A 144,179-nucleotide genomic window follows, 5' to 3' on the forward strand; every position below is an offset into this window, starting at 1 on the left:
AATAATTGAGTGCCGTTGTGGATTTACGCATGCAACATAACAGTAAAGATTCAGTGCTGGTCTTAGCACTCACGTAGTTTGAAATCTGGATTGTTTGTTTGTTTTTTATTTCGTATTTCTCAAATAAAGTGCATCTGCACACTCCTCCCAGAACTGATACCAAGTAACACAGTGGTCAATGAATGATATTAAAGGACAAGAAGAAACAAGAAATACGTCCAGCTATACAAACGAAAAAAAAAAACTATATTAGCTTCAAATTTGCCGATAATGAAATTCAAACCTTTTCTTTCATCATAATTGGGCATTATCTTTGGCCTCCATGATTTTGTTTTGTTTTTGTTTTTGTTTTTGTTTTTGTTTTTTGATAGAAGGCGCTGTTAGCCGCCCATAGCTTCTCAGACAGTGGGCAGTATTACCACGCCGTTGTTTACCATCAAACCAGCGAACCATTGTACCACAATGTATGATAATGGATCGCGTACTCACAACTCACAGGCGGGCGAGCGTCAGACCCTCTGAGCAAACGAACATAATTCTACAGCCCATTTAATCTATGCTTATATAGTAAAATCTTCTCATGAGAGAATTAGTTACTTGATCTTTTCCTTTGCAGGCTGCGTTGAACACCGCAGTAATTTGAAGTAGAGAGAATTATGCTAAGAAAATTCGTGGTTGTTGTTGGTGGTGTCTTTTTATGTTATGTTTAGTTTGTGTGCTTTGTTTTGCTTTGTGTAGTTTTTTGTTTTTGTTTGTTTTTGTTTTTGTTTTTGCATATGTTTGCTTAATGAAATCCATGACCGCCGAATGTTGCATCCTGGCAAGGTTACCTGACATGTCTATCCACAATTTTATCTTTGAAACAAATATTACGTCATCCTAGGTGTCAGCTGCTTGTTTCATCCAAGTTTTCCCGATGTCGCGCAAAGACAATATAAGGACTCTTAGTACAATTTGTATTCCTCTGTAAAAGTGCAAGAGCTTAATAATGGCATATTTACAGTTTTTATAAAGTTTAATGATATGTAGAGTTCATTTAAATTCGTTACACATTTTTAGCGATAGTCATCCAAATGCATGAAGTGATGAACTTGTTGCAAATATTAAGAAAAAATAACATCACCAATAGTTTTTATTATATCGCCACTTGTGAAAATATCATACTAAATATAAATATATATTACAGCCCCCCAAAAATGAAAAAGATATAGGCCTATAATTGTAATGATAAAGAGAAGAACGATCTGTATGATAGACGGCAAAAGTACATCTCATGAACAAGCGTTGTCGACTTCACAAGGGTTTATGTTTCGTGAAAGTATAAACTTGGTTATCACTAGTAAAAGGAGAACATGTGTTTAGCTGTGCGTCTTATACTCTCACGGCAAAAGGGTTTATGTTATGAGGGAATACGGGAAAGTCTCCTTTTCTTTCTTTCTACATATTTTTGGTTTTTTATTGTTTTAGATGTATTCATATGCATTCATCTGTGGTTATCTACACTGTAATCGTCACAATGGAATGTTGACTGTATCAAGGCATATTATCAGTTAACTAGACAGTATTTTCGTGTCAGATTTCTAACAAGTAATGGCATATGGACAATGTAATGAAATAGTCTCATGACTTGTTTCCATTTTTTTTTTGTTCCTCTTTGACAACATATGGCAGAATTAGTTTCATGTCACCAAAGTTCACGATCACATGTACACTAAACAAAACCCTCTGGATTATTGGAACAATTCTAAATCAAGAACTATTTCGTACGAAAAGATAATGTTCTTGTACAAATTGTCCTTTTTAAATTCTCCTTTTAAAAGTTCTGATCAAAGGGCCATGTTAAGACATTTGTACATAATTATGTTATAAATGGAAATAGAGACTTTAGTACGCTATAAACTTTGGCATCATGGGCCTCTTATCACTGGATGTAGACATTTTTAGTTTTCTTGCTGTGGGTTTGACGAGCTACACGTGAAAGCATTTCGCCTTTGCGAGATGACAACGCTAAGGTCAAAAGCGCATGTAAAATTGAGTCCGCAAAGTTTTCTATTCTTTTCAGAGGTTCCCCTTCATGTCTATAGTGCACTCGAGATGGTCTTAGCAAGTCCGCATTTCTTGTGTTGATCCCTTGATCCTGACGTTGAGAAGGCGAACGTCCGTCACAGATCGTCGTTTGTTGTTGTTGTTGCAGTTGTTGCTGTTCGGAACATGTCCTTCCTTGAGGAAATGAATTGAAGTACCATCAGACGTCTTCCTGGTGACACTCTCCGTAGAGTTCCTCTTCGAGCTCGACGTCGATCTCGTATCACCGGTAATGAGTCGTTCCGCGTCCCTGCGCTCTTTGCTCGCGTTCGTGACCGTGTTCTTCTGTCCCGCCGCCTGGGAGGAGCTGCGCCGCTGCTTCTCAATGTTGGTGGTGTGGTTCTTGCAGCAGATGGTCCACGACCGTAGCGCCTCTGGGTAGAGGGCGCAGCGAAACAGAAAGATGAAGAAACCCTGCATCGGGTTGATGATGCAGACGAGATAGGTGAAGACCAACGTGGTGCCCTCAACGGCGAAGAAGCCCAGGACCCACGTGATTCCTAGCAGGAATGTGACGCTGAGCGCGCAGCCGATGTGCGTTCTGCGCACGCCCTTCGATGTACCGTGCAGGTCCTTCTTGGTACTGCACACAGTGCGGAGGACCATCGAAAAGACGACGAAGTTGGCGAGGAGAAGCAGACAGCACGGACCCAAGTAGCCCGCGTAGTAAACATAGGGGTTGGTTCTCGATAACATACATCTGTAAAATTAATAAAGATATACAAGTAATGATACAATGATGAAAAACCTATTGCGGTGCCACAAATGCTTTTGTTAGTACGTGTATTTACTATTTCTACTACTTCTGAGTCCACCATTACATTTCTTCCTATTACTACTCCTAATATCACTTGCTACTACGATTTCTACTGCAGTAACTACTACTACTATTTACAAACAATACTACCACTGCTCCTACTTCTACCTTTGCTACAGATGTCATATTTCTACTTGCACTACCACCTTTTGTTGTAATACCTTGTGTTGTAAAATGTAATACTGCTAATTAAAATACCTATATTATACTATTAAGAGCCTACTCCTACTTCTGATATTGGTACTACATCGACTAATAGAATTGCTACTTCCACTGTTGCTATCAGTGACTAACACTATTAAGACTAACACACTTACTTCTATTTCTACTGCTACTACAACAACTCGTGATATTATATACGGTCACTTCTAATACCCCTCCTGTGACTGTTATCATACTACATGTACTCATTTTTCTATTTCAAGTATGATTTTCTTCTTACATGTCGTGGGTCGGGAGATTCCTGTACATGTTGATATCCAAACCGCCAATAATGATCACTGGTAAAGCTGGCAGGCCTGCCGAAAAAAAGGGTTGAAATAGAAAAAAAACAAAACACAAAAATTTATTTACGTTTTGTCATACAGGCTGTATGTCATCGTCACTGATATCTTTCAAAGTGTTATAAGCAATTTTTGATATGATAGAGAAAATGTATACCTTTAAAGACACAATTTGCTTTATCATACAAATTATGTATAATGTATAAAGGCCAATGATATTTCATATGTAATTGTCATCGGTTGGGGCACATCTTTGAACCCTCGTCATTGCTTTGAAACAAAAACTCATCAGTATTTTCACTGGAATTTCTTCCAGGCTTACATGCATATAGGTTCTTGTCAAGCTTATCAAGCAAGATTTATAGAGAATCACGCTGTAGTTTGACATAGAAAGAGATCAGTATACTTAATTGTTTACAGGTGGCTTGAATAGGTCGTTTGTTTGTTGGGGAGGAGATATTGATACATTTTTATGCATTACCAAACCTGTCTTGTAAAAGACAAAATGTATTTGGCCCATGCCAACTATAGAGTTACAATAAAAAGAAGAAACATAGCAAACGTCGAAAGCGCTTGTTCTGAAATGATACACATAAGTAGCAAGAGCAAAGCAGCCAAAATATCATTGTTCTCTTACCCCAGGCAATGATGGCGCCCTTTAGCACAAAGTGGGTAGCGGTGTTTTTGTGAAACACCTGCACCAATGTTCGATACATGTTCACCGCCTCCATGCCCATCCAAAGGAACGTGCTGAGCACCAGGTAATGGAGCAACATAGCGACCGCCTTACACGCCGTGTGATTCTGGTTCACGGGGGGTAAGGTGTCCACGACGAAGGCGACGTTGAGCCCGAGGAGCGAGAAGCTGAGATTGAGAAGGATCTTGCCCGAGGCAGTGCGGCGTAGGATTCTGGACAGAGTACGTGTGAGTGGAAAGGATAATCAACCCAGATGTCGGCCTACTTCCCGGTATAAGTTTCCTATACTGCAAGCGCTCATGTGCTGACGACCAAACACACACGAACATACATCCTTTCATACGTACATATACATACTCGGATAGACATAGGAGCCTATACATAGGGCCTCCGCACATACACACGAACAAGACATATACATGCATACATACACTCAGTACCCCCCCCCCCCCCATATTATCATTTATTACAATATCATACATACATGTATATAGTATCATATACATACACATACATATCTTACCAGTAATTTACATCATTCCAAATATCTTTTCGAACGATACATCTGCCCTTGCTGTCTTTTCTCCTCCTTCTACTCCTCCTCCACCAACTTTAATATCTCTCCCGTTTTGTTTTCTCTCCCTTTAACATCAAACAAACCGTTACCAAATGCTTGCTGCAAAAACTGGCGGGATGCCATTGATTTCATCTGCTAGAGCGTCCTCAGTTAAGTCCATTGGCAATTGGCCTTTCAATAACGTCTTCAATGTACATGTTTCACAGGTCTCCACTGAATTACTTTCGCTGAAGGATGAGCTAATAATGTAAACTTGTTGACTCTACTGTTTCATGCTGTTTCATTACCTTGCATATTGTTCCCTATGGAAAAAAAAAGAATCAGCATCCTGATGTTTTGCGGTGAATTTTTTTGTGATGTTTTGATACGGACGATGTCTTGCATTAAAGTATTATCATCATTATTTTAATGATGATATACAAATCAAAGCAACATGAAGGAAAAATGTGCGACAAGATCTTGCTACCAGATGACTTTGAAAAGACAGACACTCCACTACTTCGTTTCGTTTATTTAATTTCCAACACATATGATCATATTGTGTGTGTGTATATATATATATGTATATATATATACATATATATATATATATATATATATATATATATATATATATACACATTGTACATATATAGTGCGCTTAGAAACATCCGTATTAAGCGCCTTATAAATGTATTGTATTACTATAATAATCACAACATTTGAATGCACATATATTAATGATACAACAATGCAATGAAAAACAAACAATGAACCATAGCACAAAATACAATTTTATCAAGACAAATACAGGGGGGAAGTGGTTGGCAATGAAGGGGACTGCTAAAAAAAACAGAGCTTGTAGTCTGCAGTCCCCTCATAAAAAAAAATGTAGTTACAAAACTGACAAAACAAGGAAAAGAAAGTAAAGTAAGACACAGACGAAGTACACACATACAGACACATTAACAAACACGTACCATAATACACGTGCCTGCAGTGTTTGAGGACAATTTGCGAAAGTAAACAATAACCCTCAAAAATTATTTGCTTAAAACAAGTGAATTTGAGATAACAGAAGGCGACGTTTCATCAAAGGCTATGAAACCGAAAGTGACAAATTTTCCCGGTATCCCCTACCACCCCCCCCCCATTCCTCCGCAAGGGCTATTCAAGGAAGAAAGATGCGGATTCCACTTACTTGAACACGGAGTAGGTGAGAATGGTAGCCGAGAGCCCGATGATGGAGCAGGCTGTCCCGAGGTGAGAGATGATCTTGAGTGGCAGATGGTGCTTTTCGGGAATAGGATTGGAGTATCCGGTATCCTGGTAATGACACGTTAACAGAAATCAAGAGTGTTTGCAAACAGGCAATCTATTATGCTCCTGGCGTTCTATTCACCTGCGTTTGTTTCTGTTCTACGGTTTTCTTGTGGTCATCTCTTTTAATAGCATACTGGTATCTTCTAGCTAGGAGGTACCTTCTTGTTATGACTAATGGATACTGTGAAGTTTTATAATAGTACATAAACATGTAAATGTTAATGGTCCCTAGCACGGTGCAGAACAGAGTAAAGGCGATGTGTAGATGTGTTTCCTCTTCCTGTTTTTTTCCCCAGTGAATTCATTTACAGAGACAACTTGCAGGGAAATCAATTAAAGGAACAAGTCATAAAATAGAAGTTCACGTTCATATGCATGTGAATTGAGAGATTGCAGCAATGTTAATAGAACACATCGGTGAGAGTTTGAGGAGAATAGGACAATCCATTCAAAAGTTATGAATTTTTGAAACTTTAGTGTCGCCATCGCTAGATGAGAAGATTACTACAGCTTGTGATGTCACATGCGTAGAACAATATAAAGAAAATACAAAGAAAATTTTACATATTTTCATTTTTCTCGCATAACAAAGGAACACTGGACTTGCCTCTTTCAGAAAGCAGGTGGAATAATACCACCCTTAACATACTTACGTCAGTGACAAGTCAAGGGAATGTATACTTTATAAAAAAAGAAATTATGTGAAATTCTCTTTATATTTTCGTTATATCGTTTTACGCGTGTGACATCATGCACTGTAGTAGTCTTCTCATCCAGTGACTGCGCAGAAACTTCAACAATTCATGACTTTTGAACAGATTGTCCGATTTTTCTCAAACGTCACTGACGTTTTCTACTAATATTACTGCATTCACTCTAATACACATGTACATGAAGGTGAACTTGCCCCTTTAAGATAGCTCTTAAAAGTTGTAAGTGGCGGCGGCACTGTACGGATGTTTGAGTAACATGGGATGAACAGGTGCACTGTATGTTCGGAGCAAACAAGTGCAGACTCGAACATGTGAAATATAACGACGACATTAATTTTATTTCTTTCACAGCTGCCACCCCACCCCCCCCCCCCACTTCCTCACCTCAGAGTCGCCAGAAATTCAAAGCAAGATGCATGTCTTGGTCTAAGAAATCCCACAGCATAAACGAATGTAGAAAGAACAATCCTCTTCAAAAACCAGTATGATTACTTTTTCAGGTAAAATAGTCGGTGTACTTACAGGCACAATGTGAGCAGTACATGAAATGAGAATTCGTGCGTTGTCAACAGCCTGACTGTGTTAATGCGTAATCACAATGGAAAACTTGCCAATCAAGTGGTTCTCGCTTTGAGTTTTAATGTATTCATCTATTAAATGAAAATCTCACGTGTAAGACGGGACGTGTCTTTGTAAAAAAAATGTGAAGACATGAATTATTCAGCCAGAGAGCCCTCTGGCTTCTCGAATCTTCTTCTTCTTCTTCTTCTTCTTCTTCTTCTTCTTCTTCTTCTTCTTCTTCTTCTTCTTATTATTATTATTATTATTATTATTATTATTATTATTATTATTATTATTGTTGTTGTTGTTGTTGTTGTTGTTGTTGTTGTTTGTGTAATACCTCTCCTCTTCATATTAGCGAGCTTTAGATCTGCGACGCGAACGCTAAGACGACGTAGCGTCCCGGGTTGAACAATGAAAACAGCTGTCTCGCGGTTGTGCAGACCACCATCTTTTGCCTAATCAACGTCGTGATCTTAGCGATAGGGTCGCAGATCTGAAGCGCGCTATCATTCATTCATGTAGCTATTTTCAGCAGCAGCAGCGTTAAGATATTTAGTTCAGGAATCTCGATGGTTTCACGCGGAGCGATAAACAAGAGAAACCGAAATCGTGACGCACCTCTAACTATCAAAACGTCTTTGAAAACTTCTTATCCCAATGGCAGGTGCATTGGCAGAACGTCGGGGAGAAAATATGCAGCGAGAATACGGCGGTCATCATGAGATCTACGAAAACGGATATGGCAAGCGACGGATGGGCATTTTCCATTATTTTTTTTTTTATTGCTCTTATTTACTGGCACCATCTCGGTGCTTGTCATGACCCCGCATTTCAAAATTGTTTTCACTGCAATCGCTCCTTTCTCTATAAACACACATGAATAATCATGAAGCATATATCGTTAAGATGCGTCGGGAAACGCAGGTTCCCCTTGTTTGACACGTCATTCTGTATGTGCGGAAAAAGAGGCGTGTAATTGCATCGCAAGTGGAGAACCTATACGGGCCGAGCCTTTTCATCATTTCACTTTGGATTTTCTTTTTCTCTCTGTCTTTCTGTCTTGGGCCTCTTTCAAGGCCGTATGAAGGGGGTCTTGTCGACTCGGGCAACTTATCTGTGTCGAAGCAATATCCGAGGGAATACTTATTATCACCCTCGCTCCGAGAGGAGTGGATGTACAAATAACTGTAATGCGTTTCCTGAAATTACGTGATACACCCTGAACCCGTGGGAAGTTGGATGTCATGATAAATGAGACCAAACATCTTACTGGCTCGATATTTACTGCGGACTCTAGTCACTACGGGCGTGATATTTACAGCGGACCCGAGCTCTCACATTTCTCCGTGGAGCTTAACCTTTACAGGTATCCGTTGTCATGAAACCTAAAAGCCCGGGTCAAAATGTTCCTGTCTGTAATAAAGGAAGAGAAGATTATGGGGAGGAGAAAAAGAAGAGGGAATTATAAGACGAAGGGTGGCTTGGCAAAGACAGATAGATAACAAAAGGTAGAATGACAAGCTGAAGACATTAAAAAAAGGAAGGAAGACAGGAGAGTGTAAAGACGACACGAAAAAGACAAACGGAGAAGGGCGACAGACAAAAACGCAATAGATATGATCTCAAAGAGTGACATGATAAGACTTGTAGGAACAGCAGAAAAGAAAATGTTATTGTGTCACGACTAATGCAACTCACGAGTTTGCAAATCCGCCCATGACAAGCTAGTTCCCCCCAATGAGCCGGGCTTATCTCGAGTGGCAGAGATGGACGAGCCGCCGTTTCCTCCGGCGATATGTTCACCCTGACGAATCGACGGTCTCGGTATAAGAATTGATTAGGCGAGTGAGTCGTGGATGGGAATGAGGCGTACAGTAGAAGCAGCAGAACGAATTGATTTTGCGCTTCATTTTCAGACCGGGGCTCGCGTAATCGCTTCTATATAATCGAGTTGATCATGGCACGTAATTCACCGTCGTTGTAGAGTCAAAAAGAAGGGAGACAGACAGACAGACAGACAGACAAACAGACAAACAGACAGACAGATAGACAGACAGAAAGACAGATAGACACACACAGAGAGGAAGAGAAAGAGAGGGAGGTTGAGGTTTGCTGAAGATAGTCTGCTTGATACGTTGATTTACCCGTAATGTATATCTGCTTCGTCTGTATATAGGGAAGTGTACAGCAGGCTCAACTACATACAATACCATTTTCCGGTCCAACTTTTCGCTCTCTTCATCTCATATACGGACATGAAACATTGATTACCATTTCAGAACTGTCGAGAACGAATCCCTTGAAATGTGTTTTTTTTTTCCAAAAGGGAGATAGGACTTTTGACTCCACAAAAACTGGTAGAATCATACCGAACATAATCTATTCATTCATGCCATCTTATTCTCCAAATGAAATATATGACGACTGCGACATTTTTTATATAGTATAGTGACGGTATTTTTACACTTTTAATTGACATCTGATAACCATTGAATCATTCAAGACAGTTCTCTTTCCTGAACCCTTTCGCACGTCAGTTTATAATTCAATGTTCTATTTTCATTACGCTGTCATTTACGTAACCCGAATGCTATTTTATACGCACGCACACTTTTCGCTGCAATAGAAACGAGGTATTATGCATTTTGCATACTTAAAAATTGCGCTAAACAATGTTGCGTGCAAGCAACACCGGACCATTATCTTAAGGCATGACCAAAGATAAATAAAAACCTCTAATACCTGGGTTAATCGTCAATGAAAAGTGAAAAAATGCGATGAATCAAGATGCTATCTTACCAAGATGACAGCAAAATAGGTTAGGTGATCTGAGGAGCACTTGGTCTTATTGGAGTCAGACGAAATCACCGAAAGACCATCACGATCCCACCGCTTTTCTGGAGAAATTAAAAAAGAAGGAATTCTCATCCGCATAATTTCATATTGACATTCTGAAGATTTGATGTTTTTTGTTTATGTGTATTTTTTTTCTTCAAGGTTTAATGGACATACAGAAGGGAGAGACCACATCTCATTTACTTTGATTGTTGTGACATTCAAACGAAATGTATAAGACAACAAAGAGAGAGAGAGAGAGTGCCGCAACAAAGCGAACTTCTCAAAACGGGTACAGTGCAATCATCGAGAAAGCAACAGAAATTAACAACCATTTAAATCAATCTTAATCGATCTCTGCTGAAGCATTCCTTGACTTTACAAAATGAAGTTTATTCAAGGTTATTCATTCTGTATTCCTGCTGTCAATGAAACTAAATAAAGAACGCAGAACAACAACTCAAATTGTCCGTTTCTTGCTTGTCACAGGATTTTAATATACACGACAAAGGAGCCCCCTACCCTACACACACACACATACACACACACACACACACACACACACACACACACACACACATTACACATCCACGTTAGCCGTAGCGTCCATTCCATTCATGCCGTATCGTGGAAGTAGAATGATATAATATATCAATAGTGTTGGATGTCAGGTTGTAAAGGGGTGCAAGATGGGGCAATGTTTCTTTTAGACTGTGTGGGGGGGGGGCGCAAATACGGAGATTAAAACAACCTTTCTCTTCTCTTACGCTCAAGAAGAACGAAAAAAAAATATTGTGTTTACTCAAGTCATGGCGTCAACTCGAAAAACTGAAGATAAAACTGAAAGCACTATATACCCTTGATATACTTTTTAAAAACCCTATACAAACAAGGAAGCGTGCAATGTTTGCTCTTTAAATTTTTATCTTAACAGTAAGTCAGAAGAAAAACATGTAGGAAAAGGATTAGACAACAGGCCTCAACACATTACATGTTGTCTGTATGCCATCATTATCTTCCTCGCCAGAAATTTGAGATGCTTGCACTCAATTTTCATTCATGCAGAGTCCGAGATCCTCCCGGCGTTTTCTTTATTCGGCGTGGCTATATCGTCAATCTTTACGACTCCAGCAGTCATGGGCGCCTCATGAGTCAACTGTGCTGTTATGTTCTGTTATGTTCTTTTATGGTTTGCTCTTGTCTGAGAGTCAGAGTTTGCTGTCTAAACACCGAACGTTCTACTTTTATTTGGATGATACCATTAAAAAAAAATAAGTAAAAAAGCAAACAAGCATATTTTGAGTAAATCTAGATATTATCACCAATTTCGTCTTCCACATCATAGCTAAATTGGCGTAAATGTAATACTTTTTTTGTCATTTGTACAAGTGGACAAATAAAACAAACCGGAACTGAAACAGAAAACAAAAACGACTGATTTATGAGAATCGAAAGTGCAATAATGAAAGATCTATCAATATCGGACATAAAATGAAAGAGAACTGGACTTTCTGAGCTTAACTTGATTTTACGCAAAATTATATTGGTGATCGCAGTGATAACCATCAAATCAATGCAGGTTAGAAGAGGCGACGTCTTTTGTACTTGTTTGGTTACAAAAAAAGGTTATAAAATCACTCAGCATCTATATAAAACCATCCCCTTTGAGTTCAAAACTTCGAATTTTATGCGTGAGCTGTCCTTGTGTATTGGCGGTTATTTTCTAGATAAGCCAAATTCGAAATCTGCGAACGTACGAAATGTACTCACCGGTTTCATTCCAGTACACGCAGGTATAATTCTTGTCATCCTGTAAGCAAGAAATGAAACACAAGTCAGACTAGTTGCAAAGTGTAGCTGCAGATCAAATGCATCGATTAGATACAGCGCGTTATCGACCACGGTTTGGTTACCTGGAATAATGACTGCTTGAAAATGATTATCCACAAGCACTACAATACCATTTCTCAATACTCGCTGCCATAGTTACAACATAATGATATTATCTCTCATAAAGGCTTTATACGCCATAAAGTAGTTTTTCGAGATTTTTGCTGCTATCATAGGCCTCTGTAAAGAAAAGAAAGAGACATAAAGAGAGGCATTTTTCCCTTTCTTTTGCCTTTGCTCTAGTTCCCTGGTTTTTTAGTCCACACATTTTTTTCTTTTTTACGTCATGGCTCGTTAAACGAGATGACCGTTATTCATGAGTTTGGACTAAGAGTGTCATTTTCCAGGGTATTATCCAGGCTCGTTAGATGACCATAATTCATGAAGTTTAGACTTGGAAGTGTTGCTATCCAGGGCACCCTCTTAGCCTTCAGCACTGCTGATCCGGAAGATTCTGCCGCCATCATCACCACAGGCGTGCAGTGCTATAGGTACCTATTTCTATCCTACACCAAGTCCTGAGTGAAAGGGGTCATCGTAAGTGCAATATCTTATCTATGGATGTACGCATTGTGATGGATTTGAATCCAGGATATTCTGTTCGAAAGCCTAATGCCTTACATCCACTATACCACACGCAGCGCTAGCTGGTACCTTTGCGTTACACCTCATTCACAGCAAAGCACATAATCGCTGCTCTTTTGAATAAGTTTCATGGACACATAGTAAACACACGACGTAAGTCATCCATGCATCAAAGCACATGCACGCACACACACACACACACACACAAACAAACAAGTGAGTAATCTTATAAAATAAATCATTCATTTTAATTCTCGAACATGTTGAAAGTGCAAGCTATAAAAACGATATTACTTTTTCCGACAAATAGGTTTGTCACTTCCGAACATTTAACGGAAAAAAAAAAAACTTAACACATCAAGCCATTACATACATCACATAAATAAGAAAAACACATCCATATTCTAATTCATCATAAAACAGTCGAATGGATTGGTAAAATATGCAAGCATCAACCACGATGCTGCCTTAAATTCACTTTCCTTGACCGTACAAAGTACCCTGTTTCTGTATATTATTATTTTTCCGGACCTCCTGATTGCGTTCCCGCTATTCCGTGAGTTAATAGAATAATATTTCTGCAATAAATGCGATAGGATACGCCTCGCTTGATTCCATCGGGTAATCGCGTAAATCCAGGGGCTTTTGGAGGATGCTTAATGGAAGCTATGACGTCATTGTGGATCATGGATACAATAAATTCTCTTTCCTTCGGTTTACACTCAGAGAAGTCGTAAAAAAATTCAAGTACTCTGGAATGCCACGAGGCATGGTTGTACATCATTAAACTTAAAAGTGGTTTTTAATTGCAAAACCTTTAGGACGAATATCGGATATTGTCGTGTAATGAATAGAATATACAGACACTCGGGAGACTTTCAATGAACTTGTAGTTAAGTGAAACTGACAGAGCTCGGCTGGCATTTATGATGAATCCGATGTCATCGAAAGAATGTGAGAGTTATGAATCGAGAGTCATAACATGACTGCTGTTAATACCATCAGACAAATTAGATATCATGGATCTGACTGTATACAAGAGTGCAATGAAGCGTCTTCGCACAGTCCATCATACATGCTTGTTGTTGTTGATATGACATGGGAATTGCCGATTGTGTGAGTTGATGAGCTAGTGCTGTGAACGCACTGCATTGTGGATGTATATTAACACGCTCCTCATCTACCCAGTGTACTGCAATCAACATCCTGCCAATAGTTATTTGATGACAACTGTCGGACAATCTCAGACAATGTTCATCGCTGATCCTTATTTTCCCGTTTCTTTAATCAGTAGGGATGAAATACATAAGTATATTCATTTTGTATTATAATTATTGTATATATATATATATATATATATATATATATATATAATATATGCATACATGTATGTATTTGTACATACTGTATATATATATATATATATATTCATATATATACATGTATACCTGTATATATACACATACACATGTGTGTGTATGTGTGTGTGTGTGTGTTCATCTGTCTGTCTGTCTGTCTTTCTGCCTCTCGGTTTCTCTGCTGTGAAAATAATCGTATTAAATGTCTTAACCATTAGTGTGTATACGTGATGAAGTGTTGCAATCTTCTATGTATCCCGACAGAAATGTTGGCATCTTTATCAATGTACTTGATCATCTCCTGAAATCGATGCCGTTTTCAATGGCAAATTAATGTAACGCGAACGGTATGACTGCTTCCAACACATATTTGTGCTGCCTTTTCAATCAAGTATAAAACTTGTACGTTTCCCCAAATTTGTCAGAAGCGTTCACTATACCAATTTAACCATTCCTTTTTGTTCCTTCTCCTACATTGTTATTTCTTTTTTCCACCGGAACAGTACGCAATCACAATTAATGCGGGTAATCCATACAAAGTAGAACAGATCAAACACAATTTGCTCCCGCCAACAAAGTTGGTTACTTGATTTAGGTGGTACGAGTCGTATAGTATTTGCTGTATATTCTGGGAAATCTCCTGCGAGAATTGTAGAAGATGTTGAGAAGATCGTGATCAAAAACAACAGACGTGAAAATGAAATTGACTCTTGAGTCTCTGGAGAGAGAGCGTACGGCGACATTTTACTTGTATCTTTGCCCGCAACCCCTATATGCAGGCGACCTGGATATTATCTGGTAGGGAGATTCTGGACATGTGTTTGTATTTCAAAACAAAGTTATGCGAAGAAATGGAATTCCAACTGCGACCATCGACCATTTTGCAAATAAGAACAACAACGTCACTTTCTTGCTGTATTGTTAAAAAAAGGGTTTAACTCTCCTCTTTACATATTCAATTCAGATTGGCACCGAAAAAAGCGGGTAAATTCAATGACGTCCTGTTGGCTTTAGACTCATGGTGCTGTTTCAGGTTTGCCGCCTCACGTACTCTTTTGAAGATTGCAGGTAATCATCACTGAAAGCATGCCAAGCAGGGTGAAGTTAAGAAGGTATTTCTCGTCTTGATGAGTGCATAATTTCCATATTGTATCTTTATTCATTAAAAAAAAATGACCTGGTATTTTATTTTCTGAACATCTTGTGTTTTCTTTTCTGAGTATCTTAAATGCTGAATAATATTTTAATCACAAATAGAAGTAATTCAAAGGTGGGTCTTGATAACCCGGCATGCAAGTAGGGTATAGTGACGCAACCTATGCATGCAGTTTGTTCTTATTAATTCATTTTATACTATGACACCAAATACACATGCGTCATCCCTCCACGACAACAACAACAACAACAACAACAAGAACAACAACAACAACAACAAACTATTTGCTAACAAGGGAGAAATAAAATGAAACGAAAAAAGTAAAAAAAAAAACATGACTTGATCTTTGATGAACAGAGTGAAGCAAATAAAAAATTATTAGAACTTCAGCAAAACTATACCTAATTTGAGAAAGTTATGGAGTAACTACGCGCTTGAAATATTTCAGCACAATGATAGTGATCAAAATCATATAGTATGCAAATTGGCTGATGTGTGATCGTAACATCGCCCAGTAAGTCTCCCATTGACCCATACGTTCATATCTTCATTAGATAGCTATAGAGAAAATAAACTCTTAAAAGAAAAATCCAAATATTCTTCACATCAAATGATTTGATGAATACTTAAGCAATGATGTCTATTAAAGGGAGAGGCATATACTTCCTAGATTATCGACGAAAAAGCTTGATCGAGATGATTTTGTGGGCAGCAGATGACTTCGCTGCCCTATCTGACAACATTAAAGATTGGAACCTTTAATGAATTTTCGTAGATCAACTTTCAATTGTTTTGTTGTTCATGCCCCACGATTATGAAACTGCAACCATTGTGTTTGCTTAATTTTTCTTGATCACAATAAGAACACGGTGTGAAATTTTTATTCGAGCTGGAGAGCACCGCTCTTTTTTTTTTAAATTGATAAGAGGATTAGATGCAGAAAAATAAAGTGCACGACTAAGCATCATAGTCCCTCATTTACGTCATCATTTACAAAAGGTATCTCAACACAAAGGAATTCCTGTTCGGACGTAAACGAAAAAAAAAAGAAAACCCGAGAAGGTTTAGACATAATGATAAAGAGAGAGAGCGAGGGGGAAATGTGCAAAGAGAAAAAGCGATATGATACAAGGAGAAATCGATTTAAAAAAAAAAAGCTACGAAGATGTGAAACATGCAATTGCATGAATACACTTACACTAACCCATTTTCGCAAATTCAAATACATTGAATGTTTTCCCCCTCTGTAAATTCATTTGCACACTGTCATGAGACAACTTGCTCGTAGTTCCATTTCAGATCAATGCACACACATTAAAGCGGGTTGACACACCAAACATAAACATACATTTTCATACCCAGGCCCCCTAAAGAAGGCGAACGTTTTACATCGCCCATCATGTGATATCGTGCAAAACATGACTGTATTGGAAGCAAACAGTTCACACGAATATGTTTTTTTTTTCGAATGGTCCATAGGAGGTTACAAGCTTTTAAATCCTAAAATATCGCCATTCCGAGGTTTGAATAGTTTTCATGTATGCATACAAACATGAAATATTGATGCACCGTCATGTCACGTGACAGTAGGTCCTACTGACATGGCTAGACACGCATTAGTTTTGATGATTTCAGCAGGGTTATTACATTTTTTTAAATCAAACACACTTCTTGCGGTGGTGCTAACGTACACAATGATACTAACCCCTCTCGTTTTAGATGAAATATGACAAAAGTACCCAGTACCAAATGCAATTTTTATAATACAATGACACATTTCTTCCATCTTCCTTCAAATAACACGGAGTTTTGCATATTCTACGACATTTCTTCAGCTTGAGTAAATTCTGAAGTTACGTTGAAGATGAAAGGTGTGGTAATAATCGTGTGTACATTGCTCGCATTTGTGTTCTGTGGCATTGACAGTGTATGGTTATTAAATCAACAACAGCAACGAAACAAGAATATTGGAAATCTACTTTAGATGTTAACACACTTTGTGACTAGCGAACTGCTGCCTTTGAAAGCAGTACTTTAACGAATCTTTGCATTATACATGGGGGAGGAAGGCATATGGCACTGTTATTAGTCATGAAGGCTCACACAAGGGAGCAGCCGTAATGCGCACGCGTTTAACCACGTCAGAATACAAACGCGCACGATCTATAAAAGCCACCAAAATGTGACCACATTTTCCACTCCAGATACACTACAAAACAACATGAGAAAAATAAAACGTATTAATGGTTCCAATACGGTTAAATGCGGGCCTCTACTAGATCTATCGAATGGACAATAATATGGTTTTGTCTGAATGCAAATTAGTGCCATACAACTCCAACACAACATTTTTGAGATGTTCATCCTCAACCCGATCCTCAATTCCTTGTAACACAAATACACACGCGCACACATGCAGGAAATGAAGACACACTCGTAGTCAAACTGACACACCACACCCAGTCATTACCTTTATGAGGGTAATGATTTGTTGCTCGTTTCAAAAGGGACTGTCTGCCAGTCAAATTTTTCTTGGATCAAATTTTGACAGATATGAGGCATATTTTGGCAAGGGTCCTCGCAGTGAATAACTTGGAACATAAACCAGTTCTGCTTCGTGGTGAGGACTATAGAATGCACATTGATTTCCATTTTCCGCTCATTGCAAAAATGAGGCAAACATTTCGGACACTGAAAACGGAAGGTATCTTTCTTGAAATGACGTTCTCTAACTGAACATAATAATCAATTGTAGGAATTTCATACTCAGTTTTGTTCAGAGAATTACGTTATAAGATGTGTTTGCATCTATAACGTCAATTTTACATTCTTTTCCATCGAAAATTGTCTCCCTTAGTATCTCTATTAAGTAAATGTATAGGTCATCTCATAGTGAATATACTTTTTATGTCATCTGTTGTTCACCGTTGAATTTATTGTAGTTCAGTAAATATGACCAGGCCTCAAGTCACCTGCCGGCTGCCGGCTGCCGGCTGCCGGCTGCCTCTCATAGGCACAGCAGTTTGTATCCATATCCTTCGGAGGAAACAAACAGCCTTTGATCTCGTGGTTACCTTCCTATAAAGCATTCATGTTTGCTTGGCGAATGCGTAAAACAACAGTCATAGTTCAGTTCCATTCATTACCTTAGCAGACATCAAGATGATAGATATCAATACTTAGAAACGTCATTCGTACATTCCAACAAAGGGTCCATTCAAAAGTTACACCGAATGATTGAGATTCATGCTTACCAGTGGACTTGGCACCTCGTATTCTATCGGTACAGACAGTCCTTTGACCTCGTGTCCTATCACATCTGCCGATACGATATACTGCTCGTCTGGATCGATAGCGGTTTCTTTCTCACTCTTTCGAGGAACGAATAGTTTGCTGTTCTTCAGTGCTGTGAATCGCATTCGTACGTCCTTGCGAGCAGCAACATTCCTTGTTAACAGCTCCGGAGGGAGTGAGATAGTCACGCCCTGGAAGGGGGGGGGGGGGGGCAGAAAACAAGTATGTAATTGATTGTGGTATGGGTTTAATCAATGTCATCACCCCTTTCATCATTTTCATCCTCTCTAGTGTTATGTTTGGTGATTGGTGAGGAGAAATAGTGTCATAAAACTTTTGGAGGACATAATGAAATAGAGACGTACCAACCGCGGAGGCAGACTATAACATGATAATAATAATAATATGCAGTTCGGGAAATCACGATAAAAATTTTGAACAGGTGAATGTATAAAAGTGCTGTGACACCCCTAGACACAGGCGCACCAATCCTTGCACGCCTGACTTGAATTGGTCTTGACATAATGCTCCTACTTTTAGCTATGACGTGCAGCCGAGAATGTTCCGCTGCTTCCGAGAACAAAGGGTATCGTGGCGCCCATCCGAAAAGTTCGCCGGAAGGCGTGCTCTGTGTCACAGGACCCTCCTGTGCTAACAAAAGATACTGTACCCTACTCGTTATGTATCAGGCAGGAGTGGTATGTAGACTGAAGCGGACGACAGAGACAAGAACGAAAACGAAAACCCGCTATAAGGTTAGTAAAGTGGGGAAGCCAATATCATAAGAACTGAGGAATGGATAATGATATGTCAGAAGTGTTTTCCTGTAACATGAACTTTTCCTTTTTTTTACTAAAAAAGAAGGAGAAGATGCACGTCATTGATAAAATCTATACTACGATGCACTCAGATGATTACTTAAGACAGGAAGTTTTCCCTAGCAATTTTGTAGATAAAACGAATGCATAAAATTCTTACGGTTAAAACCTTTACCTTTTAGATTTTAGTTTATGACAAATTGCATATTCCTTGACCATTTACTAGATGATTCTGTTGCAAAATTTAACAATTCTTCACGCCTTGGAGTACGATGTCTACAATAAAAAAAAAACACACCTTTTTTTTTTGGGGGGGGGATTACAGTTCTGAGTGGACGGAACATGAAATTTCATCAGAATTTAACACATTCATGTATACTTTCATCGATTTGTCTGATTTCTTGCAACCCTCCAAGAATGTTTTACTAATCTTTCTACACACATACACACACACACAATGTCATATATATGAGATAAAAACCTTGCCATTTTAGGTTTTTATCACATATCTATATAAATGTGTGTGTGTGTGTGTGTGCGTGTATTTGTGTATTGATGTATGAGACAGATACAATACTCGGGTTGAGGGCAGCATTCTGTGCAATGCATTTCTGTGCACCTTAAACGTAATGTTAGAGAACCTGCTTGCTTTCTCTGTTGTTTTTTTTTACATGTATTTGCTGTGTCTTAAGGCATGAAGCACACATTTACAGTGATCTGTGTTACAGGCAAAAATCTTTCAGTAATTCTCACCTCAATCCATTGACCTATTTTTATTATGAAAAACAAAACAAATGCAATACCCTCTTGTCCAAGACAAATGATGCGAGTGACGTCATGTTCTGTAATCGGAAATGCAGCCTCATTAAAGCGCTCAGTAATGAGGTTATTGCTCGGGGCTATATGGCGCAATCAAGAGTTAACTAACACAGAGTGCCATTAATCCAAATTGCAGTTGGGTCCTTTAAGGTTGGGATGCGTCGTTGAAACGCAAGATATTAAAAGGCAGTCAGCTGCCTTAAGGGATCGCTATACTTGAGTGGAAGGAATGAGAATGGAGATCGTATATAGTATCGTCAAATTGTCTATAGGAGCAATTACAAGTAGCATTCTTTAACCACGTTGTTGCTGCTATTGCAAATCCGATTAAAGGAAATATGCGATAAAAATGCATACATGTTGACTTGTATATTGATTGATAATATTTCGATCCCCACTTTTTTGATCAAAAGACTATCTAAACAGATGGCATATAATGTTCATCATGACTGTTCTACTATTTTTCTTCAGATTACTTGGATACGAGCACCAAAAACCTTCGAAGACAACAATTCTGTCAGGGGCATCATCCGTCAATCACTGGTGACATACTAATTTGATTAACAGAAGACATTGGAATCAATACACCTTCTCCTTTGATAGACTGAGCGTCCTTGCGTTTTTCTCTGTAGGGCCTACAGTGTCTTTTGTCAGTTTGTTAGTCATATCAGTAACATGGAAACATGCTATACACTTATGCTCAGTCTAAGGGACGGTGCACTCCAATGTCTCAAGTGTTTATCGCATTAGTACCTGAGCAATGATTGACAGATGATAACATTGGCAGAATCTTGGTGTGAAAAATTTTGCGGGTGTATGCAAGAAATCTGAAGAAATAATCTCATCAAAATCATTATAATAACAACACCAATGTAATCATATAAAATATCATATATTATATGATATTTTATATGATTACATTGGTGTTGTTGTGGGTATCATGAATAAACACAAGTCAACATGCATTTGCATTGCAAAGGTCCTTTAAATGTTTGTGGCGTCTCTGTGTTTAGCTTTATTACTAAACATTTCATTTAGCTTTGTAGATGTATATGCTACATTCTCTGCATGATGCTGTTGCTGATGGTCTTTTTTATCAACAGGCAGCAGACCTATCAATCACTACTTAGCCTCCAAACAAAGGATCTGCAAGTAAACAATGTCTGAACGTATGATGACGTCCCTTATGTTTACGTTTTCATAATCTACATAAAACCTTTTATCGTGTTACTTATCCTGACCAACAAAACAAAGCTCTCAAAGTTGATAGCTGCCTAAAACTGAAGTGTCACAAAAGTAGGTCAATGACATTAACAAAACGATTTCCCCTGACATCTGTTAGCTGTACCTAAATACAACTAAAGGAATATAATATGTTTATACTGTTTTCGCTTCTCTTTGAAACAAATCCGCAACATCAATAAGAAACACACACACACAAAGATAGATGGACCGAACTAAAATCCTGTATCGAGCGTCTAAGCTTTTAAACGAGTTTGCCGATGACATATCCAAGAATCAAACGTGAGGCGACAGCCGCTCGTTAAAGAACTGTTGTAAAAAAAGCGGTTGGTCAACTACTAGCTGTTATCATTTCAATTTGTAAGAGATGATCATTCAAGGACTGTCTGGGAGAGAAAATAGAAATTTAAAGGCATTCAATAAATTCCAATTCTTACGTCGTACTCGACGAGTTCACGCGGCCCGAAGACCGAGTTTTCCCCCATAACAGGTTTCGCTTCGATAGGCTCAAGCAGAATGATAGATAGTACCGTACATCAACGACCGACAACTATCCAACGATCAATAATTGGCGTCGTATATCTAGAGCTGTGTCAGTCTCATTCACACAGCAACATAGCCGTGTCGTGCACCGGGAACATGACCTGCAGCGGACCTCGTTTTCAACACTTTTGATAAGAAGTACCTTGGAGGCCCACTATTCCTTATATGGGATGACAGATTACGCAGTCATTTTGTACGGGAATAGTTTGTGTTTGGTCTGTCACGTGACATTCATCCGAGAACTTTGATGTGATATTTATTCCAGAAATCTGCGCTAAGTTGATGATAGGGTGCTACCGGAAGGTGTTCTAAAGGTGAAAGCTGGAAAATGAAAGATCAAAGAGATTTCAAACTTTTACTGACATTTTTTCTTACTAGTCTTTGGGATTCCCTGTTTAGGGAATCTATGGAGGTTGGAAGGCTTAATTAGGAACGCATGTTGCTGCAACAATAAACCATAAAACGAAGTTGTTTGATATGATTACGCGTGGCGAATGCAGATAAAAACGTGAGATGGAATAGGAATTTTATGACTGTTCAAATCGTCAGTGAATTACCGCTTCCTGTCTACTGCCTGTGAAGCTGATAGTTGAACAGATAACTTTCCGTTTGAGTTTGAGTTCCAAGAAATGTCATTGTTGTTTTATGCAGGTTGCACGTATGCATTGACTTCAACTTGAAAAGTATATGGAATGTTTTATAAAATGGGCTATAGAATATCTGCAATCTTATGATAAGTCAATTATCATGCATTTACTTTTACTGATCTACACTGAGCCATGAGTAAAGATAAAATCCGAATGCATGGCTAAACCTATAATATTGTATATACAGGTGTACCTGACGCAATAAAGATGGGGAAAAGACTGAATTTCATGAATTCACGGCCCATTTTATAAAACGAATGATACACAAGCCTATTTTGTGGATCACTGAGAATTGGATGCTCTCGTTTCACTTTGGAAACAGTATAAAACGCACTCGCTATACGCTCCCGGGTTCAAACAGTTTCCAAAACTGGCGCATCCAATTTTCACCGATCCATGCACTCTGTGCATCATTATTGTATATGATAATCGAATCTCTCGAAAGATTGATCGAAAGTAACACAGCGGACTCAAAACCTTGAGGTCCCTTATTCAAGTCCTCTGCCTCTATTCTATAGTCGTGACTTTTACCATCTATTCTATCCTCAGTGCGAGTCCTTCGAAATGGACTTAAAAGAAAATTTACCCCAAACATGAATAAAGATTCAGTGCATAACACATCAGGGGAAGTATGAGGGGGAATCGAACAACGCCTTCAATAGTTACGATCTTTCAAGGTTTTATTTATATCTATGCAATAATGATAATGATATTGTAATAATGAAATTGTTTTGTTAAAATGGTGATTGGTAGATCCGGACAAGCGTGAAGCGAAAAAGGACACAAGGTACCATGACCTTTACGACCAATAAAGCGTTAGAATGTCAGAGAATCGCAAAACCCGCCATCCGTAAATGGGTAGCTGAAAATAGATTAGAAAGCTTTTGCTTCGGATACACCTAACGCATCACTTTTAACTGTTTCTGGCTGTATCTGTCTGGTGGTCCATTAAGTATTTTATAAACACTTTAGGATTAAATTGTACCTTACCTTCGAGAAGTCGTCGCCGAATTGCACACTGAAGTCGGTGCCGTGGTCGCTTGAAGACGAACTCTGGTCCACCATCTGGACTTTGTACCGGATGTTGGCAGTGGCAAAAGTCACGTCATCCTCCTTGTCGTCGATCACGACATTCGAGCCGTATTTCTTCAGTAAGCTGAGCAATCTACGGCATAAAGAATAAATAAAAAATGAATGAATGATTAAAGGGACTGTACAGTACTGGTTGAGGTGAGGATTCAGGTATATAACATTCCTAAGTGAGGTAATGAGAAACCTCTTATAAAATATGAAAGAACGTGTAATTTTAAGAAGGATTCAACGTTTATTTGATGAAAATTGGTTTTCAAATGGCTGAGATATCCAAAAAAGTGATAAAAATAAAAGGTGACAGGCCACGTCTTTTTTTAGGATCTCTTTGTTTCACCTTGCTTTTGGATATCTCAGCCATTTCAAAACCGATTTTCATGAAATAAACTTTTGATTCCCCTTAGAATTGCATGCTCTTTGACATCTCACAGAGTGGTTTCTGAATATCTCGCAAAACGTTAAAAGCCAAATCCTCACCTCAACCAGAACTGTACAGTCCCTTTAAAATGGGTAATGGTAAAATTGTCTGATAATTTATATAATACATTAAGAGGATTCAACTTCATGATGAAAAAATGGAAGCACAATGCAAGAGGATGTATATTCATTATATTAATGAAAAATGAGCATAAAACTAGACATCCATCGGTATTCAAATCGGAAACCTCCCGATTACGAAGCCACTGCTCTTATGGACTGAGCTGTGGAAAGCCCTGGTACGGTGTCCTCCCCAGAAACTGCTGCATTCTCAACGCTCGTGTGGTCAGAAGCTTACATTAACCTGACATAAGCCCGAAGGATAGATTCAACGTTGGGTGAATTTTAGGGATCACCGAAACTGATGCAGCATTTTCAATCTATATCAAATGCAAGCAAAGGGAAACTGACAAGAAATATGCATATATATATATATATATATATATATATATATATAGATAGATATAATATATATTTGAAAATCTAGCAAAGAAAAAGGCAATAATAACACGCAATGGTGGGAGCTATCTTACGTCATTTATTTCTTCAACCATTTTATGTAGCTCTGATGCTGAAGTGAAAATATTGCAAAATGTAAACTACAGCAAGAGCACAATAGCTATTACATAATCGCCTGAAATCGAAAGATTCTGTGCCTGATGTGAAAATTGATAATGTCAAGTCTTTCCTGCTCTCTCAATAAGCTTTATAATCCCCAATTTTATCGGTAACCTACCTAGCCAGCTGCCAGATCTTATTCAGAGTTGCAGTTGACAAACTTGACAAGGATTACTCTGCCAACCTGAATAAAATTTCCAACACACAACAGGCAAAAAACTGGTAAAAAAAGCGACAAACCACGAAAGGCCTCGAAAATAAAATCGAATAGCGGAGAAGAAGAATAGGAACTATATAGACCACTGAAATTCAGCTTTCGTCCTCTCGTTGGCCTCTCTGCATCTCCAGTTTGAATTTGGCTACAGTTCCGACGGCTTACTCTTCGTGGTCGTGGTTTCGAGATCATGACGTATAATCAATTCCCGCCCTGAATTTTCTAACTCACATTCTTCTTCTCATGTACTGGCTTCTAATTGTTATAAATTGATTTCTATCTGCAATATTTTACCTGAATCTTTGAAGCTCATGTTTACTATAGCAGGGCTTTCAAAAGATTTGATACAGTTTAATGAAGCTTTCATACATTAGAATAGGACTTAAACACAAAATACAATGGCCATGTAACGCTTTCACAATACTCTTCAGGAATGCTGTACTTTGTACCGGTAGAACGGTAATCGATGTAGAACGTAAAGAGAATACTCCCCTTGGGGATTCAAGTTTGCATCTTCAAAAACTTTTTTCTAAGACCAGGCATCGAGCGGTTTCAAGACCTTAAATAACAACAGCAGCAGCAACAAAGGAAACAAAATGCCACTACTCCGTAAACTGCAATTTCTTGGTTGAGCAGCAGACGTGACAGTGAGGTAATTTGCTTCGTCAACACTCCAAACATTGAAGAGTGCAAGGTTTTTTTGCAACTCTCGATTGTGCTACCTTGAGCTTGAGTGTCGTTCCCTCCGAGTACTCGTGTTAATGGAGTCTCCAGGGGCTCCATCCGGATTGCTTTACGTCACACCAATGAAGAATTAAACTAAACTCTTCCAGCACAACAATAACCATTGTGCTGCGTGATGTCGCATACAGAATCGTAAGTTCGCTTCTCGTGTCGTCCCTGGCAAGATGAGCCAACGAAATAACCAACTTTAAAGGAATTTGTTATCTTCGTCCTTTCTGTCTTTCCCATGGTACGAATGAAGCAATTTTCTGTTTGCACTGCTTTATATCGCGGTGAGAATTCAAAGAGCTGTAAGAAATCATGTTTGCGTAACCTTGACACTCGCTTTGTTCCTATTGCCGATTGTTGATCTAGCCAATTAGCGAGACTTTTGCCCGTTCCTTTCCACATGATATCCATTTCACAACCCAGAACCTCTAACAGCGACCGAACGAAGTCACGAGGTCTGCAAGCCAATATTTATGTAACAACGACCCTGATTAAACTGATCAATCTATTTCAAGTCGCAATACAACAAACCATCTACTGCTCCAAGCCGCGTGGAGGTATATGACGAACAGCAAACTGGCCGTTTGCCTATGAAATTTAAAGAAGAAGTAAGGCTCAAATGTCACGGATATTGGTGGGAAAGGTTGCACTTTTAATATTCAACTGCTTTGTCAGAAGGCATGAAAATTACTACAATACTACTATGATTTTTTTTTCCTTTTAGGGCAGACGTGTTTGAAAAAGATGAAATGACCCACTGATATCGATACGCAGTGCTCCAGCGTAACGTTGCTCTCAGTAAAACTTTCATATAATTTCTCATTAAATATGATGATGATTATGCTAATTACAAAAAAAAAAATGATAATGACCTTATCAATTCTAGGTATAGCCACTTCAGCATGCAAAATTTCTTCCCGGAGGGATTGCCATAATCATCCTCGTTACACTGACAGCTACATACTGAAGTGACAATGTCACATAGAATCTTTTGTTAAAGAACCTTGTTCCGGTTCCAAGCAAGACATCTTTGCACAAGGCTTCATAGGACAGTGGGTTGGACACAGGTATACGAGCATGGTTAGCATCCGTTGTGCTTACAGGTATTCGAGCTACGCGTAAAGTTGCAAAGAACCAATTTCCATAGCAATGAATAGCTATAACGTCACACTTCGATACTCAATTCTTTCTTCTAATTCTACATTGGTCGAGAGGGGAAAAGTGGATATATTACTGTATTCAACGACGTACGCGCTTCGAACCCAGAATCTCTTAAGCCCTACTTACTACTGAATTTTCGTGTTTTTTTTTAAATAGATAAAACTATCATTATGCTTTGCTCATACACTCATTGAAATCGTAAAAGCAATACAAATCTGGTACTATAACTTTCTCTTTGGTCTGGTTGTTTCGTAATTGACCTACACAATATCAATGTCAGAACCATTTTATGGTGACAATGTTCAAACTAGCAATTACCAAGTATTTGTTCCAACCGTAGAAATTCTGGGGAAATTAACCTGCGTAAAACCACCACCAACCAAACAAGACAATAAACATGCTGCCTTACAGTGTACTTGTCTTTGAAATATATCCTAGTCTTGGAATAGAAAGGGGGAAAATGAGCTCTAGACATCGACATTGTGAAGGTAAGAGTGTTTAAACCGCTCATTTTAATTAACAAAGTTTCGAGGCCTTTAATTGACCTCTAAACCAAAGGACAGCATATCCAATTGAAAAAAAAAACCCAGCAACAACAACAACAATAAATAACGTAACTCCCTAAATGCAGGCATAAATATATTGTTTTAGTGCACAGGCAGTGTTTTGTGGCGCCAGCACTCGCCACTTAATGAGCGAGGCGCCACCGAGCATCTATTAATGATGTGAAGAGATGTAGAGCGATGACAGATGTCGAACTTTTGTCACGAATTTCCACACGACCCTAATGAGAATGGTCCCAAATGCAAAAGATTTGGTATGGTATGACAATAAAAAAGTTATTTGCTATCAGCTTTTACAGAGATCACTAAAGCCTGTGATTTTCATTATATGTGACTGTTTGTCCTAAACAAAATCAACACACACACACACACACACATAATATATATGAAGATGATGATGATCCACAGCATTTGTATGGCGCCATATATCTGTCACAGAAACATTCAAAGGCGCAGACTCCTCCAAGACAGTTAGCAATTAAATGTCTTATGAAAAATGTGAGTCTTGAGTGAGGCTTTGAAGCCTATATATATATATATATATATATATATATATATATACATACATATATATATATATATATATATATATATATATATACATATATATATATATACATACATATATACATATATATGTGTGTGTGCGTGTGTGTGTGTGTGTGTGTGTGTGTGTGCATATTTGTAGGTATATGGATAGTGTGAAAAGACTATTTATATTCAAAAGCCTGATTTTTTTTTTTAACTCATGAGTTAGGAGGTGTTTGAATTTATGCCAATTGAGATAGGAGGTCTTTCCACCAGAGGGATGATGTGAATGTTCACCAACAAGTGAAACTTGCATGAATACTGTATATCGAGTGATATAATGCGCCAACGAAACCAATAGAGCAGAAAATTGCGATTATTTACGGAGAACATTTTTATCAAGAGAGAGAGAGAGAGGGGTGGGGGGGGGGGGGGGAAGATACCTTGCTTGTCGATTCATGCGTAATAGAATGTATCCGGCCTCGATTAGAGAACCCACGAGTCATTTGTGACTGTCAAACTCGACAACTTGCGTGTTGATGGATTGCATATATATAGTCACCTATGAGTAGATTAATATACCGCTTAATGACACGTGAACTCCACATTATGAGGGATAGAGGAGAGAGAGAGAGAGAGAGAGAGTAGTGTGTGTGTGTGTGTGTGTGTGTGTGTGTGTGTGTGTGTGTGTGTGTGCGAGCATGCAATTGTGTACGAAAAAAAACCCCTCACACATGACATAGAGTGATTACCGGTTTTGAGCTGTACAGGTACAAGGATATTGGTATAAATGGGCAACAAACTATTCATTAGCGTTTTTATTACAGACGAGACAAGGTAAATGTTTACATGTTGCCGCATTTGACTCATCGGACGTGATGTGGAATCTGTTACGAAACTGGTACATTAGGCTCTTTTTTTCTAAATGTGATTCTTCCAGCATTTTCTCTGCTAAAAGCCGTCAGTGTGGGATCTGTTACGAAACTGGTATATTGGTTTTTTTTTTTTCTGATGATATTCTTCCAACATTTAAAAGCCACCAGTGTGTAAATGCTGTAAGACCACACTATTCAACTTTATTTTTTCACTACGCCCTTTCATTATAAAAAATAAATGAATAAATTAAAAAATGGAAAAAAATGAAACACCTGCAGTTATGCAGAGGTGTGTCTCGATGTGGAGATACCTACAGCTTAATGACTGGTTTTTCTTTTGCTTTATTTTTCACTGAAAAATGACGATATGTTTAACACTACTAATTCTTCAACTTGTACCAGGCAAATCAAAGAAATAGGACGATAGATTATAAGACCTCCTTGATGTTTCCTGGACAGTAAAAAGCAATGGTATTATGTTGAAAGGATAGAATTTACTGGAAATCGCAAGTTACCATCACCATTCAGTTTGACCATATGCCTTGCTGTATTGAAATGACAAATATAACGTTCATTTTACGTTTAAATAAGTGTAGTGACACTGGAATGAAACGTGGATTATCTGCACAGACAGGCAGACATTTGTCTTGGGACGTAACCTGTCATCGAAACAGACTACCGGAAAGCACCATTGGCTGGATCAAAACCAGAAAGCGAAATCAGGACGAACAATGGACGGATGGCACCATGGGAGGAGAGCGATAGGAAGATGGATGTCCGTGCGTTTGTGTCCTTTTCACCTCTGAATAGTCGTAGATCAGTTGCATTTCTCAGGGGTCAGTTCTTGTTCTGAAATGGATCTGATCTGGCGTTATACAGTGGCACCTCTTCTTTTTTTTTTCTTTTTGGTATGGGGGGGGGGGAGGGTTGTTGGAATAGAACTCGAACCAAAGAATTCTTCAAGTTGTTAGTTTGACAGATTACATGGATCCTAATACTGCTACAGGTCAAAATACTTCCATCAGTCGTAAACAGGGAATTCACTAAGACGGCTGACAAAAATACCATAGGGACATCATCGATTTTGACCAAAAGTCAAAGAAAAGGTCTCGAAATTATCATTTTTTTTTCTTAAAGTCTAGTATGAAACCGTAGTTGTGCAGTAACTGTTTTATGCCTGCTTGTGCAAATTATTGTAATACCAAACTGCGTTTGTATTAGATTTACTTAATGGGAATGCCTTATCACTTTATCGCATTTGCAGACTTTTCCAAACTTCTCATCTCGGTAAACCTTCACTAATGTGTAGTGTTGATGATGTAGATCTTACGGATAGGAAGGCTGCAATGTCTCTATCTGTATTAGATATTCACCATCAATGTTACAAGCCTTATTCAAAGCCTTGTCACTCTATCGCTTTTGTAGACTTTACCAAACTTCTCGGTAACCCTCACTGCTGTTTAGTATTGATGATGTAGATCATTGTCATGAATGGAAAGGCCTCAATGCTTCTTTCTGTATCAAATATTCAACATCAACGTTCCAAGCTTGTATTAAAGACGCATTACAGAGAAACGATTTCCTGTGAAAGTATCATTAAATGCCGTGTATACTGGTTTAGTGTCACTTTTAGAGTTCATACAATAATAATCACGCACACCTTCACACAATAACACCTGCCTCTAATGTTTACACGCATGTGAAACGACATACCCTCACGAGTAGTCTACATCAACCACACACAACGGTGGCCCTTGCCACTTGGTTACCCTGAAATCCCAATGTCCATATACAGTCTTGTCCAAGAGTCTTTACACCCATTACTAGCACCTGATTTCGTGAATTGTTGCGTGCAATATTTAGCGTCTGCTGCGGTCCACTTCCACATGAGCAGGCAGCTGTCAACACAAGCCCCTCTAGTGGTCATTATTTTGTCTTTAACATGTTTGACCAACACAAGTGGTGTTTATAAAAGCAAGACCATTGGAGGAGTTCCAATCCGTCACTGGCCTCTCATCTCGATGTCAAATCGACTTCTCAGTCGTCTGTTTTTCCGGGTTGACGACGGGGATTCCGAGAGGAATTAGTTTCGCGTTTGCTGGAGGAGGAATCGCGAGGGGAGCTGATTAGACCGTCATAGGATCTTAATTCGTCGAAATGTGTGGAGACGGGGTAGCTACTAGCTAAGGGTTTCTGGGAGAGTCGAGCGCAAATCTTTGCTTGTACGTTGTATAAGTACTGTATGCCAGCGGTGAGTCGTATACGAGGAGGAGGAGGAAAATTAGACAAAAGCAACAGAAGAGAAAGAAGAGGAAGAAGAAGAAGTACAGTGACAGTAGTAATTGGAGAAGTGTTTTCTGCCTGTATATAGTTGTTCGTACTGTGTAGTTGAAGGGAGGCTAAAACGACAACATAAATATTAGATGAAAATATCTGGTGACATAAATACACTTGTCGCGTGCTTGAAATAATTTTTAGATGTAGCTGTCCATTCAAATCTTCTTTGGATTTTCGTCCTTTTCTCCTCTTGCTTATCTAATGACTTCTCGACTACTAATACAACATTGATAATAATAACAACAACAATGCTACTATTTCTATGCTACTACTACTACTACTACTACTACTACTACTGTGTGGTTTTTTTTTCGCTTTGTCCACCAGCTGTAGCTAAAATTTAGTAGACGACATTTCATTTCAGCAATATCATACTTCTCTCCTTAGTTATTGCTTCAAATCAAAATGATGATCATTTCACACCCTCTATAGTATATCATTACATTTTACGAAGTACATGTGTATTCTCAAAACGGGAAGAAATATAGACAAAAGTGATAAGGATAAAAATATTGAAATGTTTTTCATTGGCCCTTTTGCTTGTGGAGAACCGGACATGAAGCACATTCATTCTGTTCTAGAATGCATTATGTCAGAGGTATATAGTGGGAAAATAAGGAATGAATAAGATAAAGTTGTGTGTCGGTATTTAATGACCCAATATGGTTTCTACCGGGCGAGGCATACATACAATATAGCGTGTGTCCTGTAACTCTGATGACGTAGGGGTTCTTTACAGAAAGACCCTAACAGGCCTGGTTCACATGTTTGTTTTTTTTTTGCTACTTAGATTGTATCTTTACGAAAGACAGAAGAAGAAAAACAAGATTATTCTTTCAGCGCGATTAGTCTGACTGTAAAATGTTTGATACCTTGCAACATAACCAAATGCTCGGACCTCTTTTTCACTAACTTCTTAAAGAAAATGAATAAAATCTAAGGATTTAATTCGTATACTATGATTGTGACCTAAAACTCCTATACTTTTCCCAGGGTATCGCATATTATCGAATGAATATTCAATGTTTTACAAGTTCCAGGTAGATTCTTAGAGCATAAAAAGTCATTTAAGAAAACATAAATCCTCAAAGTAGGCAGCAATCCTGCTTGGAGCCATTAACGAACGACAATGACTCTTTTGTTACTTTCTTCCTTTGGTTCTGTTTGTTATAAATGTTTTTCCTTACTCTATTTTCTATGGAAAATTATGTGCATGCCTGAGACCCCCAGAGAGCTGGATTATGTAAACAAACTCTTGTTGCATTTCTTGATACGCTCTATCTTCAGGATAGATTTATCTGACTTGACTTAGTTTGACCAAAGAGAAAGGAGAATAAAATGCGGCTCAACAAATTTCGCTTTGCGTCAAGGCCTCCTTCTCCTTCTCTGTCTTCCCACCCCCCCCCCTCCTGCCACAACACCTTTATATACTGTCAAATAAAATTCTGTTGCTTAGATGAGCCTTTCAAACAAGAGATTTTATTCAAGAATTATCGGGGATATAAAAGGCGTAAACCTTTCTGACGAAACACGTGCAGATCCACTCCCCAGCAAATTCGAACGGAGTGAGAAAAATTATGAATTTAGAATAATCACTGATAAGCACTAGCGCCTGACGTTGTAGTGACGTTGTAGACACGTTTAAACAAAAGTGCGGTGAATACAGGGAAGGGTTACACAACAAGCACAATCTGAGCGAAGGGTAGGGCTTGTAGACATTTTATTTCGTTATGAACCACGCTGCTCTTTTTTTTCTGGTCTAGTAATGTCTATGCCCTTCAGAAATAACAATAATAGGAATAATAATTATAATCATCATCATAATTGTAATCATTATCATAAGATTAGTAGCTGCTTTTGGTTCAGGTCCACCTAATGACACTCATTATGGCACTTTGATTTGTGATATCGGAGAAAGAAAACAGGAAAATTACTCAAACCACTCTGAAACGAAAATATAGAACAATAGAAAAAATTGTATTTTATGGCATATCAAAATCAATACGCATGTCTCAAGGGAGGATTTAAATGATAGGTGATGATGTTTGACGTTGATGGGCGGGGGGTATTGTTTCGATGGCAATGACAAAGAAAGTGCGACCCCCTCCTCCACACACACACACACACACACACACACACATACACACGCCCACACGAGTTCTCCATTGTTTTTTTTCCTGGTGAGCGGAGCTGTCGTGTCGACCTGTAAATGGTTATATTTACCAGCGTCTTGCAAAATGAACTAGGGCAGGTGAGCAGAGGACGTGACGTCACCAGAAGTAGGGTTGTAAAAGACACTGAAAGAACTGCGTTTATGTACAGGAAGACAATGGAGTGCTCTAATTACAAGGGCTTTAAGATCTCATTGAGTTATGGTGATTGTGTTGATCTTTCTGGGAAAGATAACCGAACAAAGCATTTGAGAAATCTAAAGAGGAAAATTATTATGGCATGAATCAATAACTCAGCGGCAGATTTTGGCGCATTATTTTCGTCATTAAGCTTGAATTTCGCATACGTAATCTCACTGATTGCGCAAAACGCGAAACATGATTCTTGAAAGTGTGTTGCTTATCAAATCAAAATATGAAATATCAGTTACAATCAAACAAAAGGCTTTGCTTTTGGAAAGTTTTATTATAGGCCTAACATCATTTGAGATCCCATAGCGAGCAAATCTTTGGTAGATATTGTGTCCTCAGTCACTTGAAGGGCTATTGACTTGTTTAGGGTGTTCTTTTCATTTTGTCTTCTTTCGTAAAAAAGAAACTGTACTAACCTTGAATAAAACTAAGGGTTTATTCTACATTAAATTTTTTTCAAATATATTGTTTATTGAAAGCGGAGTGGATTGGGCCAGCGCAAAGTTCGTGTTTTGTTTTGCTTTTAGCCGAAAAAAAGATATGACCTTTTCACTTCTTCCTCTCCCTCTTTTTCTTTATTTTCTTGTTTTCTAGATGCCTTGTTTTCATCCATCATTATGTTGCAAACATTTTGTTCCACAATGCCATCCTCTATCTTTTCAACCTCAAGGACATTGTCCCTGAAATAGTTTGTCCTTCTGCACATGACTCCTGCGATTATGAATGGGACTAAGGGAAGACCAATCACTTTGAAAAGAATTCACTATTCATACGTGTAAATTGAAGCAATGAATTCGTTTCATTGACCACAAAGATAATGCAATTTCGTTGATTGGTGTTTCAGCTGTTTCCAGCATGTGACGCCGATTAAAATTCCGACACAGGACCGTCACCCTATAGTCCGAAACCTGTCTGTATAATGATTCTATTTCAATCCATTAACAATTCACAATCGCCGAGCTCGTGCGAGCTGCGGTGAGCGGCAGAGTGATTTTACACATCACGAGAGACCTGCCGTATGTGTGCTTTTCTGGCAATGAGGCGCGCGGGCGGTCCCGTCGGGAATTGTCGAGAAGGGTACCGGAGTGCTCTCGAAAGCGTGTCGAGATGCCAAAATCAACGACTTGCCACGAGCGTACGCAGGTCCCCGTTAAATGTGCGTGGGAGGACCTCACGATTGTAATAAGAAAATAACGAAAAACCATCAAAAAAAGGAGAAAAGGTCTTTCCATACCGGCACTCGTTCACTATAGGTGATTAGCTGCAACTATAATTATACTATGACGACAATGGACCCTTTATAATCACATGAAGGCTTGCTGAACCCATTTGACGTAAAAACGTGACACAGTAGGCAGAGGGAAATTCCAAGATATTATGTTGGTTGTTATATCGTTTTGAAAGACACCCCCCCCCCCAAAAAAAAAAAATAAAGATTTATACATGTTCATATATACATATATATATATATATATATATATATATATATATATATATGTACATATACATACATACATTTTAATGAGTATACAAATGTATTTCCCTTTCTCTGCTACAATTTTCCTGCCAATGACTCCTGTTTCCAAGTAGCTATAGCAGAGTGGCAGACTTCAACAGTTATCATGATTCGTATGGCAGCTATTCTCGTGGATATTCTTTCCCCGATACACCGTGAAATTCTCTCTTTTCTCTTGGATTCTGTCTGACAGGAGTTTATGAGACATGTCATAATTTTATTGTCCCCTATCTTCCTTCATAGATGTTTTTCAGTGCTCACAAAGGAGCCCTTCCGGAAGTTCGAGAAGGTATGACAAAATAGATGGCAAAACAGGTCTCCTTCGAGCAAGTAGTCGAATGTAGAAAAAGTGAAATATTATTTACTTCTGTTTATAGAACTCGGAACACCGAGTGTGATTACTTTGTTGGCATTGATTACAGTGCAGCTGTTTTGGCTGCTATTCCGATGTTCCCATGACACCTATAAATTGGGCCTCTATAACTTAAAATTCAGGCAAGAGAACCACACCACACAGTGTTGTTTTTTTTTCTTTCTTTAAAAATTGCTGGTAGCACGGCAGACGCATGTGCATTCATTATTTTGTGGCGAGATAAATTTAGAAGTCTTGCTTTGTTTGTTCTGAGCTGTTTTGTAAAACAGCATTCATCTAACTTAAGTTGTTGACATTTACGAGTTAAAACGGCGGTAAAGGGGAAAAAATGGGTGACCTACCATCAGTTGTGAATACCGTTACAAAGCACAAAAGTAAAGGACGTTTTGTGTTATTGGAATTAGGTGAGGGCATGCGAGTACGGTTCTTTGAGCGGAATTGGCAAATCACAATTGCGCTGTAATTAAACAGAGGATGTGGCTATTTTGTGTCATTCATTATCAGAGAAAGGAAATGAAAACATCTTCGTTTTGCCTATATGGAGCGCTGTCCTTTAACGCAGTCCATTTAATCACATCCATCTTAAATGATTCAGCTGACCAGTGGGCCTTTTCTTTCACTGATACTCTTTAACGTATATAGTCTCAAGGTAAAGGCCTTGTTCGTCAAAGCCTGGTCAAAGTATTCACAGTTTATGCAATACAATGGCACAGTTTGCTTTAAAACATCAATACAATGCCTTGACCAACAAACTAGATTCAGTAAAGCTCGAGTAGAAGAATTGAATAGTAACTCGAGTACATTACCCATCATTTCCTGTAACCTTTTGGGGAAAATGTCACGAAGATGTTTACACTGGCACTGTGTTTACAACAAAACAGTTATACGAGAAGTCCCGAAAGATATAGCAGGGATTGCAGAGGAAAGTAGATACGGCGACTAGAAAAGACACAGGATCAATGAAATGCTATCCATTCGTAGAATCGAACGAAGGTAACCAGCTGTTATATGAGGTAAGGCACTTCATTTGCACTTTTACTTCATTTATACATTTTTTTGTGTGCAAAAGACTACAAGATATTTTGAGTATTTAGAGAACATGCCTCTGAATGGCATGCCCATTTTACATTTGGGTTGCTGGTCAATTCTCCCTTTATATTTGTCGATGTAAATACTTTGTATTCTCACCAAATTATTTTTTCTTAAAGTTTAATAATCGCATTGCTTCTTTATCGTTTTCCTCGCATTAAGTGCGAACACAAACAAATTAGGCATCTTAATGAATCTAAATGGGGGGCTGATACATTTCATTTCATTTCATTTTCATTTCATTTTTATATCATTTCCGACAAAAGTAAACAATATAAGATTTGTATATAAACAAAGTAAAGTACAATGCGACTTTTGCATATTCAGGTGAGATACCGGTTAATATATCAGATACATAAGTTCGTGTGTACTAGTATTACGCAATCGACTTTATCAACGCGATCCGCCATTCAGTTGCATAACATTATCATCATTTCCCTTATTTGGTCAAGACACTTATCTTTACACATAGGATCTATATAGGGCACAGGGCACCACGCTCGTAGGCCTATTACAATGTGTACGCTTGAAAAAAAGTTTTTAGATTTTTTTTTCTATTCAATTTAGTGTTGGATGTTCGTGTCAAGAGTAATGCATGTAAATATTGCTGAGTTTAATCAGTATCCTATTAAACTTTAACATATTCGGCGAATTATATCCGAAATTATTAAACTATCGCTTCAGATTTAATTCTACTGCAATCTTTTCAATTCCAGAATGGCCTGTTCGCTTCCGAGCAATGAAGGCAGAATCACGCTCCAGTCTAATGTCCGACACGGACCGGTCATCGGTCAGTACAGGATTGGATGTGGACTGACGTACGGGGGAAAAAACACGACACCGTCAGGAAATTCCCACTTAAAATTGCTAAGCACGTTCCCTGGGCCGGCTTTCGCAGTAGACACACAGCCGAATCGATTGGTTACCAACACTCGGAAAATTGAATCAGGTACGACAGGGCAGGCTCGCCGTTTAGAGGAATGTTGCGCTTCTTGCGCGCCCTGGGAATGGACGAAAACTAGTCAAGCAGCTATTTGCCGCTGGAAAATCGAAGAAACTCGCTATACTGGCAGCGTTCCTCACACTATAAAATAAAAATGTCGGGTATCTTTCCTCAGTGCATATTTCCTCCAGACATGTGATCGAGTGCATTGTTAGCACGAGCCTAGTCGCTTCGTCTTGAATCTGCGGGGATCTAACTCTCGAGTAGGTAAACAGAGTGAAGCAAGTGTGAAATACAGCGGGAAAGCTTTCACGGAAAGCTAATGACATGGTGCGTGACGAAAAAAACAGGAGAGACTCGTATCCTATCAGAGTTAACATCGTCACCTACCCCACACCTGACCTGTTTCCGTTGTGCGAATTCAGCCTCAGTTTTCACTTACAAACAAACAAAAGAGTACTTTTTATCGGTCGCTTAAGTGCAGTAATATGATATGAATAATAATGATAGTAATGACAAAGATAGAAATAATCACGATAATAATTGCGTTTATGTGGCGCTTTAAACGGGTGTTTCTAAGCGCAATGGTGTTATTTATGCAAGAAAACTAGTGAACACAATAACATCAGCACAATGCAAAACCAAAATGACAGTAACTAAAAAAAATACATAGATATAATGATATTTTAACCTGTGAACTTAAGTGTGGTCTAATATTGAGACCTTTATGGCTTTGGTTTCAGGGTAAGATAGAAACATGCAGAATAAAACATGCAATAAACACGAAATGATAATGGGCATGATGTCTCTGTAACAACTGTGGATGCGCTTTTGTATGATAACGTGGTGCCATGTGTAAGCGACATTGGATCTAGACTTGCCACTGCAAGTGACTAGTAATAATTATCACAATTAAAAAAAAAGTGTCGTTTCTTACTTTTCTGCAAGTTTGTCTTCAAATGCAGCTTGTGTTCCTGCACAAAACGCACGAACATCATTTTGGTTTGTTTATGCAGTCATAAGTGTTTGATGCTAGACAACAATGTCGTATAAAACAAACAAACAAAACAAACGAACGAACAAACAGGGGAATGTGGTTGGGTGGAGGTCAAAGTTTCCTTGATAGAATGTGTATGTCTGAAAAGAGAGACCGAAGTTTAAAAAAAAAGAAGAAGAGGAGGAATAGAAGGCATCTAGACGAGCGTTAATATCCTCATCTCCTATATAGTTAAACTGTATATTGACAGTGGAAAGCAACCCTGTATGATGTTACGCCTGACTTTCTTAACATCTACCTAAGATCGTCTTCCTTTCCTGACACAATGCCTCCCCCTTGTCTCCCCATTTATCTGATTTTGATTTTGATCTGATTTTGTGCCATGAAATTGACCAATGTATTAAATCAGTGGATTACTTTTAAGATTCATAAAAACAAGGGGGGAAGGAGGGTCCAGTTTTGGTTATATAACAGAAAACATTAACATAGACTACAAATGCGAAGGAAAAAAGTCATTCCGGATGTTGCGCTCTATATACGATTCTCGGGGGTAAGGATTCATAGGGCGATGATGGCAATGGATGCCACCACCCCCGTCACACACACACACACACACACACACACACACACACACACACACACAAACTCTCACACACACTCACACCCACACCCACACACACAAATATATATATATATATATATATGAATATATATATATATATACATATATATATATACATACATTATAACAAGAAATCACTGCCCTTAATATCAATGTGCAAGTAATTACGTATTATGTAAAATTGCCCCCACCCCGTCACACACACGCACACACACACACACACACACAGACACACACACACACATATACATATACATTACAAAAAGAAATCACTGCCCTTGATAACTATATGCATGTAACTGCTTATTATGTACAACTGTGTTTGAAGAGAGGTAGAACATACTCTTTCTCTCCTATATATAGCTCTCTCCTCATTGCACCGGGACAAAATGATTTCCAAACTGCACACAAGCTACCTATTCGATTAGAAACAGATCTTCTTTTTCAACACCCGTTTCTTTTTCTCTTCCTGTTTTTTTTTTTGTCTCCTTATCGGTAGTAACAGGTTGGCTAGTCGCTCTAGCATTCTGCATTCTGTAACATGAGAACGACCTTCAGAGCCTACGGGCTCATTGAAGCGAAAGCAATTAGGCCTACACCCCTAAATGGTTCACGCTGACATCCAGGGTTGAGAGACGACCAACAGCGGTCGGTCTTTGACTGTCCGAGCAGCGGTTATCCCTCGCTGCTGGAGACTCACTGAAAAGGAGCCGGATCAATCTCACGGATGCGATTAGCAAAGGGCAACTCATTAACCCTTCTTCTACACCATTACTCTTAAGTATCGTTGAATTCAAGAGCTCTATTTGCAAATGGTAATGTCGGGGTTAAACCCAACCCGATAAGGTGCCATTTCGTTCATTTTTGAAAACTAACGAGTGTAACATACAATAGGGAATTCGGTTAACATGCTTCATGATTGAGTTCGGCTTGGTTGAATGTTAGCACATGTACATAAAATCCTCCTTCTCCTCGAGAAAAAAAAAGCCGTCGAAAATGTAAGCATGAGGACTGAGCCTGCGAAAATGTGGTCCTATGTGTAATGGGTGCCATTGGAGCCAGATTTTACGAGTGGCTATATTACGTAAAAGTGGTGATGAGAAGCACCGACTTTCAATGAAGTGTTCGGACGCCATAAAGATTTATTCCATTCTTGTTTAAAACGCTTTATCATCGCAGCTACAACCTATTTCTGAGACAATAAGTATCAGCAAACACTAACCCTATATCGTCAATTTCATCACATGCTATAAAACTTAAAAGGCAGCCAACAGAAGAACCGTAACCTGAACTTGAACTTTCACAACAAACGAAGTTACTACATTAATGAAAAAACAATTGGGCTCGTAATACAAATGTAATCTTTCGAGCTTGAAATAACGAAGAGAGTTTGCTAAATCTATGAGGAAAAATGTTTCTGACAGTTCTACCAAACTACTTTTACATAACACAGGTGTGAAAATACGACGTAAACCGAAGCGGCAGTTACGAAATGGAGCCCCGTAACAGACAGGAGATCCATAACGTCGCATATATACATAATATTACAAAACAATTCTTTCTTTTGGAATGTTGTTACGTGTTTATGTTCATGTTTTGCTGAGAATAAGCCGCCTCTGACGAGCAAGAGCTTATTTTCGCTTCATAAGTGATAGTTTCTGACAAAGCGGAAACTTGCTCGCCGCGTTCCTTCCTCAGCATTAGCAGCCTCACTCTCTCCATCAGTAAACAAATAAAAAATTAAAACGGGCAAAACCTAGAGATTCCAGACTGTCATAACGATCTTTTGATTCATTGACACGATTTCACGAACACGAAGCCTCTATGACGCGTAATGATTGTTGTTTGATCATGCATTAGGTACAAAAGAGGAATTATGTCGCGTCGGAAATATGTCCTTATATCTCTCCTCCTCCAAAGCATACAATAGCAGCTGCTGGGATTGCAGAAGATGGTGATGTTACCTTGCTCCTTCAATTCTATCGGAATGTCGTATTAAGTGCAGCGAACCCCGCTATATAGACTAAATAATGCATAAAAGCCTACCTGCATATCCCTCAAGATCATTTGTATGAATTATTACATCCGTAGGTCTGGATGACATGATCTCATATCCAACTCTCTTTACATACATTTTTCCTGGTTTTTTTTTGTGTGTGTGTTTTGTTTACCGACAAAATACAACATGACTGAATTCAATTACGTCTTTACAGAAAAAATATCATGTCCACTCTCGTTCACACAGTCATGTACTAGTCATTTGTTAAGAAAAAAATTGTAATGTTTTCTTAGATTTTTTTTAGATCAGTAGAAGACAGTCATCATTTCATCTTATTTCGCCTTTTCTTTCTTTCTTCACTAGACGTTTGCAAGCAAAACCAGACATCAGTGCACACAAGGAATCTATATTTGCCAATATTCGATTAGAAAACTTCACATGATTCTTTAAAATCTTTCTGTAAAATAAAATCTTTCTGTCTTCATCTGTTTTTTTTTCAAAGGATTTTTTAACCCTATACACTGCTATCATTAAAGGCTAACATTATTAAATGTCACAGATTGCATCGGTCCTCCTGCTGGAGAATGGGGCCAGAGAACGGCCAGACGTATACCAACGACGATCGGACCACACCCTTCCATACGACGTTCCGCCACGTGACATTCCGCCTATAGCAATGATTTGAACATCACTGAATGACGCAGGAGTTATCTGGGATGAGTACAGCCTTTTCCTCATTTAGAACTAACTAACGACTCACGTTCAAAGGTTATGGGTTGTGTGTCCATGTGTATATATTTATTGTGTATCGTCATCACAAAACATGGACAAAACAGTTTTTTCCAAAGTAACTTTGAAATACACCTAAATGAAACCCCGACTGAGCTTTTTTTTTCCTGAAAGGTTACTTTTTTGATTACCCCTTTCAAGGCAGCTTTAAGGTAGGAGGGAACGTGTGCATGTCACCACCGAAAGACGACGAATCATTTTCCTCAAGTATCTTTGAAACACACCCAACTGAAACTCCAACTGTGTCTTTTTTTTACCATTCCTAAGGCACTTCTTTGTTTACCCTTTCCAAGGCACAGGTAACTCCCCTGTGTTATTCCTAACCCTCCTACCCTTTTTGCGTTGGTAATTTCTTTTAATCATGTTTTTGCTTCCTCTCAGTATTATTTGTAAGGTAAGATTCCAACAAAATTGATCTACAAAGCTCGCCAAGCTTTAGCAACGACAACAACAACAAAATATTTAATGATTAATGATTTGCGTCATCGCATACCGCTTTGGCGAAAACATCTTAAATAATACATTTTGTTTATAACGTCTTTTCCCTGTCTTTCCCTTTGTTTCCTTTCTTTTTTGCCGATGCCAGTCTCTGGCCCACATCATGATTACAATGCCGTAGGGGCCTTAATGTTATGTTGCCATGGAAACATATTTGTTTCCTTTAGCCTGAACGGGAATGATCACAGCACTCTCTCGTAAGTCGTGTATACTGTAAAACAATATCAACGCTTTGCTTTCGACCTGCTTTGAGGCATGAGTCGGCTGGACCGAATATTGACAATTAGGAATGATTTTTGACCCCTTGTTTCCTGAAATGCTGCCTCTTGATCATGAATGATGAAATGAGTCACGCTTTGAAACAAACATGTAAAATCGCCATTCGTTTGCCTGGATAAGTACCTAAAAATGGTGAAAACAACAGATATAATTTCTCTGATACAGCAGGAGCATTGTTGCATTTTCATCAATCTAATTAATCATCGTCCACCAACTCTGTGGTGTACAGATTAATTTTACTCAATATTGCTACGATACTCCATTAAAACAGTGTCGTTCACTTGACAGATTGTTCATCGCCAAATTTAAGTGATATCATCATTAAGTTCTCTTATCAAAATGTTTCATAATTTCAACAAGTTTCTCATTTATGGCAAAGCCGGTAAGGTCATCGTTCTTTTGTACATCATATTGATGTATGTATGTGTGTGTTGGTGAAGTGTATCTTGTTTATCTTATTTATCCATTCGGCTAAATTTTCGGCAATTCTGTAATCATCACAATACTCACTTTAAACATGAAAGTGCGTCTCTCTTTTTTTTTGTCCATTGGTTTAATGTTTAGGTGAACCAACAGCAGACCTATTCTGCGGCAAGCGAGGGGAATGTACTGTTCTATTCTTTCTGTTCTGAGACGACGACCTGTCATAACATTTTGATCGTATCCCCGTGACGCAATCCTGTTGCAGGTTATTTGGATGGCGCGCATTCACGACATGTTTTGAAACAGTGGTGGTCGGGGTTAGCTCGCGCGGGAGAAGAAGGAAGTGTAAACAGGGCGCGGACGCAGCACCGTCGTCCACCCGCTGTGCTTTACGATGACTCCATCAACACTGACAAATTACCTGCAGTCTCAGGTGTACCTGTTTTCTGGAATTTGATGGGGGAGGGGGCTCTGACTCATGTGGAAGTGTGAAGACGAACAGGATAAGACGTCAAAGGAAATTCTGATGGGAATGACAGCTTACGCCAATGACGAAGTCATTAGGGACAATTCTAACCTTCATCGATAAACAGCGAGTCAGTAACTTCCGATGGTGAGGTATATTTTCCAAAGTAATTGGCATGTTTGGCAGCCTTTCATTCTCTTATCGTTAACGTGATCAATCAGTACAATGTATACACTTTAACATTATTGGTAACATAATGTCTGTCTACACTTTAGACATCATTATCTTCCATAGCGGTGCAACAAGCTGTCTGCAACATTAAACCATTTGGGTTTTCAGCAGATTGGAACTTGGAAACATTTCTTTGAAAAGATGAGAAAATTAGTGACGTCTGAGGGCCGCGTGCGTTTGTGTGCGTTTGGGATTATAGGTTAAGCACTTAAATGCTTATGAGCAAGCTATCGCGGGACCGACGCGTCGCGACGGCCATAAGACCCACCAGCAAGACGACGAGGCAGATAAGATTAAGAACCTTCAGGGGCTTAACCATTGCTGCCAAAAGATTCGAACCAATGACCTTATGATTGAGAGTCTATGGTCTTAACCACTGCCCCACAGTGGCTCCCCTGACACCAAAAAGATGATTGCAAGAGATAATGGTCTCTTTTCCCTCACCTATGAGTGCGGGTCGCGCACGGGTCAACGTCCAAGTGCCTTGTCGTCATGTACTGTTGCCTCAGGATCTGAATATCACGTTCAAATTTTGGTAAATGTGTTTTATATCCCCTGTCTTTATTTAAGGAGTTTACCTGGGGTCTTTGTATGCCTGTTTTTCCGAGGGTATCAATATTGATCGTCTTGATCTGTTCACCGCGAAGGCATTTAATCTTAATCGATGATCTTCTGCTTGGTGAATGCGCGACTTTACAGGTGAAATTCCGGAAAGACCAAGATCTTTAATAACAGTCTGATCGTATAGCTTAAGCCATCACAAAGTAAAAACAAACAAACAAACAAACAAAACAAAACAAAACAAAACAAAACAAAACAAAACAAAACAAAACAAAACAAAATAAAACAAAACAAAAGGATTCAGTCTCTCTGACATTCCGAAACGTGTTTTTCTTGAGGTGTTGACATAAAAACCATATTGTCAATATTAATGATCACCAGAGTCGCGGTTTTCTAGCAAGGCGATTCTGTTGACATTAGCGATGGGGAACGTGATATTTCCGATTCATAAAATATTCAAAAGACATCTATAAGGTACATTCCTACCCATACAAAATTCAAAACTCATCTGAGAAGTGTTTGTGAGTCTGAGCGGACTGAGGACAAAAAAAAAGAAGGAATAATGCATGTTGATAACAATACACATTCAAATTCATCGACTCTTTTCACGACATACTACGTTAATCCTGAGGCTCTTTCCACATCGTCTATCAAACATCACTCGCTATCTACATTCTAACGGTGTCAATCACCCATCCTTATTGTAATTTCTTTCCTTACCCCATGCGGTAACGGAACATATAAAAATCTTAATGCACATCTTCCAATATCAGCAAGTAAGCGGGGAAATAGGATCCATTTTATGTCATACTCGATTCAAGTTTTACAGATAGCCTCCGTGAACCAAATGGATTATGTTCTTACTTTAAGGGGGCAAAACAAGAAATAATGGCAACGGATTAGTCAAGGTAAGGTCTTCTATTAAGACATATTCTAGGATACATCTATGTATTGAGTCATTTACGTCGACTTATCGACATCATTATCACCAGTTTCTTTAAGACTATAATTAATAGAGAGTTTAACATCGGGATATTAAGCGTATCGTTCCTGTACAATCGCTTTTTCCTTCAGAAACGTTGTTTCAAATCGTGAGCTTGGATACTTTACGGTGCATGATTGTACTTCAGCGTTGCTACAAAATGCCGCACTCCTTCGAAACCTGGCAGATCAATGAAACCTTTTAGTGCGCGCACATTGAAAAATGCAGGGCTGACCTGCAGCGGCCCAGAGGCGTACATTCAAGGACCGCAGAGCGACTGCCCTTCCCTCGGGTACATACAGGCACTTCAACGCACGCAGGTCAACAGCGTAGGGTAATGTGAAAAAAAAAATCTGTGACAGGCATCATGGCGTTCAACATTTTTGACGGTAAAGCAGATGCTACTATCACTATGTGGATGAAAACATAGGAGGAGAAAACTGGTCGAAAGTCTTGCAAAGTCTCAGAGTGGGTTCACGGCTTTCCTGTATGTCTGGTTTAAATCGAGCAACGCTAAAAGGCTTCTTCTCTGAATTAAATAAGGAAGACTTTACGCTCCCATCATCACACAATAACCGACGTATAGTCAATTTAAGTATCAAAGTCTACTTGCAGCTAAAAAGAGAGTGACGGATTATACTTTGACAAATACACACACACACATAAAGACACACACATACTTGTATGTAATATACATGTATATATATATATATATATATATATATATATATATAATACATATATAATAATGCATATATATATATATGCAATTTCGTACTTAAGTATATCCCAATGACCAACTTGAGGCAGGTCTCACCTTTCATCTGTTCCCGCCTGCTTGGAGCTTGCTTCTAGTACTTCGTCCTTGACGTCCAGAAGGTTACTGACACATTCCATCATATTTCCAGCCATCTATGTTACATATATGAAGAGAATAGGATAGAATTACATTGTGAGAGATTCAATACATTATGTGAATCAAATACAACTAGAGATTGTAATTTGTCATCACTGACAAATTAAGGTGATCCGATTTTTTTTTTAATCAATGATTCGAGGTCTGATCGCAATAGGCAACACCATACAGGTTTCATCTGTATTTAGAGACATTGGTTGTGTGATGTTTGGAGTCTCATTTAGAAAAGGCAGTCAAATCTGTCATCTTTGGTTCCAAATTCTGTATACACTAGATAACGAAGATACAGCAACAAATATATAATTTAGGCATGACCATACAGGTTTCATCTGTGTTTAGGGACATTCGCCGTGTGATATTCGGAATCTCATTTAGAAAAGCGAGTCAGATCTGCCATCTTTGGTACCATATTCCGTATAACACGTCATAATAAAGAGACAGAATGAAGTATATTTGACCACTGACCTCACTTTGCACAGCCAGGATGGCATCTAAGCAAAATGTGGTTATTTTGTAAAATGATTCTTGTAACATGGTCTTTGCGTGTGCAAAATATGGAAGAGACAGGACATGTATTCACTAAGATACAGAATGAAACATTTATGACCTTTGACCCTAATTTACATACCCAAGATGGTGTCTGATCAAGAAGTTGTTATTTTATGAAATAATGTACGTGACATGAACTAAACATGTGCACAATTTGAGGGTGATAGACGCTGTTTTTCTTGAGTTATTGCAAAGAAAGTTGCAGAAGAAAAGAAACATCTCAATACATTGAAGATAAGCTTTAAATTCAACCACGTTTTTTAACGTGATCCCGACATCGTATGAAAAAAACGAAGGGTAAAATACAATAGCCCAAAGTCTCAGCTACAACATATTAAGATCTGGGAGAAATTCACCGAAGCATAAGTGAGCTATTGCTCGAAAAAGATTGTCATAGCTTCATTCGCAGAAAAACTGCACTCCCATAGAGATAACACGTCATAATGAAGATACAGAAAGAAGAATATATGACCTTTGACCCCACTTTGCACAGACATGATGGCATCTGAGCAAAAAGTGTTTATTTTGTGAAATGATTCTTGTAACATGGTCTTTGCGTGTGCAAAATATGGGAGAGATAGGACATGTATTCACCAAGATACAGGATAAAACATTTATGACCTTTGACCCTAATTTACATACCCAAGATGGTGTCCGATCAAGTAATTGTTATTTTATGAAATAATGTACGTGACATGAACAAAACATGTGCAAAATATGGGATTAATAGCCATTGTTGTTGTTCATCTATTGCACAGAAAGTAGTAGAAAGAAAGAAAAATAAAGAAAAAATTATGTTATTTTTATAGAAATTTGAAGGAGAAGCATGAAAAAACCAGAAAAAGATAAAGTTAGGAAAGGAGATTAAGACTAACTACAGAAAAAAAAGGAAAAAAAGTGTTCAAAAAAAAAAAACTGGCAGGGGTGAGCATCGAACCAGGGACCTTAGGATTACGAGTCGGATGCGCTATGCAATGACCTATTTCATGCTCCATAGGCCCTGTGTATTAAGCAAAATGACGCTGCATCGAAGCCACATGCAATTTTTCAACCAAGTTTTTCGATGTGATACCAACGTTGTATGAAAAAATGGAGGTCACACTTACGATAGCCCAAAGTCTCAGCTACAACATACTAAAATCTGGGAGAAATTCACCGAAGCATAGGTGAGCTAGTGCTCGAAAAAGAGAGTCATGTCAATTTTCACTGCCAGAAAAACTGCTCTCCCATAGAGATAACACGTAAACTGGTCAAATTTTACAAGGATACTTTCAATCCATTTTTACGAGGTGATGACGTTATTCAATCAAAATGTTGTTATTACATTGATGAAAGAACATTTCATAAGCTACAACATACTGAAATCTGGGTGAAAATTGGCGAAATTTAAGTGAGATACGCTCGAGTGAATTTGAAATTTGATGACGTCATTTGGAAAATTTACTTTGTTTACTTTATTAAGAAATTTGATATCTTTTAATCATTTTTTCAGTATCGCCAACCCATGAAATGACATGTACAACTCATCAGCTTTCAGAATATGTCAAGAAAATGGGGGATCACCGTCCATCCTGACGAGTAAAATCCGATTTAAAATTGGCGGTTTTTTGGCATAGTTGCACAGTGTATCCCCATTGACGCACGCGCGGAATTTTGAATTTGACGGGCCCGTATGACGTCATATTGAGTCGGATCGACTTGAAACTTGATAGAAATATTCCTTGACATTGTGGACATCCGATCCGTGTGAAAAAACTGAAAATTTCTATTGCATATGAGCTGTGCGTGCGTATATGCGCGCGCGCGTACGCGTCCGTCCGATTTTATCAATTTTTCAAAAAATGCTCCAAATGGTCTGAAACGTGTGCAAAAAAAATTTGAGCTCGATTTGAGCATACAAATATTTCAACGCGCGCGTACGCGCACGTACCAAGAGAAAATGTGAATTTTGAGAATATGAGTAGAATGCGCATAACTTGAAATATATGCGACGTGAATTTCATTGAAAAACTTCATTCCATTAATGAGATATGATTGAGAATGTGTTTTCATATAATGACGTCATAGTGACGTCACGGTCGACTGATCACTTTGATTTTAGTTCGATTGCCGTCTTTGGGACACGATACATACATGGTATAAGTTTGAACTTGATAGGCAGAGTACTTTCTGAGCTAACCTCTGCACAACTTTTGGGGAGAAATAAAGAAAGAAGAAGAAGAAGAAGAAGAAGAAAGAATCCGTACAGATACAATAGGTGATCCGAGAGGATACTCGGATCACCTAATAATAACAAGCTTTATTATCAACTAGAGATTGTAATTTGTCATCACTGACAAATTAAGGTGATCCGATTTTTTTTTAATCAATGATTCGAGGTCTGATCGCAATAGGCAACACCATACAGGTTTCATCTGTGTTTAGAGACATTGGTTGTGTGATGTTTGGATTCTCATTTAGAAAAGGGAGTCAAATCTGTCATCTTTGGTTCCAAATTCTGTATACACTAGATAACGAAGATACAGCAACAAATATATAATTTAGGCATGACCATACAGGTTTCATCTGTGTTTAGGAACATTCGCCGTGTGATATTCGGAATCTCATTTAGAAAAGCGAGTCAGATCTGCCATCTTTGGTACCATATTCCGTATAACACGTCATAATAAAGAGACAGAATGAAGTATATTTGACCACTGACCTCACTTTGCACAGCCAGGATGGCATCTAAGCAAAATGTGGTTATTTTGTAAAATGATTCTTGTAACATGGTCTTTGCGTGTGCAAAATATGGAAGAGACAGGACATGTATTCACTAAGATACAGAATGAAACATTTATGACCTTTGACCCTAATTTACATACCCAAGATGGTGTCTGATCAAGAAGTTGTTATTTTATGAAATAATGTACGTGACATGAACTAAACATGTGCAAAATTTGAGGGTGATAGATGCTGTTTTTCTTGAGTTATTGCAAAGAAAGTTGCAGAAAGAAAAGAAACATCTCAATACATTGAAGATAAGCTTTAAATTCAACCACGTTTTTTAACGTGATCCCGACATCGTATGAAAAAAACGAAGGGTAAAATAAAATAGCCCAAAGTCTCAGCTACAACATATTAAGATCTGGGAGAAATTCACCGAAGCATAAGTGAGCTATTGCTCGAAAAAGATTGTCATAGCTTCATTCGCAGAAAAACTGCACTCCCATAGAGATAACACGTCATAATGAAGATACAGAAAGAATATATGACCTTTGACCCCACTTTGCACAGACATGATGGCATCTGAGCAAAAAGTGGTTATTTTGTGAAATGATTCTTGTAACATGGTCTTTGTGTGTGCAAAATATGGGAGAGATAGGACATGTATTCACCAAGATACAGGATAAAACATTTATGACCTTTGACCCTAATTTACATACCCAAGATGGTGTCCGATCAAGTAATTGTTATTTTATGAAATAATGTACGTGACATGAACAAAACATGTGCAAAATATGGGATTAATAGCCATTGTTGTTGTTCATCTATTGCACAGAAAGTAGTAGAAAGAAAGAAAAATAAAGAAAAAATTATGTTATTTTTATAGAAATTTGAAGGAGAAGCATGAAAAAATCAGAAAAAGATAAAGTTAGGAAAGGAGATTAAGACTAACTAAAGAAAAAAAAGGAAAAAAAAGTGTTCAAAAAAAAAAAAAAACTGGCAGGGGTGAGCATCGAACCAGGGACCTTAGGATTACGAGTCGGATGCGCTATGCAATGACCTATTTCATGCTCCATAGGCCCTGTGTATTAAGCAAAATGATGCTGCATCGAAGCCACATGCAATTTTTCAACCAAGTTTTTCGATGTGATACCAACGTTGTATGAAAAAATGGAGGGCACACTTACGATAGCCCAAAGTCTCAGCTACAACATACTAAAATCTGGGAGAAATTCACCGAAGCATAAGTGAGCTAGTGCTCGAAAAAGAGAGTCATGTCAATTTTCACTGCCAGAAAAACTACTCTCCCATAGAGATAACACGTAAACTGGTGAAATTTTACAAGGATACTTTCAATCCATTTTTACGAGGTGATGACGTTATCCAATCAAAATGTTGTTATCACATTGATGAAAGAACATTTCATAAGCTACAACATACTGAAATCTGGGTGAAAATTGGCGAAATTTAAGTGAGATACGCTCGAGTGAATTTGAAATTTGATGACGTCATTTGGAAAATTTACTTTGTTTACTTTATTAAGAAATTTGATATCTTTTAATCATTTTTTCAGTATCGCCAACCCATGAAATGACATGTACAACTCATCAGCTTTTAGAATATTTCAAGAAAATGGGGGGTCATCGTCCATCCTGACGAGTAAAATCCGATTTAAAATTGGCGGTTTTTTGGCATAGTTGCACAGTGTATCCCCATTGACGCACGCGCGGAATTTTGAATTTGACGGGCCCGTATGACGTCATATTGAGTCGGATCGACTTGAAACTTGATAGAAATATTCCTTGACATTGTGGACATCCGATCCGTGTGAAAAAACTGAAAATTTCTATTGCATATGAGCTGTGCGTGCGTATATGCGCGCGCGCGTACGCGTCCGTCCGATTTTTTCAATTTTTCAAAAAATGCTCTAAATGGCCTGAAACGTGTGCAAAAAAAATTTGGGCTCGATTTGAGCATACAAATATTTCAACGCGCGCGTACGCGCACGTACCAAGAGAAAATGTGAATTTTGAGAATATGAGTAGAATGCGCATAACTTGAAATAAATGTGACGTGAATTTCATTAAAAAACTTCATTCCATTAATGAGATATGATTGAGAATGTGTTTTCATATAATGACGTCATAGTGACGTCACGGTCGACTGATCACTTTGATTTTAGTTCGATTGCCGTCTTTGGGACACGATACATACATGGTATAAGTTTGAACTTGATAGGCATAGTACTTTCTGAGCTAACCTCTGCACAACTTTTGGGGAGAAATAAAGAAAGAAGAAGAAGAAGAAGACTAGAGATTGTAATTTGTCATCACTGACAAATTAAGGTGATCCGATTTTTTTTATCAATGATTCGAGTCCTGATACTGCAAAGTCTCAGCTACAACATATCAAAATCTGAGAGAAATTCACCGAAGCATAAGTAAGATAGTGCTCGATAAAGAGAGTCATGTCAATTTTCACATCTAAAAAATTCCCTCCCATAGAGATAACACGTCATAGCGAACATAGAAAAAGAAGTACATATGACCTTTGACCCCACTTTGCACAGACAAGATGGCATCTGAGCAAAAAGTGGTTATTTTATGAAATGATCCCTGTAACATGGATTTTACGTGTGCAAAATATGGGAAAGATAGGTCATGTATTCACCAAGATACAGGATGAAACATTTATGACCTTTGACCCTAATTTACATACCCAAGATGGCGTCTGATCAAGTAGTTGTTATTTTATGAAATAATGTTCGTGACATGAACTAAACATGTGCAAAATATGGTGGTGATAGGGTATGTTTTTCTTGAGTTATTGCACATAAAGTTGCAAAAAGAAAGGAATATCTCAATACATCGAAGATAAACTTTAATTTCAACCAAGTTTTTTCACGTGATCCCGACAACGTATGAAAAAACAAAGGGCACACTTACGATAGCCCTACGTCTCAGCTACAACATATTAAAACCTTAGAGAAATTCACTAAAGCATAAGTGAGCTAGTGCTCGATAAAGATAGTCATGTCAATTTTCATTTCCATAAAAATTGCACTCCCATAGAGATTACACGTAAACTGGTCAAATTTGACAAGGTTACCTTCAATCCATTTTTTCGAGGTGATGTCGTCATCTAATGAAAATTGTGTATTTAATTTATGAAAGAGCATTTCATAAGCTACAACATATTGAAATTTGGGTGAAAATTGGCAAAGGATAAGTGAGATACGCTCGAGTAAACTTGAAATTTGATGACGTCATTTTGAAAATTTACTTTTTTTACTTTATTAAGAAATTTGATATCTTTTAATCATTTTTTCAGCATCGCCAACCCATGAAATGACATATACAACTCATCAGCTTTCAGAATATGTAAAGGAAATGGGGGGTCACCGTCCATCCTGACGAGTAAAATCGGATTTAAGATTTGCGGTTTTTTGGCATAGTTGCACTGTCTATCGCCATTGACGCGCGCGCGGAATTTCAACTTTGACGGGCCCGTATGACGTCATATTGAGTCGGATTGACTTGAAACTTGGTAGAAATATTCCTTCACATTTCAGACATCTGATCACAGTGAAAAAAATGGGAAATTTCGATTGCATATGAGCTGTGCGTGCGTATATGCGCGCGCGCGTACGCGTCCGTCCGATTTTTTCATTTTTTCAAAAAATGCTCTAAATGGTCTGAAACGTGTGCAAAAAAATTTTGGGCTTGATTGGAGCATACAAATATTTCAACGCGCGCGTACGCGCACGTTTTAAGAGAAAATATAAATTTTGACAATATGAATAGAATTCGCTTGACTTGAAATATATGTGACGTAAATTTCATTTAAAAATTCCATCCCATTAATGAGATATGATTGAGAATGTGTTTTCATATAATGACGTCATAGTGACGTCACGGTCAACTGATCACAATGATTTTACTTGATCTGTCGTCTTTGGGACACGATACATACATGGTATAAGTTTGAACTTGATAGGCATAGCACTTTCTGAGCTAACCTCTGCACAACTTTTGAGGAGAAATAAAGAAAGAAACAAAGAAAGAAGAACTAGAGATTGTAATTTGTCATCACTGACAAATTAAGGTGATCCGATTTTTTTTTTAATCAATGATTCGAGTCCTGATCGTAATAGGCATGACAATATAAGTTTCATCTGTGTTTAGAGACATTGGCCGTGTGAGGTTTGGATTCTCATTTAGAAAAGGGAGTCACATCTGCCATCTTTGGTACCAATTCTGTATACACTGAATAACGAAGATACAGCAACGAATACATATGACCTTTGACCCACCTTTACACTCCCAAGATGGCATCTGAGGAAAAAGTGGTTATTTTGTGAAATGATTCTTGCGACATCGTCTATATTCGTGTGCAAAATATGGCAAAGATAGGACAGGTATTCACCAAGATGCAAAATGCAAAGTCTTAGGTACAACATAAAATCTGGGAGAAATTCACCGAAGGGTAAGTGAGAGCTAGTGCTCGATAAAGAAAAGCATGTCGATTTTCACATTAAAAAAAAATCCCTCCCATAGAGATAACACGTCATAACGAAAATACAGAAAGAAGTACATATGACCTTTGACCTCACTTTGCACACCCCAGATGGCGTCTGAGCAAAAAGTGGTTATTTTGTGAAATGATCCTTGTTACATGGTCTTTGTGTGTGCAAAATATGGGAAAGATAGGACATGTATTCACCAAGATACAGGATGAAACATTTATGACCTTTGACCCTAATTTACATACCCAAGATGGTGTCTGATCAAGTAGTTGTTATTTTATGAAATAATGTACGTGACATGAACTAAACATGTGCAAAATATGGGATTGATAGCCATTGTTGTTGTTCATCTATTGCACAGAAAGTAGTAGAAAGAAAGAAAAATAAAGAAAAAAATATGTTATTTTATAGAAATTTGAAGGAGAAGCATAAAAAAATCAGAAAAAGATAAAGTTAGGAAGGGAGATTAAGACTAACTAAAGAAAAAGAAGAAAAAAAGTGTTTAAAAAAATGAAAAAAAAATATTGGCAGGGGTGAGCCTCGAACCAGGGACCTTAGGATTACGAGTCGGATGCGCTATGCAATGACCTATTTCATGCTCCATAGGCCCTGTGTATTAAGCAAAATGACGCTGCATCGAAGCCACGTGCCATTTTCAACCAAGTTTTTCGACGTGATGTCGACGTCGTATGAAAAAATGAAGGGCACACTTACGATAGCCCAAAGTCTCAGCTACAACATACTAAAATCTGGGAAAAATTCACCGAAGCAAAAGTGAGCTAGTGCTCGAAAAAGAGAGTCATGTCAATTTTCACTGCCAGAAAAACTGCTCTCCCATAGAGATAACACGTAAACTGGTCAAATTCTACAAGGATACATTCAATCCATTTTTACGAGGCGATGACGTCATCCAATCAAAATGTTGTTTTTACATTAATGAAAGAACATTTCATAAGCTACAACATACTGAAATATGGGAGAAAATTGGCAGAGGATAAGTGAGATACGCTCGAGTAAACTTGTAATTTGATGACGTCATTTTAAAAATTTACTTTTTTTACTTTATTAAGAAATTTGATATCTTTTAATCATTTTGTCAGCATTGCCTACCCATGAAATGACATGTACAACTCATCAGCTTTCAATATATGTAAAGAAAATGGGGGGTCACCGTCCATCCTGACGAGTTAAATCGGATTTAAAATTGGCAGTTTTTTGGCATAGTTGCACTGTATATCGCCATTGACGCGCGCGCGGAATTTCAACTTTGACGGCCCCGTATGACGTCATATTGAGTCGGATTGACTTGAAACGTGGTATAAATATTCCTTGACATTTCAGACATGCGATCAAAGTGAAAAAACTGGAAATTTCAATTGCATATGAGCTGTGCGTGCGTATATGCGCGCGCGCGTACGCGTCCGTCCGATTTTTTCAATTTTTCAAAAAATGCTCCAAATGGTCTGAAACGTGTGCAAAAAAATTTTGAGCTCGATTGGAGCATACAAATATTTCAACGCGCGCGTACGCGCACGTTTTAAGAGAAAATATGAATTTTGAGAACATGAGTAGAATGCGCATAACTTTAAATATATGTGACGTAAATTTCATTGAAAAATTCTATTTCATTAATGAGATATGATTGAGAATGTGTTTTCATATAATGACGTCATAGTGACGTCACGGTCGACTGATCACAATGATACATTAGATTTGCCGTCTTTGGGACATGATGCATACATGATATAATTTTGAAATTGACAGGCAGCGGACTTTCTGAGCTAACCTCTGCACAACTTTTGAGGAGAAATAAAGAAGAAGAAGAAGAACTAGAGATTGTAATTTGTCATTACTGACAAATTAAGGTGATCCGATTTTTTTAATCAATGATTCGAGTCCTGATCGCAATAAGCATGACCATACAGGTTTCAACTCTGTTTACAGACGTTGGCCGTGTGATGTTTGGAGTCTCATTTAGAAAAGGGAGTCATATCTGCCATCTTTGGTACCAAATTCTGTATACACTAGATAACGAAGATACAGCAACAAATACATATGACCTTTGACCCACCTTTGCACTCCCAGATTGCATCTGATGAAATAGTGGTTATTTTGTGAAATGATTCTCGCGACATCGTCTATACGTGTGAAAAATAAGGGAAAGATAGGACAGGTATTCACTCAGATACAAGATGAAACATTTATGACCTTTGACCCTAATTTACATACCCAAGATGTTGTCCGATCTAGTAGTTGTTATTTTATGAAATAATGTACGAGACATGAACTAAACATGTGCAAAATATGGGGGTGATAGGGCGTGTTTTTCTTGAGTTATTGCAAAGAAAGTTGCAGAAAGAAAGAAATATCTCAATACATAGAAGATAAGCTTTAAATTCAACCAATTTTTTATCGTAATCCCGACATCGTATGAAAAAACGAAGGCAACAAAACGATAGCGCAAAGTCTCAGCTACAACATATTAAAATCTGGGAGAAATTCACGGAAGGGTAAGTGAGCTAGTGCTCGATAAAGACAATCATGTCAATTTTCATATTAAAGAAAATTCCCTCCCATAGAGATAACACGTCATCACGAAGATACAAAAAGAAGTACATATAACCTTTGACCTCAATTTGCACAGACAAGATGGCATCTGAGTAAAAAGTAGTTATTTTGTGAAATGATCCTTGTAACATGGTCTTTGCATGTGCAAAATATGGGACAGATAGGACATGTATTTACTAAGATACAGGATGAAACACTTATGACCTTTGACCCTAATTTACATACCCAAGATGGTGTCTGATCAAGTAGTTGTTATTTTATGAAATAATTCACGTGACATGAACTAAACATGTGCAAAATATAGAAGTGATAGAGGCTGTTTTTCTTGAGTTATTGCAAAGAAAGTTGCAGAAAGAAAGAAATATCTCAATACATCGAAGATAAGCCTGAATTTCAACCCAATTTTTTGACGTGATTCTGACATCGTATGAAAAAACAAAGGGCACACTTACGGTAGCGTAAAGTCTCAGCTACAACATATTAAAATCTGGGAGAAATTTACCGAAGCTTAAGTGAGCTAGTGCTCGATAAAGATAGTCATGTCAATTTTCATTTCCAGAAAAACTGCACTCCCATAGAGATAACACGTAAACTGGTCAAATTTGACAAGATTACTTTCAATCCATTTTTACGAGGTGATACCGTTATCCAATCAAATTATTGTAATTTCATGTTTCAAAGAACATTAAATAAGCTACCTCATACTGAAATCTGGGTGAAAATTGACAAAGGACTAGTGAGATACGCTCGAATGAACTTGAAATTTGATGACGTCATTTTGAAAATTTACTTTTTTTACTTTATTAAGAAATTTGATATCTTTTAATCATTTTGTCAGCATTGCCACCCCATGAAATGACATGTACAACTCATCAGCTTTCAAAATATGTACAGAAAATGGGGGGTCACCGTCCATCCTGACGAGTAAAATCGGATTTAAGATTGTCATTTTTTTGGCATAGTTGCACTGTATATCGCCATTGACGCGCGCGCGGAATTTCAACTTTGACGGCCCCGTATGACGTCATATTGAGTCGGATTGACTTGAAACTTGGTAGACATATTCCTTGACATTTCAGGCAGCCGATAAGTGTGAAAAAACGGGAAATTTCTATTGCATATGAGCTGTGCGTGCGTATATGAGCGCGCGCGTACGCGTCCGTCCAAATTTTTCAATTTTTCAAAAAATGCTCCAAATGGTCTGAAACGTGTGCAAAAAAAATTTGAGCTCGATTTGAGCATACAAATATTTCAACGCGCGCGTACGCGCACGTTTTAAGGTATAGATGAATTTTGAGAATATGAGTAGAATGCACCTGACCTGAAATATATGTGACGTAAATTTCATTGAAAAAATCCATTCCATTAATGAGATATGATTGAGAATGTGTTTTCATATAATGACGTCATAGTGACGTCACGGTCGACTGATCACCATGATTTTAGTTCGATTGCCGTCTTTGGGAGACGATACATATATGGTATAAGTTTGACATTGAAAGGCAATGCACTTTCTGAGCTAACCTCTGCACAAATTTTGTCCAGAAACAAAGAAAGAAAGATTCCGTACAGATACAGAAGGTGATCCGAGAGGATACTCGGATCACCTAACTAGAGATTGTAATTTGTCATCACTGACAAATTAAGGTGATCCGATTTTTTTTTATCAATGATTCGAGTCCTGATCGCAATAGGCATGACCATACAAGTTTCATCTGTGTTTAGAGACATTGGCCGTGTGATGTTTGCATTCTCATTTAGAAAAGGGAGTCATATCTGCCATCTTTGGTACCAAATTCTGTATACACTGAATAACGAAGATACAGCAATGAATACATATGACCTTTGACCCACCTTTGCACTCCCAAGATTGCATCTGATGAAATAGTGGTTATTTTGTGAAATGATTCTCGCGACATCGTCTATACGTGTGGAAAATATGGGAAAGATAGGACAGGTGTTCACTAAGATACAAGATGAAACATTTATGACCTTTGACCCTAATTTACATACCCAAGATGTTGTCTGATCTAGTAGTTGTTATTTTATGAAATAATGTACGAGACATGAACTAAACATGTGCAGAATATGGGGGTGATAGGGCGTGTTTTTCTTGAGTTATTGCAAAGAGAGTTGCAGAAAGAAAGAAATATCTCAATACATAGAAGATAAGCTTTAATTTCAACCAATTTTTTATCGTAATCCCGACATCGTATGAAAAAACAAAGGAAATGAAACGATAGCGCAAAGTCTCAGCTACAACATATTAAAATCTGGGAGAAATTCACCGAAGGGTAAGTGAGCTAGTGCTCGATAAAGACAATCATGTCAATTTTCACATTAAAGAAAATTCCCTCCCTTAGAGGTAACACGTCATAACGAAGATACAAAAAGAAGTACATATGACCTTTGACCTCAATTTGCAACGACAAGATGGCATCTGAGTAAAAAGTGGTTATTTTGTGAAATGATCCTTGTAACATGGTCTTTGCGTGTGCAAAATATGGGAAAGATAGGACATGTATTCACTAAGATACAGGGTGAAACACTTATGACCTTTGACCCTACTTTACATACCCAAGATGGTGTCCGATCAAGTAGTTGTTATTTTATGAAATAATGTACGTGACATGAACTAAACATGTGCAAAATATAGAAGTGATAGAGGCCGTTTTTCTTGAGTTATTGCAAAGAAAGTTGCAGAAAGAAAGAAATATCTCAATACATCGAAGATAAGCCTGAATTTCAACCCAATTTTTTGACGTGATTCCGACATCGTATGAAAAAACAAAGGGCACACTCACGGTAGGGTAAAGTCTCAGCTACAACATATTTAAATCTGGGAGAAATTTACCGAAGCTTAAGTGAGCTAGTGCTCGATAAAGATAGTCATGTCAATTTTCATTTCCAGAAAAACTGCACTCCCATAGAGATAACACGTAAACTGGTCAAATTTGACAAGATTACTTTTAATCCATTTTTACGAGGTGATACCGTTATCCAATCAAAATATTGTAATATTATGTTTGAAAGAACATTAAATAAGCTACATCATACTGAAATCTGGGTGAAAATTGACAAAGGACTAGTGAGATACGCTCGAATGAACTTGAAATTTGATGACGTCATTTTGAAAATTTACTTTTTTTACTTTATTAAGAAATTTGATATCTTTTAATCATTTTGTCAGCATTGCCACCCCATGAAATGACATGTACAACTCATCAGCTTTCAAAATATGTACAGAAAATGGAGGGTCACCGTCCATCCTGACGAGTAAAATCGGATTTAAAATTGACAGTTTTTTGGCATAGTTGTACTGTATATCGCCATTGACGCGCGCGCGGAATTTCAACTTTGACGGGCCCGTATGACCTCATATTGAGTCGGATTGACTTCAAACTTGGTAGAAATATTCCTTGACATTTCAGGCAGCCGATAAGTGTGAAAAAACGGGAAATTTCTATTGCATATGAGCTGTGCGTGCGTATATGAGCGCGCGCGTACGCGTCCGTCCAATTTTTTCAATTTTTCAAAAAATGCTTCAAATGGTCTGAAACGTGTGCAAAAAAATTTGAGCTCGATTTGAGCATACAAATATTTCAACGCGCGCGTACGCGCACGTTTTAAGATATAGATGAATTTTGAGAATGTGAGTAGAATGCGCTTGACTTGAACTATATGTGACGTAAATTTGATTGAAAAATTCCATTCCATTAATGAGATATGAATGAAAATGTGTTTTCATATAATGACGTCATAGTGACGTCACGGTCGACTGATCACAATGATTTTACAAGATTTGTCGTCTTTGGGTCACCATACATATATGGTATAAGTTTGACATTGATAGGCAATGCACTTTCTGAGCTAACCTCTGCACAACTTTTGGGGAGAAATAAAGAAAAACGAGAGATTGTAATTTGTCATCACTGACAAATTAAGGTGATCCGATTTTTTTTAATCAATGATTCGAGTCCTGATCGCAATAGGCATGACCATGCAAGTTTCATCTGTGTTTAGAGACATTGGCCGTGTGATGTTTGGATTCTCATTTAGCAAAGGGTGTCATATCTGCCATGTTTGGTACCAAATTTTATACACTATAACGAAGAAACAGCAACAAGTACATATGACCTTTGACCCACCTTTGCACTCCCAAGATGGCATCTGATGAAATAGTGGTTGTAATTTGTCATTACTGACTAATTAAGGTGATTCGATTTTTTTTTTTTAATCAATGATTCGAGTCCTGATCGCAATAGGTATGACCAAACAGGTTTCATCTGTGTTTAGAGGCATTGGCCGTGTGATGTTTGGATTCTCATTTTGAAAAGTGAGTCATGTCAGCCACCTTTGGTGCTGATTCTGTATACACTAGATAACGATGATACAGCAACAAATACATATGATCTTTGACCCACCTTTACACTCCCAAAATGGCATCTGAGGAAAAGGGGGTTATTTTGTGAAATGATTCTCGCGACATCGTCTATACGTGTGCAAAATATGGGAAAGATAGAACAGGTATTCACCAAGATACAAGATGAAACATTTATGACCTTTGACCCTAATTTACATAACCAAGATGGTGTCCGATCAAGTAGTTGTTACCTTATAAACTAATGTACGTGACATGAACAAAACATGTGCAAAATATGGGGGTACTAGGGAATGTCTTTCATGTGTTATTGCAAAGAAATTAGCAAAAAGAAAGAAATATGAAAATACATCGAAGCTAAGCTTTCATTTAAGAGAAGTTTGTCGATGTGATTTCGACGTCGTTTGAAAAAACGGAGGAAACATTGCCGATAGCGCAAAGTCTCAGCTACAATTCATATTAAAATCTGGGAGAAATTCACCGTAGGATAAGTGAGATAGTGCTCGATAAAGACATTCATGTTAATTTTCTTTTCAAGAAAAACTGCACGCCTATAGAGATAACTCGCAAATGGGTCAAATTTTACAAGGTTACCTTCAATCTATTTTTACGAGGTGAAGACTTCATCAAGCGAAAAATTTGATTGATTAAAACTTATAGAGCATTAAATAAACTACAGCATACTGAAATCTGGGTGAAAATTGGCGAAGGATAAGTGAGATACGCTCGAGTAAACTTGAAATTTGATGACGTCATTTTGAAAATTTACTTTTTTTACTTTATTAAGAAATTTGACATCTGTTAATCATTTTGCCAGCATAGCCATCCCATGAAATGACATGTACAACTCATCAGCTTTCAAAATATGTAAAGTAAATGGGGGGTCATCGTCCATCCTGACGAGTAAAATCGGATTTAAAATTGGCGGTTTTTTGGCATAGTTGCACTGTATATCGCCATTGACGCGCGCGTGGAATTTCAACTTTGACGAGCCCGTATGATGTCATATTGAGTCGGATTGACTTGAAACTTGGTAGAAATATTCCTTGACATTTTAGACATCCGATCCGTGTAAAAAAACGGGATATTTTCATCGCATATGGGCTTTGCGTGCGTATATGCGCGCGCGCGTACGCGTCCGTCGATTTTTTCTGAAATACTCCAAATGACCTGAAACGTGTGCAAAACAATTTTGAGCTCGATTGGAGCATATTAAAATTTCAACGCGCGCGTACGCGCTCGTTTACCAGGGTCGCGATGAAATTTTATTAAATATATCGATAGAACTTGACTTGAACTATATGATATGTAAATTTCATTGACAAATTCCATTTCATTAATGAGATACGAATGTGAACGTGATTTCAGATAATGACGTCATAGTGACGTCATGGTTGACTGATCACAATGATACATTAGATCTGTCGTTCTTATAACGTGATACATATATGGTATAAGTTTAAAAGTGATAGGTGAATGACTTTTTGAGTTAATCGCTGCACAACATTTGAGGAGAAAGAAATAAAGAAGAAAGATTCAGTACAGATACAATAGGTGATCCGAGAGGATACTCGGATCACCTAATGAAGCTAAGCTTTGATTATTTTAGCCGAGTTTTTCGACGTGTTTTTGACGTCGTATGAAAAAACAGAGGAGCCATTACGATAGCGCAAAGTCTCAGCTACAACATATTAAAATCTGGGAGAAATTCACCAAAGGGTGGTGAGCTAGTGCTCGATAAAGACAATCATGTCAATTTTCACATCTAGCAAAATTTCCTCCCGTAGAGATAACACGTCATAATGAAGATAAAGAAGGAAGTACATATGACCTTTGATCCAACTTTACACAGACAAGATGGCATCTGAGCAAAAAGTGGTTATTTTGTGAAATGATCCTTGTAACATGGTCTTTACGTGTTCAAAATATGGGAAAGATAGGACCGGTATTCACCAAGATACAGGATGAAACATTTATGACCTTTGACCCTAATTTACATACCCAAGATGGCGTCTGATCAAGTAGTTGTTATTTTATGAAATAACGTACGTGACATGAACTAAGCATGTGCAAAATATGGTGTTGATAGAGTATGCTTTTCTTGAGTTATTGCAAAGAAAGTTGCAGAAAGAAAGAGATATTTCAATACATCGAAGATAAGCTTTAATTTCAACCAAGTTTATTGACGTGATCCCGACATGGTATGAAAAAACAAACGGCACACTTATGATAGCCCAAAGTCTCAGCTACAACATATTGAAATCTGGGAGAAATTCACCGAAGCATAAGTCAGCTAGTGCTCGATAGAAATAGTCATGTCAATTTTCATTTCCAGAAAAACTGCACTCCCATAGAGATAACACGTAAACTGGTCAAATTTGACAAGGTTACTTTCAATCCATTTTTATGAGGTCATGCTGTCATTTAATCAAAATTGTTTTATTACGTAACTGATAGAGCATTTAATAAACTACAGCATACTGAAATCTGGGTGAAAATTGGCCAAGGATAAGTGAGATACGCTCGAGTAAACTTGAAATTTGATGACGTCATTTTGAAAATTTACTTTTTTTACTTTATTAAGAAATTTGACATCTGTTAATCATTTTGCCAGCATAGCCATCCCATGAAATGACATGTACAACTCATCAGCTTTCAAAATATGTAAAGTAAATGGGGGGTCATCGTCCATCCTGACGAGTAAAATCGGATTTAAAATTGGCGGTTTTTTGGCATAGTTGCACTGTATATCGCCATTGACGCGCGCGTGGAATTTCAACTTTGACGAGCCCGTATGATGTCATATTGAGTCGGATTGACTTGAAACTTGGTAGAAATATTCCTTGACATTTTAGACATCCGATCCGTGTAAAAAAACGGGATATTTTCATCGCATATGGGCTTTGCGTGCGTATATGCGCGCGCGCGTACGCGTCCGTCGATTTTTTCTGAAATACTCCAAATGACCTGAAACGTGTGCAAAACAATTTTGAGCTCGATTGGAGCATATTAAAATTTCAACGCGCGCGTACGCGCTCGTTTACCAGGGTCGCGATGAAATTTTATTAAATATATCGATAGAACTTGACTTGAACTATATGATATGTAAATTTCATTGACAAATTCCATTTCATTAATGAGATACGAATGTGAACGTGATTTCAGATAATGACGTCATAGTGACGTCATGGTTGACTGATCACAATGATACATTAGATCTGTCGTTCTTATAACGTGATACATATATGGTATAAGTTTAAAAGTGATAGGTGAATGACTTTTTGAGTTAATCGCTGCACAACATTTGAGGAGAAAGAAATAAAGAAGAAAGATTCAGTACAGATACAATAGGTGATCCGAGAGGATACTCGGATCACCTAACTAGAGATTGTAATTTGTCATCACTGACAAATTAAGGTGATCCGATTTTTTTTTTAATCAATGATTCGAGTCCTGATCGTAATAGGCATGACAATACAAGTTTCATCTGTGTTTAGAGACATTGGCCGTGTGGGGTTTGGATTCTCATTTAGAAAAGGGAGTCATATCTGCCATCTTTGGTACCAATTCTGTATACACTGAATAACGAAGATACAGCAACGAATACATATGACCTTTGACCCACCTTTACACTCCCAAGATGGCATCTGAGGAAAAAGTGGTTATTTTGTGAAATGATTCTTGCGACATCGTCTATATTCGTGTGCAAAATATGGCAAAGATAGGACAGGTATTCACCAAGATGCAAAATGCAAAGTCTTAGGTACAACATAAAATCTGGGAGAAATTCACCGAAGGGTAAGTGAGAGCTAGTGCTCGATAAAGAAAAGCATGTCGATTTTCACATTAAAAAAAAATCCCTCCCATAGAGATAACACGTCATAACGAAAATACAGAAAGAAGTACATATGACCTTTGACCTCACTTTGCACACCCAAGATGGCGTCTGAGCAAAAAGTGGTTATTTTGTGAAATTATCCTTGTTACATGGTCTTTGTGTGTGCAAAATATGGGAAAGATAGGACATGTATTCACCAAGATACAGGATGAAACATTTATGACCTTTGACCCTAATTTACATACCCAAGATGGTGTCTGATCAAGTAGTTGTTATTTTATGAAATAATGTACGTGACATGAACTAAACATGTGCAAAATATGGGATTGATAGCCATTGTTGTTGTTCATCTATTGCACAGAAAGTAGTAGAAAGAAAGAAAAATAAAGAAAAAAATATGTTATTTTATAGAAATTTGAAGGAGAAGCATAAAAAAATCAGAAAAAGATAAAGTTAGGAAGGGAGATTAAGACTAACTAAAGAAAAAGAAGAAAAAAAGTGTTTAAAAAAATGAAAAAAAAAATATTGGCAGGGGTGAGCCTCGAACCAGGGACCTTAGGATTACGAGTCGGATGCGCTATGCAATGACCTATTTCATGCTCCATAGGCCCTGTGTATTAAGCAAAATGACGCTGCATCGAAGCCACGTGCCATTTTCAACCAAGTTTTTCGACGTGATGCCGACGTCGTATGAAAAAATGAAGGGCACACTTACGATAGCCCAAAGTCTCAGCTACAACATACTAAAATCTAGGAGAAATTCACCGAAGCATAAGTGAGCTAGTGCTCGAAAAAGAGAGTCATGTCAATTTTCACTGCCAGAAAAACTGCTCTCCCATAGAGATAACACGTAAACTGGTCAAATTCTACAAGGATACATTCAATCCATTTTTACGAGGCGACGACGTCATCCAATCAAAATGTTGTTTTTACATTAATGAAAGAACATTTCATAAGCTACAACATACTGAAATATGGGAGAAAATTGGCAGAGGATAAGTGAGATACGCTCGAGTAAACTTGTAATTTGATGACGTCATTTTGAAAATTTACTTTTTTTACTTTATTAAGAAATTTGATATCTTTTAATCATTTTGTCAGCATTGCCTACCCATGAAATGACATGTACAACTCATCAGCTTTCAATATATGTAAAGAAAATGGGGGGTCACCGTCCATCCTGACGAGTAAAATCGGATTTAAAATTGGCAGTTTTTTGGCATAGTTGCACTGTATATCGCCATTGACGCGCGCGCGGAATTTCAACTTTGACGGCCCCGTATGACGTCATATTGAGTCGGATTGACTTGAAACGTGGTATAAATATTCCTTGACATTTCAGACATGCGATCAAAGTGAAAAAACTGGAAATTTCAATTGCATATGAGCTGTGCGTGCGTATATGCGCGCGCGCGTACGCGTCCGTCCGATTTTTTCAATTTTTCAAAAAATGCTCCAAATGGTCTGAAACGTGTGCAAAAAAATTTTGAGCTCGATTGGAGCATACAAATATTTCAACGCGCGCGTACGCGCACGTTTTAAGAGAAAATATGAATTTTGAGAACATGAGTAGAATGCGCATAACTTTAAACATATGTGACGTAAATTTCATTGAAAAATTCCATTTCATTAATGAGATATGATTGAGAATGTGTTTTCATATAATGACGTCATAGTGACGTCACGGTCGACTGATCACAATGATACATTAGATTTGCCGTCTTTGGGACATGATGCATACATGATATAATTTTGAAATTGACAGGCATCGGACTTTCTGAGCTAACCTCTGCACAACTTTTGAGGAGAAATAAAGAAGAAGAAGAAGAAAAACAAAGAATCCGTACAGATACAGAAGGTGATCCGAGAGGATACTCGGATCACCTAACTAGAGATTGTAATTTGTCATCACTGACAAATTAAGGTGATCCGATTTTTTGTTTTATCAATGATTCGAGTCCTGATCGCAATAGGCATGACCATACAAGTTTCATCTGTGTTTAGAGACATTGGCCGTGTGATGTTTGCATTCTCATTTAGAAAAGGGAGTCATATCTGCCATCTTTGGTACCAAATTCTGTATACACTGAAGAACGAAGATACAGCAATGAATACATATGACCTTTGACCCACCTTTGCACTCCCAAGATTGCATCTGATGAAATAGTGGTTATTTTGTGAAATGATTCTCGCGACATCGTCTATACGTGTGGAAAATATGGGAAAGATAGGACAGGTATTCACTAAGATACAAGATGAAACATTTATGACCTTTGACCCTAATTTACATACCCAAGATGTTGTCCGATCTAGTAGTTGTTATTTTATGAAATAATGTACGAGACATGAACTAAACATGTGCAAAATATGGGGGTGATAGGGCGTGTTTTTCTTGAGTTATTGCAAAGAGAGTTGCAGAAAGAAAGAAATATCTCAATACATAGAAGATAAGCTTTAATTTCAACCAATTTTTTTCGTAATCCCGACATCGTATGAAAAAACAAAGGAAATGAAACGATAGCGCAAAGTCTCAGCTACAACATATTAAAATCTGGGAGAAATTCACCAAAGGGTAAGTGAGCTAGTGCTCGATAAAGACAATCATGTCAATTTTCACATTAAAGAAAATTCTCTCCCATAGAGATAACACGTCATAACGAAGATACAAAAAGAAGTACAATTGACCTTTGACCTCAATTTGCAACGACAAGATGGCATCTGAGTAAAAAGTGGTTATTTTATGAAATGATCCTTGTATTATGGTCTTTGCGTGTGCAAAATATGGGAAAGATAGGACATGTATTCACTAAGATACAGGGTGAAACACTTATGACCTTTGACCCTACTTTACATACCCAAGATGGTGTCCGATCAAGTAGTTGTTATTTTATGAAATAATGTACGTGACATGAACTAAACATGTGCAAAATATAGAAGTGATAGAGGCCGTTTTTCTTGAGTTATTGCAAAGAAAGTTGCAGAAAGAAAGAAATATCTCAATACATCGAAGATAAGCCTGAATTTCAACCCAATTTTTTGACGTGATTCCGACATCGTATGAAAAAACAAAGGGCACACTTACGGTAGGGTAAAGTCTCAGCTACAACATATTAGAATCTGGGAGAAATTCACCGAAGGGTAAGTGAGCTAGTGCTCGATAAAGATAGTCATGTCAATTTTCATTTCCAGAAAAACTGCACTCCCATAGAGATAACACGTAAACTGGTCAAATTTGACAAGATTACATTTAATCCATTTTTACGAGGTGATACCGTTATCCAATCAAAATATTGTAATTTTATGTTTGAAAGAACATTAAATAAGCTACATCATACTGAAATCTGGGTGAAAATTGACAAAGGACTAGTGAGATACGCTCGAATGAACTTGAAATTTGATGACGTCATTTTGAAAATTTACTTTTTTTACTTTATTAAGAAATTTGATATCTTTTAATCATTTTGTCAGCATTGCCCACCCATGAAATGACATGTACAACTCATCAGCTTTCAAAATATGTACAGAAAATGGAGGGTCACCGTCCATCCTGACGAGTAAAATCGGATTTAAAATTGGCAGTTTTTTGGCATAATTGTACTGTATATCGCCATTGACGCGCGCGCGGAATTTCAACTTTGACGGGCCCGTATGACCTCATATTGAGTCGGATTGACTTGAAACTTGGTAGAAATATTCCTTGACATTTCAGGCAGCCGATAAGTGTGAAAAAACGGGAAATTTCTATTGCATATGAGCTGTGCGTGCGTATATGAGCGCGCGCGTACGCGTCCGTCCAATTTTTTCAATTTTTCAAAAAATGCTCCAAATGGTCTGAAACGTGTGCAAAAAAAATTTGAGCTCGATTTGAGCATACAAATATTTCAACGCGCGCGTACGCGCACGTTTTAAGATATAGATGAATTTTGAGAATGTGAGTTAATGCGCTTGACTTGAACTATATGTGACGTAAATTTGATTGAAAAATTCCATTCCATTAATGAGATATGAATGAAAATGTGTTTTCATATAATGACGTCATAGTGACGTCACGGTCGACTGATCACAATGATTTTACAAGATTTGTCGTCTTTGGGTCACCATACATATATGGTATAAGTTTGACATTGATAGGCAACGCACTTTCTGAGCTAACCTCTGAGCTGTGCGTGCGTATATGAGCGCGCGCGTACGCGTCCGTCCAATTTTTTCAATTTTTCAAAAAATGCTCCAAATGGTCTGAAACGTGTGCAAAAAAAATTTGAGCTCGATTTGAGCATACAAATATTTCAACGCGCGCGTACGCGCACGTTTTAAGATATAGATGAATTTTGAGAATGTGAGTTAATGCGCTTGACTTGAACTATATGTGACGTAAATTTGATTGAAAAATTCCATTCCATTAATGAGATATGAATGAAAATGTGTTTTCATATAATGACGTCATAGTGACGTCACGGTCGACTGATCACAATGATTTTACAAGATTTGTCGTCTTTGGGTCACCATACATATATGGTATAAGTTTGACATTGATAGGCAACGCACTTTCTGAGCTAACCTCTGCACAACTTTTGGGGAGAAATAAAGAAAAAAAAGAAGAAAGAATCCGTACAGATACAGAAGGTGATCCGAGAGGATACTCGGATCACCTAACTAGAGATTGTAATTTGTCATCACTGACAAATTAAGGTGATCCGATTTTTTTTTTATCAATGATTCGAGTCCTGATCGCAATAGGCATGACCATACAAGTTTCATCTGTGTTTAGAGACATTGGCCGTGTGATGTTTGCATTCTCATTTAGAAAAGGGAGTCATATCTGCCATCTTTGGTACCAAATTCTGTATACACTGAATAACGAAGATACAGCAATGAATACATATGACCTTTGACCCACCTTTGCACTCCCAAGATTGCATCTGATTAAATAGTGGTTATTTTGTGAAATGATTCTCGCGACATCGTCTATACGTGTGAAAAATATGGCAAAGATAGGACAGGTATTCGCCAAGATACAAGATGAAACATTTATGACCTTTGACCCTAATTTACATACCCAAGATGTTGTCTGATCTAGTAGTTGTTATTTTATGAAATAATGTACGAGACATGAACTAAACATGTGCAAAATATGGGGGTGATAGGGCGTGTTTTTCTTGAGTTATTGCAAAGAGAGTTGCAGAAAGAAAGAAATATCTCAATACATAGAAGATAAGCTTTAATTTCAACCAATTTTTTATCGTAATCCCGACATCGTATGAAAAAACAAAGGAAATAAAACGATAGCGCAAAGTCTCAGCTACAACATATTAAAATCTGGGAGAAATTCACCGAAGGGTAAGTGAGCTAGTGCTCGATAAAGACAATCATGTCAATTTTCACATTAAAGAAAATTCCCTCCCATAGAGATAATACGTCATAACGAAGATACAAAAAGAAGTACATATGACCTTTGACCTCAATTTGCAACGACAAGATGGCATCTGAGTAAAAAGTGGTTATTTTGTGAAATGATCCTTGTAACATGGTCTTTGCGTGTGCAAAATATGGGAAAGATAGGACATGTATTCACTAAGATACAGGGTGAAACACTTATGACCTTTGACCCTACTTTACATACCCAAGATGGTGTCCGATCAAGTAGTTGTTATTTTATGAAATAATTCACGTGACATGAACTAAACATGTGCAAAATATGGGATTGATAGCCATTGTTGTGGTTCATCTATTGCACAGAAAGTAGTAGAAAGAAAGAAAAATAAAGAAAAATATGTTATTTTATAGAAATTTGAAGGAGAAACATAAAAAAATCAGAAAAAGATAAAGTAAGGAAAGGGAGATTAAGATTAACTAAAGAAAAAGAAGAAAAAAAGTGTTTTAAGAAATTAAAAAAAATATTGGCAGGAGTGAGCCTCGAACCAGGGACCTTAGGATTACGAGTCGGATGCGCTACGCAATGACCTATTTCATTCTCCATAGGCCCTGTGTATTAAGCAAAATGACGCTGCATCGAAGCCTCGTGACATTTTCAACCAAGTTTTTCGACGTGATGCCGACATCGTATGAAAAAATGGAGGGCACACTTACGATAGCCCAAAGTCTCAGCTACAACATACTAAAATCTAGGAGAAATTCACCGAAGCATAAGTGAGCTAGTGCTCGAAAAAGAGAGTCATGTCAATTTTCACTGCCAGAAAAACTGCTCTCCCATAGAGATAACACGTAAACTGGTCAAATTTGACAATATTACTTTCAATCCATTTTTACGAGGTGATACTGTCCTCCAATCAAAATGTTGTTATTATATTAATGAAAGATCATTAAATAAGCTACAACATACTGAAATTTGGGTGTAAATTGGCAAAGGATAAGTGAGATACGCTCAAGTGAACTTGAAATTTGATGACGTCATTTTGAAAATTTACTTTTTTTACTTTATTAAGAAATTTGATATCTTTTAATCATTTTGTCAGCATTGCCACCCCATGAAATGACATGTACAACTCATCAGCTTTTAAAATATGTAAAGAAAATGGGGGGTCACCGTCCATCCTGACGAGTAAAATCGGATTTAAAATTGGCGGTTTTTTGGCATAGTTGCACTGTATATCGCCATTGACGCGCGCGCGGATTTTCAACTTTGACGGGGACTGCATGACGTCATATTGAGTCGGATCGACTTGAAACTTGGTAGAAATATTCCTTGACTTTTCAGACATCCGATCCGTGTAAAAAAACCGGAAATTTCTATTGCATATGAGCTGTGCGTGCGCATATGTGCGCGCGCGTACGCGTCCGTCCAATTTTTTCAATTTTTCAAAAAATGCTTGAAATGGTCTGAAACGTGTGCAAAAAAATTTTCAGCTCGATTGGAGTATACAAATATTTCAACGCGCGCGTACGCGCACGTTTAAGAGTAAATATGAACTTTGAGAATGTGAGTAGCATTTGCATAACTTGAAATATATGTGACGTAAATTTCATTGAAAAATTCCATTTCATTAATGAGATATGATTGAGAATGTGTTTTCATATAATGACGTCATAGTGACGTCACGGGCAACTGATCACAATGATTTTACTAAATTTGTCGTCTTTGGGACACAATACATATATGATATAGGTATGACATTGATAGGCATTGCACTTTCTGAGCTAACCTCTGCACAACTTTTGAGGAGAAATAAAGAAGAAGAAGAAGAACTAGAGATTGTAATTTGTCATCACTGACAAATTAAGGTGATCCGATTTTTTTTTTTAATCAATGATTCGAGTCCTGATCGCAATAGGCATGACCATACAAGTTTCATCTGTGTTTAGAGACATTGGCCGTGTGATGTTTGCATTCTCATTTAGAAAAGGGAATCATATCTGCCATCTTTGGTACCAAATTCTGTATACACTGAATAACGAAGATACAGCAATGAATACATATGACCTTTGACCCACCTTCGCACTCCCAAGATTGCATCTGATGAAATAGTGGTTATTTTGTGAAATGATTCTCGCGACATCGTCTATACGTGTGGAAAATATGGGAAAGATAGGACAGGTATTCACTAAGATACAAGATGAAACATTCATGACCTTTGACCCTAATTTACATACCCAAGATGTCTGATCTAGTAGTTGTTATTTTATGAAATAATGTACGAGACATGAACTAAACATGTGCAAAATATGGGGGTGATAGGGCGTGTTTTTCTTGAGTTATTGCAAAGGGAGTTGCAGAAAGAAAGAAATATCTCAATACATAGAAGATAAGCTTTAATTTCAACCAATTTCTTATCGTAATCCCGACATCGTATGAAAAAACAAAGGAAATAAAACGATAGCGAAAAGTCTCAGCTACAACATATTAAAATCTGGGAGAAATTCACCGAAGGGTAAGTGAGCTAGTGCTCGATAAAGACAATCATGTCAATTTTCACATTAAAGAAAATTCCCTCCCATAGAGATAACACGTCATAACGAAGATACAAAAAGAAGTACATATGACCTTTGACCTCAATTTGCACAGACAAGATGGCATCTGAGTAAAAAGTGGTTATTTTGTGAAATGATCCTTGTAACATGGTCTTTGCGTGTGCAAAATATGGGAAAGATAGTACAGGTATTCACTAAGATACAGGGTGAAACACTTATGACCTTTGACCCTACTTTACATACCCAAGATGGTGTCCGATCAAGTAGTTGTTATTTTATGAAATAATGTACGTGACATGAACTAAACATGTGCAAAATATAGAAGTGGTAGAGGCCGTTTTTCTTGAGTTATTGCAAAGAAAGTTGCAGAAAGAAAGAAATATCTCAATACACGAAGATAAGCCTGAATTTCAACCCAATTTTTTGACGTGATTCCGACATCGTATGAAAAAACAAAGGTCACACTTACGGTAGGGTAAAGTCTCAGCTACAACATATTAAAATCTGGGAGAAATTTACCGAAGCTTAAGTGAGCTAGTGCTCGATAAAGATAGTCATGTCAATTTTCATTTCCAGAAAAACTGCACTCCCATAGAGATAACACGTAAACTGGTCAAATTTGACAAGATTACTTTTGATCCATTTTTACGAGGTGATACCGTTATCCAATCAAAATATTGTAATTTTATGTTTGAAAGAACATTAAATAAGCTACATCATACTGAAATCTGGGTGAAAATTGACAAAGGACTAGTGAGATACGCTCGAATGAACTTGAAATTTGATGACGTCATTTTGAAAATTTACTTTTTTTACTTTATTAAGAAATTTGATATCTTTTAATCATTTTGTCAGCATTGCCACCCCATGAAATGACATGTACAACTCATCAGCTTTCAAAATATGTACAGAAAATGGAGGGTCACCGTCCATCCTGACGAGTAAAATCGGATTTAAAATTGACAGTTTTTTGGCATAGTTGTACTGTATATCGCCATTGACGCGCGCGCGGAATTTCAACTTTGACGGGCCCGTATGACCTCATATTGTGTCGGATTGACTTGAAACTTGGTAGAAATATTCCTTGACATTTCAGGCAGCCGATAAGTGTGAAAAAACGGGAAATTTCTATTGCATATGAGCTGTGCGTGCGTATATGAGCGCGCGCGTACGCGTCCGTCCAATTTTTTCAATTTTTCAAAAAATGCTCCAAATGGTCTGAAACGTGTGCAAAAAAAATTTGAGCTCGATTTGAGCATACAAATATTTCAACGCGCGCGTACGCGCTCGTTTTAAGATATAGATGAATTTTGAGAATGTGAGTAGAATGCGCTTGACTTGAACTATATGTGACGTAAATTTGATTGAAAAATTCCATTCCATTAATGAGATATGAATGAAAATGTGTTTTCATATAATGACGTCATAGTGACGTCACGGTCGACTGATCACAATGATTTTACAAGATTTGTCGTCTTTGGGTCACCATACATATATGGTATAAGTTTGACATTGATAGGCAATGAACTTTCTGAGCTAACCTCTGCACAACTTTTGGGGAGAAATAAAGAAAAACTAGAGATTGTAATTTGTCATTACTGACAAATTAAGGTGATCCGATTTTTTTTTTTTCATCAATGATTCGAGTCCTGATCGCAAAAGGCATGACTATACAGGTTTCGTCTGTTGTTAAAAACGTTGACCGTGTGATGTTTGAATTCTCGTTTAGAAAAGGGAGTCATATCTGCCATCTTTGGTACCAAATTCCGTATACACTAGATAACGAAGATACAACAACAAATACATATGACCTTTGACCCACCTTTACACTCCCAAGATGGCATCTGAGAAAAAAGTGGTTATTTTGTGAAATGATTCTTGCGACATCGTCTATACGTGTGCAAAATATGGGAAAGATAGGACAGGTATTCGCCAAGATACAAGATGAAACATTTATGACCTTTGACCCTAATTTACATACCCAAGATGTTGTCCGATCAAGTAGTTGTTATTTTATGAAATAATGTACGTGACATGAACTAAACAGGTGCAAAATATAGAAGTGATAGGGCGTGCTTTTCTTGAGTTATTGCAAAGAAAGTTGCAGAAAGAAAGAAATATCTCAATACATCGAAGATAAGCCTGAATTTCAACCAAAATTTTTGACGTGATCCCGACATCGTATGAAAAAACGAAGGGCACGTTAACGGTAGCGTAAAGTCTCAGCTACAACATATCAAAATCTGGGAGAAATTTACCGAAGGGTAAGTGAGCTAGTGCTCGATAAAGATAGTCATGTCAATTTTCATTTCCAGAAAAACTGCACTCCCATAGAGATAACACGTAAACTGGTCAAATTTGACAAGGTTACTTTCAATCCATTTTTACGAGGTGATACCGTTATCCAATCAAATTATTGTAAATTTATGTTTGAAAGAACATTAAATAAGCTACAACATACTGAAATCTGGGTGAAAATTGACAAAGGACTAGTGAGATACGCTCGAATGAACTTGAAATTTGATGACGTCATTTTGAAAATTTACTTTTTTTACTTTATTAAGAAATTTGCTATCTTTTAATCATTTTGTCAGCATTGCCACCCCATGAAATGACATGTACAACTCATCAGGTTTTAAAATATGTAAAGAAAATGGGGGGTCACCGTCCATCCTGACGAGTAAAATCGAATTTAAAATTAGCAGTTTTTTGGCATAGTTGCACTGTATATCGCCATTGACGCGCGCGCAGAATTTCAACTTTGACGGGCCCGTATGACGTCATATTGAGTTGCATTGATTTGAAACTTGGTATAAATATTCCTTAACATTTCAGACATCCGATCAAAGTGAAAAAACTGGAAATTTCAGTTGTACATGAGCTGTGCGTGCGTATATGCGCGCGCGCGTACGCGTCCGTCCGATTTTTTCAATTTTTCAAAAAATGCTCCAAATGGTCTGAAACGTGTCCAAAAAAATTTTGATCTCGATTGGAGCATACAAATATTTCAACGGGCGCGTACGCGCACGTTTTAAGAGAAAATATGAATTTTGAGAACATGAGTAGAATGCGCATAATTTGAAATATATGTGACGTAAATTTCATTGAAAAATTTCATTCCATTAATGAGATATGATTGAGAATGTGTTTTCATATAATGACGTCATAGTGACGTCACGGTCGACTGATCACAATGATACATTAGATTTGTCGTCTTTGGGACATGATGCATACATGGTATAATTTTGAAATTGATAGGCAGCGGACTTTCTGAGCTAACCTCTGCACAACTTTTGCGGAGAAATAAAGAAACAAAGAAGAAGAAAGAATCCGTACAGATACAGAAGGTGATCCGAAGGATACTCGGATCACCTAACTAGAGATTGTAATTTGTCATCACTGACAAATTAAGGTGATCCGATCTTTTTTTTAATCAATGATTCAAGTCCTGATCGCAATAGGCATGACCATGCAGGTTTCATCTGTGGTCAGAGACATTGGCCGTGTGATATTTGGATTCTCATTTAGAAAAGGGAGTCATATCTGCTATCTTTGGTACCAAATCTGTATACACTATAACGAAGATACAACAACAAGTACATATGACCTTTGACCCCACTTTGCACAACCTAGATGGCATCTGAGCAAAAAGTGGTTATTTTGTGAAATGATTCTTGTAACATGATCTTTGCGTGTGTAAAATATGGGAAAGATAAGACATGTATTCACCAAGATACAGGATGAAACATATGTGACCTTTGACCCTAATTTACATACCCAAGATGTTGTCCGATCAAGTAGTTGTTATTTTATGAAATAATGTGCGTGACATGAACTAAACATGTGCAAAATATGGGAGTGATAGGGGCTGTTTTTCTTGAGTTATTGCAAAGAAAGTTGCAGAAACATAGAAATATCTCAATACATCGAAGATAAGCTTTAATTTCAACCAAGTTTTTTAACATGATTCCGACATTGTATGAAGAAAAGAAGGCACACATTCGATAGCGCACAGTCTCAGCTACAACATATTAAAATCTGGGAGAAATTCACCGAAGGTTAAGTGAGCTAGGGCTCGATAAAGACAATCACGTCAATTTTCACATCTAGAAAAATTCTCTCCCATAGACATAACACGTCATAGCGAAGACACAGAAAGATGTACATATGACCTTTGCCCCCACTTTGCACAGACAAGATGGCATCTGAGCAAAAAGTGGTTATTTTGTGAAATGATCCTTGTAATATGGTCTTTGCGTGTGCAAAATATGGGAAAGATAGAACAGGTATATACCAAGATACAGGATGAAACATTTATGACCTTTGACCCTAATTTACATACCGAAGATGGTGTCTGCTCATGTAGTTGTTATTTTATGAAATAATGTACGTGACATGAACTAAACATGTGCCAAAGATGGGGGTGATAGGGTCTGTTTTTCTTGAGTTATTGCAAAGAAAGTTGCAGAAAGAAAGAAATATCTCAATACATCGAAAATAAGCTTGAATTGCAACCAAAATTTTTGACGTGATTCCGACATCGTATGAAAAAATGAAGGGCACACTAACGGTAGCGTAAAGTCTCAGCTAGAACGTATTAAAATTTGGGAGAAATTCACCGAAGGGTAAGTGAGCTAGTGCTCGAGAAAGATAGTCGTGTCAATTTTCATTTCCAGAAAAACTGCACTCCCATAGAGATAACACGTAAACTGGTCAAATTTGACAAGATTACTTTCAATCCATTTTTACGAGGTGATGCTGATATCCAATCAAAGTTTTGTAATCTTATGTTTGAAAGAACATTAAATAAACTACAACATACTGAAATCTGGGTGAAAATTGATAAAGGATTGATAAGATACGTTTGACTAAACTTGAAATTTGATGACGTCATTTTGAAAATTTACTTTGTTTACTTTATTAAGAAATTTGATATCTTTTAATCAATTTGCCAGCATTGCCACCCCATGAAATGACATGTACAACTCATCAGCTTTTAAAATATGTAAAGAAAATTGGGGGTCACCGTCCATCCTGACGAGTAAAATCGGATTTAAAATTGGCGGTTTTTTGGCATAGTTGCACTGTATATCGCCATTGACGCGCGCGCGGAATTTCAACTTTGACGGGCCCGTATGACGTCATATAGAGTCGGATTGACTTGAAACTTGGTAGAAATATTCCTTGACATTTCAGACATCCGATTCATGTGAAAAAACGGGAAATTTCTATTGCATATGAGCTGTGCATGCGTATATGTGCGCGCGCGTACGCGTCCGTCCAATTTTTTCAATTTTTCAAAAAATGCTCCAAATGGTCTGAAACGTGTGCAAAAAAATTTTGAGCTCGATTGGAGCATACAAATATTTCAACGCGCGCGTACGCGCACGTTTTAAGGGTATAGATAAATTTTGAAAATATGAGTAGAATCAAGTTAATTTGAACTATATGTGACGTAAATTTCATTGAAAAATTCCATTCCATTATTGAGATATGAATGAGAATGTGTTTTCATATAATGACGTCATAGTGACGTCACGGTCGACTGATCACTATGATTTTATTAGATCTGTCGTCTTTGCGACATGATACATATATGGTATAAGTTTGACATTGATAGGTAATGCACTTTCTGAGCTAACCTCTGCACAACTTTTGAGGAGAAATAAAGAAAGAATCAGTACAGATACAGAAGGTGATCCGAAGGATACTCGGATCACCTAATAAAAAGAAGAACAAAGAATCAGTACAGATACAGAAGGTGATCCGAGAGGATACTCGGATCACCTAAGAAGAAAGAATCCGTACAGATACAATAGGTGATCCGAGAGGATACTCGGATCACCTAAAAAGTGTTTAAAAAAATGAAAAAAAATATTGGCAGGGGTGAGCCTCGAACCAGGGACCTTAGGATTACGAGTCGGATGCGCTATGCAATGACCTATTTCATGCTCCATAGGCCCTGTGTATTAAGCAAAATGACGCTGCATCGAAGCCACGTGCCATTTTCAACCAAGTTTTTCGACGTGATGCCGACGTCGTATGAAAAAATGAAGGGCACACTTACGATAGCCCAAAGTCTCAGCTACAACATACTAAAATCTGGGAAAAATTCACCGAAGCAAAAGTGAGCTAGTGCTCGAAAAAGAGAGTCATGTCAATTTTCACTGCCAGAAAAACTGCTCTCCCATAGAGATAACACGTAAACTGGTCAAATTCTACAAGGATACATTCAATCCATTTTTACGAGGCGATGACGTCATCCAATCAAAATGTTGTTTTTACATTAATGAAAGAACATTTCATAAGCTACAACATACTGAAATATGGGAGAAAATTGGCAGAGGATAAGTTAGATACGCTCGAGTAAACTTGTAATTTGATGACGTCATTTTGAAAATTTACTTTTTTTACTTTATTAAGAAATTTGATATCTTTTAATCATTTTGTCAGCATTGCCTACCCATGAAATGACATGTACAACTCATCAGCTTTCAATATATGTAAAGAAAATGGGGGGTCACCGTCCATCCTGACGAGTAAAATCGGATTTAAAATTGGCAGTTTTTTGGCATAGTTGCACTGTATATCGCCATTGACGCGCGCGCGGAATTTCAACTTTGACGGCCCCGTATGACGTCATATTGAGTCGGATTGACTTGAAACGTGGTATAAATATTCCTTGACATTTCAGACATGCGATCAAAGTGAAAAAACTGGAAATTTCAATTGCATATGAGCTGTGCGTGCGTATATGCGCGCGCGCGTACGCGTCCGTCCGATTTTTTCAATTTTTCAAAAAATGCTCCAAATGGTCTGAAACGTGTGCAAAAAAATTTTGAGCTCGATTGGAGCATACAAATATTTCAACGCGCGCATACGCGCACGTTTTAAGAGAAAATATGAATTTTGAGAACATGAGTAGAATGCACATAACTTAAAATATATGTGACGTAAATTTCATTGAAAAATTCTATTTCATTAATGAGATATGATTGAGAATGTGTTTTCATATAATGACGTCATAGTGACGTCACGGTCGACTGATCACAATGATACATTAGATTTGCCGTCTTTGGGACATGATGCATACATGATATAATTTTGAAATTGACAGGCAGCGGACTTTCTGAGCTAACCTCTGCACAACTTTTGAGGAGAAATAAAGAAGAAAAACAAAGAATCCGTACAGATACAGAAGGTGATCCGAGAGGATACTCGGATCACCTAAAAAGAAGAAAGAATCCGTACAGATACAGAAGGTGATCCGAGAGGATACTCGGATCACCTAAAAACAAAGAATCAGTACAGATACAGAAGGTGATCCGAGAGGATACTCGGATCACCTAACTAGAGATTGTAATTTGTCATTACTGACAAATTAAGGTGATCCGATTTTTTTTTAATCAATGATTCGAGGTCTGATCGCAATAGGCATGACCATACAGGTTTCATCTGTGTTTAGAGACATTGGCCGTGTGATGTTTGGATTCTCATTTAGAAAAGGGAGTCATATCTGTCATCTTTGGTACCAAATTCTGTATACACTAGATAACGAAGATACAGCAACAAATACATAATTTAGGCATGACCACACAGGTTTCATCTGTGTTTAGGGACATTCGCCGTGTGATATTTGGAATCTCATTTAGAAAAGCGAGTCAGACCTGCCATCTTTGGTACCAAATTCCGTATACACTGTAACGAAGATACAGAATGAAGTATATTTGACCATTGACCCCACTTTGCACAGCCAGGATGGCATCTAAGCAAAAAGTGGTTATTTCGTAAAATGATTCTTGTAACATGGTCTTTGCGTGTGCAAAATATAGAAGAGATAGGACATGTATTCACTAAGATACAGAATGAAACATTTATGACCTTTGACCCTAATTTACATACCCAAGATGGTGTCTGATCAAGAAGTTGTTATTTTATGAAATAATGTACGTGACATGAACTAAACATGTGCAAAATTTGAGGGTGATAGACGCTGTTTTTCTTGAGTTATTGCAAAGAAAGTTGCAGAAAGAAAAGAAACATCTCAATACATTGAAGATAAGCTTTAAATTCAACCACGTTTTTTAACGTGATCCCGACAACGTATGAAAAAGACGAAGGGTAAAATACGATAGCCCAAAGTCTCAGCTACAACATATTAAGATCTGGGAGAAATTCACCGAAGCATAAGTGAGCTATTGCTCGAAAAAGATAGTCATGTCAAATTTCATTTGCAGAAAAACTGCACTCCCATAGAGATAACACGTCATAATTCAGTTCAGTTCAGTTCAGTTTTTATTTCTGCATTTCAAAATCAATACTGCAATACTGCATTTCAAAATCAATAATGAAGATACAGAAAGAAGAATATATGACCTTTGACCGCACTTTTCACAGACATGATGGCATCTGAGCAAAAAGTGGTTATTTTGTGAAATGATTCTTGTAACATGGTCTTTGCGTGTGCAAAATATGGGAGAGATAGGACATGTATTCACCAAGATACAGGATGAAACATTTATGACCTTTCACCCTAATTTACATACCCAAGATGGTGTCCGATCAAGTAATTGTTATTTTATGAAATAATGTACGTGACATGAACAAAACATGTGCAAAATATGGGATTAATAGCCATTGTTGTTGTTCATCTATTGCACAGAAAGTAGTAGAAAGAAAGAAAAATAAAGAAAAAATTATGTTATTTTTATAGAAATTTGAAGGAGAAGCATGAAAAAAATCAGAAAAAGATAAAGTTAGGAAAGGAGATTAAGACTAACTAAAGAAAAAGAAGAAAAAATAGTGTTTAAAAAATTTAAAAACAACTGGCAGGGGTGAGCATCGAACCAGGGACCTTAGGATTACGAGTCGGATGCGCTATGCAATGACCTATTTCATGCTCCATAGGCCCTGTGTATTAAGCAAAATGACGCTGCATCGAAGCCACATGCAATTTTCAACCAAATTTTTCGACGTGATGCCGACGTCGTATGAAAAAATGGAGGGCACACTTACGATAGCCCAAAGTCTCAGCTACAACATACTAAAATCTGGCAAAAATTCACCGAAGCATAAGTGAGCTAGTGCTCGAAAAAGATAGTCATGTCAATTTTCACTGCCAGAAAAACTGCTCTCCCATAGAGATAACACGTAAACTGGTCAAATTTTACAAGGATACTTTCAATCCATTTTTACGAGGTGATGACGTTATCCAATCATAATGTTGTTTTTACATTAATGAAAGAAGATTTCATAAGCTACAACATACTGAAATCTGGGTGAAAATTGGCGAAATTTAAGTGAGATACGCTCGAGTGAATTTGAAATTTGATGACGTCATTTTGAAAATTTACTTTGTTTACTTTATTAAGAAATGTGATATGTTTTAATCATTTTTTCAGTATCGCCAACCCATGAAATGACATGTACAACTCATCAGCTTTTAGAATATATCAAGAAAATGGGGGGTCACCGTCCATCCTGACGAGTAAAATCCGATTTAAAATTGGCGGTTTTTTGGCATAGTTGCACTGTGTATCCCCATTGACGCACGCGCGGAATTTTGAATTTGACGGGCCCGTATGACGTCATATTGAGTCGGATCGACTTGAAACTTGATAGAAATATTCCTTGACATTTTGGACATCCGATCCGTGTGAAAAAACTGAAAATTTCTATTGCATATGAGCTGTGCGTGCGTATATGCGCGCGCGCGTACGCGTCCGTCCGATTTTTTCAATTTTTCAAAAAATGCTCCAAATGGTCTGAAACGTGTGCAAAAAAAATTTGAGCTCGATTTGAGCATACAAATATTTCAACGCGCGCGTACGCGCACGTATCAAGAGAAAATGTGAATTTTGAGAATATGAGTAAAATGCGCATAACTTGAAATATCTGTGACGTAAATTTCATTGAAAAACTTCATTCCATTAATGAGATATGATTGAGAATGTGTTTTCATATAATGACGTCATAGTGACGTCACGGTCGACTGATCACTTTGATTTTAGTTCGATTGCCGTCTTTGGGACACGATACATACATGGTATAAGTTTGAACTTGATAGACATAGCACTTTCTGAGCTAACCTCTGCACAACTTTTGGGGAGAAATAAAGAAAGAAGAAGAAGAAGAAGAAGAAGAAAGAATCCGTACAGATACAATAGGTGATCCGAGAGGATACTCGGATCACCTAACTAGAGATTGTAATTTGTCATCACTGACAAATTAAGGTGATCCGATTTTTTTTTATCAATGATTCGAGTCCTGATCGCAATAGGAATGACCATACAACTTTCATCTGTGTTTAGAGACATTGGCCGTGTGATGTTTGCATTCTCATTTAGAAAAGGGAGTCATATCTGCCATCTTTGGTACCAAATTCTGTATACACTGAATAACGAAGATACAGCAATGAATACATATGACCTTTGACCCACCTTTGCACTCCCAAGATTGCATCTGATGAAATAGTGGTTATTTTGTGAAATGATTCTCGCGACATCGTCTATACGTGTGAAAAATATGGGAAAGATAGGACAGGTATTCACTAAGATACAAGATGAAACATTTATGACCTTTGACCCTAATTTACATACCCAAGATGTTGTCCGATCTAGTAGTTGTTATTTTATGAAATAATGTACGAGACATGAACTAAACATGTGCAAAATATGGGGGTGATAGGGCGTGTTTTTCTTGAGTTATTGCAAAGAAAGTTGCAGAAAGAAAGAAATATCTCAATACATAGAAGATAAGCTTTAATTTCAACCAATTTTTTATCGTAATCCCGACATCGTATGAAAAAACGAAGGAAATGAAACGATAGCGCAAAGTCTCAGCTACAATATATTAAAATCTGGGAGAAATTCACCGAAGGGTAAGTGAGCTAGTGCTCGATAAAGACAATCATGTCAATTTTCACATTAAAGAAAATTCCCTCCCATAGAGATAACACGTCATAACGAAGATACAAAAAGAAGTACATATGACCTTTGACCTCAATTTGCAACGACAAGATTGCATCTGAGTAAAAAGTGGTTATGTTGTGAAATGATCCTTGTAACATGGTCTTTGCGTGTGTAAAATATGGGAAAGATAGGACATGTATTCACTAAGATACAGGGTGAAACACTTATGACCTTTGACCCTACTTTACATACCCAAGATGGTGTCCGATCAAGTAATTGTTATTTTATGAAATAATGTACGTGACATGAACTAAACATGTGCAAAATATAGAAGTGATAGAGGCCGTTTTTCTTGAGTTATTGCAAAGAAAGTTGCAGAAAGAAAGAAATATCTCAATACATCGAAGATAAGCCTGAATTTCAACCCAATTTTTTGACGTGATTCCGACATCGTATGAAAAAACAAAGGGCACACTTACGGTAGCGTAAAGTCTCAGCTACAACATATTAAAATCTGGGAGAAATTTACCGAAGCTTAAGTGAGCTAGTGCTCGATAAAGATAGTCATGTCAATTTTCATTTCCAGAAAAACTGCACTCCCATAGAGATAACACGTAAACTGGTCAAATTTGACAAGATTACTTTTAATCCATTTTTACGAGGTGATACCGTTATCCAATCAAAATATTGTTAATTTATGTTTGAAAGAACATTAAATAAGCTACAACATACTGAAATCTGGGTGAAAATTGACAAAGGACTAGTGAGATACGCTCGAATGAACTTGAAATTTGATGACGTCATTTTGAAAATTTACTTTTTTTACTTTATTAAGAAATTTGATATCTTTTAATCATTTTGTAAGCATTGCCACCCCATGAAATGACATGTACAACTCATCAGCTTTCAAAATATGTACAGAAAATGGAGGGTCACCGTCCATCCTGACGAGTAAAATCGGATTTAAAATTGACAGTTTTTTGGCATAGTTGTACTGTATATCGCCATTGACGCGCGCGCGGAATTTCAACTTTGACGGGCCCGTATGACCTCATATTGAGTCGGATTGACTTGAAACTTGGTAGAAATATTCCTTGACATTTCAGGCAGCCGATAAGTGTGAAAAAACGGGAAATTTCTATTGCATATGAGCTGTGCGTGCGTATATGAGCGCGCGCGTACGCGTCCGTCCAATTTTTTCAATTTTTCAAAAAATGCTCCAAATGGTCTGAAACGTGTGCAAAAAAAATTTGAGCTCGATTTGAGCATACAAATATTTCAACGCGCGCGTACGCGCACGTTTTAAGATATAGATGAATTTTGAGAATGTTGGTAGAATGCGCTTGACTTGAACTATATGTGACGTAAATTTGATTGAAAAATTCCATTCCATTAATGAGATATGAATGAAAATGTGTTTTCATATAATGACGTCATAGTGACGTCACGGTCGACTGATCACAATGATTTTACAAGATTTGTCGTCTTTGGGTCACCATACATATATGGTATAAGTTTGACATTGATAGGCAATGCACTTTCTGAGCTAACCTCTGCACAACTTTTGGGGAGAAATAAAGAAAAAAAAGAAGAAAGAATCCGTACAGATACAGAAGGTGATCCGAGAGGATACTCGGATCACCTAACTAGAGATTGTAATTTGTCATCACTGACAAATTAAGGTGATCCGATTTTTTTTTAATCAATGATTCGAGTCCTGATCGTAATAGGCATGACAATACAAGTTTCATCTGTGTTTAGAGACATTGGCCGTGTGAGGTTTGGATTCTCATTTAGAAAAGGGAGTCATATCTGCCATCTTTGGTACCAATTCTGTATACACTGAATAACGAAGATACAGCAACGAATACATATGACCTTTGACCCACCTTTACACTCCCAAGATGGCATCTGAGGAAAAAGTGGTTATTTTGTGAAATGATTCTTGCGACATCGTCTATATTCGTGTGCAAAATATGGCAAAGATAGGACAGGTATTCACCAAGATGCAAAATGCAAAGTCTTAGGTACAACATAAAATCTGGGAGAAATTCACCGAAGGGTAAGTGAGAGCTAGTGCTCGATAAAGAAAAGCATGTCGATTTTCACATTAAAAAAAAATCCCTCCCATAGAGATAACACGTCATAACGAAAATACAGAAAGAAGTACATATGACCTTTGACCTCACTTTGCACACCCAAGATGGCGTCTGAGCAAAAAGTGGTTATTTTGTGAAATGATCCTTGTTACATGGTCTTTGTGTGTGCAAAATATGGGAAAGATAGGACATGTATTCACCAAGATACAGGATGAAACATTTATGACCTTTGACCCTAATTTACATACCCAAGATGGTGTCTGATCAAGTAGTTGTTATTTTATGAAATAATGTACGTGACATGAACTAAACATGTGCAAAATATGGGATTGATAGCCATTGTTGTTGTTCATTTATTGCACAGAAAGTAGTAGAAAGAAAGAAAAATAAAGAAAAAAATGTTATTTTATAGAAATTTGAAGGAGAAGCATAAAAAAATCAGAAAAAGATAAAGTTAGGAAGGGAGATTAAGACTAACTAAAGAAAAAGAAGAAAAAAAGTGTTTAAAAAAATGAAAAAAAAAATATTGGCAGGGGTGAGCCTCGAACCAGGGACCTTAGGATTACGAGTCGGATGCGCTATGCAATGACCTATTTCATGCTCCATAGGCCCTGTGTATTAAGCAAAATGACGCTGCATCGAAGCCACGTGCCATTTTCAACCAAGTTTTTCGACGTGATGCCGACGTCGTATGAAAAAATGAAGGGCACACTTACGATAGCCCAAAGTCTCAGCTACAACATACTAAAATCTGGGAAAAATTCACCGAAGCAAAAGTGAGCTAGTGCTCGAAAAAGAGAGTCATGTCAATTTTCACTGCCAGAAAAACTGCTCTCCCATAGAGATAACACGTAAACTGGTCAAATTCTACAAGGATACATTCAATCCATTTTTACGAGGCGATGACGTCATCCAATCAAAATGTTGTTTTTACATTAATGAAAGAACATTTCATAAGCTACAACATACTGAAATATGGGAGAAAATTGGCAGAGGATAAGTGAGATACGCTCGAGTAAACTTGTAATTTGATGACGTCATTTTGAAAATTTACTTTTTTTACTTTATTAAGAAATTTGATATCTTTTAATCATTTTGTCAGCATTGCCTACCCATGAAATGACATGTACAACTCATCAGCTTTCAATATATGTAAAGAAAATGGGGGGTCACCGTCCATCCTGACGAGTAAAATCGGATTTAAAATTGGCAGTTTTTTGGCATAGTTGCACTGTATATCGCCATTGACGCGCGCGCGGAATTTCAACTTTGACGGCCCCGTATGACGTCATATTGAGTCGGATTGACTTGAAACGTGGTATAAATATTCCTTGACATTTCAGACATGCGATCAAAGTGAAAAAACTGGAAATTTCAATTGCATATGAGCTGTGCGTGCGTATATGCGCGCGCGCGTACGCGTCCGTCCGATTTTTTCAATTTTTCAAAAAATGCTCCAAATGGTCTGAAACGTGTGCAAAAAAATTTTGAGCTCGATTGGAGCATACAAATATTTCAACGCGCGCGTACGCGCACGTTTTAAGAGAAAATATGAATTTTGAGAACATGAGTAGAATGCGCATAACTTAAAATATATGTGACGTAAATTTCATTGAAAAATTCTATTTCATTAATGAGATATGATTGAGAATGTGTTTTCATATAATGACGTCATAGTGACGTCACGGTCGATTGATCACAATGATACATTAGATTTGCCGTCTTTGGGACATGATGCATACATGATATAATTTTGAAATTGACAGGCAGCGGACTTTCTGAGCTAACCTCTGCACAACTTTTGAGGAGAAATAAAGAAGAAGAAAAACAAAGAATCCGTACAGATACAGAAGGTGATCCGAGAGGATACTCGGATCACCTAACTAGAGATTGTAATTTGTCATCACTGACAAATTAAGGTGATCCGATTTTTTTTTATCAATGATTCGAGTCCTGATCGCAATAGGCATGACCATACAAGTTTCATCTGTGTTTAGAGACATTGGTCGTGTGATGTTTGCATTCTCATTTAGAAAAGGGAGTCATATCTGCCATCTTTGGTACCAAATTCTGTATACACTGAATAACGAAGATACAGCAATGAATACATATGACCTTTGACCCACCTTTGCACTCCCAGATTGCATCTGATGAAATAGTGGTTATTTTGTGAAATGATTCTCGCGACATCGTCTATACGTGTGAAAAATAAGGGAAAGATAGGACAGGTATTCACTCAGATACAAGATGAAACATTTATGACCTTTGACCCTAATTTACATACCCAAGATGTTGTCCGATCTAGTAGTTGTTATTTTATGAAATAATGTACGAGACATGAACTAAACATGTGCAAAATATGGGGGTGATAGGGCGTGTTTTTCTTGAGTTATTGCAAAGAAAGTTGCAGAAAGAAAGAAATATCTCAATACATAGAAGATAAGCTTTAAATTCAACCAATTTTTTATCGTAATCCCGACATCGTATGAAAAAACGAAGGCAACAAAACGATAGCGCAAAGTCTCAGCTACAACATATTAAAATCTGGGAGAAATTCACGGAAGGGTAAGTGAGCTAGTGCTCGATAAAGACAATCATGTCAATTTTCATATTAAAGAAAATTCCCTCCCATAGAGATAACACGTCATCACGAAGATACAAAAAGAAGTACATATAACCTTTGACCTCAATTTGCACAGACAAGATGGCATCTGAGTAAAAAGTAGTTATTTTGTGAAATGATCCTTGTAACATGGTCTTTGCATGTGCAAAATATGGGACAGATAGGACATGTATTTACTAAGATACAGGATGAAACACTTATGACCTTTGACCCTAATTTACATACCCAAGATGGTGTCTGATCAAGTAGTTGTTATTTTATGAAATAATTCACGTGACATGAACTAAACATGTGCAAAATATAGAAGTGATAGAGGCTGTTTTTCTTGAGTTATTGCAAAGAAAGTTGCAGAAAGAAAGAAATATCTCAATACATCGAAGATAAGCCTGAATTTCAACCCAATTTTTTGACGTGATTCTGACATCGTATGAAAAAACAAAGGGCACACTTACGGTAGCGTAAAGTCTCAGCTACAACATATTAAAATCTGGGAGAAATTTACCGAAGCTTAAGTGAGCTAGTGCTCGATAAAGATAGTCATGTCAATTTTCATTTCCAGAAAAACTGCACTCCCATAGAGATAACACGTAAACTGGTCAAATTTGACAAGATTACTTTCAATCCATTTTTACGAGGTGATACCGTTATCCAATCAAATTATTGTAATTTCATGTTTCAAAGAACATTAAATAAGCTACCTCATACTGAAATCTGGGTGAAAATTGACAAAGGACTAGTGAGATACGCTCGAATGAACTTGAAATTTGATGACGTCATTTTGAAAATTTACTTTTTTTACTTTATTAAGAAATTTGATATCTTTTAATCATTTTGTCAGCATTGCCACCCCATGAAATGACATGTACAACTCATCAGCTTTCAAAATATGTACAGAAAATGGGGGGTCACCGTCCATCCTGACGAGTAAAATCGGATTTAAGATTGTCATTTTTTTGGCATAGTTGCACTGTATATCGCCATTGACGCGCGCGCGGAATTTCAACTTTGACGGCCCCGTATGACGTCATATTGAGTCGGATTGACTTGAAACTTGGTAGACATATTCCTTGACATTTCAGGCAGCCGATAAGTGTGAAAAAACGGGAAATTTCTATTGCATATGAGCTGTGCGTGCGTATATGAGCGCGCGCGTACGCGTCCGTCCAAATTTTTCAATTTTTCAAAAAATGCTCCAAATGGTCTGAAACGTGTGCAAAAAAAATTTGAGCTCGATTTGAGCATACAAATATTTCAACGCGCGCGTACGCGCACGTTTTAAGGTATAGATGAATTTTGAGAATATGAGTAGAATGCACCTGACCTGAAATATATGTGACGTAAATTTCATTGAAAAAATCCATTCCATTAATGAGATATGATTGAGAATGTGTTTTCATATAATGACGTCATAGTGACGTCACGGTCGACTGATCACCATGATTTTAGTTCGATTGCCGTCTTTGGGAGACGATACATATATGGTATAAGTTTGACATTGAAAGGCAATGCACTTTCTGAGCTAACCTCTGCACAAATTTTGTCCAGAAACAAAGAAAGAAAGATTCCGTACAGATACAGAAGGTGATCCGAGAGGATACTCGGATCACCTAAAAAGAATCCGTACAGATACAGAAGGTGATCCGAGAGGATACTCGGATCACCTAACTAGAGATTGTAATTTGTCATCACTGACAAATTAAGGTGATCCGATTTTTTTTTATCAATGATTCGAGTCCTGATCGCAATAGGCATGACCATACAAGTTTCATCTGTGTTTAGAGACATTGGTCGTGTGATGTTTGCATTCTCATTTAGAAAAGGGAGTCATATCTGCCATCTTTGGTACCAAATTCTGTATACACTGAATAACGAAGATACAGCAATGAATACATATGACCTTTGACCCACCTTTGCACTCCCAGATTGCATCTGATGAAATAGTGGTTATTTTGTGAAATGATTCTCGCGACATCGTCTATACGTGTGAAAAATAAGGGAAAGATAGGACAGGTATTCACTCAGATACAAGATGAAACATTTATGACCTTTGACCCTAATTTACATACCCAAGATGTTGTCCGATCTAGTAGTTGTTATTTTATGAAATAATGTACGAGACATGAACTAAACATGTGCAAAATATGGGGGTGATAGGGCGTGTTTTTCTTGAGTTATTGCAAAGAAAGTTGCAGAAAGAAAGAAATATCTCAATACATAGAAGATAAGCTTTAAATTCAACCAATTTTTTATCGTAATCCCGACATCGTATGAAAAAACGAAGGCAACAAAACGATAGCGCAAAGTCTCAGCTACAACATATTAAAATCTGGGAGAAATTCACGGAAGGGTAAGTGAGCTAGTGCTCGATAAAGACAATCATGTCAATTTTCATATTAAAGAAAATTCCCTCCCATAGAGATAACACGTCATCACGAAGATACAAAAAGAAGTACATATAACCTTTGACCTCAATTTGCACAGACAAGATGGCATCTGAGTAAAAAGTAGTTATTTTGTGAAATGATCCTTGTAACATGGTCTTTGCATGTGCAAAATATGGGACAGATAGGACATGTATTTACTAAGATACAGGATGAAACACTTATGACCTTTGACCCTAATTTACATACCCAAGATGGTGTCTGATCAAGTAGTTGTTATTTTATGAAATAATTCACGTGACATGAACTAAACATGTGCAAAATATAGAAGTGATAGAGGCTGTTTTTCTTGAGTTATTGCAAAGAAAGTTGCAGAAAGAAAGAAATATCTCAATACATCGAAGATAAGCCTGAATTTCAACCCAATTTTTTGACGTGATTCTGACATCGTATGAAAAAACAAAGGGCACACTTACGGTAGCGTAAAGTCTCAGCTACAACATATTAAAATCTGGGAGAAATTTACCGAAGCTTAAGTGAGCTAGTGCTCGATAAAGATAGTCATGTCAATTTTCATTTCCAGAAAAACTGCACTCCCATAGAGATAACACGTAAACTGGTCAAATTTGACAAGATTACTTTCAATCCATTTTTACGAGGTGATACCGTTATCCAATCAAATTATTGTAATTTCATGTTTCAAAGAACATTAAATAAGCTACCTCATACTGAAATCTGGGTGAAAATTGACAAAGGACTAGTGAGATACGCTCGAATGAACTTGAAATTTGATGACGTCATTTTGAAAATTTACTTTTTTTACTTTATTAAGAAATTTGATATCTTTTAATCATTTTGTCAGCATTGCCACCCCATGAAATGACATGTACAACTCATCAGCTTTCAAAATATGTACAGAAAATGGGGGGTCACCGTCCATCCTGACGAGTAAAATCGGATTTAAGATTGTCATTTTTTTGGCATAGTTGCACTGTATATCGCCATTGACGCGCGCGCGGAATTTCAACTTTGACGGCCCCGTATGACGTCATATTGAGTCGGATTGACTTGAAACTTGGTAGACATATTCCTTGACATTTCAGGCAGCCGATAAGTGTGAAAAAACGGGAAATTTCTATTGCATATGAGCTGTGCGTGCGTATATGAGCGCGCGCGTACGCGTCCGTCCAAATTTTTCAATTTTTCAAAAAATGCTCCAAATGGTCTGAAACGTGTGCAAAAAAAATTTGAGCTCGATTTGAGCATACAAATATTTCAACGCGCGCGTACGCGCACGTTTTAAGGTATAGATGAATTTTGAGAATATGAGTAGAATGCACCTGACCTGAAATATATGTGACGTAAATTTCATTGAAAAAATCCATTCCATTAATGAGATATGATTGAGAATGTGTTTTCATATAATGACGTCATAGTGACGTCACGGTCGACTGATCACCATGATTTTAGTTCGATTGCCGTCTTTGGGAGACGATACATATATGGTATAAGTTTGACATTGAAAGGCAATGCACTTTCTGAGCTAACCTCTGCACAAATTTTGTCCAGAAACAAAGAAAGAAAGATTCCGTACAGATACAGAAGGTGATCCGAGAGGATACTCGGATCACCTAAAGAAAGAATCCGTACAGATACAATAGGTGATCCGAGAGGATACTCGGATCACCTAAAAATAAGTATGTATTATGGCTTTCTGTCGATGCTGCTATCTGATTTAGCATTACCGATTACGGGATGCAGGTGCACCTGGGACCTGTAAAAAGGGGGATGCGGATGTGATATTGAGGATGAGCGAGTAGCACAGGAAGCGAGGTAAAATTCGTGATGAATGCGTCCTTGTCAAAATGGACCATGGGCCATGCTCTATTGTCCTCGTACCAAAACGTATTAGTCTCCCTCGTTCGCTCTTCTGTCTGTTCGTCCGTCCGTCTGTCTGCCTCTCTTCTTTCTCCTATCTCCGTCCTGCTTTCTGTCGTTTAATACACACACAAACACAATGTGTGTATAGATATATATATATATATATATATATATATATATGTGTGTGTGTGTGTGTGTGTGTGTGTTTGTGTGTGTGTGTGTGTGTGTGTCTGGTCTGTCTGTCTGTGTGTCTGCTAACCTGTCTGTTCGTCTGCCTGTCTCTCTTCTTTCTCGCTCTCCTTGCAGCTATACTGGCTAAGCAATCCAGCGCCGTATAGGGCCTACACTGCAACGCTCATTACTATTGGCCTGCAAACAAGTTTGAGCCGCCTAGCCTATCAGGTTCAACCCAAATCAAAGAGGATACATTGGTTGATGACAAGCAAACATATTGTCCCTTACGTTTGGCGAGACAATTTCATGGACGAGAAAGGGGGAGGCAGAAGAGAGTTGTGTGAATTAAAGGGTCTCATTCAGTTGCCTTTTCATGATAATCAACATTCAAATCTTAATTGTTTGTTTCACATTTTTTGACCCATATAGAAACAAGGGCACCCATGCATCAAGCCATGTACTGTTGTCATATTCCCAAAGTACTACTGATGGACTACCGACGTGATAAACAATTTATGTATTCCGTCAAATCTCTTTGACGCGCTTTCCAATTTTCAAACAAATTTCATTCTAATCTTATTTTGAAGCAACAAGGAGAAATGATACGCAAAGAATGTAGGGACACTGTGACGTAGTGGATAAAACTCTTGATTTATATATTAGATCGGAAGTTCCGAGTTCGAATCCCTTCAAGTGCCTACGTCCTCGGACAAGATGTTTTTACCCACCATATTCATGTCGACTCGGGTGTATAAATGGGTACGTGCAGTGGCGTATCTGGGGGGGGGGGGGCAAGGGGGGCACGTGCCCCGGGCGCCACTCCTTGGGGGCGCAAAAACGAAAAAAAAAAAAGCGAAGAAAAGAAGAAAAAAAAAACGAAGAAGAAAAGAAAAAAAGAAGAAGAAGAAGAAGAAAGAAAAAAAAAAAACTCGCCCGGAAAGGGGGGGGGAGGGAGAATGATGGGGGGGGGGGCAGAAAACCAAATCAAACAAGATAAAAACAAAACATGATGATGACGCGGACAAAATGACAATGTTTATTGTGTTCACACAAGAATTCCATGTTCCGTAAGCTGAAATACAAAAATTTTCGTCGCGCTCGCTGCGCTCGCTCGCCAAATATATATAAAAAAGAAGGTAAGAACAAAACTTGATGATGACGCGGACAAAATGACAATGTCTATTGTGTTCACACATGTCATTTAATATTTAGCAGGCAAAATGTTTCAGTGAGCAGCGGCTGCATTTTCTTTCGTTCTGAAGCGATCGCCAATTGGATCAAAAGGCGCCAACGGTTTCGAACATACGGGGGGGGGGCGCAAAAAACCCCAAATCAAACAAGATAAGAACAAAACGCAATGATGACGCGGAAATATACAAATTTCGGCTCACTCGCTCGTACTAATTTAGAGTATTTTTTCAAGTCCTCAGTTTGGTGGTATAAATCGTTATCTATAAGGCCGTCACTATATCTTGATTAGAATTGTAAGATTTAATAAGCAAAAAATGACAAGAGTTCCATGTTTAGTAAGCTGAAATATAAAAATTTTCGGCTCGCTCGCTGCGCTTACTCGCCAAAATTTATCAAAAAAAAGGAAGAAGAAGATAAGAATAAAACGTGACGACGCGGACAAAATGACAATGTCTATTGTGTTCACACATGTCATTTAATATTTAGCAGGCAAAATGTTTCACTGAGCAGCGGCTGCAATTTCTTTCGTTCTGAAGGCGATCGCCGATTGGATCAAAAGAGGACGCCAACGGTTTCGAACATACGGGGGGGGGGGGGGGGGGCGCAGAAAAAAATAAAAAAAGATAAGAACAAAACGTAATGATGACGCGGAAATATACAAATTTCGGCTTCAGTTTGTTGGTATAAATCGTTATCTATAAGGTCGTCACTATATCTTGATTAGAATTGTAAGATTTAATAAGCAAAAAATGACAAAAATTCCATGTTTTGTAAGCTGAAATACAAAAATTTTCGGCTCGCTCGCTGCGCTCTCTCGCCAAAATTTATATATATTATCATTAAAAAAAAGAGAGATAAGAACAAAACGTGATGATGACGCCGAAATATACAAATTTCGGCTCACTCGCGCGCACTAATTTAGAGTATTTTTTTAAAGTCCTCAGTTTGTTGGTATAAATCGTTATCTATAAGGCCGTCACTATATCTTGATTAGAATTGTAAGATTTAATAAGCAAAAATGACAAAAATTCCATGTTTTGTAAGCTGAAATACAAAAATTTTCGGCTCGCTCGCTGCGCTCGCTCGCCAAAATATATATTATATAAAAGAGAGATAAGAACAAAACGTGATGATGACGCAGAAATATACAAATTTCGGCTCACTCGCGCGCACTAATTTAGAGTATTTTTTTTTAAGTCCTCAGTTTGTTGGTATAAATCGTTATCTATAAGGCCGTCACTATATCTTGATTATTTGTAAGATTTGATAAGCAAAAAATGGCAAGAATTCCATGTTTTGTAAGCTGAAATACAAAAATTTTCGGCTCGCTCGCTGCGCTCGCTCGCCAAAATTTATCAAAATTCGCTACATTTAAATCACCCTCAAAAGACCCCTTTTAAGTGCTTGAAAAAAGCATATCATGTAGACTCTTGGGGTTGAACACTTTTTTCAGAAATTAGGGGCGCAATTTTCGCGCTTGCCCCGGGCGCCGTTTCCCCTAGATACGCCACTGGGTACGTGGTAAAACTATAGGGTAATGATAATGACAGGGCCCTCTGGTAGAGCAGTAGCAACACCAAAGATGTTATCCTGGATGAAGAAGAGCATAATATCATTGTTCAAAAAAATCACCATGCTAACTGTCTAATGTAGCTGTGGGAAATGGAACAAATGATTGTATAACACCATGTAACTTTCACTGAATGTTGAAGCATCCTACATATAGTTTGAGTGAGATAGAAAAAACAACAACGAACTTTCCACCTTGAAGATTCACTACCAATTCGAATATGATATTGATGAGCTCTCCTGTATAATGTTTCTATCTTTAGGGTATCACGTAAGAGAAAATGCTCTGATAATAGTGATATTGTTAACAGCAAAACAATAAGAGTGATACGAATTTGTAATAATGATAATTATAATGGTGATAATGTCTCATTTAAGGATCTTCGGAAGGACCTTCCGCTGATTGTATTTGGCAGTCCAGTGTTAACAAATCTCCAAAAAGTGCATGCCTCGTTCGTATGAGGACGTGAACACCGATCTTTATTCGAGCCCGTGCATGCACGAGCTGTTGTTTGACAGAACCATACCATGATACCCACTATGTCGCCGTGACTTCATGATTTGCATTTGAATTGGTGTAGCCAAAGCAAAAATTTAATGGTGCACGTAACCATGTTTGTTTCAAGCATTCTTTTCCCTGTCTATTTTCTTTTGTTGGATTTTGCCTCGTTGTAGTTGGTCTTTATTTCTACAGGAGTTTGGCTTGTGGGATTGCTCCAATGCTGCGTGTACAAAAATAAAAAAGAAAAAACACTAGACTTTGATGTGTTTGACAAAAAACAAATGTTTGTTTTTCTTTAGACGAAGTGTGACTTGCCTATACATCACATACAAAAAGACAATGAACCACATTTTAAGAGAGTGTTTAACATTCTACAGGTGCGTGAGATAATGTGTGCACCTGGAGATTAGTGTAGATTTTGCCAATCAATATCGTCACTCTGCCCATATCGAGCAAATCGATAAGTTTGTTCTGATGTCAATCATGATGTCCTTACAAAGTGCGAAGTCCTTGTTTCCCCCTCCCCTTGACTCCCCTTCAAATCACTGTTTACATCAAATCCATGTCAAGGAAACAGTAAGCATAATCATTTTTCACTGGGCGCAGGGCACGTTTATTTCGAATACAATCTCCTAGTGCTTCAAGAACGGCATATAAAGAACAGCTGCATCAGACATAAGGTTATATTGTAAAGAATGAGTTCATTTTCTAAGTCCTGTTTAAAGTACTGAGGAATGGCATGTGGCCTATTGCAATAAGGTAATGAATTCCAGAGAGTCTGAGCTGATGCCTGGGAGAATAGATTGTCGAATATGTCCAATGTGCCCCATTAACAAGATAAAGAATAAGTTGAGATGATGATGAAAGTGTCCATGCAGAGGTATGTTGGTGTAAAGTCTCGGACATGTGAGATGGTGATGGGGTGTTTTAAGCATACAGCGAGAATTTTTCAATTCTCGCTGTATGCATTCATACATTCATAAGAAGGAGAACACTCAGAAGGAATGAATTCAGAGTGTTGACGAAACGCTCAGGTCTCGACAAGATGAGAGCGGACACCGAAAATAGATATTATATTTACATAGATAGTGGAAAGACAGACAGACACAGACAGACATACATACAGACAGACACACAGACAGACAAACAGGGGAGAGAGAGCCGATGTGTTTCATACGCAGCCTACCCACTAAGAGGACGGCCAATCTAACAACTCCCGTCTATCCATCTTCTTTTTCTCTTCCTCGGATGTTCAAAATTGCTTTCGAGGGTTTCAAGTGGTTCTTGAAAGGCATCATTTTCTTCCGATGTGCCATCCTCTTGAAAGGTTCGAAGATGAAGGATGCAAGTAAGATTTTCTTTCGGGTTTTTCTTTCTTTCTTTCCTTTTTTTTTTTTTTTTTTGCATCTGCATATCGCGAAGAGGAAGGAGTACCGGTATACGTCAACGGAGAATTTGTGAGGGAATGTGACGAATAGGGAGCAAAAACGACAATAATGATAACAATAAAACCTCTTGATTATCTTAACAGAAAGTCTTTTGATGATTGTCGTGAAATGTGAATCACCCCAATTGAGCTATTTGGTAGGAAGCCTGATCTGATATCGAAGATCACAAGACCTACACACCTCTGACAAGTCTCTAGCTATACACGCTATAGGAAACGTAAACACTGCTTTTCATCAAGCCTATGGTAGATGATTTAGTGATGTGTCCAAAATTAAGTTTCTGATGTCTTGCACTAAAGTGAAACTAGAGTGAAATTAGAGCGTTTTACAATGTCCCATATCAAAATGGTATCCCAATTCCAAAGTTCATTTTCGATTCTACATGGTTGAAGAGAAAAGTTACGTAATACTATAGAGATATGAATAATTGCAGAATTAAATAATGGTATACCCGAAAAGAAAATGTTTGTGTGGAAATCCAAACGATTAAAAGACTATTTGCAATGGCTATGTTCTTTGTTCAGGCTCCATGCAACTTCTAACTGAGCCTTCAAAAAGACTGATGAATTTTGGATCTTTAGCAATGTCCCTTTAAGTAGTAAGAGCCTAATGCTGCCAGACGCAATATCACTCGTTGTCATCGCGTTTTCCCCTCTCCCGTTATTTTCCTTCTCGGACAGCTTCGATAAAAGAAGACTTTGCTGCCAGAGAACGTTATTCGGATAGACTTTGTAGACTTTGTAAAATAAAAACAGCAGGAAATCTGAGGCGGCAGGGGCAATAAGAAAACTATTAAGTAAGATTTGGGAGTCTCAAAATTGTGGACACTTCACAAAGTAAACCGTCTTGTTCACGTAACTATGACGTCATTTACGAGAAACTCTCCATTAGCTCAGCAGTGAGGTGAAAGGGTAGATTGGTGTCTTCTGCCTCAGATGGAAATGATGACCTATTTCATTACTGTCTTGTGCAAAGTGCCACTGGCGTTCCAGTGAAACTACCATATATAGATACCAGCCCAGTTTTGAAACGCGTATTATTTTCTAGGTGGTTTGGTAACATTTATGTCTTCAAAAACTTCTTTACGATTAGTCCTGTCCATTTCAGTTCGGTTACGATATCTATTATTAGATTATGCATTTTCATTAGTGATATTGTTACTGTCATTATCATTAGTATCATTATTATTATCATTATTAATACTTCTACTACTGTTATCATCAGTATCATTACATGTATCATCATAAGTGTTATAAGAGTCATTTTAATACAATGTTAACATATATCCCTGGCAGGAGTAAATTCTCCTTACGTGTATTCTCGCCTTCTATCAAGATACAAATTATCATTGTAATAGAGAAAAAAAAAATTATAGTATATGACACGGAGTTGAGAAGAATTTCGATTCGTGTAATCATTATTACTTGGATTAAAGCGACTTTAACCTCGAGGGAAAGTGCAGCAAGGGAACAAGTTAATCCCTCCATATCATATGCATCTTTCCCTACACTGCAATTCTCTCTCTCTTTGTCCAGTAATTCATACTGTGCATTTTTTTTTCTCCGTCTATCACTCTATCCTGGCGATTAATATCTGCATCATAATCATTTCAATAGAATAAGGAACTCATGTGTCCCACTATCCATGACTACAGGAGATATACCTGTCTCTCCCCCCCCCCCCCAACTTGTTCTTCCTAACCCCCTTCCCCCAGCACAACAACCACCGAACTGAATTTAAACCTTCGCGCTCCCATCCCAAGCGGCAAAATCATTAATATGTCATCGCAGAGTCAAGTTGTCCGTGAAAGATCCATCAATTCTAAGCAGTGTTCTTGAATCAAGCTGCCGGTGCTTTGAAAAAAAAAAAAAAAAAACATGATAAAAGATTTAGGTTTTCTACGACACCCACACCTGCGCTTCTCACCCGTCCCGCGCTCATGGACGCAAAATGTGACATGTGGATCGAACCGAACAGCAACCCTGAGGTGAAAATTGGGGCTAAACTTTTGATTCCATAAGGCTGAGTTAAAAAAAAAATATGATAGTGGAACATCTTATGATTGTAGTGACATTGTCACGTCACAGACTACGTCACAAATATCCCGTTCTCGCTCCAATAAGTTGTCTTGACGGACACAATAGAGGCAAGATACTCACCGTCCTCTGCTCGTAGGAGAAATCGACGACAGCATCAAGGAGCTCTGACGCAGACGAAACTTCGGAATCTTCCATTTCCGAAGGATTGCTTCCGGTTGATTCGCGTAGAAATGACGTCATTGTGGCTGCCAACTCGTTGGTCAAATTCGCCTGGACAGGACGAGAGGAACGAAGGGTGTTTGTGGCAGTCGGCATGATTTCGTCTTGAAGATATTTGATTCAACCACCTCCAAATAAGTGAAATAATATAACATCACGCGGGCGACCTTTAAGGACCCCAGCAAATTGGCAATATCGTATCCTGTTATCTTACGTTGCGCCTTTTCCAACGCGCTATGCACAACGAATCCGGTTTACATTTAAATCTAATTTCACTGAAGATGGTTCATGATCTCATGAGACGAATGGGAGAGGGGAAAGGGAGAGGAGGCGGGGGTATGGGAAGAGGAGGAGGATTTGATAGCTGGAGTCTCACTGAAGAAGGGAAGGTTAGTCTTAACTGATTTGATATAATTCGAGCATTTATCATTACTCTTTGGACTAAGATATTATCGTCTCGCATGGGAATGCAGCAATTTAATGCACATACGTTCTTGCTCTACGCCATAACGCACATAGCATATGACACATAACTGTGCGGAGATCACTCACAGGCAGCGTAATCGGTTAACCATACTTAAAGCAATATGCTTTCTCGAATAAAACAATATTATTTGAACGTTCCTATTTTTTTTTTAACCGGCGCAAAGAAACTTTCGTTGTTTTCGGTTAGATACGTTTGAAAGGTGAATTCATATATTTTTCACAAACTTACTCTTTTGCATTCTGTCGTGTTAGGAAAAGTCCATCTGGTCGCCATCTTCTCGTCGTCATAGTAACATGTCCGAGTGACGTTACTCCCACCGCCAAACGGACAGTTCGTCGACGTCTCTGTACCGACATCCCTGTCCGGCCATTCTATGATCCCTTTGATGTCCACCGTCACATCGCCTTCGCAGTGCACTGTCGGATGAGCGGGTTCGGGAAGAGTTATCGGTATTTTATGTCCAAAAGACATATTACACATGCATATATATATAATTATATATATATAATATATATTTATATATATATATATATATATATATATATACGGACAGAGAGTTATAGATAGATTGAAAGATAGATACTAGTAGACAGATACCAAGATATAAGGAAAAAATCTGTATCGTTTATGGCGTGCACATTGGATTTTGTGAAATGTGAAATTTTTCAAAAGAATATAATCCATTACATTGTGTATAATCGTATGGACTTGTCACAACTATGCACATATGAAATAAAGACCATCTCTTCATTCTGCATAATACCAATCTAAGATTAAATGAAATGCGAGTGATGGTCTTACTTTGTACAGTACGGTCACGGGAAAATGAATACACGTTTCATACAGATTGTTTTAGAATAATATGCGGTGAATGATTATCTGCAAGTTACACGAATTGATCTCAATGATATGACAGAACGATATGTTATAGGCATTCATTAACTAAAGAATGTATATAGTGTTACTACGCATAATCATTTTTCTTTCTTTATGTGCGTATGTTCTTTGAAAATGCGACGTGAGAGACTCTGTAGAGCCCGCGTCACATTTAAAGATGAGGAGACTAAAATACACTGTAGATTAAAGGTCTCGCAGATTGATACGTGATTTCGATGGACTTGAAAGCGTGTTATGACTAAATGTTAGCTCTGTTTTACTAGCAAAAAAAAAGAGACTTCTTGTCACTATTTTGACGCAGCTAAGACCTGAACTAGTGAGAATTTCCTCACTGCAGCACGCGTGATTGGGGGAGCACGTCAGGTCGTGCCGTAGGACTCTAGGCGCCAAGAGGGGAAGGTCACGTAAATACATTCCGAGTAATAATCCTCGGGCACTCGGGGCATCCCAGAAATGATATCTAAGTTCAATAGTCTGGAACTTAAAACAAAAACAGCGTTCACGCACGCTCAATCTCCAACTTGCTTGTCTTATTCGCTCTATCCCTCCCCCCCCCTCTCTCTGTTCACCTTGACAGAATTTTGCCGTCATTAAGACGCTCACGTAGGAATGCGGTCACCTGGGACATGGTTTGTTCCCTTTTAGTTTTTCTTCCACGACTGGTTGTTATTCCACTAAAGAAATAATTTGAATCTTGGGCGGTTGATCCTAGACTCGAAAGAGTTGAGCATTTCATTAAACCCACTGTGTTTGAGTCACATTCAAACTCGTCGAGTTAGCCAGGGCTCTCAATACACCACAATCATGTGTCACGTTGCGTCACGTACACGTCACGACCGTCACGCATGCGTTAAGAAAATATTAACGTGTCTGAGTTTCCAATGTTTTCTTTTTTTTTCAGTCGTATTTGAACATCTGTATGCTCTATGTCGACTTTGGAAACACCAGACTTGTAAAAGATAAATCAATCAACTCCGTGATTTAATTGATCGAACAGATCTCACCGTTAATTTCGAATCTGTGAATCAACACTTACTGAACTGAATGCGCATGACATGTATGTCCGTAAACGTCTACTTGAATCGTGATTGAAATAATTATGTAATGCAAGTAGATGTTTACCTCACATCACTTATGTGGCCAAACTATTATCTAAACAAGTGTCATATATTTTATGATTTTTTTGAAATAAATATTTTGTTTAGATTACTTGGATACGCCCACCTTCCGAACGAAGATCTGTCGATGACATCAGATTTTGTTAACCGTTGTTAATCAATTTATGGTACTAATTATGATTAACAAGAGATACTGCAAGGAATCATGCAAGTTATGTTCAAACTAGGGGATGGTACATTCCAGTGGGTTTTGTTAATCGTATAAGCACTTTACCACTGAATGACAGATGATGTCACTGAATGAATATTAAATTGGCAGGTTTCGTGTGGGCGTATTCAAATGATCTGAAGAAATGAAGTAGGAAATCATTATGAGATAGGCCTATAGAGCACCTATTCAGAGATTCTATTTGTCATAATATGTAACTGACGATCAGCACCATGTCTTTGCATTGCACATAACAGTCCCTAAAAAAAAAAAACACACACACAAGTAACTTAAATCTGATATATTCAATTATTATTACCCATTTTCCACCTGGTGACAGAGTACTGAGCCTTTCAGTCCCTTCATCCAGCTAAATACACTACCAATGCATCAAGCATGGCTATATGCAAGCTGTCCGTTAGCCTTAAAATACAATTTCTGTAAATATCTTCATTAGATATGAATATGTTAGTGACCTAGTCTATTCCTTCAAGACTTTTCAAATATAATTAAAATAAATTACTTCTGGTATCGCTTGAGTTGTCCACACATGTTATGTTTATATGCCTTTATATGACTTTATATGCCTACATAACATTGAGAGATATACATTGTAGTAATGTGTGGACATGCTTCCCCATGAATGTACATAAAGTTCCTTCTCAGCACTAGTAATTTCCACAAGTTGTTTTTCTTTATGCAAATCGTTTTGATCATTTTCCCTACCCGATAAGAAGCAAGCCTGTTTGTCTATGGAGGGAAATTAGAGATCTGACACGACATGAATAGACTTCTCAATAAAATGCACTGCACACGCGGCAGTACCCAGCACCAATTAGGCCTAGTGCTCAAGATCCGCCGAGAGGAATGGCTGCTGATACACAAGACGTAAAGGAGGAGAGGGGTAAATTGATCTTTCCTGCGATAGGACTTACATATATTTTCACAGCGGGGTCCATAACGAATGGGCGGGCAAACACAGGTGAAGTCCGTTCCGTTATCCTTCGACAGACACGTTCCATTATTTAAACACGGGACTGTCCTACACACGTCATAGTTGGAGCAAAAGTTCCCGTAGTACCCCGGATGGCAATCACAAGTGTAGTCTCCTGTCGAGACGTTCCGACACGTCCCTCCGTCTGCATCGCACGGTTGGGACAAACATGGGTCGTAGTCTTGGCACTGGGACCCATGATATCCGGTGATGACGCTATGAGGATTGCAGTCGCACGAGTAGGTTTTGTTGGCTTCGTGAATGCATTTACCTCCGTTCAGGCACGGCGAGCTCGAACAAGAGTTGTAATTATCGCAGGAGGTCCCGTAGTAACCTTGACTTGGGCAAAGACAACGGTATGACGACGGGTAAATGTTCTGGCACGTGCGGTCAGGTGGGCAAGGATTGGACACACAAGAGTCACGGTTCAAGCATTTGTAACCGGTAAATCCCGGGAGGCACTCGCACGTCCACTGCGACCCACGAATGTTACTGCAGTTACCGCGGTCCTCGCAGAAATCGTACAGTATGCACGGATTTAAATACTCGCAAGTCGATCCGTAGTATTCGGGCAGACACTGACAGATCGGGAAACCATCTGGAAGGAGAAGGCACGATCCGCCATTTTGACATGGTAGGGACGCGCAATCTGAAAGATACAAACAGAAAAGAACGTCTATGACAAGCATGTGCAAAACACACACACCTGTATTAGAATATCAAAAAGATTAAGAAAAAGGTTTTAAAAGACTGGGTTAGCCTTCGACATAAGATCAATACTCTTATCAGGGAAGGCGTCCTTTAACATGCGACGACAAAATTTGCCCTAATTTCTTTCTGACGAGCATTAAGCAAATTTGTTTTGCTTGATAGATGTTTGCCAGCATGTGGGCATTAATGCCCTCTCTCGGAAAATTGATCATGCAACATGAATGCACAATATTTTCATTTCTAAATAAGGCACTGACAAAGATTCACCACCGTTATATATCTCCAAGTGCCTGGAAGTCAGAGACACAGGGTGACCTTGGAAAGTCAGACGGTGGACATCGATTTCATTTGTCTTATCGCTTTCTATGCAGAAGGCCAGGGACACGGGACAGTCATCGATGCGTCTTCGTCAGGTCCCCGTGATACCCCCAGCCGGCCAGCTCCGGCATTAGCGGGATCGATTTCTCGTATTTTCTTCTCAGTTACACGATTGATGCGCGTCTCTATATCCGAGAAAGAGCCGCAGTAGACTGCATCCAAGCAGCTCGGGTTTTGACCATGCGCAAAAGTTACGTGCATGCGGCTGTAATTCCACCCCTGTTTCCAACGCAAGTCAGATTTGTCGACTAGGGTAAGAATTTTTACAGTACAGGGGCCGCCGAAGCGGGGGGGGGGGGGGGGGGGGGGGGGGGGCTGGGGGGGCTGTAGCCCCCCCCCCCCCCCACTTTTTGATCGTGAAAAAAAAATCAAAGAAAAAAAAAAGAAAGGGGGAAAAATCGGGGGAAAATCACATTACCCGAATTTCTCACAAAAAGTGTGCTTCAGATCGCTTTATCTTGATTTCAAAAACGCAAAAGCTCCGTCGATTGGGAGGGGGCATCCCCCTCCCACACCCTCCCCCTCTACCTCATTAGACTTTGTATACATACACACAGATGATGCACACGCGGAATAAGAGCTAAATGCCGTGATTTTGCTATTTAGTATTAACACTTTCCTGAAAAAATCTAAAACATTTCCATAAATATTTATATTTTTTAGGGGGCTGGGGAAGCTAGAAAAAAATCCAAGTATTGCACCAAAAGTTTGCACTAGATCGCTGAATTTCAGGTCTGAAAATGTAAAATTACCTTCGTGTAGGAGGAGAAATATCCCTTTTGTATATACACCCTCGTGAGCCTGCCTTTTCTGTTTGATTGCTTAACAGACAACATTCATGAAATCAATTGTAACAATAAATTTATACAAGAAGTTTATTCATATGCTACCACTTTATAGGCAAATTATTCAATAATAATCCACACCCAAAATATATCCTGCTATCCCTTAAACAAGTGGGGGCCGTTTCAAGGTCGATAAAAGACGGAAAACATGCATCAAATTGCACCATTTACAACATAAAAATGCAAAAAAGTTCTCACCGTGGGAGGGGGAACACCCCCCCTCCCACACCCTTCCCCCCCCCCCCCCCCCGTTCCCCTAAGCTCGCTCGGACTCGGTCGCTTCGCTCCCTGGCATAGTAACCACCGCCCTCCCAATATCACAAGGTCATTATCCAGGCTAGGCCGGTACGTGTAAGCGGGAGGTTCAAGACTTTATAGGCAATTTATTGTTCAATAATAATCCACATCAAAATATCCTGCTACCTTAAAAAAGTGGGGCCGTTTCAAGCGATATAAGACGGAAAACATGCATCAAATTGCACCATTTACAACATAAAAATGCAAAAAGTTCTCACCGTGGGAGGGGGGAACACCCCCCTCCCCACACTCTCCCCCCCCCCCCCCCCCCCCCCTTCCCTCCGCTCGCTCGGGCTCGGTCGCTTGGCTCCCTCGCATAGTAGGCCTAACCGCCGCCCTCCCAAGATCAGAAGATCATTATCCAGGCTACGCCGGTGCGTCTAAGCGGGGGGGGGGGGGGGGGGGGGGGGGGGGGGGGGGGGGGGGGGTTGACCTTGATACCCCCCCCCCCCCCCCGGGCTGCGCAGCCCCCCCCCCCCCACCCCCGCCCCCCCCCCCCGAACTGAAAAACGTTCCGCGGCCCCTGTTTTAGGACAAGACTCAAATTCTGGAACAAGAATGAATGTTATCACTTTAAGAGAAGTGAATGTTCACTCGTGGTTGTATTTGTTGGCGTTTTTTCTTTTCTCTCCTTATAGAAATCATACATCGTGCTAAAAATTTCGGTTTATTGGAATAAATCGCTATCTTCATGTTTGCGAAGATTGATGCGATCAAACTAAACAAGCATAATAACCAAGTAATAACAACAAACCAGTTACAGGCTATAGACCTATACATACATTCTAGTTTAGAGCCAATTCATGTTTAAGTGCTTCTATGTTACCTAAACATAGACATAATTATAAGGCCTCTGAGTCCGACTTGTGGCAAAAGGCCCTTAAGTCCCACACTTGACTAGGAAAACAAAGAGCAGGAGTTCGACAATAGGGTAAAAAAAAAAAATCCCCACGAGACCGAAGCTCCGTATACATGAATGGCGTATAGGACTCGTGGGCCTTGTTTGCCCAGTGTCGGACTCATGGGCTGCTTGACTCGTCGGTGTCGGCCTCGTGACGTGCATCCAGTGGGGGTGACCTCACTCTCACAGCAACCTGTCACACACCTTCTCGCCATCTCGCCCGATTTGCGGCGTATTCCTTCCTCTATTCAACCTTAGGTCCTCCTCCACTGTCACTTATGTTTTCTGTGTTTATCCCCGCTTTCGCACGGTTCATTCACTTTACTTCATGTTTTTATGCGATATATCATGCACCAAAAAGAAGCCCCTAGAAGATAACGTTACCAGAAAGACAAAGGTTTGGCCAATAAAGGCCCAACTTCAGGACACTTTAAAAGAACATATGCCACAGAAGGATACACCGCTCAAAAAAAAATTACATAATCGCGGAAACCTTGACTGTATAACCAAAAATTCGTTTCATTTAGTGACTTTTCCCTCTACAGGACTGAGAATCAATAGATTTTTTTTTTGTCCGGTCAAATTAGGTACCTTAGATTTTATGATGCCACAAATATGTATTTGATACCAAAATACATCCCTGGGTATTCTCTTGCTTTAAATACTTAATTGTTGCATACATTGCTTGAAAGAGTAGCAAACATTGGTTCTTTCCTGTGTTTGATGCGATTATACAGTTCGCTATTCCGAAGGTTCGTTAGTCCTGAAAGGAAATAAGGTTTGCAATTCCCAACGTTCCTTAGCATGCATCTTCTTTTCATTTTCGGATTTTACAACGAACCTTCGAAACAACGAACCTTTTTCATGATCGGATTAACGAATCTTTTAATTGGAATAACGAACCTTCCTAGCTACGTCAAAAAATATTCGGATTAACTAACCCTATTTAATTTTCTGATAAACGAGCAGTTTCATACTTGCTTAGACGTTATCACTCTACGTCAGAAAAAAAAAAAATTAGAAATCCTTGTGGGTCTCTGGCTTTAAATCCACTCAATACCAATCAAATGGAGTACATTAAACCTCTTGTGAACTGACAAATCACACGCAATAATCACTCCTAGTCTTCCCCTCCCCTCCCCCTTACAAAACACCTCAAAAATGACATCTGCTCCTGCCTTTGAAACTTCCGTTTCCTGAATGCCTCAACACCTACTACATTCCAAGAAACACTTTCATATTTTGTATTACCCACATTTTTTCACAATTCTTGCACAAGCTCCCTCCCTCGCCGCCCCTCTCTCTCTCTCTCTCTCTCTCTATCTATATATATATATATATATATATATATATATATATATATATATATATATATATATATATCTCGATTGTGGTTTTCTATCAACGTCTCAGTAGGAAGCATTATCCTAAATTAAGAAAGAACCCATAACACTAGTTCAGATCATACACCCGATATGTTGTTGTTGTCCCTGTAAGATTCGTGCAACCTCCTGGATGAGACGTACACATGTATTTCCTAAAATGTCGGTATTTTTCATTCGTGTGACTTACATCCTGTGCGTGCTCTCAGCTATACGAGAGTCAGTTTGACAACACTCATATAATTTCACATTCTGTTAGATAGTCACGCATACACAAACATTTAACACTCACATATGTGAATTCGTAGACGGGCACTCAAACATGAAACGTACCGAATTCCTTCACTTGTCCTTCTGTTTTCTATGTGAGCAAGATGTCGATCACAATGATATTTTTATCACAAATTTATCGTCACTCAAAAAGGGTACTCGAAGATTGAATAGGGGCTGATATCAGTTTACGTGCGCGGCAACCCGAAAAAAAGAAAGAATATTCACAAAGTCGTGACGTTAATAATGATCTTTATAATTGTGTTGTTCATCCCATGAAACTGATATTTGTGCAATATTGAAAGACGTTAAAAATCCAATAGACAAAGTTACAAACTTTTATAGTCTTGGACCATGGACCTACTACACATGGACATTTATCGCGCCTTAATTAATTCATGCACCTGTTTATGTCAAAGGTGTCACAAAAGCATTTTAAACATGCTTTCCTGCTTTGATCTCATCATCACCGCCGACAGGCAGCCTGGATGAAAACAAGACGGCGCTTTGGGGAATACAGAAATTACATGCGCAGAAGATAGTAATTCTCTTAAATCAAGAAAAACGCATGTGCAGTTGTACTATACATTGCGAAATTATCGCTCAAGTAATTTCATTTGCGAAATGTGCATACTTTACGAGAAAAAGCAATTATTTTGGCAGGTTGGTTGTGATTTGTAATCTTATTTTCACAATTTTTCGCACATTGTTCCGGAGTAAATCTGGACAGGAACCGTGGATGACATGTATGTCCTATCATTAAGCCATGTTACATGCTTGTCCACAAGTGTCCACTTCAGTAATTATCAATTTTGTAACAGGAAAACTGTCATGTTTTTGGGTTTGCTGATCCCTTTCATCGATGTTTATTCAAAGGCAGATGAGTCTGAAAAGGCACCTCAGTAAAATAAGACCGTAATGAGGGAAATATTTCTTTTGTTATTGACGATGCACGATTGCACAATCGTCATTATCCAAGCACCTGAATGTACTGATTAAGATGCACATAATCAGGTGGCGGCGGTGATGATAGGATCAAAGAAAGACCTTCGTTACTAGTCCAAGTGTGTAGTAGGTCCATGCTTGGACAATGCAAACTTTGTCGCGCAATGTGAGTTGCAGTTTTCTTTCAATCATGATCGCATAAAAAGAAAGAAAATTAAACAAAACCTATACATAAAGCAATATCTATAGCATTTCTTGGATTGACACTGGATTATAGACGAAGTGTTATTGTTTGTTTTTATATGTTTGGTTGTTTTTTTTTTTCAGGGTATTGTTCTCTCCTTCAGTTTCTTTCCGTGTCTGTGATGTCTAAATTTGACATTTTTCTTTTAAACCTGAACAAAGAGCCTTCAACTTTACTTTTTTCTCCCTTTTCTCTTAATTCCTATTTATACTCGTCCGACGTATAGTTCGATTTGGATTCGGTGGGAGAAAGAAGTAACAAATGGGCTGTGTCATTTCCACTCAACCAATGTGATGAATATTGATGGCAAATAAAGGCAAGTTACCAGGTCAACAGTAATGTCCCATTTCTCGCCTTTTTCTTTTACTAAAAGCTTTCTTAATCAAATATTGACAGCGGTACCATTACCAAAATTATCACTTTAGTGATGTATAGGCATGTTTTACCGTGAGCCGAAGGAATGTGAGGATTTTTTTGAGATAATGAATATAGTTTAGTTCATGTCACGTCGGTACGTTTTAAGTACCAATTAAGACTACTATAGTATGGAGTATGGGAGAACATTAACATCACCCCCCCCCCTTGCCTACTATAGCTAGACATTTCTTAATACAGTATACGCACCCATTTCGATCCTCTGTCAGACCGAGCACCGGCATTGGCTTGGTTTTGTTTGATATGGTTTTAGTTTGATTTGTTTAATTTTTGTATTATTCTTCTCTGAGTACAGTGACAAGTAAATACAATTGATACAAAGTATGCAAACATAACAATTATGTAGGAATTATCAATTATTTCGTATCAACGCTGTCCCTGACAACATAGTCTGAAAATAGCAACATTATATTAACGCAAAGTGCAATCGTACGTGAACAAGAGAAAAATCAATCCAGGGTACCGTCATGAGCAGAGCTTGACATGGATGAGGCCCTATCACATGCATTGGAATAAAAATAGAAAGTGGAAGATATTAGCTTTATTAAACTGGCCCGATAATGCATTTCGTCCCTTGTTATCCAGTATTTGAGTGTGCGTGTTGTGTGCATGGGGGGGGGGGGGGGGGGGGAGTCAAAGCGTCTGATTATTATTAATGCGACCAGTTAGTTAATTGCGATCTTCTTTATCTTCTTTTAGATTCATGTGTTTTGAGCTATATGCTTTGACTGGAATTCACAAAGATATAGTTTAAACTTAGTCCCAAAATATTATGTAAATTTCAAGTGGCTGAAATGCATGTTACTCGAATAAGAGTACGCCAGAAATTGACCACACGGATAAAAAGGGAAATTGGTGTGAAAACCGTCCCCGGTAGGTGAGAGATCAACGTTCTATACGTGTTTGATATACATTGTTTCCATAGTAACACCGCCTGTGCAGAGTCTGGAGCACCTGCTCACCCGATACAGATTTGTCTTCTTTTATTTGCGCGTCAAGATGACCTAAAGTGGAATTAGCTTTTTTGGTCACAAGTAATTCCCTTCACTGATTTCTCGGTTGAAATATAAGGATAGAAACATGTGAACATCGAACATAACTGCGATGATTGAGGTGTTGAAACTTCTTTGCGTACACCCAGTATGACAAATAGACTGGAATTACGTTATCGGATCAAAAGAAACGTATATGGACAGGCACGTTGCGATGACGTGCTCTAAAACCGAGGGAAAATAATGTAGGTAATACATCATACTGATCTATAATAACATACATCGTCGTTATTGATTCTTTCAATTTCAAACATATCTGGGACTGCTCGTATCATTATATTAGCATCAAACTCTGTCAACCAGTTACTTTTAACCTGCCACACTTTAACGCGGTCCCCTTAAAATAGTCCTCATGTACATCTCCTCCCTTAGGGTAGAGTAAGATATTTCGCAGCTCATTCCTTCGATTAGGATCATTAATTTTGAAAGGCACTCGACAGCAGACGAGAGAGCTCCTTTAAACCTTGGTTCGCAGCTCCGTTGACAGGGAAGTGGCGCTAGCAGGTGATGGATGTAAGCTGTTTAAAGTCTTGTGATTGAATAGTCCCATGCACTCTCAAGATGGTTGTGAAAATCGATTTCCTTCCTTTCTGATTTGACCGTAATTGGTACCAATGATGGAATCGCAATAAAAATCCCCTCAATTTGCGTTCGGTAAGTGACGGACAGTACTCAAAATTGGAAACGATCGAGGTTTTGCAATCTTAGCCTGACAGCTCTGTTATTGTTGTTAACAATGACGATCATGATGTTGTTTTTATGTTTACTGTCGTCTTGATATTATCCTGAATGTGACATTGAGATTTATTACTGCATGCAGTCAGAAATAATCAAACCGATAAAGTTTCAGTGTTTTCTCGCCAGAAATAATATTACAGAACGTGTGAGGAGATAGCGTGCTGCTATGGACATCACGTCGTTGTCAATCTTAGTAGCTCCATAAATTTTACTTTCACATCTCCTGGAATGGAATGGAATCGTATCACTTAAATTCTCTCTTTCCCTTCATTTGCACCTACGCCCTTACTTGCACGTCATGACTGTATACCTTTCCCTTTACGGCGCTACAAATCTACTAGCTTCTAATAGTAAAATTGACAGCAGCGATTGGAACGTTGCAATGTGTAATGAAAATGTGATTAATGTAACAGTCTCCATACTACTTGTCTATAAAACTTTTCTTGTTTATCTTTTATCTTTTTGATTGATGAATATCTATTTCGTTCTCTGCGATCTGAAGATATAATTTCCTTTTCTTAACCGGCACCTACATTTTGAACGTTGAAACTTTAAGATGTCTCTATGTACAGGGAAGAGATTATCTACACATACACAAACAAACACACACACACACACACACACACACACTATATATATATATATATATATATATATATATATATATATATATAGTGTGTGTATATATATATATATATATATATATATATATATATATATATACAGGTATATTGCTCCACTTCCCGATGTTTCTCGCTCTTTCTTCCTGTCTCCGTCAATTTTACTCGATTGTTTATGTTCCTCTATGTGTTGTGTGTGAATCTGTATCTCCGTCTGTGTGTGTGTGAGCTTGTCTGTGCTTCCATTACTTTTTTTTTTTTTTTTTGGTTCTCACAATCTATCGTGTGACCCACATCTCTGCAAGCTGTCCTTACGCGGGCCTCTCTTTTCCAATAGCATTGATATCACACATATTTTGAATAAAATAATATAGTTTCACATAGGTTAAAATGTGCACTCGCTCATTTTCTCTTTCTCTTTCTTAATGTACGTTCATATATTCATTTTGTAAGATTTGTTGTTATTGTTGTATCTGAGAATTTGTGATACTGCATATACATTTGACTTGAATTGAATTCCACTGAATTGAAGTGAAAGTATAGGATCCATTATATTTCTCGTTTCCTATAGTAAAATTAATGAGCATTATAATTCTCAAATGACCATCAGTACTAGTATTCATATCCAGTGCGACTTTCTTAATGTTTGTTTCTTTGTTTGATTTATTTTTAATTTGAATTATATAATCTTCAGTAGAGAAATGCAACGTAAAATGAAAGGAGGAAAAAAAAAACGTTGAGAAGGAAAGGAATTTATTATTTGCGTGTTTATTTGATTGTTTTGACTGTTTTTTTAGATTACTTTGAGGATATTATCAGAATGAGGGCAGCACCATATTTAGGAGACACTTGATAGGCATTGTTTTTTCTTTTTTTTCTTTTTCTTTAATAGGGAGGGTTGCTATAAAGACTTCAAAGTTTTAGGTATATTGACGGTGAAATATAATACAACGTGTTCACTGAGTCAATGTTGGCAAAGACTTGATGAGAATTTCGGCATCACACGTGAATAGCTAACTATTAACAAAAAACTACTGCTACTACTACTTTACTACAACTAATTATGATAATAATAACAATAATAATAATGATAATGATGATGATGATAATGATAATAATAGTAATAATAGAAATGATAATATAAATAATTACAATGATAATATCTCTATTACAGAAAAGAAGACATACTATAATGATTCATGTCTTGTGGAAAAGGACTCGACTTGTCCGGGCTCTTAAAAAAAGTTGGATGAAAATTTTCCTCTGGGCAATTGATTAGCAATGCTACGACGTAATCTTGCTTCTATAGCAAAATCAAACACAAAATACAGCATCCAACAAGACCGTCAGTGATTGAAAGGAAACAGGTAAAATCAGCAATCGATTATGGCAAAATGCCATAATGATTATTCACCATTTTTCTTTTGATTTGTGGAAATGACATTCAACTTCGGCCGATGACTCAAAGTATATAAGGCAAATCGATAAACTTCAAGTAGTTTCCGAAGTGCATCCTATAATAGAGAAGTTCTTGATCTGTGTGTGGGGAAAAAGATTGTCAAGCAGACAACCTTTAGTGCAATGGCGCCAACTTGTTTATCGGGAGTATTGTTGAACGCGTTTTCCAATAATACGTTCCAAACTTGAATGAGTTTAGTTGTTTGTTTCTTGCTTTGTGTATGTGAAAATGTAGGAATGGATGTCAAGTGTTAATGTCACACTATGAAATGCCAAACACCCCAAAAATGTGGCGTCACATTGTCCCGAAATTGACAAAAGATGGCCATACGAATATGGAATTTTCAATTTCACACGATCTTGGTTAAATCCAGTGAAAAGTATAGAAGGAAATTGAATACGATGTTGATGCATGTGGTCACGCGTTGGCATCCAAACCAGTAGAAGGCTAAAGTGATGTGAATCACTTTTATATAGTGAACGTTCGCAAGGTCTCCGGTTCCTTTTTTTTTTTTTCTTGCCAAGGATTTTGCCGCCGCTCACAAAGTTGCTGCCGGGGCCTGAGAAACTCCACATTGACAGTCATACGATGGCTTAATAAGATACCCTCAATAATGACCGGAAGTTTAGACAATCAGAGTATCAATAATAAGCTTGTTAGAACAACAGAAAACAAAACACATTTATTGTCAAAATTGAAATACTTTGAACCATAGTGACGACGACGTAGGGCAAAGGTAGTTGCACCAGATAAGCATTGGGTTAAACAACTTACTGGTTTGCACAAAAATTCCATTTAACACGGTGTCACCTGTATATGAAATCAATCTTTTAACAAGTAACAGCGTGTTTTAATACGAATTTTTCCCTTGAAAGTGGCATTATCCTAAAGACCGATCCTGTTATAATAGTGCTTTCCAGATTGTTCTACCTCGTCCTCACTGTACATGCTCGCATTTATTGCTCAGAGTATTTCAGTTTTTGACAGTGAATGTGTTTTGTTTTGTGTTGTTCTAACAAGCTTAAATCCTCTGACGAAAAAGAAAGCATAAATATTACATGCGAGATTAATACATTGACATTATATCGATTCATTTCTGAAAGATTGGCATAATTTTCATGTTGTGCTCGCAAATTACATGGCCATATCGAGATAACGTGTCAAACCCTAAGTGCTATTTTGTTCAGTAACATGATAATGGTCACTCTTCTGTTTGATTGATTTGCACTGGCACTATCTGTATAGTGTCAACTGGAACACGTACTGGGAGCTCCAATTACCATTGCTTTCACCCTATCTAAGGTTAAGGGAAATCCCCTTTGATATTTTGCAAGGGGAATGACCTCCCCCCCCCCCCCCCCCCCCCCCCCCCGCGAGATGCAGGGAAGCAAAACCAAGAGGATGAAATCCCATTGTCTTTCAAGAAGAATCCATGTTGGGTTCGTGTCTTTAACTTTGGGGAGTGAGGGGCAAGTGAGAGGGAGATTTGGGGCTGGCGGGGAAGTGCTATAGTGATAAATGAATTCGCCAGGTGCCGTTGCCGCCGGCCTACGACTTAAGATTAGATGGTGCAAATATTCTGCCAGCAGCAAAGCAATTTATGCACTGCGCGGAACCAACTCGGCGGTTCGCACCATCCATTTTTGTTAACCCTCTCCTCGCACAGCAGTATGCTGACAGCATGCGTGACGCAGGTTACCATAGCACAAACATATAAGACCAACATCTTAGTTATTGTCTCTGTTAGGTCTATGAACAGTAGATATCTGAATTGCCAACAGTAAATATCATAAAGTCTAAATTCTATCGAGGATGGCCCCCAAGCATACCTACCTAAATAGAAATACTTGACCAGAGCTCCCATTCATTGAAAATTGTTGAAAATCCAGTTCAAGTAAGAAAATCGAATGTAATTGTAACGCACAAAGTGTAGTTTTGAACAGCAAAGTTGACAGAGAAGTTGTAATAATTCTGTGTTGAATATATCATTGCAATGGACAGACATATACGGCGATTACATCAGACGAAGAGATCCAGAATGAGAAATAGGCTATTAGGTTAAAATCGAAGCAACCACAGTATTTCGATGATTCAGAAGACAATTTTTCAGATTTCATCTTCTGCGATGAATTAGTGAAGCTAATGCACTAATGAACAAATACAAGCATACACAATGTTTTTATAGTAGGGCCTACCATACCCTTTCATTTTATCAAAATCACCTTCATCATCACCACCATCACTGTCATCGTCATTATCACTATTTTTTTCATCATTACGCTGTCATCGTCATAATCATAATGATAATGTATACCATATCTCAGTATTCATGCACAATAGTGCAAACCTAATGAAGTATATTATATAAGGTCTCTTTTCTCATTCTGCTGAGCAAAATGCATGTTTTCACTGGGGTCATCCCACAAGACTGACACCCACGAGTCATACAGCCCACGAGTTCAACACTAGGCAAATAAAGTCCATGAGTTTCGACACTAGGTAAAAACAGCCCGCGAGTTCGACAGATACAACACGGGGCTTAATGTGTCGGTCTCGTGGGTCTTGGTAGCTCAGAGTTAAACTTATAGGTTGTATGACTCGTGAGCTGTATAACTCATGGGCTGCATGACTCGTGAGCTGTATGACTCGTGGGTGTCGGTCTCATGACTGTACCCTTTTTCACCTCGCCCTGACCCCCTCCCACCGTAGGTAGGTTTTCTGAACTGCCACATGTTCAACAAACCGCTTATAGTGGAAGTCCCTCTTCCACATAATTTCTTAGTTAATCATCTGCAAACGTGGTAATATAATTTACATTTGAAATTAAAGGGATCATATAGTTTGGGTTGAGACCTAACTCCAGGTTTCTGTCACATTTCGGTGAGATTATAAGAAACCTCTTGTAAATATGAAAGAGCATGTACTTTCAAGAGGAATTCAACGTTTAATTGATAAAAATCGGCTCGGAGATGGATGAGATATCAAAAAGAGTGATCCTAATGAAAGGTAAAATGGGACCCACCTTTTATTACGATCGCTTTGTTTCACTTGTTTTTGGATACTTTAGCCATTCCACAATCGATGTCCATCAAATGAGCTTTGAAGTTCTTTTAGAATGGTATGTTATAGGCCTATATCATTTCATCAGCGGTTTCTTGGTATCTTACAAAAATTTAAAAGCCCAATCGGGGCAAATCCTCATATCCACCAATAATATAACATCCCTTTAATGTAGACATTTATCTTTTTTTCTTTGAATCATGCACATTATAATCCCTATAATTGATGTTTACTGTGATATTGCAAAAATAAATCGATTTACGTATTCAATTCAATTCAATTCAATTCAATTCAATTCAATCATAGTTTATTTCCAATCAACGAAAATCAAAAACATAGTACAATGTATACATGTCATTAACTGATATTGTTCAAACGCTTGCAAAAGATTCATGTAATATACGAGACAAATTATAGAACAACATATATGTACAATAATAAAGAGGAACACTGTACAAATACTACGTGGGCGAGCGGAAAGTAAATTCGATCATGGAAAATAGTGATCCACTAAAAAGCAAAGCTTGTCGGACGTGGATCGCTAGATAAATAATGAGTGAATGATATACTATTCTATAACAATATACATGTAGTTATTTTGAGATACACAGGTCGGGAAAAAAATATAAAATACCAATGCTATAGTGCCCGGACACTGTTCATTGAACCACATGTACCGGGAAAATAAGACAAGGACAATACATTCGTACACACATTCAATTACCCACACGCATATACACTGTTGGACGCGAGACAGTACCGAGAGGAGAGAAGACGGTAACAATACAAGTCTACGAAGAACAATAGACAGGAAAGGAAAAGGAGAGAAGAAAGAAGAGAGGTCTGCACACAGAACACGCCAAGTGCTGCGACATCAGGACAGGGAAATGTATGAAATGTTGAAGAAAATAAATCAAGCAAAACCAACCAACAAAACAAACAAAACTGGATTTCATCTGCAGAGGGCCATGAATAAAAGAAAAGCCACAATGGAGACAGTATGCCTGCCCGAATATGAAAATTGAGCAACTGTACTTAACTGTGGTTTGAACATCAAAACAAGATTGAGAATAATGATGATTGACCGAATATCCGGCGATCCGTGCAATAGAATAAATGAGTAATTCGAGATCTTTTCTTCCAGGCGTTTTCCCATGGAAATCCGCCGCGAAAGACAGACTGAACGGAACAAACTGTCATTATATGCAGTGTACTATGTTTTCTGAATTGTTGATCCATGGATGGAGGAATGTTATTTGGCAAATAGCGATGCGGAGAGATCAACCATGGTGCCCTTTCTGAACGGAATGGGCTGCTGGAATACAAAGTGGTCAGAAAACCTGTATACGTTATATTATGTTAACATCACGACAGAACTATCCAACCTCCAGTTATTTCAGCATGTATGACAATGTACCCATGATAATCAATGTCTGTTCATGTAATAACACAAGTCATATACATTCATAATATCGACCTACCAAACTAGGTACCATGCGTAATCTGTGTTCATGGGCTAGCACATGGTGACGGTCTGCGTGTGTTGGATCACTATCCAGCACGTAAATTGTTTAAACACACACTTCAGAATGGCTGCTAAACCTGCTAATAGATTTGAATTGAACGTCTGAGTTTGTATCAGTACGGGTGTAGCTATATATACTTCTTCTTAGTTTTCTATATTTGCACTCCAAGGGGTGTACTGTACAACGTGATGATATTTCCCCTCTTCTCTCAAAATAGCCCTGAGAGACACGCTATCTACAATGATCTTTTCAGAAAGAAAATCTTGAATATAGAGAACACACGCATCATTATATTTTTTTAACACAATTCAGTCTAAGAATGATCCGAAATGGCGTTTATCGCGTGAGTCTCTAACAAGAGTTATAAGAAAGGAGCTGTAAAGACATATTAAGAGAGACATATGAGAGAACACAGAGAACAGAAGCTGTTCCCTTTCAAAAAAAATTAACGAAAATCGTTTTGACTGCACAAGGAGAACAACCCACGTATCACTTACTTCCATTTAACCCCAACTGCGACAGCAATTAGACGAATGCTGTGCTTAGCGGCTTCTTATAGCGCTCTACCGTGATGACGCAGTGATAGAGAATGAGAAGCATATGACTCCATAAACCTGCGGAAAGATGGTTGATTTTGATCTTTGGACCCACTATTGGAAGCAAGCTAGTTACGCAGATAAATCTTAATTTCACTGGTTATCCCTTTTTAATGATATCATTATTATGTTCGAAACATCACCTGAATTCATTTTTTTTTAATTCCCCGAAATATTTGTCACTGGAGACCAACCACAACCATGCCAACTATAACAGCATTATCCTTCACCTTAAAGACCCCATTAAACACAGAAAGGATTTCATTTCGGGAAGCCGTAAACTTGGCACCATCCTAGATAAGGGCATACACCAGTCAGTGGAAGGAAACCGGAACGGGGGTGGGTTAGGGGTTAAATAGAAGAGGAAACGTCATTGTTCTGGGAAAGTTGGCGGATTGATTGTCGGAGAAAATATGGAGTGAATTCAATCCACTGTACAGGGAACTTTCCTTAATGCAAAATAATCATGGAAACTTTAAAGAGTTGTGTAGAATAATATTATATACCTAGACATCTTATATGTGAATGCACATAAGTTGAATTCTTGTCATTGATACTAATTTAGAACAATCGATCATCATTTCCAGCCAGATATGAAAGTTTGTCATCGTTCAAACGCAGAGTCAACACCGACATACAACATAGACGGTTCTCGTCTGCGACGATAGTTTAAGCTGCTGAAAAAATGTGGCTGCTTCTACATTGCATAATAAGGAATTGCTACGTATATTAAAATCACCGTACTGCTTACCATGATAATGATAGTTGTATATACTACTGACAGTAAGTTCTTTTTATCACATATTCATTACTTATGAATGCTATGGTATTTCTTGACATAAGAAAAGCATTCGACTCTGTCGATCATACGCTGTTATTGGATAAGTTGAGGATCAAGCCTTATCCTGGTTCACCTCTTACCCTTGTATCAGTACACAGTGTACATCCTTTGCTGGTAGAACGTCTGATGTGCTATATGACTAATGTTAAAATCTGGAGTCCCCCAAGGATCGATCTTGGGGCCTCTTCTTTTTTCTCTTTTTATGAACGATCTTGTGTGCAGATGACACTGCTCTTATGTGCTTTCAATCCAAGGGACATTGAAACATGTCTTAATCATGATCTGAATCACGTGAGAATGTGGGTAGAAGGAAACCACCTCACCCTGAATACCGAAAAGAAAAACATGTTTCATGATGTTTGGAAAACCACAAAAAAAAATATCAAAATTGCAACACCCACCAATCAAAATCAATGTATCCGATGTATCAATAAAGCAGGTTACCAGTGTTAAATATTTGGGAGTCTGGCTGAACCAGCACATGACTTGGCAGGATCATGTAAAGTACATCTCAAGCAAAATTGGTTCTAGGCAGGCCCTATTGCGCAGAGTCAGAAAGTGCCTTACCACAGATAGTGCCAATTCTCTTATTCTCCTCTATTATGACTACTGCAATATCTCATGGAGCAACTGCAGTAAAGAAACAAAAGAATATTCTCATTAAGCAACATAAGCAGATGGCAAGAATTGTCCCTAAAATAAACATGCTCACTTCTACCTCCGAAATGTTCCATACCTTGAGATGGATTGACGCGGAAAAAAGACGGGAGTTCCAGAAAAGCAAAAAGATATTCTGATAAAGAAACGTAAGGAGATGGCAAGAATTGTCCCTAAAACAAACATGCTCACTTCTATACCTCCGAAATGTTCCCTGCCTTGAGATGGATTGACATTAAAAAAAGACGGGAGTTCCAGAAAAGCAAACTATTGTTTGATATAATGAATGACAGCGGAACATCTTATTTGTGTGACATACATGGTCCATCCGCCCTCATGGATATAGAACACGAAGTTCCGAGAATTTGGTGTTATCATTCCAAGAGTAAAAGTAGAATGTGGTAAACGTGCCCTTCAGTTGACGGTGCTCTTCTGTGGAATAGCCTGTGTTACGGCACATTTTGGTAAATTGCACATTTTGGTAAATTACCCAAACGTGCAGTTACCAAAATGTGCCGTAACATGTTACGACGTAACATGTTACGGCACATTTGATAAATTGCACATTCACGGCACATCTTGGTAACTTTCTGCTCCTGCACAATCATCACATGAAAAAAAAATAACTTAAAACTGTATCGCAAAACATGGCCCAGTATTATGAAAGTGCCATGGCAGCAGAGGGACTCAATACATTGACATAATCTATGCCAGAAAAATGCCCCTCCCCCACCCCCCGTCACAAAATATCTAGCACTGAACACTAGTCCTGCCTGGAACAATTATTGATCGCCTTAATTGAATTCTTACTCCTGGAATGCTAAATCTCTACCATGGCACTTGGCCCACACTTACTTAAAACTTTGGGTCCCTACCCCCCTAAGAATGATCTTCACCAAGTTTGATTGTCTGAAATCCGCCCACTGGTTCTAAAGAAGATGAAAATGTGTTTTTCCCCTTGCCCCCCCCCCCCCCCGTTTCCAAGGGGGATACCCTATGTATTCCCATAAACAAATTATATTCTTCAACTGTAAAGATATCACCGTACAACATATCTTGCGTGTAATGCTTTTTGGCCTGGAGCACAAATATCTACCTATTTCCCCTCCAGCCCATCCATGGATTTTGGTTCAGTTACCAAAACGTGCGGATTGTCCAAAATGTGCAGGCAAATCCACTTTTAAATGCACATTTTGGTAACAATAAATCCCGTCAGGTATAGGTCCACTATCAGCACATTTTGGTAACAAATTTCTTGTCCAAAATGTGCAGTTACCAAAATGTGCCGCAACTATGTTACGGCACATTTGGGTGAATTGGACATTTTGGTAATTTACCAAAATGTGCCGTAACAACCTGCCACCCCCAGTGCTAAATGCCGAGAGTAAGAACGCTTTTTGTTCTCAGTATTTGAAATGGTGTTCTGGGTAATAACTTCTATCATTCTTTTTTTTTCGCTTGATGCGGATTTATTTTGTAGTGAAGGGTTGTAGAAGAAGCAGACTGTATGTTGTTCAATATTGTACAATGATTAATGATGTTTATCACTGATTTTCGTTGCTAGAAATAAATGTTGAATTTTGAAGTATAGAATAGAATGATACATAAGTGAATTAAGAATTTAGTATGGATAATAGTTATTGAGTTGGTATATTGATAGAAAAAAAATATGGTCTTTATTTTTTTTTCAGGCACGTATATTTTGATATATATGATACATTTATATTAATTATAGGGGGTCCTTTTTTATAAACTCAGTCAGTAAGTTGGATTTTTTTGTTTCATCCTGGTTGCAAACTGTTACATTTAGTCTCATTCTTGACAAGATGACAAGTTGTCATAGATGTGACAAGCTAATGAAATCCTTGCATCTGATTGGTTGAGAGAAAATTTGTCAAAGTTTTATGAAACGGGCCCCTGTTCTGTTCGATGTGCGACCTACTGAGTTATGTTAATGTTATTTGTTGTGATTGTTACCGTGCATGTATGTGCTTACAGGGCCCCCTGGAAAACAGTACACCCTGTATAAATAAAACGAAATAATAATGATAATAAGAATGATGATAATAATAATAACAATAATAATAATGATGATAATAATAATAATAGTAATAATGATAATAATAATGATGAATAATGATAATGATAATAATAATAATAATAGTAATACTACTACTAATAATAATAGCAAAGATGACATCTCGTAAACGGAAAACAGCACAGATAATCATATTCACTTTCTGAATGTACGTCAACCAAGAAAAATCGGATGCGGAAACTGTAGAAGTGGGCTTTTCTTATTCAATCGTTTTTCATCTTTGGTGCTTTGCTTTGGTGATTTTTCGCGAATTATGAAAAAGTTTATTATCCTTGAGAATAATTTATTATTAGAGTGTGCGCGTCCAGGTTCACTGCCCTTATTTCTAGTCGAATTGGTCCCGGAGAATTAGAGCTATTGATAGTTCGGCAAACCAAATCCCCACAGGTTCCCAGAGCCGTTACACCTTGACGCGAAAATCGAATTTAATGGTCCTAGGAGAACTCAGCCAGCCTGTCAGCATTGCTGATCTTTTCATTTGGCACGCTCAAGGTAGACGAACAAGGGGGAACCAAAATCCATTAAGAGTTCCTATGCAGCGATGTTAATACAGCAATAACAGTTACTCTTAATAAAAAAAGCAGTTACAAATACACATGAGAGTAACAGCAAAAAATTGCGCAAACTCTTTTCACCATGTTTACCGTCAAAAACAAACAACAACAGCAGCAACAACAACAACACCCCAGCTTGAGATAACGTCTCTATAATACATTAATGAAACTTGTAACTTCAAATTTCAAATCTTATTGTCATTTTTCTTAAACAGAATATACAAAGACACGTGTGAAATTGGACATGCATTTTTACGAATGATAGGGCCTACACAAGACACAAAGAATAACAACATGTTCATGTCAATGATCAGTACAAGAAGAGACATTGTTATATAATCATTATATAAACATATTTGCATGATGATCAACATCTACAATCTTTATTGGATTAGTTATCTTAAAGATTTCCACATACATGTATATGTTTATGAAGATACAACAATATATATATATATATATATACATATTTATACACATATGAATATACATATATATATTATATATATATATATATATATATATATATATATATATATATAATACACATCACAACAAAATTCACACTTCAGATAACAATGTGTACCTATGACCCCGCCATGATGCAAACAAAACATAATGCTAATAGTAAATGAGGATGACAAAGATAATAAACATTGTGAGGGAAGGTCACCAATAAAGGGCTGTACATCCAAGGCAACGCCTTTTGGTGCATTAATTGAGTTGAGGATGTTACGAGAGTTAAATGTCGATGTTTGCACAGATTATTGTCAAATATGCTCTGTTACTAAAATCTCGAGCAGAATGTTCTCAAGCATGTAAATTCGATAGGGTAGCCTCTTTAGTGTTGTCACTGCTCTATACCAGAGGGTCCTGCCATCATTATTACCCTAGCATTGTCAGGTACCCAGTTATACACCTGGGTCAAGAGGGACATGGTGGGCAAAACATCTTGTCCAAGGATGTAAGCACTATAAGCGGGAATCGAACTCTGGTCTTCCGATCGGGAGTCGGGAGTCTTATCCACTATGCTACATTGCGGCGCCCCCACCAAGAGAAGAATCTCATCAACCACACACAGAAGCTGGTGATGAGTTTTCTCGCTATGGTACAAACTTAAAAGATAGCAAAATATGTTCGATCACTTACCTGATTGCGCAGAGTTTCGAGAAAAACAGATCACAAAGATCAAGAGAGACAAAATAGGTCCCCAAAAGTCAGAACGATTCATGGCTGAATCACTTCTGAAAGTTTCTCTCTGGTCCAAAATTCGTACAAGAACCACGGCACAGTGATCGAAAATTTTCACAGCAGATCTCCCTTTGTGAAATGCATAACCAGAAAGGAGCAACGCTACCCAATATTCTGGAATAGTTTGAGGTGGCGTATCGTAAAGGGATAAGTTCGAAACGGGATATTCCTAGACGTTGTAAATACGAATAGACTTTTACAGACGTTTGAACTATGCGATTGGGGCGTTCTTGTTCCTGCCTGAACTGTCCTCGATGAACTTCGTACTTTAACTGAGAAGTTCCCTCCAGTGATCGGCCGTCATATAGATGTTTTCAAAAGCCACTAGTCGTTCAGCACCGACGGAAGACCGTGCGCACCGTACGCATAAGATGCTGTATAGCGTCATTGCCGAACACATCGTAGGGGTTGTGGTTTATAGGAATCAAAAGTGCACCGAGGTGTCTGACCAGATCGAATAGTACGTAGTAAGACGTTCAATTTTCCTATTCCGAAGCGTTCACATACCAAATCAAACAATTGTATTTTGTTGCTGTTGTTTTCTAATTTGTCTGTTTATGTTAATACCACTGGCAAAATAGCTAATTTCAGTTGTGTTCCAGTTCTTAGGATACATTTCCTTTTTACATACCCTTCAGTAGATGAATTAAATAGTCATGTCGGTAGAACACATTCCTACCCTGCTTCTATCCATATAAAATATGAAAAGAATATAAATCTGTATGCAAACATATCAAAATGTCAACCATCGATGAATACTTTGGGGGTAATCTACAGTAGATGTGGATTCAGCGTATAAACTCTTAAAGGGTGTATTGTGGTACCTTAGTGCTTAGGATATATTCTTCTGTGTGAAGGATCATTGACTTACTTGTCTTAATTATAAAGAATGTGCCTCTACACTCCTCCGAGTGATCCTTCTTCGGTTTGGTCTTCCCTAGGCTTGATGTTCAGCTTCTTTCAAGGGATAAACACTTTCGATTTGGTCTCTCCAGCGGGCTGGAGGACGTCCTGGTGGTCTTTCTCGCTTTTTCTCTTCCCCCTTTAAAAAAAAAGAGTAATTCTTGAAGGTTTCGGATGGGATCCTATGTGAGGGCATACGAACTTTACACGCCCCCACCATTTCAGTCGCCTTTTGGATACCTCATCACATAATTATGGTGTTAGTATAAGATGATGCCTCTTCCTAATTTCCTCATTCCTTATCTTGTCAAATAGCCGTTGAATACCTACATCTTTCCTTTCCAAGGTCGGTTCTCTGTAGCATGCTTGCAATGACAACTTGAATTGATAGAATAAGTTCGTCGCTAATGAATAGCGAAACAAAAACTAAACAAACAAACAATCAAACAAACAAACAAACAAACAAATAAAAAGACCCATAACCCGCAGCGTAACAATTGACTTTCCAAGGATGCATTATGGTACCTCAATGTTTATGTCGTGATCTTTTGTTGGAAGGGACATTGAATATACCTTCATTTATAATTATGAAGCAGGCTTGTGAGCTTGACAGCTTGCATTCATAAAAGATGTTCGTCGCTAATGACAACGATAAAACAAGAACAAAAGTAAAAAGACCTGGTGTAACTATTGACATTTCAAGGATGCGTTACTGGTATAATTATGGTACCTCAATGTTTTTGTTATGTTCTTCCGTGTGAAGGGCCATTGCATATGCATGTAATACCTACAGCTTTTATTTCCAACTTGCATTCATAAGAGAGGTTCGTCGCTTATGAATGACAAAACAAGAACATAAACAAAAAGACCCCGTCGTAACCACTGACTTTTCAAGGATGTATTATGGAACCTCGATGTTTTTGTCATGTTCTTCCGTACGTGAAGGGACATTGCATAATATATTACCACACAGCTTTAATTTCCAATGATTGTTCTCTGTAGCATGTTTGAAATGACAACTTGCATTATGACAAAACAAGAACGAGTACAAAAAGCCCCCATGCGTAGCTATTGACTTTCAATGATGTATCATGGTATCTCAATGTTTTTGTTATGTTCTCCTGTGTGAAAAACCATGATATACTGCACCTATATTCATCTTTTATTTCCAAGGATGGTTCTATGTAGCATGCTTGTTATGACAAGTTGATGAATAAAATAGGTTGAGCGCTAATGAATGGCTCTACAAAAACAAATTCAAAAAACACGGCAACCTTCAGTTTCAGGCATTTCTACTTTCCTTTGACCGAGAGGGCCTCATACTTTAGGTGAAATTACTTTAAATATTGTATATATGACCGTAGTTATATTTGTGTAGGCCTGCATGAAAAATATATGGCCTCAATCAATCTAAAAGGTTTGCCTCGCTGCGTTTGTATTCTAGAGCACCCTGTCATGTGTCGCATTATTAAATTGCTGCTACTATTGTTTTTTTCTTGAGAGCTATTGGCGATATGGTGGATGAAGACGTCACAACGGAGATAATCACGCATGAAGAAGGGTCAGGAAAGAGTTGTATTGATAAACACATACACTCAGACACACTCATACATTATTTTATATAGTAGTATGCATGTGCATGCTGGGACTGATTTTATTCAAATATGATTGAGAAAAAGAGAAGGATCGCTGCCATGAACGACACTGGTTTCTATTTTTCTGTATTACATGAAAAAAAGGAAATATTATCACGTTAGCTTGTTATAGTGTAATGTTTAGATTTAATTTACCACGCATGATAGTAAAAAAAAAAATCGTCACTGATCCAACTAACACAATCACATTTCTATTTTCTATCATTCAACAACTTCCTGGAGAACACAAGTTGTTGTTCAAATTCAGGAAAGGAAACTCGGTGGTCTAATGGAGATGACGGCTGTTTGACGATCAGGAGGTCATGGGTTCGAATCCTGCTCGAGCACGTACGCCCATCAGATAATTTTTTTTAAAATCATGGCTTGTACTAAAACACTGATCGATTCAGTGCTTATTTACGTAACTTGTAATTACGGCAATTTGTCAATCAGTTGCAACAAGTTGTTATTGTTGTTTTTAATTAAGCCATATCATGATATCAAGAACAGCTTGAGCTAAATGAGCTGCTTTTAGACAAATAATAAGTTAGATGCTGATTATTTACGGGAGCTGGGAGCTGGTTTATGAGAACGGGAGCTGGTTTATGCTCCCGTTATATAATCACTGCATCCGTATTTGTATCAACATTTAGAACTCACTATGAAGTTGATTATAGATAATGTGCACGTATATACTTGTGTACCTATATGCCATATTTTCACTCAGTTCTTATTCTTTGGGTTCTTGTTTTTTGTTTTTTTTTTGTTTTTCACCTTTTCTCTTTATTCTCTTATTTCTTTTTCCCTTTGTACTTTAATATTTTAGCTTTCATATCGTTTCGTCATTATTACTTTGTGTCCTATCTCCATTGATTGCATAGCAAATTTACACCGGTATTTTTTCATGGAACCTGCGCTTACAAGCTTTGCTTTTGCGGTTCCATCGTATTTCACAAGTTATAGAAAATTAGTCTTATGTACATTATGAATGCTGACGCACTTTCTGTTCATGTCCCGACGTATGACATGTTTTGTATCTTGCTTGGTTTGTATTCTTTTTTGGGTGTATTTTGATGTCAAGTGAAATATGAAAATAAACGTGCTGGAACTGTTCACTGTGTCTCGAGTGCAAGACCAGTGCAGTTTCAGTTATTCAATTCAATTCAATTCAATTTAGTGTTTCTGTAGCAGGATGTGACAACAAACATGGGCATATGGATACATGCTTGGGTTGGACCCGAGTGTTTGTGTCCAATTTGTTTTTGTAGTTTCTCTTTTTCTTATCACGGCTGTTAAAACAGTGAGTAATTGGTATTCATTTGAGTCAATGAAGGACGTATTGTCAATTAGCTGAAACAAAAATAGGACGAACTCAACGCAAGAATAATTAATTTGAACAAAAGAGCTTTCAACAAACACGTAGCAGTTACCTTTTGGGAGCAGTGATTTATTTTTTTTTTCAAGATATCACATTAAAATGTGTAGTAGGTCTGTTGTATCATAAAGCATTTTACCATATAAGATTTTCGCAATAACTCCTAAAATATAAGGAGATATCAGTATTTTTGTAAATAAACCATAATTGTAGACCGTTTAGTCTGGAAACATTTTTATTTTAACTATTGTTAACATTTTGTGTATTCAACAATACTTAACATCACGGATTCAAATTTTTACAGTGGTTGTTTCTATCCCTAACTCACATTTTAGAACTATTTTAAAGCACTAAGGCTGGGTTTTTGTTTCATCTGCAAATGGTAAATTATGCCTTTAAGTTCATTGACAGCTATATAATAGGATTTTTTTTAAATGTAATGCGCATTTAGTGAAACTAACTGTTACAGTCAATGTATGAAGATAAGCTGTATATAAAAACATATAGCAGACACACAGGCGGTAATTGAATGGTTGCAAGACTGAAGGATTTTTTTTTTTGGCATATTGATACATGATATCATTGTTGTTATACTTTATAAATGTATCATATTATATATGTATATACATATATATATATATATATATATATATATATATATATATATATATGTATATAATATGCATACATGTATACATCATTCTGCATGCATACACCTCATTACGTGTGTGTGCACGTGTACTTGTAAAAAATAAACCATTTCGATCACTCCTGCGTCCATGTGCGAATTTGCGCTATAGTAGTGCCATTGTGTTGTTAACGCCTCAGCAGCTGTGACTCTTACTTTTGTTGTTTTTACAAGAATCTTCATGGTCATTTCTCCTTATTCTCTTCTCGTTACTTCATGATTGAACCAGACTGATCAGATGATTCTCTAATTGGTTACCTGAGTGCGGGGCATGTGACTCCTCATTACTGTCACGTGTTTACTCCAAAGCACGGCGATGGAGCAGTTGTATCAGGTGGTTAGCCCCTTCCCTGTACTTATATTGTGAATGCTGGGCGAGACACTACCAATCCCTACCACAAATCAAACTCCCTCCATGCAACAGATGCTATAAAAGTCAAATTAAGTAAACTTAGCGGCGTCGCCTATATAACCACTCAAACTTGAGAAATGGTGACGTACGTAATGGTGACTATGTTCAAGCTATGATGACTGCTTTACGAAAGTGCCATCACCGGAAGTCGTATTAGTCTGAGCAGAAAAAAAAAACACAGAAAAGATTGAGGAGTAGCAGTAAAAAGACGGGGCAACATGTTGACCATTCTTTGATGTTGATCTCTATTCACGTTGCCTCCTTGCGATTCCTCATGAAAACATATAGCTCATCGTCTGCTAGCCTCTTAAGGTTTCGCAACCCCGCAACTGGAATATGTTAATGTCATGACTGGATGGACTATCCCCATAGTTGCCTGAAAGAAAGGGTATGTAATTGGAGATCAAACGCTAAGATTCAAATGAATCTATCAATCAAAGTCAGCCAGGACCCCGTATTTCAGACGTGCTATTACCATCTGAAGTAAGATGTCATTTTCAATGAACAAATCTTAGAGTTACAAGTCCTTAAGCCCTTAATGATAATATTATCAGAGGCTATTAGTATGATGCATGATGCGTAAGAATTGGCTCCCTTTGGCAAATACTGCGCGGGAACTGAAGAATGGAAAAACACTGATATAATTACTTCATATTTGAATTTTACTTTATGCATACGACATCCCAGTAAGACAATAAACTGTCTTTCTGTAGCCTGGCGTCAGAAAACACGATATGGTTTATATAAACACATAATTATCACCATTCGTTTTGTCTGATTTTAGTTCATTTCTTTTCATCTATGAACTTCCATTTTCATTTGTGTATGAATGTACACTGCCTGTCTTCTTGTGTGAAGTGCTTTTTTTTTCTCACTGAATTCTGGAGGACGAGAAATGTAGTTACATCATTTTCACCGATGACGTTGATGTCGACTACACTTATAATTATTATAATTATTCTCATAATAAAGCACTCGGTCACCCTAGTTGATGGTGGAAATGATATCTTTACAAACTGATTAATACGCTGAGCAGATGGAAACACGTAATTTATTCGCTTGGCAGTCCATCAGAAGGATGAGTCTTTAGTTACCTACAACATGCAATACAAGTGAAGAACAAACAGTCTTATCATCCAGTTTCAAGACTCGTTTCTTCTAAGAGAGAGGTAATCGGAGAGAGCAACGTACATAAAGCTGCACCGTATTAGAGAGGACAAACAGACGGTAAGGCTATGTCTTACCACGAGATCTCGAGCCGAATGCGTAACTTTATCCTTTGCAGGAATAATCCTCGTGAAAGTTTTCTCCGGTCGACTTTCAGTGTGGAATAAAGAAACTACTGGCACGAAAAGAAAAGAACAACAACAACAAACCTCACACAAGGTAACAACTTAACCGCAACTACAACGACCACTTTCAGCTCCGTGTCGGCCCCCGCTCAGTTGAAGGTGTTTTTGTGCTGTCGTTTCTTCCCAGAATCCTTATTCCAATGCCTCTTCAAAAGGCTACTTCAGGGCTTGCTAAGGGTTGTTAATCTGTCTGACGTAGGTTTCAGCGGAAATTACAAATGCTATGTTAAAAAGAAATATCAAATTCAATTCATACTTGAACCTGAAGAAACTCGAGCAAGACAAAGCTATACTATGATATCCTTACTGATGGAATGTATATGCATGATAGCAGCAAAACGTAAAGAGCTTAAAATGCAGTGATCGTCTTAGGGTACTGTAGTCCACCAGCGCGTGTCTTTATTTGATTTCAATAAGTTACATTACTTCAGCGCTATCAGTATTTCACTGATTTTTTGCAATACATATTCCAAAAGCGACCTTTTTTGTTTTGTTTTTCTTTTGCAAAACGTCTCTCGAATGGTTGAAGTGAAGAAATCTCTTTGCAATATCAAGTGAATATCATCTCAATTTGCGCGCGCATTGGGCAATTTCCAGTGTGCCGAGTCTCATTATCTGATGTACTCTGTTGGATGCATGATGTGAAACAAAGAATTATCACACTATACGTAAACACACACACACACACACACACACACACACACACACACACACACACACATACACCCACAATATTCTATAGAGGGGGTATCTCACTGAGCGGCAAATGCTTACAAACGTTAAAAATCTTAGATTTGCCAACTTTTTTTGACGAATGTTGGCAAAAAATAAAATAGGGCTCGTCTCTGCAACACTTTTTGGTACCTTGTTTCTTCGGCATGACGGCCACGGCAAATTTCTCTCAATGGGTCGGTTTTATACAGTAACCAGTCCATAATGGTCACGTGATGCATGGCCGCATTGGCAAAGCGACACCGTCTTATATAACCGTTTGCAAAGACTTACGTCTGTTTTTGCAAACGCTTGCAACTGTTTGCGGAAAAATAAATTCGTAAATGAATTTTGAACACACACAAGAAAAACTATTTGCGAGAAGGACAACTGTCTGCGAATGTTCGCGCAACCTTTAACAGTGTTTAACGAACCTTTTGCACCCTTTTACGAACCCTGGCGAAATCCCAAATTCCCTGCGTTCGCCTCAATGAGACACCCCCTTAAGTGCTCTATACTGGTATACGCACAAAGCCCAGAAGACGTTTTTCTTTTTTCTTTTGGAGAGGAAAAAAGAAACCCAACCAAATCTCTGAGGCGAAAAATCGATGGATTTGTTGTCATTGATATCTTGTTCATGCAACGATGAAAGCGTTGTGCATGAATAATGTGATACGAATATTGGTTCGTGTGTCGCAAAGATGAGAAGAATATTACCAGGTATACGCTCGATGTTCAGATACTTTTGTATCTGTTTCTTCTTTACTGTTTTGATCTTTTTTCTATGCCACAAGAGGTGGAAAAATACTACAATTCATTACATCACTAATTTCTTCTTGCTCTTTACAACCAAATGAAAAACGATCAACTTACTTTCTTTGGCTTACATAACAAATCTTTTTCCCCCTTTCTAAAAGCCTCATCTTGTTTTCAGTGAAGTATATACCAGTATACATAACGGCGAGTAGAAGAAATGAAAAACAAAACAAAACAAAACAAAAATGCTGGTCGGAATAACGCAAGGTACCACTCTTGATATGCAGTAAATATACTGATATCTGGGAAAGTACGTGGTAAATAAGAGATTAGAAGCTTAAAGAAGTGAAGAAAAATTATGCGTGGTACTAACAAGAAAGCGACAGATAGATAGATAAAGGGAGAGAGAGATTTATATATAGAGAGAGAGATAGAGAGGGGCAGATAGGGAGAGAGAGTGATGTTAAAGAATTTATTAAGTAATACTGATTCAAGAGACTGTATTAGTCAACAGATTGCGGTCATGCGTGTCCACACGTGTTGGTATGCTCTGACCCATCTGGAAGAACTGCTTGATGAAGATCCTCATCCTGTGAACGTAAATTAACGTTACCAAAGAGAGAGAAAGAAAAAAAAAATCATAAATTTGTGTGAGCTTGTTTACGCTCTTCCACGTGACAAGAAAACTCGTCAACCACTGCTAAATGTAAAAGCGAGAGACCTTCCCCTTTCTTTATACTCAAAGTAACTGTAAAAGCTCTTTGTCACCCTTACGCGAGGGCATGTTACATTCTTAACACCCGATACCCATCGTCCATTAAAGTACAAATGGACGCGGAGATTAGAACATTTATACCCGCGGGTAAATGGGCCTGCAGCTGTCCTACGGCAATTAAATTCAAAGGACGTAAGTTTTTAATAGGTTCAACAATATGGGCTGTCCGTTTCATCTCTGAATGGGTTTGACGAATGGACAACGTCTCTCCAGCCATCTTCGTTTATTGTTATCGTATTTCCGTTCTTATTAGTGCAGGAACTGAAAAAGATAAGTTTTCTTCTTCTTCTTTTTTCACGGAAGGCAATCGCATGAACGTGGACCATCATCACAATACACAAACGCAGATGAGGCGGAGAAAAAAAGCGGCTTCTTGAGTGGTGCATAAAAGGGCTTCAAATGTGTGCAACTCTTTGAAACGCATACTCCTTGGATTACTTTAAAATATAGGAAGCAGAGTTACATCATACTGAAATATTTTCATCAAAGAAGCAAATGGCTGTCATCGGTTCAGGCACACACAAAAAAAGTGTGAAGTGGTTACAAATTTAAGCCACCTTGGCTTTTGTTTGATTGTCTCTCTCTCTCTTTCCCTCTTATGTCATTTCGTTTCCGCTTTGACCACCTTCCACTTAATTGGCCTTGAAGAATTCAATTTTCTTGACATAGAATATAGTCATAAATATAAAGGACATTAAACTGCGTTCTCTCTTTGACATTGGGATTGTGGTTTTTAATATTTGTTTTTTACACTTTAGTCGGCAACGTGTCGTAAACCTGAAAAAAAAAAATAAAAAGGGGAATAGAATCGATGAGCACTGATGCACGTAATAGACGAAAAAAGAACTTAACTTCTTTGGGCCGTTTGTTTGGTTCTTGAACGCGCAGACAAAGTCTGACGAAATGTTAAGGTGACTCTACGCTTTTACGTAACACTCGTGGATCGAGGAAAAAAAATATATGACACCTGTGTTCCACGGGCATGACGTGCCACGTGCAGATGAGAAGGTGTCCCTTACTTCAAAATTGTATAGCCACCTTTCTGTCAAGCTATTAACTGACGTGCAAACAATGACTAAATAATAAAGTTCGGGGTTTCATTACCTGTTTACTGTATGGTCATTCCTTTTTTTATTCAGGTTATACGTCTGCAACTTTTATCTTTAAGAATGCAACGTACAAATGAAAATACAACAATAGCAAAGAGACTTTTTGGAAATAAGATTGTCTGTAGTCGACTTCTTCCAAGTTTCGTCGATTGAAAATGTCTTTTACTGAAGTGATTATTGCGTAAACATTTTGATCCCAGGGAAGTTCATCTCAGGGGCGTCACCAGCTTTTTTTCAAGGGGGGTGCGTTTTGACCCTAATGTAACGAGATTTTTTTTGGACCGACATTTGGAATATAGGAAGCTCTCAATCCCTAGACTTTTACTGTTGTTGAGGGAAACCAAGCGGGGAAAGGGCACCGGCGTAGCTAGGATTTCATCTTTTACAGTAAAAAAAACTACCACTTGGAGCTATATTTTTTCGCTTTGGAAATAAAGAGGGGGGGGGGGGGGGAGGAGGGCGCACCGGGCGCAACTGCCGGCAATTACTGGCAGCAACATCAGGAGAAAGGCATAACAATTAAATGCGAGCGAGCGGAGCGTGTGAGCTTGAATATTTTGACATTTTCACAGTAAAAAAAAAAAAAAAAAAAAAAAAAAACTGCAGTTTGTTGCTATATTATTTCGCTTTGGAAATAAAGGGAGGGGGCGCACCGGGCGGAACTGCTGGCAATTACTGGCAGTAACATCAGGTGAACTGCATGACGAATAAATGCGAGCGAGCTTGAAAATTTTACATTTTACAGTCCAAAAGCTGCCGTTCTTAGCCATATTTTTTCGCTTTGGAAATCAAGGGAGAGGGGGGGGGGGGCGCACCGGGCGGAACTGCTGGCAATTACTGGCAGCAGCATCAGGTGAATTGCATAACGATTAAATGCGAGCGAGCGAAGAGAGCGAGCTTGAAAATTTTACATTTTACAGTCCAAAAACTGCCGTTCCTAGCCATATTTTTTCGCTTTGGAAATTAAGGGAGGGGGGCGCACCGGGCGGAACTGCTGGCAATTACTGGCAGCAACATCAGGTGAATTGCATAACGATTAAATGCGAGCGAGCTTGGAAATTTTACATTTTACAGTCCAAAAACTGTCGTTCTTAGCCATATTTTTTCGCTTTGGAAATTAAGGGGGGGGGGGGTGGAGCGCATGCCACCGGCGGAACTGCTGGCAATTACTGGCAGCAACATCAGGTGAATTGCATGACGATTCAATGCGAGCGAGCGAAGAGAGCGAGCTTGAAAATTTTGACATTTCACAGTAGAAAAACTGCCGTTTGTAGCTATATTTTTTCGCTTTGGAAATTAAGGGGGGGGGGCCACCGGGCGCAACTGCAGACAATTACTGGCAGTAACATCAGGGGAATTGCATAAAGATTAAATGCGCTCGAGCGAAGAGAGCGAGCTTAAAAATTTTACATTTCACAGTCCAAAAACTGCCGTTCTTATAGCCATATTTTTTCGCTTTGGAAATTAAGGGAGGGGGGCGCACCGGGCGGAACTGCTGGCAATTACTGGCAGCAACATCAGGTGAACTGCATAACGATTAAATGCGAGCGAGCTTGAAAATTTTACATTTTACAGTCCAAAAACTGCCGTTCTTAGCCATATTATTTCGCTTTGGAAATTAAGGGGGGTGGAGCGCATGCCACCGGGCACAACTGCTGGCAATTACTGGCAGCAACATCAGGTGAATTGCATATAATGATTCAATGCGAGCGAGCGAAGAGAGCGAGCTTGAAAATTTTGACATTTTACAGTAGAAAAACTGCCGTTTGTAATCATTTTTTCACTTTGGAAATTAAGGGGGGGGGGGTGCGCCGGGCGCAACTGCAGACAATTACTGGCAGTAACATCAGGAGAAAGGCATAAAGATTAATGCGAGCGAGCGAAGAGAGCGAGCTTGAAAATTTTACATTTTACAGTCCAAAAACTGCCGTTCTTAGCCATATTTTTTCGCTTTGGAAATAAAGGGAGGGGGGCGGAACTGCTGGCAATTACTGGCAGCAACATCAGGTGAATTGCATAACGATTAAATGCGAGCGAGATTGAAAATTTTACATTTTACAGTCCAAAAACTGCCGTTCTTAGCCATATTTTTTCGCTTTCGAAATTAAGGGGGGGGGGGTGGAGCGCATGCCACCGGGCACAACTGCTGGCAATTACTGGCAGCAACATCAGGTGAATTGCATATAATGATTCAATGCGAGCGAGCGAAGAGAGCGAGCTTGAAAATTTTGACATTTTACAGTAGAAAAACTGCCGTTTGTAATCATTTTTTCACTTTGGAAATTAAGGGGGGGGGTGCGCCGGGCGCAACTGCAGACAATTACTGGCAGTAACATCAGGAGAAAGGCATAAAGATTAAATGCGAGCGAGCGAAGAGAGCGAGCTTGAAAATTTTACATTTTACAGTCCAAAAACTGCCGTTCTTAGCCATATTTTTTCGCTTTGGAAATAAAGGGAGGGGGGCGGAACTAATGGCAATTACTGGCAGCAACATCAGGTGAATTGCATAACGATTAAATGCGAGCGAGCTTGAAAATTTTACATTTTACAGTCCAAAAACTGCCGTTCTTAGCCATATTTTTTCGCTTTCGAAATTAAGGGGGGGGGGGGGTGGAGCGCATGCCACCGGGCACAACTGCTGGCAATTACTGGCAGCAACATCGGGTGAATTGCATAACGATTCAATGCGAGCGAGCGAAGAGAGCGAGCTTGAAAATTTTGACATTTTACAGTAGAAAAACTGCCGTTTGTAGCTATATTTTTTCGCTTTGGAAATTAAGGGGGGGGGGCGGGGGCGCACCGGGCGCAACTGCAGACATTACTGGCAGCAACATCAGGGGAATTGCATAAAGATTAAATGCGAGCGAGCTTGAAAATTTTGACATTTTACAGTCCCAAAACTGCCGTTTGATGCTATATTTTTTTTTTTGCTTTCGAAATTGAGGGGGCGCACCGGGCGTAACTGCTGGCAATTACTGGCAGCAATATTAGGAGAATTCAAATGCGAGCGAGCGGAGCGAGCGAGCTTGAAAATTGTGACATTTTACAGTCTCAAAACTGCCGTTTGTAGCTATATTCTTTGCAGTAAGGGGGGGGGGCGCACCGGGTGGAACTGCCGGCAATTACTGGCAGCAACATCAGGAGAATGGCATTACGACTAAATGCCAGCGAGCGAGATTGAAAATGTTGACATTTTATAGTCCAAAAACTGCCATTTGTAGCTATACTTTTTCGCTTTGGAAATTAAGAGGGGGCGGGGGGGGGGGGGACGCCCGGTGCGCACCTCCCCCTGGATCCGCCACTGGTAGTCAAGGGTGTCGGTTTATGTTCATGACTGGGGGAGGTATGACCAGCGAGGTGGCGTCGAAGTGACCAAGTATGGGAAGGATGTCCAAAATCTATGTATATAGTCAACACTGTATAGAATACACTTTTACTAGTAGATAATTATGTATAAAATCAGTGCTGCCAGAACCAGGGGTGCGAATTGCTTTTGCGCACGATTTTTTTGTTTTTGTTTTTGTCCCCGATGCAAAATGTCCAAAAAAAAACAATATAAGAAAAAATAATAATCATTTAGTGTCCGGCGTTGAGGTCGCTCGCAGACTGATTTTTTTTTTTTTTTTTTTTTTTTTTTTTAGTCTGAAGGGGGGTGCGTTCGCACCCAACGCACCCCCCCCCCCCCCCCCGGTGACGCCCATGATCTTGACGTGATTTGATATGTTAACCAGAAGCGGCAGAAACATCAGAGGGTAGGACCGGCATCTATTTCTATGGCAGAAAAATCATGACAGTATAATTATGACAGTACATTCCGCTAGAGAAGGCACAGTGGAAAAAAAAAAGTACTTTGGAAAAAGCAGAATGGTATGTCCTATACCATACCTCTGATTACGATGTGAGGATCCAAATAAAATCAAAATATATCTGAAGTTCACCGAAATGGTAGTTAACTGGCCAAATTTATTAAAGTTATTGAGAAAATGATTAATTTGGCCAATTACTTTTCAATTTTGCCTCATTTCTATGTCACCTGAAGCTGTAATAAAAAGAGATAAAGTGCAGTAACCGGCCTTCGTAAGTCCCGCCTGGAGGATAAGGTCAACAGACATCTCAAAGTTGACCTGAGATTATATCCAAAAGAGAAAGTTCCACCCAGGGATCGTCTGGCTCTCAATAAAAGGGAAGATCAAGGCGGTATTACTCACTATAGGGGAGATCAATTCAACCTCTCAAATCTCCGCGGTTAACCTCGGCTTAATCATTATACTACTCGATGACTTTGCGTTTGTAACGCTTGTCCTACAGAAGCAGATAATGTATACGTCTTATCATCATGTGTCATTTCTCGTGCGATCTTCGAAAACAGACAAACTTTGCGGCATCTTTGGCAGATGGGGTATTGCATGTGATTTGTCATGTTTTCTCGACAAGGTGCTTAGCAACTAAAATAAAACGTGCAGTCCCGGACCTCTATCAGTGTTGGTTAGAGGAGTGAGGTGATGGGAATGAAATAAATGAAATTTCCTTCACGGTATATATACTTATGATAATATAACCTTGATAACTGTTGCAATTGCCTGGGTTTCTTAAAGCAACTAAATACCCTTTATGTTCTATTATCATAAACCTTTTAGAAAATGTATGTAGGGGAGAGTGGGAATTAAGAAGAACTGCAGCGGCTAAGACGGACCACCCCCGCTAGATACAGCTGCTTTCTCACTTGCGCGGAAAATTGATCAACGGCCATATTCGATGATTGCTCGTGTTTCGACGTTCACAAAAGTTTCACCACAGAATGTTTGTATCTGATAAAACTACTCTACAGTATTTGCTGTATACGCTATAATTTTCGCGTACATAAATTTTCGCGAATTGCCGCTGTCACACATTTTCGCGAGTGGTTAAATTCGCGATTGGGGGACCAGAAAAAATATGAAGTGGCAAAGAAAGTGTGAATTTTCAACTTACTAGCAAATAAGAATGATACTACACCTGTAGTTATACACTGCATGAAAAAAAAAAACTTACCAAACTATCCGAACTATTAAGTTAGAATTCAACATTTATGAAGTGGTTAAGTCCATCGCGCTAGATTTCTGACGAGTGGTCCCCTTGCGATAATGGATTGGCTCTCTACAGTATTCGTAAGTAGACGTGGACGTGCGTAAACAAGCTTAGCCAGTATGGTCTGTTCGGTAAGCCGTGACATGGTATACTAGTACTGAAAATGTTCGTATCATCAAGGCAAGGGATTCATTTTGGAAGGTAATATTTTCGCGTGTTGTTAATTTCGCGAATAGCTCCCGACTCGCGAAATTCGCGAAAATAACCCCCCCCCCGCGAAATATATAGCGTATACAGTATATGTTCTTATCAAGCATGGCGGAACAGGGGGGGGGGGGGTAGGGGGCTCAGCCCTTACATGTTACAATAATTACCACAACACGACTGACATGTTATCACAACAGCAACAAAAATAAAAGAGGATATTGTAGGCCTATTGACTGACCTTTAACTTCGCCGAACAAAAAGTTTACGTATAGTTCAGTTTTGCTGTCTGGTTGTTTCAAATGATTATGCATTTTATACAATTCGTATGTTTATATCTGTATCAAGGTTAACCCCCGTTAAAAAGTATGGTTCTCATAAGTATTCCTGTGTATATTCAATTTATTTATGTTATTTTCAATTCATTCATTTTGTGTTTCAAGTGGTGTTAATATGATCTTTTTGCCATAAGAGATTTTTTTAAGAAAACAAAAATTATATTTAGACAGTTAGGCCCTAAACACTTCGAAAAAGCCAAACACTTTCAAAATGGACACCTTTAAGTCCGGCTGAATTTTGTCTTACCACTTTGATGCGTTTTTAATCTTCTTTACTATTTTGATAAATAACTTATTTCACTAAACATTTTTTTTTTTGGTCTTTTACAACTTTATTTTGTGTAAAAGGTCTTATAATGCTACAAAATTTGACAATTGCTAATTTTCGTTTTCTATTAAAAGTCTATAAACTGTTGCCTTGTTACCCATCACTGTTTTACTGGCGAATAGTTTTCCTTTAGATGTACGAACTTGGCAAATAGCCATACTGACAGTAAATGTTATTACATGTATCTGCAGGGCCCCGTTTTATCAAAAGATAAAATCGATTAAAAAAAATCGATTTAAAATCAGTTTAAATGTTCATGAGACAGGGCCCTGGGCCCAGTTTTATGAAGAGTTAAAATTGATTATAATGTATAGTTGATTTCAACTGTAAATCTATAGCAGCCTGTGTGGTAAAGAAATTTAAAATCAATTTCATCTTTTGATAAAACGGGGCCCACTCCTTTCTGCGTTGATTCAACGAACGACTGGATAACGGGCGATGAATACTATAGGACTGTACTCGATCCGCGTATCCGATCGTGTCGAGTTGAGTCTAGTCGAAGTCGCACGGGATCGCGGAACGAATTGCTGGTGGATTGTGGCAGTGCCACTGTAGCTGTCACAGTGCAAGTGGGCGGACTATCCTGTGTGTTTCTGCGAATTACAACTGCTTGTGCTGTTAGTGTTATTTTTACACCTTGGACAAACTTGTTCTTAGCACATCCCAGGCCTGGGTATGCATGTTTCATTGATCATTTCCTTTGTTTATTTGTTGTCTTATTCAGTTACCTAGTTTACATAATTTACTAAAGCTGTGTGTACGACATATTATATCCCATCTGCTCTTCGGTCCCATGTATCGAGAAATGTGTAAGTAAATTGACAGTTGGATTTAAGTTTAAATTAGGTCTAGATTAATTCTAGAGGTAGATCTATGGTTCTAGGTTTACACTGAAAATCTGGGTTCTAGATGATAATACAGAACTCTAGATTCTAGGTGTAACGTTAGATCTGCAGTCAGTAGATTTGTAACTTTAAGTGGGCTAGACAGGTGTGATTGGCATGACAGTGAGTTGTTTGGTTTGGTTTGCTTTTGCTTCGTTTTTGTTTAGATCTAGCGTTAACGTTAGATCTTTAGACCATAGAGAATCTACCAACGTCGAACGTGGTTAAAATGTTGTAGTTCTACTACGTGAACATTTGATTTAATATTTACCAGTTATAATACAGACAACAGTGAATGCACTCCCGTACAAACAGGGTTATAAACAAAGGCAATGCTCATTACAACAAAGTAAAATTTTAAATCAGGTCCCAAATTTATAATTTAGACACCTCAAACTTCTAGTTCTAGTCACTACAGATATATCTTTACGACTTTAGATCTGAAATCTATGTGATTTACACTTTAGAACTTTCTACCAGTCTACCTGTTTGGCTATAACAAAGTTTTGATATGATGCCAATGAAAAAAGAGAAAAATGCCAACCCCAAGGTCCGAGGATTTCGTTATAACAGGAGTCGCATCATCATGTATGACCACACTAGTGCAGTGGGAATTCTACTGTCTGACTTCCATCAAATTCAAGATCCATTTTCCTAGTCTGTTTAATGAATAAAACGTTGTAAGCATTTTGTCTTCTAACGAAGCTAAATTTTATATATTTTGATTTTCTTGTGGCCAATGCAGGCCCGTGGCTTTATATAACATGGCTGCTGTCGGGAGACTCCAGTGCATTTTCTTCAGTGAATTCCACCCACAGGCAGGACCAAAGATAACGTATCAGGTAATTATTCTTCTTACTCTGGCTACTGCAAACAAAGACTCCAGAACTGAGGTAGTCAGTTGCAGGTGGAAGATGGCTAGCAGTGCATTAAAAATGGACCCCCCCCCCCCCCCAAATAAGAGTTGAGATATCCACCTCATCTTGATTTTGATTAATTTGTTCATTCCCCAAGAACGGCTGTGTGAATGATCATGGCAGCATTTTCTGCTCAGACACATTAAAGTGATTTTCACTCACTGGAATGCTATTCCATTATTTGAACCCAACAAAGCCTAGTACTCGGAATTTAGAATCATGAAACTCATCATAAACATTTGTTAGGAGGAGTTACATGTAACTAGAGTATGAGTTGAGACTAGACTATTCTTTTTTTAATAGCCCGAGATAATGCAGTATGTGCAGTACCATCGTATAGAAAGTGCTCAAACGCTGTGTACATGGCCACATAGATCAATACTGGGGAGCAAAATGGAGATTCAAGCAAAACTTTTGATGAATTTAATGTGGATTATCAAATTACATTCCGAACCACTTAAGTCTTGCGCAAGTTTCTTCTTTTATGGCCAGTTTTCTCCTCTTTCATGCATATCCAGGTTCCTGAAGACTGCATATCGAGAGAACTTTTCGACATCCTTTCTGTTTATGTCATCCCCAAACCAGAACTGCAAGATAAATTGATAACTGTGTAAGTATATAATGCCCAGAGACATATAACCAGTATTTAGAGTATTTTCTTATATGGAGGATTTTCTGTTGATGAAAGTGAAAAACAATGATACAGTGCATCTTCTTGACATCTTTGCGTGAAGTAATTATGATCTATTTTTTAACTTCTAAAAAATTTACCATTTATGGTCTGTGATTAGAAGTCATGCCTCATTTGGTCTTGATTCATTTTGTTTTATTCGGTTTCCTTCAAACCTAATATACTAGTTTTTACAAGCTGCAAACTTGCGGAAAAGAAAGGGACTGCAGTGTCTTGGCAGACTAGTCAAAATTCCATCTCAGTTCCTAGATGATTATTATATGCTTAACAAGAACACATATGAAGAAGTGCTTGGTAGGTATTTTTTAATAAACCAAAGTCATTTTGTAAGTGTTCTTATTCATTTGGCGGGCTTCCAAAACTGAGATGTGCATTCTTTCAAATCGGAGGAAAGAGAATAGTTTTCTTTGGAAATCTACAGGTACAACTGTATCAGTTTCACATCAAAAAAGAAAAAAAATCTGTTTCTGATCTGTCTTCATATAGCAATGTGAAGCAAGGCAAAGTGATCGGTTGGCCAAGTTGTATACGGGATCACAAGTACGCCAGGAATGAGTACCTCTTCAACATCTGCTTTGTGCTAGAACCTGGATCAGATACAGCACCATATGAAACCCTCGTCAAAAAGTTATCCGGCTACTTTGTCACCCTGGAGGTAACTACAGTGTTTCCTTGCTTTGAGAATTGTGTCAACCCAGCAGGACCTGTATTATTTCCCAAGGAACTGCATAAATACAAGTCATTAAAGTAACCTGAGAATCATTCATTACTTCCGCCAAGTGAGGAGGTTATGTTTTCGTTACCGTTGGTTTGTGTGTTCGTTCGTTAGTTAGTTTGTCCGTGTGTAAAATAACTCAAAAAGTAGTTAACGGATTGGAATGAAACGTGCAGGAAAGGTTGAGAATGACACAAGTAACAAACGATTAACTTTTGGTAATGATCCGAGAATTTTGGGGGAATTTATGAAGGATTTTTGATGGTTTGGCAGGTAGGGTCAATGAACTTGGCAGTTCAGGCTGCGGGTATTTGAGGTTTGCCTGCGCGCACTAAAGTGCGTGCTCTAGTTTCTGCTGGGGTGAGGCGCGCCATGCAGCTGAAGGCTTATGACATAACAAAGGCTTCTATATTTGGAAATCTGGCGACTGTTAGCACCGATGTGGTGTGTACCTATGACATCTCTATGGAAGAACAAGATCAGTGTAGTGGTGGAAATAAGCTTCATGCTTGGCGGAGGTCTGCGCTCTCAGAGTGCTTTCCTAGTTTTCATTGTTTTTAGTTTTCAATATTAATGGGGTCAGGTTAGTATTGATTTAGACCCACTTCATCAGGCACCGTCATTATCATCAGACTCTGTGCAAAATATGGCACATGGCAGAGAAACATTTCCGATGCTGTACTGAACTGGCATCTTTGAATGGGACATGTTCTGGTTCTTCCACCTTGAGCAGTCTCTACAGCTGGGTGTTCATACTCCATATCTTATTATCTATTTCTCAGCTGGAATGTGCCTTCCTTTCCACTGAGGAAACAAAAGCCAGAGTCCCTGACGTTCTTGAAAAGCTGCTCACCAATCTCAATGAGTATGGAAAGTGCTCTGTGCCAATAAGTAAGTTTTTCACCCATATAGCTTGAATTGCGTGTTTTATTTTTTTTATTATTATCATATTTTCAAATCCCTGGTCCTAAGATGTGTGAAGCATTTTCTTTTCTAGTAGTCAGTCAGTCTATCTGCATGTTTTCTTTAACAAAACTGAAAAATTCTCAATCATATTTTCTCCAAAAAAACAAACAAACAAACAAACCAACACCACACAAAAAAACTTGATACAATCATAAGTTCAGCAGGGTAATTTGAG

At 38.1% G+C, this 144,179-nt stretch overlaps 2 protein-coding genes across 2 annotated transcripts in view; one reads left to right on the forward strand and one right to left on the reverse strand.

The window, feature by feature from the left end:
- Window positions 1-2,100: 2,100 nt before the first annotated feature.
- On the reverse strand, window positions 2,101-104,008 carry LOC139709027 (adhesion G-protein coupled receptor G6-like). The gene is made up of 12 exons (XM_071620995.1): window positions 103,261-104,008; window positions 100,331-100,518; window positions 99,517-99,666; window positions 45,988-46,082; window positions 23,436-23,610; window positions 18,337-18,567; window positions 11,864-11,903; window positions 10,058-10,155; window positions 5,860-5,984; window positions 4,043-4,314; window positions 3,345-3,420; window positions 2,101-2,785 (listed from the first exon to the last, which is right to left on the reverse strand). Exons 1-12 carry the CDS (start codon window positions 104,006-104,008, stop codon window positions 2,101-2,103), a joined length of 2,883 nt encoding a protein of 960 aa, XP_071477096.1.
- A 36,414-nt stretch (window positions 104,009-140,422) lies between these two features.
- LOC139709040 (GATOR1 complex protein NPRL2-like) overlaps window positions 140,423-144,179 on the forward strand; it is a 15,827-nt gene continuing 12,070 nt past the window's right edge. Inside the window, exons 1-5 of the mRNA XM_071621007.1 lie at window positions 140,423-140,504; window positions 141,461-141,557; window positions 142,151-142,242; window positions 142,810-142,978; window positions 143,821-143,929. Coding sequence (XP_071477108.1) covers window positions 141,480-141,557; window positions 142,151-142,242; window positions 142,810-142,978; window positions 143,821-143,929 — 448 coding nt within the window. The 5' untranslated portion in view covers window positions 140,423-140,504; window positions 141,461-141,479. The remainder of the gene's footprint in view (window positions 140,505-141,460; window positions 141,558-142,150; window positions 142,243-142,809; window positions 142,979-143,820; window positions 143,930-144,179) is intronic.

Source organism: Diadema antillarum, unplaced genomic scaffold (genome assembly GCF_040938485.1).
Source record: "Diadema antillarum isolate AM-2024a unplaced genomic scaffold, OU_Dant_1.0 seq00001400_RagTag, whole genome shotgun sequence".
Classification (NCBI taxonomy): domain Eukaryota; kingdom Metazoa; phylum Echinodermata; class Echinoidea; order Diadematoida; family Diadematidae; genus Diadema; species Diadema antillarum.

Bases quoted from the DNA above. Each gene is read 5' to 3' on its own strand.
- LOC139709027 (XM_071620995.1), bottom strand. From the start codon at position 104,008: ATGCTTGTCATAGACGTTCTTTTCTGTTTGTATCTTTCAGATTGCGCG. The intron at 23,611-45,987 runs GTGAGACCTGCC...TTTATGCCGTAG, and splicing joins CAGGCGGGAACAGATGAAAG to ATTGCTCAGCTTACTGAAGA. The intron at 18,568-23,435 runs GTAAGGTACAAT...CCCCCCTTCCAG, and splicing joins TCGGCGACGACTTCTCGAAG to GGCGTGACTATCTCACTCCC.